Below are 142388 nucleotides of genomic sequence, written 5' to 3' on the forward strand. Positions count from 1 at the left end.
AATATAACTCGGAGAATGCTGTTCGGAGATCCGACTAGTTGAGACCGTTAAATATAATTTACTACCTTTCTTCGTCCCATCTCGTCCGAATAGATGAAGAAGATCTCTCGTCTTTCCACGCCGCTTTCTGTCTAGCTTGAATAATTGTTTCTCGGTACCGGCCACGCGGTATATTTCTAGATTTATATGCAGATGCAGTTTCTTATACCTAAAATACCAGCGAACTGATGCATCAAGATACTTCAAGGCGTCGTCCTCTCTTCCCTTCCGCTTACATACTTCGAAATTTTTTCACTCGGTTCTCGACAATTAATCAATTCTAATTCGGTATTACAATTTTCGCATTCGTCAGATGCACGATTCTTAAATTTTTGGAAACTTCTGATACTTTGATCGTGAATATACGTACACTTTCAATAATCTGGATCTTAAATTAATCAACATATATGGAGCGTTCCGTTTCAAAAAATTTTCTGCAATTTTCCCAACTCTGAAACGTTAGATTTTTTATTCAACTGCTCAATCATTTATAAATATTTTAAGTGATTTTGAAAAGGTTCATTTTTTCAGATTATCAGAAACTTTATTTTACATTCCAAATAGTTTCAATTTCTTTGGTCAACTAAAACATTGTTTCAACGGTCTAAAAATTACCAAAAAAATTCTCATTGCTTCATTTTTTCATCAACTTCGTAATAAAACCGGTCCAGAAATATTTTATAAGTAAAAAGTACAAGTTTTGAGAATTTTTTGGGAATTCTCAGACCGTATAAACAATGTTTCTGTAGTTGAAAAAAAAAAAAAAAAAAGAAAAAATGTGGAATGTGAAAATAATCTTGAATCATGACGACGACAAAATGTGGGAAAAATATTTCCGACTCGTTACATGTATCGCAAAAAACTCGCCGAATATTCCAGGTATAACAGTACGATAAAAATAATTTGCATATATATATATAATTGCGAGTGAACGGAGATTGCAAGAAAATCCGTTGCACAAGCTTATTTATGTGTTGTACGTAACGTTTCGATACGTCGCTAGATTTTTCGTCGCATACCTTTGAATATATGAGTTATCGCAAGATATTCAATTTCCAATCAACATCCACTCAAAGTTGTCGTCAATTTTGAAAATTCTTCCCTAAAAATTCCGACGTACGTTTAAATACAATTTCCAGTACATGCAATATTGAGATTTTCGATTTCTCAGTGATTTATAAAAAGTTTGAAAAATAAGTTTTCATTATTCTTGGTCAATCGAAATCTTGTCAAATTGAGAGAAATGAAATACAGAGAAAAAAAAACTTTGGTCACATTGTTTGTTAAATAAAATGAATAATTCTCCTATCATGTGGTTTTAGTATAAAATAAAAATAAGAACATTATTTTCGTTTCACGTATACTGTGAAAAATTTCATCTGTTACAGTAACTTTAAAAATTCAGTAAAACAGGTATTGTTAGAAAAAAAACTGTTCGAATATTGTTGAAATTACGAAAAACGAGGCACGCGTAAACATTTTGCGCTATCGTCGATCCTTTTTTGGTTATTGCAACGCAAAATCAGTTTCCGAGGTTTACTCTACTTTTTTAGTTAAACAAGGCTTTGACGTCAATTTATCTTTGCACGAGCGTTAAATTTTCGCAACAGTTGCAAGAAAATCTAGCAACGGCGATAGTAATGAGAAAGAATAGTAACGGATACTAGACTTTACGGTAACAGCTAGAAAACTAATTTTCATCTTCTACCTAGAACCGTATTTTTCGATCGTGGTAAAAAATGAAAATAGTCAAGGACCGAGCGGTAACCGGAAATAAAAATTTCCCTTATTGTCAGTGTACGTGATTGTTTCATATCTGTGAAAAAATACTAAATCACAATAATCTGAACAATTTTCTGCAAATTTGAGTAAATTGCACGTCCACGCATGATTTCAATTGTTGGCTGACGTTTTTATCGATCTTATCGCATCTACTTTTTTACGTTCGTTTTTTTTTCTGCTTTCTCCGTTTGATTTTCAATTAATTTTATTTCATTCCGTTTTTTTTTTTTTTTTTTTCATTTATCGGTATCTTTATTCTTTTTCGTACTTTTTTCCACTTCTGCTTCTCACTCTCTCTCTCTCTCATCCCGAGTGTCAGATCGCTGCCGAGTTAATTTGATTAGGGTTCGATCCATCGCATCGCCTCGCCTGATTGATCGACCAAACCTTCGGTTCTACCCTAATGGACTGTATGCTTCCTTCGCTTGCTTGTGGACAGAAAACGAACAGGGAAGAAGAGAAGAGGAAGAAACAGCAAAAGAAGAAGAAGAAGAAGAAGAAGAAGAAGAAGAAGAAGATGTTGGAAACGAGCCGACAAGAGGAAGCAAAAGACAGAAAAAAAAGAGAGAGACAGAGAGAGAGAGAGAGAGAGAGAGAACGGTGAAGAGGGTAAAATACCTCTGTCATGTTTTACAATTAAGCCTCCTTTCGCAACTTCACTATACATATATATATACATAATATTAAATACAAATGTAAATTATATACACCCGTATATTATATTATATACATCAATATTTGGGTGATGGCCAAAAAATTTTGGTCGTAGGAATTTTTAAGGGCGTGTTTTATCGGCCAAACAATTTATTGAAATCGTATTGAATAAACGAATGTAAATTAAAGTATAGATCGGGCGTTTCAGATTGTTTTAATCGGAATGAAGGGAAAAAGAAGGAAGGAAATGACATGTAATAAAAAACGAAAGTGGGAAAGAATTGAGAAAATAGTTATGAATGGAATTTTGAACAAATTAATAATTGATCATTTAATGTGAGGCGACTTTGATATACGTCTAAATTTATGAATTTATCAAATATATTTCTTTGTCGTTTTTCTAACTGACAATATTTTATTTGCGATTTACAATATCGAAGTAAGATTTCGTAGAAATCGCAGAAATTTTGGCGAGAAAAGTGAGCAACAATTTTGCCAAGATTTTTTACCCGTGAGTTTAAATATCATCCAAAAACGTGATCTCTATTCGAGAAAACTGTTCAATGTTATGCAAGGTATAAGAAATAAGTTGCTATAGGAAACTAAAATAAACGGAGGGAAAATTTTTAAAAAACAAAAGGTAAATGGGTACAAATCAAATTGCACGTGATAATATAGATTTTTAATTAAATAAATATTGTGTCATTAACCGATAAATTTTTTTCGATGGTTAATATTCGAACAGTAATGTTAAATTCAACAAGCTTATATTATTATCATTACCGTTATTATTAATTTTGATTTTTTTTTCTCATCTGCCAGATCGAAACACGTTGAAAATTACATTTTTTCTCAATCTATCGATTTCCGCGTGTCAATTAAAATTAAAAGTATAATTTGTGTAGAAAAGAAGAGAAAAAAGGAGAGCGAATGTGATTTTGAGAAAAAAATAAATAAATAAATAAAAAGTTGTAAAAATAAAATACCAGGACCGTTCTACGGTTATTTTTGTTTTCATAATTGATTTTTTTTTTTTTTTTTCATCACGGTTTTCCCTCTCACTCTTTGCTCTCACAACTCGCCGAGAGATCGTCTAATTACGATTATTACAGGGGAAATCGTATAATGATCACGGCAAAGGAGTAATTTTCTCGTCACTAAAATTGGACGAAAGTCAGCCGTTCCTACACGGAAGGTGTCCTTTTAAGGATCATGACGTACATTGACGTGCGTTAAGTCTACCTTCGTATGGATTATAAATTGTATACCCGTTTCATTGATAGACGAAAATTACAATAATAACGTTATCAACATAAAATAACGACATGCGATCATTGCACGAATAATTTCAGTTCTGAAGTCACAGTCATTTTGCCTTGAACGTGATTTGATAAAAGGATGATAAAGTGATCGAGAAAATTTATTTCATACACCGAGAGAAATTTTTATTTCCGTTTACCGATGTTCGGTTTTTAACAAAATCCACACACTGTAAGGACTATTTTTTCAACCATGAATCGGTTTCCAAAATTTTTTCAATACAGGGCAATTTTGCAACGGCCCGTACGCCGGTTGTAGATACAAGTAGCAGGTGTTTCTTTCGCTTGTTCGACTTTTCAAAGTTTCCTGATATCGCTTATACCAGCCCGTCCTTCGTCCGGTATTGGCCCTTATTGTCACTCGACTTTTTCCCAAGGACTTTGCTTTCACGTCCCTCGATCCGAACGCGCTGTATCGAAAGCTTCGCCAACTGACGTAACGCGGGGGGAATTTTTTCATCTCGTTTTTTAATTTTCGTTCTTCCTTTCGTCAACTTTTTTTTTTTTTTTGATTCGATTTTTATAACGTCGTCGATTTTTCCTTCACAATCAATTATTATAGCTGAAACTAAACTTTTTTTTACAGCAGGTTTGACGTCACGATTATTGGATAGACGATCGAAAAAAAAAAAGACGTAGCGATGAATTTTGCCGTAGAAATTTAGCGAAAATATTTCCTCATCTGTCAAGTTATTGCGTAAACTTACCTACGTGGGTGTAAATCTTAAGGATGAATGACAATTCGAATCCTGACGATGAAAGGAGATGAAAGCTTACCTGAAACAAAATAATGAGAGTCACATTAGTATTGATGATTGTAAGTAATTATTATTATGGTAATGAGTAAATATTTACGAAGAGTCCAATAAATGTTAAGCTTCGTATTATTAAGCTTTTGAAATTCGAGAATCGGAGCTGCCGTTAAAAAATTATATTCAAGTCGTTGAACAAATTTGACCGTCGTACAAGAGAACAAGAATAAATCGGTAGGGTAAATAATTGTCAAATGGATAACATAATCGAGGAGTAGAGAAAATTTTGAATTCAGTTTATCGACGAATTTGATTCAGACGCAAAAGATAAACAAAAATGACATGTGTTACATTTCAATAATTCTCAGAGAATCTTGTGAAAAAGAGACGTAAATGATTGATTTGAATTTACGAAGCAGAAATAAGGAATAGTTTTGAGGAAAATTTTTAATGTGAAAAAAGGTGAAACTCGTACAAAAATGAGCTGCAAAATCAATTTAACATCTCCGAACGTAATTATTGCCAATCTGGCGTTGTGGTTTTTTAATCCGATTATGTTTCGATTTTCGCGTATCTATTTCACGTCAAAAAAGTAACCCTGTCGAAATACGAATTAAGGCATTGATTTTCGCCGAAAAAATTACGTAAAACTTATTTTTGTCAAATTTTTCACCTCGATAATCACTCCCAATCGATTTTAACACCTTGAAAGGGTCTTTGGATCACGGGTTAATATTAAAATTACCAGCGGATTTCACGTATAAAAATCATTCTTCAGTATTACGAGTCTAAACTTAACCCAATTGTAGCCCAAAATCATAAATTTTAAAATAAATAGCATTTAAGGACTTGTCATTAATATCTTCCGTATGGATTTTGTAGGATCTTATTTAGCTTGTTACAGAAATATTACAAGGGGTAACAAGGGGTTAAGGGGTGAGAAAAAAGAAAATTTTTGGACCACCCTTACAAGTATATATAAACAAACGCGAAAAAAACAGTTTTAATATCAAACACCACAAGTTCGGTCGTTTTTTAAGTATCGTAATTTTCATTAAGGGTTGCACCTGCAGTCCTCAATCGTAGGCTCAAAATTTCGCGTCTGGTGGCTGGGACTCAATTATATGCGTTCACGCGGGGAAAGCTAGAGAAAGAGAAAGAGAGAGAGAGAGAGGGGGGGGGGGGAGGGAGAAAGGGAGAGTAATTTACATAATTGTGCAAGTTTGAGGGACGAAGCCGCCCTGCAATGCAAGTTACGCGGTGTATAAGGGCTGTCGGACAGTCAGGTTTGAATGGCAACAGTTTTACTGCAGTTTTGAGCGCACCCCTGAAACCGCGACACGAGCTTTGAAATAACGTTTAAACTTTGCTAATTAAACTCGTCATTTGAAACGGGGGTGGTTTTCACCCCCCAACCTTCTTCCTTCCTCCCTTACAAACCGTGCGAAACAACTCGTTGCGGGAAAATAGAAAGCTGACGGAGAAGATGTTTTCATTTTTCAAATTCTACATTCCATTTTTTTTTTTTTTTTCATTCCAAAGAATTATCCTTCCTTCCTTCCTTCCTTTTCTCTTTTTCGGCAAATCGATATCAACCGGATAAAGTTTCGTTCCCTTCTCGTAGCGTTTTGGAATTCCGTATTTGTTGAAAAATTGATGTAAACTTCGTATTGAGATGATCTCGAAACTTGAATTATCGCCTCGATTCGCAATTAGTTTGTTACAAAATTATTTCATCGTTTCTTTATCTCCGAAAATTTTTTTATTTTTCTCTCTCTGCAATAACTCTGGCGATTTCGCTTGAAAAGTTTTCCTCCCGTTGGAATAATTAAAAGCTTTTCGTACGGCGGTTAAAAAAAAAAAAAAAAAAAAAAAAAAAAAAAAAAAAAAAAAAAAAAAAAAAAAAAAAAAACTTTTTAAACTCAGTCTGTTGTATAAAAATTATCATTGATATATTACGCAAAAGAAGATTTACGTTTTCGTCGATTTAATTCAACGTACACTTGCGTTTTTTTTTTGTTTCTTTTTTTTTTCTCACATTTCTATTCCGTTCGTTAATTTTATCCCGCAGTTTTGAACCTCATTTCAAATCAGACGCTAGAGAATTACGATATTAAACCTGTCCCGAAATAGATCACGGATCAGATTTTATTCTCTTCGTCGAAATCTGCGACAAAACCGGAGAAAAAAAAAAAAAAAAAAAAAAAAGTAAAAAACTGAAAAAATAAAAAAAAGTCAAACTCGTTCCCGAAATAGATCATCTCACGATTCGTTTCCCCTCACGTTTCTTCTCATATTTATAAAATATATTTAAGATACAAAACTGCAGTTGCAACGCGTTGCGCGGAGTGAAAAGTTTGAGTCTATAAAGCGTGCAAACATAAACGTTTGCATTTTATTTTCATTTCACAAGATATCGTCTTTACGATTCTTGGAATTTCCAGACACGTCGAGTGATCCCCGAGCTAATGCGTTAACTTCCGGTTAAACAACTTGCCGAACCTCTCGCTTAATTTTCCAACCGGCTCAAATTTCTCTCGCACATATTTCATTACGATTCATCCAGAGATTAAAAAGAGAAATTAAAAAAAAGAAAAAAAAATGGCACTTGCAGCATTTTTTAATTCACCTCTTTGATTTTGTGAAAAGGAAAGTTCGAGTTTTATTAAAAAAAAAATAATAAATAAAAAAGGAAAGTAGAGATAAAGGGTCCAATTTCGATAAAGTCATCGATTAATGGATCGCGGTTCACGTTTTCTTCATATTTCGTACAGATAGAATAATGAATATATTCGTTAACAAGTTTAGAAAATGCAGTAAACATTGTATGGATCAATTTTCGTTTTAATAATTCCGCTGCAATATTTTCTATTTCAGAAATTAACAAGTTGGATTTTTCCTTTACTTTTTACGCTTAAAATTTCATCCGATTATTATTTCATTTTCCTTGTTTCATCGTACTTGCTTCAATTTTCCACCATTTTGAAAAATCATCGAAAAGGACTGTTTTTTTTTTTTTTTTGTTTTTTCTAAAGAAGAACTATATTTTGTCGATAGTTATAAAATAAAAAAAATAGTTTTAGGACCGAGCGGTAGCCTGAACTAAAAATTTCTCTCAGTATACGTAAAATAATATATAAAGACACGCTCTCGGACAGACAATAGGCAATCGGTTGTTTCACCCGTGTAAAAACCACCCTGGAAACACACATTAAAGGTTGCCTCGCTTCTTATTTGGATCCGTTTCCTCTACGTTATTGCCTCATCCATCCCAAACTCCAATCCGCACTTCCTCGCGTCTCGAAGATAGGTTTCAGCCTCGATGCCTTTGCCCAATTCGAGCCCTTATTTCTTCTTTTCCTCCCCCCGCCCCGTTTTTTTTTTTTTTTTCCACAATAAGACCCAAAAATTTCCACCCCACAATTGAAGAAGGGAATTAAAAAGTCTGCAAGTGCCATTATTTTTTTTTTTTTTTGTCTTTCTATTGTTAAAGAAATGGCACTCGCACCCTTTATTAATTTTTCTTATTGATTAAGTTCAGCGCTTACTCGAATAATTCAAAAATGAAGAAAAACGTGATCAAGAAACTGGTGATCATACTCAGCGGTAAGAAGCGAGGAGACAACGAATAAGTGTGAAAAAAGAATGAAGAAAAAAATTTTTAAAACGAGAAAAAAAAAAAAAAAAACAACAAATAAGAAATCACAGAAAGGAACTATTCAATTTTTATTCATGCAGTTTCTCGTCCTAAGTTTATGACGCGCTTCTTCTTCTTGAATCTGCACAACGGGAATAAAGAATTTACGAGCTTCTGCAGTTGCATTGCGCGCAAATATGCACACACAAAGACACAAACTTCTGTATTATACGTTTATATATACACGCTTGCAGAGGAAAGACAATTTGTCGGTTTCAAGATTTTCTTTTTTTTTTTATCGAGCAAGTTTTACCGTTCCTGCAGGATCGAGAAGCGGAATCGCCATTCGATTCTTGGCTCTTCTGGTGTATAAATATATATATGTATATATACACACATATGAATGCGCATCGAGGTGCAAGCGATGCGCGGCTCGATTTCCATTTTATAAGAAAAGTTTTTGCAACCTCTGCATTACGCGATATAAGTTAATATAAAGCTGAAGGAAAGCTCTTTCTTTCCGTACGAGAGAACAATATCGAAAATGAAATCAACATATATATATATATATATATATATATATATATATACATATATATATATATATATATATTATATATATTATATTATATATATATATATATTACATCTCCCGTTCGGAAAAATTTTTCGCTGAATTTTAAAAGTTGTCGCTGGTCATTTCAAATTTTCCATTTAGATGTCACGCAAAAATTTTGTTTCATTAAAAATGCTGCAACTTTCGAACCGTTTAAGATAAAAATATTTTTAAGGTATATTCCTGTAGGGCATTAAATTCTTTAAAAAAGACCCCCGAGTTGATTTTCTAGACTCGAAAAATTTGTCAACTCCAGGGTCTTTTTTCAGAGAATTCAATGCCCTGCAAGAATATGCTTCGAAAATTTTTTTTAATTCGAACGGTTCGACAGTCACATCATTTTTAATGAAAAAAAAAATTATTTATGCGTGTTATTCAAACGGGAAATATCGGATAGCCTGCGACACGTTCGAAAATTGAGCTAAAAATTTTTCCAAACGGGAGAATTTTTTTTTCAGTAAATAGGCTCTTAAGTCCATAGATTCGACAGGTTAGTTTTTTTGGCCCACTCTAATATATATATATATATATAAAGTGTAAATTGTTAATATCCTTCGTTCTTATCATTTATTCATTCATTTATTCATTTCATTCAAGAGGTATCGATTGCAAGAAAGATATTAGTAAAAAAAGAATAATACTATTATAATTAGGATTGACCCGAGAGTCGCAATGCGGAAAAAAAAAACAAGCGATTTCTATTAAAAGATAAAAGATCAAGATGAAAGGTTGAAAAATGAATGACGCGTTGAATGACATTAATTGCCGAAAGAGTACCGAACAGAGAGAAAGGTAAGTTGGCCGAGCAATTCCATAGAGGGAATTGTAATAATGGTTCGAAATGTCGCAGCGCTTATAAAGCCTGCATTCACCGATGAATCTAATTGGACGTCAAAGTCTGATTGATTTATCATAGGCATAGATTTGCTTCTCACATTAATCCCCGCATGCGTTTTCAGGTCATTTATAAATCTCGGATACGTTATTGTAAAACCATAGTTGAAACTAACCGCAACCGTACGATGAAAAAACTAAACGTAGATCAATCAACGCGTTCTATGATCGTTGCTCAACGTATGTACATTTTTCACATATTTTGTTGCACCTTTCAATCCGATCGGGGATTTCATTTATTTTACATTTTTCATTTATTTATTTATTTTTTTTTTTTTTTACACGTATTCGGCTGCAAAATTTTTCCTCCAAATAAGAAAAAAAAAACTTGTTACTAACGGGAAAAAATGTTTTTAGATGATCGGGTGAATTTTTTATGGAATTGTACTTCGAATTTGACCAGATAAAATTATAAAAGAGTGGTAAAAAAAAAAAAAAAAAAAAAAATGACAAGTTTCATATAATTTTACATGATTTCAGAAATTTGAATCGAATATTATAAAATTATAAAGTTATAGAGAGAAAATCAATCATAACCAAGGTTATAAGATAATTCGTTTTTTTTTTTGATAATAATAATAATGCTAAAAAGTTGTCAATAGATTGGTTCTTTAAAAATTTGTGTAGAAAATTTTTTTTTTACTTCATATAGAACGAATTCATCGATTTTTCTGAATACCTAAGAATTTTTTTTTGGAATTTTCTGCCGTCTTGAAAAACCCATTTTCAACACTGTTCTAAAATTTTGCAAAAATTGATCAAAAGTCTTGAATTTTCGGATAGGATTTCGAAAAATGGTCAAACATTACACCGAAAAAGTTTTAGAGGCATGGAACAACAAATAATCTCATGAAATAGAGCGTTGAAAAAATTTTGAATGACGGAATTATTGAAAATCAGCGAAACTTTCGAAAAAAAAAACATTCACAGATATCGTGAAAATTCAATAAATTCATTTTACACGAAGTAAAACAAAATTTCACCGAAGATTTGTTGCACAAATTTTTTTTTCAAAGAATTTATCAACAACTCTTTGGCTTTGTGATTATTCAGAACGAATTATCTTATGAACTTAGTTACGATTGATTTCCTTTAGATTTTTATATCTCATCGCCGAATTGTTCAATATTCTCACCGAGGCTCACCTTCGGTTGGGAATATAAGTCCCATACATATTTCAAATACTCGCGAGTCGAAAATAAAAAAGATGAGAAAATATTTTTTGTTATGAACTGTTTCATCGCAGAAAATGAGCAAAAAAAAAAGAAAAAAAAATTGTGGAAAAATCCGGTTCCTCGTTATTTATTTTTCCTAGTTACTCTCTCGTTCTTTACAACATATACCCGATTCCCGTAAACGCGTAAAAAGGAGTGGCGTTAATCGTTAAAAATTCGTAACTTACACCCCGAATTTACAGTTACCTATATTATACGAACCGACTAACGATGAATTAGCGAGTGAAAACGCGGAGCAAATGTGTACAACAGGACACAAGAAGCCGACGCGACGACGAGATGAACGTATATTTACTTCAAAGAGATTTAGATCGTCGTGTAGAATTTTTACTGGGCGACATTAAAAGCTCGAGGGCATCGCTTCTCGAGCTTCGACGAATGAGAAAAAAACAAAAAGAAAAAAAAAAAAAAAAAAGATTCGAATGCTCTCGATGCAGCTGCGATTCCTGCGAGTTGACTTCGAGCTGCGGATATTACGTCAAACATTCGACCGAATTATGAATAAAAAGAGAGAGAGGGAGAGAGAAAATGAAACTGAAAACGAGCGAGAATTTGGAATATTTTTTATAGGACACTGTGCGGATTTATTTTTTATTTCGATAAAAATTATGCAACAACTTTTGACGATCGTTTTCGCAGAGAATTTTTTTATTTCTTGCTGTAAATTTTATACTCGCAATGTGAAACGATGTTCGGAAATTTTCGCAATTTTTTTTTTTTTTTCATAAGTTACGCGCGTCCTTGTACACTGAGAAACATTTCATTTGTTGCGGTAACTGAAAAAATTCAGTAAAACAGATATCGTTAAAAAAACTGTTTGAATATTGTTGGGATTACGAAAAACGAGGAACGCGTAAACATTTTGCGCTATCGTCGATCCTTTTTTGGTTATTGAAACGCAAAATCAGTTTCTGAGGTTTACTCTAGTTTTTTTAGTTAAACAAGGCTTTAACGTCTATTTATCGTTGCACGAGCGTTAAATTTTCGCAACAGTCGCAAGAAAATCTAGCAACGGTGATCGTGATGAGAAATAATAGTAACGGATACTAGAATTTCCGGTAAGAGCTGGAAACTAATTTTTATTTTCTGCCTGGAATTATATTTTTCGATTGTGGTAAAGAATGAAAATAATTAAGGACTGATCGGTAATCGGAAGTAAAAATCTCTCTCAATGTAATTCAATATTCAAATTTTAAACACGTTTAGCAAGCAGCTTTCCACCTGTTGCCGGATAATCGGAATGAATACCGCAAGTGCCTTAAATCGATACGAAAGTAAATTAGAATTATAAGTCAGAGAAAAAGTCGAAGGAATTAATCGAACGAAGGCTTACGAGGTGAGAGTGAAACGAATCGAGTAAAATTCGATCCAAATATTTTGCAGGAAAACATTTTGGATCGTGCTGATCTTTTCTTATTTCAACTTTGTGATAACTTTCATACACAGATGATTAAAGAGCTTTGCGTACATCCCCTTTAAAAGGAACGCGATGAGCTCGGAGAAAAGTTTGTGCTTACATTCGTTGTCGAACAAAATTTCCTAAAATCTAAATTAAATTACTGTATTGCTTACAATAAACTTCAGAAACTAATGCTTGCTTAATTTGTAGTAATTTATTGGTTACAATCTTCAATTAGAATGAATATATGTATGACTAAAAAAACGACTTCAATTTATGCATTCCAAAAAAGTATTAACTATTTCGTAGGATAATTCGAATCGTTTGTATCCATAAAATATTTTCGAAATTAATCAAAATTCAAGTATAATAGTTTTCTTTTTGTTGGAATAAATAAAATTACTTTCAACGTCACTTACTTTCAGCAACAAAAAAAATAAAAATATTTTAACACAATAAATAAGTTTTTTCTCCACAATTTTATAATCTTGTTCTCTAGATCTTTAGATCATTTTGATTATTACAGTAGAACGATTTGTTCAGAAATTGATGAATTTAAATTCTTCATCTTGATTAGATCATTTGAAAATATTCTCACTTTATTGCTGTTTTGATTATTACGTTTTTTACACGGCATTTTTTACTCTCGAATTACACCAAGAATTATGTTGATAAATATCAACATCAATAAAGTTGAAAAAAGAATGTTGCCAAAATATTGATTTATTTCAAATCGCTCACCAATTGTGCTAAAAGAAAAAAAAAAACAACATACAATCGTCAAGTAAGATTATTATTTTCATAGCAGAAAAACATATCTTATCGTCGATAAATTATCCACTAAGGATTGCTGTTGTAATAATTTTTTTTTTTGTCAAATAAAAAAGTTTTAATTTAAATACTAACATTTCATTGATAAGAATTTTTCATCTTTTACCCAATCGACTTCTATTTCAGAAAATACAGTTTCAGTGATTGGCATTTGTTTTTAAAAATTTGATTCACTTGGCATAAAATTGTAAAACGCATTAAAAAATTATTGTTAAAAATATTCCTCGGCAAGTTTTCCAAAATCCTTCCAACGTTCCACTCGAAGATTGAATGAAGATTGACAAACTACGTTATAACGCAAAATTATTCTTTGCTGTTTACAGGAACAGAAAAAAAAATAAAAGAAATACGTAAGATATGCTCGGCGAATTTTCCTGAAGAAAAAAAATCCTCCTCTTACGGGGTTGCGTAAAACGTGGTTTATTATAAATAAAAATTACGCATTCACCTGGGTGCGAAAAGGGTTGCTTGATGCGTGACGATAGTATAAAATTTTTACCATGAAAATTAATACCGCGGTCGTGTCAAGAGAAAGAGAGAGAGAGAAAGAGAGAGAGAGAGAGCGGGGCGGCGATTTCGGGTCGGTTGGATGTTTGTCTAGGGATGTTTGGCGCCTGGGATATAATTAAGGGAAGCGTTTGATAAGCCGGGAGCGTATGCCTTGGCTCGATGTTCCCTTAAGGGTGGAATTTAGATTATGCAACCCCTAAATTTTCGGCTCTCGTTCCGCGTACTCGTCGTTCCATGCCCGATTAACAAGTCTTCTTGCAAAGAAGGCGAGTGTAATTTTCACCCTCACGCTATAGGCGGAATAAGGCAAGCGGTTATAATAATGCCGGGACTGATTGATCGTCGAATGCTAATTACTCGGGGAGAAACACGTGCGATCGGTTTGTAGTTCATCGCGATATTGACCCCTGACCTCGAAATCTAAGATAAGAAAACTGAATTAGGTATTCAAAACGGGGAGCGAAAAAGAGCGGATATGCCTTTGGAACGATTTAAAAGCGCGTTTATACGCTTCGAAAACACCGAGTTGACGGCTCACGGAATTTCCGGGGAAAAACAAATAGTTGCAAGCCTTTTTGCGAGACGGTGGTAAAAATTGTAAGCCAATATGTGAGGGATCATCGTGACTGACGTTAATGATGAGGGTTAAAATAGATTGTCATCAATAACCCAAGTCAGAAATAACCTAAAATGGAAATAATCTAACCAACAATAACCCAAGTCAAAAATAAGCCGCGACTAAAATTGACCCGGTACAAAAATAGCCTCGGACAAAAATGAGTCAAGTCAGAAATAACCCAAAGAAAAATAATCCAAGACGAAATTAACCCGAGACAAAAATAACTGTAGTTAGAAATAACTCAAACGAAAATAATCCAAGGCGAAAATAGCATCAGAAAAAAAATAACTCAAGTCAGAAATAACACGAACGAAAAGAATGCAAGACGAAAATAATTTCAGACAAAAATAACTTAAGTCAGAAATAATCCAAGACGAAAATAAGCCATGACAAAAAATTGGCAAAACATTAAATTACATTGAATTAAATGCAATGAAATTAAATATTAAGTGTTATATTTTTTATTGCACGGACGAAAACTCGCTGCCTTTAATTTCGTGTTTCAAATCAAGCTCAACATTTTTGTCCGAACATCGAATTAGATTTAGAAGCTTGTTTTCTAATTCCACGTTCGTTTAACTCCTGAATTATTGCATGGCTCGACGAAAAGTTTATTATTCAAACCGAGCCTCAACTTTCCTCCGTTATTTCAGTAATAATTACCATCCTAATGTTTACCTTTTAGTCATTAATAAAACCTTCCAACCTTTAATATACATTCTCCGTAAGAGTTTATCAAAGCTTTTCTTCCCGATGTAGGAAATATCGATTTTGGGGATCGGCAAAAAAGATCATCAAGAATGATTCGGTTTCGTTTACACTGTACAAAAGAATTATCTGTATCATTGAAGAAGAAAAAAAAAACAAATGTTTAAATCGATCTGAAAACTTGTCGTAAAATCTGTCAAAAAATAACTATTCAATGATAGTAATAGTCGCTACGATGAAAATTTATTGAAAAAAATCTCGACTTTTCTGCAGAACTTTACCGAAAGGAATAAAAAAAAAAAAACCGTGGATTCAGATTCGCGATAAATAAGTACATTGCATCGAATCAAGACGTTTGATCGGTTTGTCTCTTGCCAATCTTTGTTCGATTTCGTTTTATTCCCTCCCCGCGTCTTGGGCAGGTATATAAATTATTCAAACGATTTCCGCCACTTAAGAAGACACGTTCATCAGCTCAGACGTTTCGGATCACAGAATCGTTTCCGATTACTTGAAGACTAAAGGAAGCAAAAAGGAATCGAATCGATCGCAGTCAAGGCCGTGTTTTTTCTCGCAATTTATTCCGCGCTTTCCACCCACGCGTTTCCTTCGGTGCTCAGCACCGGTTAATCGTTGTTCAGGAACTTAATCAGCGGTGTAGAAATCAGGATTTCGAGTAACGTTTCCATGACAATTTTAACGCCGTTTAAAAAGCAAAAACAACCCTGTTTTAATATCGTTAGACGAAATTTTCACAAATATTGTACGACTGATTTTATCCACCAATGTCAACGGGATGATAGAAAAATTTATAATCTCAAAGATGTTCGGCACAAATTGGAAAAATTGGATAAAAAATTCACGTCAATTTGCAAATAATCCGGAATTAAAGGTAGCCGCTAAATTTCTATTTAAAAATTATCCAACTTTTTTATTATTCTCTGCTTTCCTAAACGCGGATGGAAAAAAATTCTTTCAAAAATCTATCAAGTATAATCCACTTGACACAGGCGTGAAAATTTTTCAGCCGAATAAATTTTCTGATACACAGATTTGCATTTAGATGCGTGGATTGAAGAAAACAAAACAAAAAAAAAAAAAATGTCCGCGAGTCAAACGATCCCGATTAAGTGACGAAGACAAAAATTTGCAAAAATTTTGAGCAATAATTAATATTACTTAAAAAATTAAAATAAAAACGGCTAAAAGTATTGCGACAATTTCCTCAAACTGACATAAAATTCCTCGAAGAATCCGAGACTTTTTTTTTTTTTTTGTTTTTTTTGTTTCTTTGTGAAAAAATCGGCGTTAATTTCCCTTCCAGCATACCGTTTTCCGCATTTTATTCGACACGTGCGAGTTTAAGGAACTCGCAAACGACGCGTAAGAGCGACTTCTGAGCAACCGAGCCGAAGCCGAACCTGTTTCAACGACGGCGATTCCTTAACCGTATTATTGTTTCAGGGAATCAGCCTCGCCGCTTCCACCAGCGAAGAGTAGCTAAGATGCTTTGCTATTTTGTCCATCTCTAGTCTCGGGGACTCGTTTCAAGGCGATAAACTTTACCGATCGAACCGCGCGGCGCGAGAACAACACGCGGAATTTATTACGTCACGTGAGTCGATTCTCCGTGTCGCGGAATAAAATACCTGGGGAAGAATATCGACTTCGATTCTGCGGTATCGTTAAATTTGACTTTTTTCTTCTTCTTTTCATTTTTTTTGGCGATTTTATTCGTGAAATTATCATCAGTTGCAACAATTATAAATTTCTCATGAACTGACAAAAGAAAAGAGAAAGAAATCGAACGCGAGCGAAATATCTGCGGTGAATTTCTGATCCGTAAAAATTTTTTTCTTCAACGATTAATTAGGCCTGACTCCGAGTTTTTGGACAAAAACTTTGCGATCACTTTTGATTATTACGAAATTTCATGTGATTTTGTAGAATGATAACCGATTAATCATTTAGATTCAGGGATAAAATGTTACTTCAGGATTAAAAATTAAGAAAATACCAAAGACGTGATGCGAGACTTTTGATTGATCAAACTTATTGCCAGAACCGATTTTCGTTATATTCTTGATGGCATTGAGATGAAAAATTAGAACGAAATCTTACTTCAAAATTTTGCCGAAAATTTCAGAAATCGTGATGAATTTTTTTGACGAACAAATTGAAGAATAATTGTCAACGAGTTTATGGGTTCGAGAATAATTAGCTTTTTCTTTACCTACGAAAAAAGGAAACGAATTGAAAAACAAGCACAAAATTACGAGAAATATTTATTTTAAAAGCCACTAGCAAAGAAATTCAAACATCTTACACGGGTATTTCAATCCAGGAACAAAATGAAAATTCCTAAAACTTGCAATTAGTTTTTTAGATAAATCGAAGGATTTTATTTCTCTTTCACGAATTGAGAAAAAGTTGGATACAAATATCTGTGAAAATTTCAGTGAAACTATTTGTGAAGATATTTTCAATATTAGCCAACAAAAATTTCAAAAATTCTTTTCAAAGTTTACAGCATACTGAAACAAATTTCATTCGTTACGTTAGGTAGAAAAAATCAGTAAAACATGTATCGTTAAAAAAAACTGTTTGAATATCGTTGGAACTACGAAAAACGAGGTACGCGTAAAAGGATTGAAATAAGAAAAAAAAAAAAAAAGAACCAACTCGTTTCTTTTCATTTCCCACCTAATTCGTAGAATAATTATCCTTACAGCTGGTAGATTTTCGATAAAATTCAAAGACGCCCGTAAAGTTGTATTATCCGAAAACACTGATTTCTTCATTCGCGACAAACTTTCGCATCGGAATAATATTCGGCGATTTTAACGTATACACATACATTACGGGCGAAGGGCAAAGGGCACTTAAAAGTCGGTGGAATCGATTTTCGATTTACGCCTCCTCGCCACGTCGTCGGTAGCAGATTGGCTACACATGCGTGCATGCGTGTGTCTGTGTGTGTATAGAGGAAGGTATAAAGTACCGACAAGAAGATGGCTGGCCTTGTGTGCCATCGGAGTACTCGAACACTCGATACACTCGCCGCTGGTTGACCGCTTCGCGTATTATGTCGTCGCAATAAACGATGTGAGTTATGATCCCCCTGAGAGGGGGGGGGGGGGAGAATTTTTCCTCTTACCCCAAGAAAGTGCATCGAAAATCAATTCGGGTGATACGAGTTGGTGAAAGAGAAAACAAAAACAAAAAGCACAAAACAAACAAGTTCAAACGAAAAAAGATCGACAATCAATATGTCCGGAATGTGAATTTCGAAAATCGATTTTTCATTTTCGACAAATATTCGTTCAATTAAAAAATGAAACCTCATACCGGGACGATATATTGAAACTTGAAAGTCAACCGCGCATGCGCGAGTTTTAACGGCTGTTCGCGCAGGCTGGCCAACCCGAATTTTCGAGGTTAGAATCTCAAATAATTGAGACAGTGACTCGGTAAGGTTTGGGAAGCATTTGTTATTTGGTCGGAAAGTCGATTCTTCAATGAACGATCAGAATTTAATGCTTTACGTTCATTTTGCGTACGTTGGCCGGCCTGCATCGCCAAATTTCACCGACCAATGAGATTTAATTATTTGCCGCATGCGCGGTTTATTTACAAGTTTCAAGAGATTCTCCCGGTATATATACATATATATATATATATACGTACATATTCATGGTAACGAATATAGATTTTTTTTTAAATCAAATTACCTCTAAAAAAAAAAAATGTTTCCAATGTACCTTTTCTTTTCTTTTTTTTTGTTACTCGTCATTAAAAACATTTCTCCTGCGTTTGAGCCAACGAAAAAAAAACCATGCAATATACGAGTAACTTCGGAAATTATTTGCGACAAAGTTTCTCTGCCCGTAGTAATAATTTCTGCATCGGGTACTGTATAAAGGTGTAGAAATTTCATCTCGACAACAATAAACCAAAGTTGATAAAAGGCTTTCGAAAGAAAGTAGGAAGATTCTAAAATGCTTCGGAAAGTTTGATCGAAACTTGAACTGAGTTTTCGAGTGTAAAAAAAAAAAAAAAAAAAAAAAACAAGAAAGAAAACAAAAATCCGGGTCACATCGACGAAGCGAAGATGTGATCGTATAACGAACTTCTTCCTGGATTCGATAACACATAAAAACGTGTTCGATGTATGCACATATATGTATATATGTATAAAATAATAATAATAATAATAATTGTTGGAAAGTCGTCGAGGAGTGAAAATAATTTCAAAGTGCATCGCCGTTCATGTTAGAAAAGTGGAAAACTTGGGGAGGTGTATAATTTTCGCGCCAACGAGAGTCCGGCTCGAGTTTCTAAACTATTTTCCAAATTTACCGTCGGATAATAATCTCGTTGAGAAACGTTCGGTGAGAAACGATTTTTCTCCGGAGTATTTCGCTTTCGCATCTTAAAGAAACTTTCCGACCGATTTTAGAAATAAAAAAAAAAAAAAAAAAAAAAAACTTCCACACATTTACAACTCGCGGGATACGCGAGAGGACACAAAATTGTCAAAACTTTTGCCAAAAATATTGCCACGAATTCGCGACGCATTTTCATTTCTTCATCCCGCAAATCTTTTCTCAACGGAGATACTTCTTTCCCACGAGTGAATTGCTTTCGACGGTAGGGAGATGAAAGAAAAAAATTTAAAAAAAAAAAAAAATACAATTTTGCCAATATTCGTATTTTATTTCGAATGATTCTTTACGATTTGTAATCGTATTTTTTTTTTTTTTTTTTCAAGAGATTCCAGACAAATTTTCACGCATCTATCGAAACTTGCCACATAATTATGATAATTAAAAATTATTATTACATTCTAATTGAATTATTAATTGCATTGAAAATTATCCGTTCAGTCTCTGTGTAAAAAATTTGATCGTTGATTTTTGTCGACCGTGTAATTGGACTTTGCCCGTATTTGAAATAAATAAATAAATAAATGAATAAATAATTCTATTTCCCAACCGATAATCTTACGAACATAACTGAACTATAAATGCAGTAAAACCAAAATAACAATCGTGGCAATCGTCGAAAGATCGACCTTAATTAAGCGAATCGTACTTTGTAAAAAAAAAACAAGTAAAAAATACGTATCCCAAAAAGAAAAAAAAAAAAAAAATAATCATGGTTCTCACATCGATTTTCCCCCCGGCATGTTGAAAATATCAGGTATTAACGTAATTCGGTCAGTTGTACAATATTAATCATCCGACAAGCAGAGGAGTTTGAATCACTTTGAAGCCGTTCGAAGTAGACACATAATTTCGCTCACCCCTTTGATCACGCCACGTGGTTCACGTTATTTGCAATATTAATAATACGTTCAAAATCTTTTCGCCGTTATAGTTTCGTTTGAGATGAATGAAAAGGGAGGTGAAAAAGAAGAAAGGCAAAAGGAAGAGCAAAAAAGTAAAGCAAGTTTAAAAAAAAAAAAAACAAAAAAAAAAATAAAAACAACAACCAAAAGCACGAAAGGAAACGAGCAGTTCAAAGATGCGTCGGCTCTGGTTACAACGTCTCGATGTCTCGCGATTAATGCAATTTCGTTTTTGAACACGGAAAGGGATAAATTTGTTTTTTTTTTTTTGCTTTTTGCGCCTCTTCTTTTCGCCGTTTCTTACTTGTTGTTTTTTTTTCTTTTTGTTCTTGTTCGAGACCTCGCTCGGAATAGAACCACCACCCTACACCTTGTATAATGACCGTAGGTACATATAGGTTGGTATATATATTATTTACGTCACGTGCTCTAACTTCCAAGGCGTGCCTTTCCCTCCTCTTATCGAATTTTTTATGGTTACGCAACGCGTAACGCATCGTGTTTGATAGTTATGCAAACCGATATAGGTATCGTACTTTGCTGAATAAACGGTACGTAATGTATGCATGTACAAAACCTTGTACCTTATGTGTCAAAGAAACATGTCGACGTCTTTTCGTACGATACGGTTATTTCAGAGGATTCGAAAGGAATTTTCTTTCAGAAAATAACATTGCAATGATATTCGTAAAAAAAATTTCCAATTATGAAAATGGCACCGTTTTGAAATTTTTTAGTTTCAATTTTGCGCTTGATTTTTTTTTTTTTGGAAATTATCGTAAACTTGTTTTTTTTTCCACGGTTTAATTTAGATTCGTTTTCAGAAACACGACAAAATTTAGTCGGAGTTTCACTGAAAAGAAGGTTGAATTGAATTTGTTGTATAATTGGCTTAAAGTTGACAGAAAATAAGAATCGATTGTGCATTTAATTTTACGAGCTACATTTGAAACGATATTTTGAACAACATCGATCCAATTTTTAGCAGAAATATTTATAAACACAAAACATCGGAAGGAAATCGCTGTCCCGCTAATTGCGAATAACTTCGAAGAAAACTGTCGATGAATTTTCCGAATTCAAGCTGGCGGTATTTTGTAAAAGTTCCGAATTCGGAGTATCGGATGTCGAAAGCTCGGTGCAATTTGGGGTTTGGAAAAAAAGAAGCATCAAAAATTGACTTCGAAATTGCATTTGACAACGGTATTAGAAAATTCCGGTTTACGTTTGGATAGGATCGTAATTCGCGGCTGTAAAACTAACGATAAGCATAATCGGTGAACTTTTCGCTGCCGAAACGCGATGTCTTGAGATTTCATTTCGCGAACGTAACGCGCTGCACAAAGCTTCCAAAGTTTCACTCCGAGGCTGATAGCGGCGCGCCTTTCTGCAATTTCTCAATAAATTCACGACTTACGATAGAAATAACCCGATTGCTCTGCCCCTCTGAAAAATCGTCTCCCGCTCAGCTTTCTTACGATCGGGAGAAACCGTGTTATTTGTATTTATAGGCGAACCTGTCTGCCGCTTGTGTACCCGCGAAAAACCGATCCTGGATATTTCTACCCAAATATTTATTCTATCGCGTGCCCAGCTTCGGGATGCAAAAAAGTCCGATGAGCTTGCGCTTTACTCTTGAATTCGCTTTTTTTTCCCTCACTCATTCGATCGAATCTGAAAATTACATTGAGAGAAATTTTTACTTCCGGTTATCGCTCACTCCTTAAAATGGACTAGTCCTGGGTAGAAAATGAAAATTAGTTTTCTAGCTGTTACCGGAAATTCTAGCATCCGTTGCTGTTCTCTCTCATTGCGATCACCGTTGCTAGATTTTCTTGCAACTGTTGCCAAAAATTTTCTCACGTTACCAAAAACAGGAAAAACAGGTGAAAAATTGGTTGCGTCAAGAGCTCAAAAAACAAAAAAAAAAAATAAAATAAAATAGAAAAAAGAAAAAGGATCCTAAGCTGATCGAGTCGAATTTGAGTCAAAAGAAAAAAAACTCTTTGCGATTCGGATAAAAGCCTTTCGAGACTGGCCGAATTTCGATTCCAAACATCTTTTTGCCAACAACATCAGAGAATTAACACCATTTCAATATCTTTGTATCGTAAAATGAGGTAAAAGTGAGTCTGATTTTATTGAAAAAAAAACACATTTTATTTGTAAATTAATTTCCTACAAATTGTCTCAGACAGATTATTTTCTTGACTTCGTTTAAATGACCAAAAAATTCTTGGACTTGTGATTCGACGAGAAAATTCTTAACCGTCAATCGCAATTTGCAACTTGCTGCTAGATTATTTGTGAAGAATTTATTCACGAATAGAATTGGCTATTGTTCGTTAGAATCGAACCTAAATATGTGGATTTTTGAATGAAAAAATAGTTGAATAATAAGAATTTTATGAAATATTTCAAAAAATAAGATATTCAAAGTTGAATTTCAGTGTAATTAAATTCTCTCCTCCATCAAGTCAAGCTTTATGCGTAGTTGAACGTGACTAAACAAGCTTCGGTGACACTCTAAGAAGCTTTCTTCAAACACTTTTCCAACCTGACTTTGGACTCCATAAATTCTCAACGTGGGGCAAAAAATATAGTGAAAACCTTCGGATCGACTGGTTTTTTTTTTTTTTGTTAAAAAATTCCCGACGCCTCGCCGTTGTTACGAAGAATAAATTTGGTCGTTCTCAAAATTGCCTTCGGACTAATTAATTATCAGCATTTTGCAGGCGGGATATAGTAATTTTTTTTTTTCAATTGTACGGTAAAAAGTACAATAATCGTTCAAAATTAATTGGATTAAATATCTCACGGTGTTCACAGTTATATGCAATCGCGACGTTGCTGCAGTAAGAGAGGAAAAAGTTATCGCTGATTGAAATACCGTCCGCCGGGGAATTCCCCGAAGATAAAGTGAAAGAAGAGCTGCCGAGCAATTCGTTCGTTCGTCTCTCGACTCAAGCCGTGGAAATTTTGCAATATTAAGTAGAGACACGAAAAGTTGGCGGATTAAATTATCATAATACAATGCGTGCGCGATGCATTTTCACGCCGTGTTGTTATTTACATTTTCATAACGTAATTTTCCCGCTGTTTGTCAAACCGCAACAAGATTAATAAAAACGCAAAAAGAGAGAGAGAGATAAAAAAAAAAAACGAATAAACTGTAAAATTGAAATTAATACGACAGATTTTTTGTTCTTCCGTTCTTTTTCAAAAATTTCTCACACTTGTATGGATTTTAATAAATTCAGTGATATACGTGTAGACTGAGAAAATTTTCATTTGTTACAGTAACTAGAAAAATTCGGTAAAACAGGTATCGTTGAAAAAAACTGTTTGAATATCGTTGGAATTACGAAAAACGAGGTACGTGTAAACATTTTGCGATGTTGTCGATCCTTTTTTGGTAATTGCAACGCAAAATCAGTTTCCGAGGTTTACTCTACTTTTTTTAGTTAAACAAGGCTTTAACGTCAATTTATCGTTGCACGAGCGTTGAATTTTCGCAACAGTTGCAAGAAAATCTAGCAACAGTGACCGTAATGAAAAATAATAGTAACGGATACCAGACTTTCCTGTAACGGGTAGAAAACTAACATTCATTTTCTACCTATAATTAGATTTTGCCGATTGTGGTAAAAAATGAAAATACTTAAAGACCGAGCGGTAACCGGAAATAAAAATTTCTCTCATTGCACGTTTACATTGTTTTCCATATTTGGTATTAAAATTTTTACGTTTATCGCTTTTGAACCTCTGATTTTTTCATTTTCTGCATTCGGATGCCTGAGTGAAATTCGTCGTAAGACTCGTCGGATGTTCTGAATCTCTGCCAAGAGTTTCAGACTTCCAGGACTTACCGCTGTGGAGATATCCTTTGAGAATATAATGAATTTTACTCCCACTTTTATCAGATCAAGCTTTAAGTTCGCATTTCTTATCGTGACCTTCGAGTGCTGTCCGCAAAAAAGAGCTCGGTAAAAGAGCGGGCGGCGGGGGGGGGGGTGGGGGGGGGGGGGGGGGGGGAATGTAACGTGGTAAAACGAAGTAGAAAAAGAACAAAAAGATCAACCCTGTATTTTATTCCAACGAAACGAAAAGTAAAATGTCTGCCAAAAATCGGAACAATTATTATCTACTCCACGAAATACGAATGAAAGACAATTTTTCAAGATCACGGGATTTTTTTTATAAATTCGAAAGTCGAACTCGGCAGAATTAATTGCAAATCGTACCGAAAATGATATTATTCAAGAACCGCATTAATCGAGACAAAAGTCGTGCCACTGATTAGTTTATTCGATTTTGAGAAATGATTGAATGAAAAATTTCATCACGCACGCAAAAAAGAAAAAAAAAAAAAAGTAGAAACGTGGATATAAAAGTGGTGAAATTTTTTTCTTTCAAGCTTTTTCGAAAACTTTATCAGAATCCTTGAGATCGAACTGAGCAGACTCGAAGCGAATCGAAAGTTGAAGAATGGAATTTTGTCGATTGTTTATTCGGGGTTTCTGGACTTCAACTTTCGTGATTATGAGACTGAAGTTAATGACGTTAACGTAAAACGAAAGATTGAGGGAGAAAAACCTTATCTTGCAATGTTGCAATGATTTTGAATTAGTCAAGTTTTGAAGATATGAGAATGTTGTGCTTTATTATCATATAAGCTGTTCTACAAATGTTCCTGAAATTGCGAATGAACGATCTTTGCAAAACGTGAATCGATAACGTTATTAGTAATTTCAGTCTTATCCTGTACTTCAGATTTCTAAACTTACTATATTCTCTAAATAAGAGATATATTAAATTTCAAAAATTCTCCCTGCGAATAGACACTTACGTTTCTTTGAAAATTCGACACTGCGACCGTCGAAACTAATTTTTTATCTTTATAAACTTTCCAAGTTCTCCAAATAAAAGAGCCTTTGTTATTATCCTCAAAAAATCGATATAATCATCCTTCAAATTATTCTCCAATTTTTGTAAATTTCAAAAATTCTACGACTGAAAGACAATTTGGTATATTTGAAAATTCGACACTGCGACCTTTAAAACTAATTTTTTATCTTTATAAACTTTCCAAGTTCTCCAAATAAGAGAGCTTTTATTATCACCCTCAAAAAATCGATATCGTCATCCTTCAAATTGTTCTCCAATTTTTGTAAATTTCAAAAATTCTACGACTGAAAGACAATTTGTTATATTTGAAAATTCGACACTGCGACCCTCCGACTCGTCTTCGATGATCCACGTTCCACATTTCCATATTTACCTGCCGTGTTCAGGGCCGGTTGATTGAACTTAAGGGCAGCGGGTGAGGCGAGCGTCGCTGGGCCCGAAAGTTGCAGGCCCGATCCGAGAAGATGAACGAGCATCGCCGCAGTCGCGACGACCCAGCCCCAACCACCCTCCGGATAGTAATGCCTGCAGAGAAGGCGCCTCGCCTGAACCTGGGGACTGAGGCCCTCGCGTTGGGCCAGGACGGGGGCCCGATCCTTTCGCCCCGACTGCAGGCTACCCCTTTTCGCGCCCCCCTTTCCACCCTCGACGACGCCGGGCGTCGCTTTTCCAGCCGTGACGCAACTCGCGCCTTCTTCACCCAACAACGGCCAGGATCGAGCCCGCGATATTGACATCACACGCTTCACCTGCGACTGGCCAAGGGAGGTTGGTTCCCAAAAAGGGGCGGGATTCGAGTGCCGAATTTGAAAAGTCCCGAAAGCGGCTAATTCCGAATTATTTTGGGGCGAAAGCTTAAGTAAAGAAATCAAACTTTGGAGAAACGACAAAGTTTCGAATGGTTGGAATTTCGATGGCTCAAAGTTACGAGATCCAAGATTCCGAAAATCCAAGTTACTGTAAAGAAAGGTAACGAAAAGTTTAAAAGTGTTCCGGAAAATTAAAATATACTCACACAGCGTAGTTTACTCGACGAGTGGGTGTGAAAAATATGAAAAACCGAAAATCAACATGACCACGATTCCAAACGTAAAAATATTGAAAATCCAAAAACAAAAAAAGATCAAAGTGGTCAAATTTCACCAAGCCAGAAATTCACAGGACGGAAAATCTTGGATCATTCGGAATTTCGATATTTCACATTTTTCATTTTTGTATTTTCCCACTTTCGGAACTTTTCGAACGATTCGAAACTTAGATGTTTCGTCAAAGTTTGATTTCTTTACTTCAAGTTTGGCCAGCAAAAAATTCGGAATTTGACCAATTCGGAACTTTTCGAATTCAGTACTTCAACTCCCCTGCACCCAAAAAAAAACTTTGTGCTTTTTGATAATTCCATCACGAGATAGCCGCGCGATTTGTTGTATTCGTAAGTTTAGAAGATATATTTGAAAATCGAAAATTTGAAAGTTACTGGTATTAATTATGAAAACTCAGATTCAAAATCGCTTAGAGAATCTAATAGATTTGTTCTATCTCTCTCTTATATTTGAAATTGTTATTATTCTATACAAATTCATTGAATGAAAACTTTTTTCATTAGTTTGACATGTTGCGATATTTGAAATTGCAACACCGCGCTGATATTCATTATTACGATGAAAAAACCGCAACAACAATCAAAGACTGCTTGTAAAAATAAAAAAAAAATAAAAATTATTTTGCAACGAGTTTGCGACAATTAGTCTCCTGAATAAAATGAACCATTGCAGAGTAATTTTTCAACTATACATCCAATCTTTGTTTCAAATCCCAGTATTTCCAGTTTTCAAATTTTTCAACACAGATTCTTCTTCACTACTTAATATACAATAATTCAATAAACACTCAACGAACGACTATCTCTTACATTGTGACCACTAGTTAGAAAATACTGAAAAGTCAAAGACTTGGAGAAAAATTGTCTGAGAAGTCCCAAAGAAGTCAGTGAATTTCGCGATGATGTCGAACGATAAAAAGTTAAGCTTTGAAAAATCAAGGTTTGGAGAATTTTTTTTTTTTCCGACCCGCCGTGTTTCGTGATCTTAAAAAAAAGCTATCGTAAGCGTGTTTAATTCGCAGCTTTATTTTTCAATCAATATTCCAATTGTCATTATTGGCTCGAATCTTAGTCAAGGAAAATTGATATTTTGTTTGTAATGAAAATTCAGGAATCTTATCGACCATATTAAGTATAAGTGGCCACCATTTCTTGAAAAAATTGCAAACAGGCATCGATTTTTGATCAACCAACCTCCTCAATGTTCGCGGCGTCATTCTTGATCCCGCGGTTTTTTTCGCTTTAAATTTTTTTCCATAGATCGTCAGCTCGCCATTTTTAATCAAAAATTTTACGAGTCACTATTTCGATTCTATCTTTTATTAATTTTTTTAAAAATTATTATTCACTTCGTCGCTGGAACAATTTTCACTGTTTATTCAACATTTTGTCACTAAAAAATTCATCGCGAGCAATAGCGAGAAACAAATACCGATAAAATAAAGTGATGAAAGTATATAATAACATTGTTTCCTTTTTTTTTTTTCTTTTTATCACTCACTGCACGTGGTTAAAAGACCCGATTCACCAAATCAGATAGCAAATCTATTCAATGTAAAAATCATTAACAACTTGTTATTAAAATAAATTAACGAATCAGACAGAATTGTTTTCGTATAAAATTGAATCATCGAAATTGCAAGATTACTCAGTGAATCCAGATGCATAAATAACATTAAGTCTGAAGATACTCAAGTATCTGATTTTGTATAGACTTTGGGAAAAATTTGTCAAAAAGAAGAAGTGTAATGAAAAGATGAAAATTTTCGAAAAAAACGAGTTTTAAAAAATGCGCAAATAAGAATAATTGATCTTCGTTTATCTTGAATCGTGACGATTATAAATAATTCAGTAAGCCTGTGTGATAAAATTTTGTGTAACGGTTCACGAAGATTTTCAATCAAAAAGAAAAAAAAAAAACAAATATGATTCTTTGTACGAAACGAAAATAAGTTTTATACTATAACCAGAAAATCTTTTACGTGTCACTATGTTTATTTTTTGTTATTGTTTTTTTTTTTTTTTATCGTGATCACTGTCGCTATGATTTCATACTGTTAAAAGATTGAATTCATCTTTCGGTTTTCTCATGTTGAAAATAAAAAAAAAAAATAAAAAAATTTAGTAAACCGAAGAAAAAAAAAAAAAAAAAACTCGCGTTAAATATTCTCGCAATTTTCAACGATGTAATTCGAATATCATTTTTCACAACGATGTTCGTTTTGTTGTAGAAAAATTTCCAGCTAGCGTAAAATAACCGTAATGAAAATTAATCTCATTGATTTTCCTTCGTTCAAAAATCATCCAATTTTCCATTAGTCTCTCGATATATTTTTATCTCCTATTCTCTAATTCTCGATCATCGTACGTCATTGAGCGATAACTCGATTATTTGCCTCGGCTTTTGGCACCTTTGGCGAAAAAAAGAAATGAATGGAGGACAAAAAAAAAAAAAAAAAAAAACGAAGAAGGCGAAGAAAATATCGCGAATAACGCGCGAGCATTTCCGGGGTGTTCGATAATTTTCCGGGGTCGCTTGAGATTTCAACTTTAACGTTATAACGAGGCCACGCACGATGACGTGGTAATTTCCATTCGCCATAGAGACGATGAATGAAGATTTTATCGTTGGCATTGACGGCCTCTTTTCGCTTCGCTCTTTCATTTAGCTTTCCGCGCTTCGCTCGTAATTAATGACGGATTTTTCATTATCTCGAATTTTTTTCCATTCTATTCACACTGATAGATTGTCCCGAGAATTCTGTCTCTCTTCGTTTCACTGAATCACGTGTGCATATGCAAAAAAAAAAAAAAAATGAATAAATAAATAAATAAACAAATTAACGGTTAAAATATCGTCGAAAGTAAAGAAATTGCGATTTCGTAACCGAAAATTTAAATTGAGACGGAAATTGTTTTTAAAGAAGTTTGGTTTTTTGTTTTTTTTTTTTTTTTTTTGCCTTTCTTCTTTACAGCGAATACAACAATTTACCGACTGAAAATCGTTACTCAATTACTCGGATCAATAATGATTCATTTATAGATCTTGAGACAATTCGACGGCGTGAAAGACTAAAATAAATTTTACTACAGATGCTCTGAACGATAGTTTTATTTTTAAAATCTTTACACATTCTACGATCATCCCGCGAGCGAAACGATTTTTTACAACTCTTTTTTATATACGTATAAATATTATATCTTTTCACCCGAGGCCGTCACTTGCACCAGCTTGATTCGTTGATAAAGATCAATAGAAATTTGTGTACGGATGAAAAATATTTTACATTTAATTCGAACGTCGATTGAGTAAAGATTCATTTGTTAATGTATGTTCGTCAGTCGAGTTAGATTTTCATTGTACACGGATTTCGAAATTCTTGATTATTTATTCGTCGGTTTATTCTTATACCTCTGACGAAAAACAATTTCAGACTTCGATCAATGTACCCAGGTTTGAAAGATTGGTTAAATAAACAATAGAGTCCCGAGAAAATTGGTCAATATTCTTTAAAGAGAAACGTTAGAAAAGTGAACATCGATTTCATAATGTGTTTCAATGAAGGATGTTTGGATTAAAAAAAAAAAAAAAAAAAAAACAAAAAAAAAAAAAAAACTGAATTTTTTTAGTTATTGTAACAAATAAAATTTTTCTCAGTGTACCATCGACCTACAAATTTGTCAACTGATCCGATATCTAATAGAGATAAAATATCTCTGTAGCAGGAATTCACTGTCAATTTTGTTTGACATATTTCAGATATATAGGTAAATGAAAAAAAATCTACCCAAAATATTTTTCGTCAGTGATTTTTTTCGAACCGATTACGATATAAATGTAAAAAAATTGGATCGAAGATGTATTTTTGTTCCTGACTTGATTGATACGATACGTCTGAATCGGAATAGAACAAAATCCAGGCATCGCTCTGAGTTTTGCGAAAAGAATTTCATATTCGATTATAGTCGACGATGACGAAGGAATCGAATGTACACGTTTACACATATTCCAAAAATAAAATTCGGTTAAATAAACAATCAATTATATCAAATGTTTGGAATATTTCTCTGCACTATGATTTATATGTTCACAATTTTTTATCTCATTCTTCACCGATTTTTTCACCTATGGTTATTAAAAATCACGACCTGCATTTTATGCCGAACAATATTTTCAACCGAATTTCATAATTTTTCGTAAAACGAATGAATTAATCAACGAGTAAATAAATAATTAACCAAACTTTTGCCATATTTTATCATCCAACTGTCCACTGATCGTATTTATTATAAAGTTTTCATTTTATTGCTCGAGTAAAATCTTGTCGTCAATTTTTCGCAAGAATTTATTAAAATTCACGAATAACTAAAATATATTCGTCACGTCACGATATTTCACCGTGTGAAAATAATTATCCTTTAAATATGAAAAATTTACACACACGAACATAAACCGTTAACAATTGAAGTTTGTTCAGTGAAAAATTTTCGGCTAACAAATGAACGGAAATTTTTTTTATGCAATCGTGTTTTGATTACAAGAAATATCGGGTACACGGTAAAAATATGTTGTGCGAACGATTCGTAAAGTAAATCTGTTCGTCAATCGTTATGTATTTCAATCTACGGTTACATAAATCGTAAGAGATGAAAATGTCAAACACAAAAGTGTGATAAAATTATTGCGCAAACCAGATCAAAAGATGGTTGAGAAGAGAGTGGACAAAAAAAAAAAAGAGAAACAGATAAATTCGAAGAAGACGTATTAAATTCAGTGTGGTTCGTATAATTCAGCATTCGTCAAATAATTCCTATCATTGATCTACATAAATCATTGATCGTACGAATAATCGCGCTTTGTAATACAGATTGAGTAAATGGTGAGAGAGAAAACAAGGTAAAAAAACAAAAAAAAAACAACAACCATTATTGAAGTTATAAATAAAAAATGAAAACAAGCCTTGTACGATTTACTGTAATTTAGATCGTTGATCGTCGAGGGTGACGATTGAAATGTCGTGAAAAAGTGATTTTCAGTAGCGTAGAAAAATGAGCTTTTGAAAAATGGCGAATACGGACGGATGCAGATAACGGCGAATGAGAAAAATGATGGGGAAACGAATGGAAAAGATTTCTTTTTTTTTTTTTTCTTCAAATTCACCACGCCTCAGGCGATAATTCACTCGGTAATTTCGTCGGTTTTCAGGACGATCCGCATTTAAGGCAGCGGCTGAACGCGCGTTAGGCATCGCGAGAAGCGGCCGACTGGATGGCAACCTGGAGTCGAACCGGGCCGCGAATGGGACACGCGGAAAGTCGAGGATCCAGTTTTGCTTCTCGCTCTTTTCACCGAGATAAACGCGACGCGCATGCGCAAGCCTCTGTCTCTCCTACACGTGGTCGACGAGAGTCGCGCGAAAAAGCCTCGTTCGACTTAAAGGATGAGCTTGGTTCGCCGATGATATGCATGCTTTTTTGCAAATATTCAATAAAATAAAAAGAAAAACGATTTTTGCGAATCAAAAAAAAATAAAAAAAAAAAACACATCAATTCACCGAGAGCGAAAAAGTGTTCTAAAATCGCATGTATGACACAGAGATTTGTCGGAGAATCGTTATTTGATACCTTTGTCTGAAAAATTTAATATCAGCGTGTTTTCAAACTACAAAATTCGTTTAAAAACAATCCGTTTTAAAGATCATCACTCGTTTCAATGATTGAGAATGATTCGTCAACTTCTCTATCTTATGAAGCTAATTTACACATCGATCAAACACAGTCCAAATGTTGGAATAAAAATTCTTGACGAATAAATCTCGTTGGGAGAAAATTTGACGACATTTAACTTCAGCAGAACAAAGTTTGTTTTTTTATACGTCTGTCTCGATTTCGTTTCAAACTGGTTAACAATTTATTCAAGACTCAGAAGAACAATCGTTGTTCTTTGTTTCATTACACACGTATTATATTCATTCAAATGAAAAATAATTTACTTTCAATAAAACAATTAAAGATCCCCAACATTGTTCCAAAATGTTTTTGATACTCGATTTTTAATTCCTCGAGTACGAAATGATTTTTTTTTTTTTTTTTTTTTAATTTTAAATTCGAGTCACTGTAACGAAGTTTCTTCACAAATATTCGGATGCTTTTCGAGTTTCAAATTTTCACCTCGAATCCAACCGACGGAGTAAAATGAAATTCCAGATGAATTTATTTAGCCGTTAAGTTCAAACTTTTATGAAAGTGAAGACAGCTTAATCATAGAGAAAAATATCACCTTTCAGAAGAAACAATTTCACTTAATTAACCATGATAAAATTTCTTTCAAGTACACCATTTTTTATATACATATATATATATATATATTTTCGTTTTTTCAACCAGTTTGGAAATTGAACCAATCAACGCGTCTCGATTCGCGGGGAAAAAAAAGTGAATCAGTGCATCTTCTACGTCACAACGGTTTTGCCTGTATGTCCCTAAATTTTTTTCTGCTTCCTCAGCTCATTCTCCTTCGCATTTTTCCTATCTCCTCGATCTCGGAAGTACGTACCTAGATGCGATAGAACCTCGAGTGCTTTTCAGCCGCGGTCTAGGATTTATAAACCGTTCGACGCATCGAAAACCGCGTGATAAAATCCGAATCCCTGGATCAAGGATCCGGGCACTCGAAGAAAAAAAAAAAAAAACCTCGACCCGGAAACGGAAAAACTAGATACCGGAAAATTCACTGCAATATACGGTACAAAGAGAAACGAAGAAAGAAGAGAAAAAAGAGAAAGAACAAAAAAAAAACAGTATTTGAAAAAAAAAAAGTCGGAATACGGAATGAGAAAACAAATGAAACCAAACTGTGCGAGATCCAAAATTCTTTCATACTTTTATACATTGCAATCATTGTCACGTGGTGAAATTTTTATGCCACAATGTTTTCTTGTTTTTGGCAACTTTTGAATAAAGATCTCTTGTATCCTGAGTTACGGAGAAATGAATAAATTTCAGTGAAATGCATCAAGTATCGAAACTTTTTATTCTTTCCAGTTACGTAAATCTTGAATTCCAAAAAAAAAAAAAAACGAAACGGCCGAATGAATTCGTGAACGAATTAATCTGGAAAAAAATCAACGATTACTTTACAACGACACAATTCTTTCGAATATCTTTCAACTTCCGGTTAAAAAATGCTAGAAGCCTGAACGTCAATACTTTCATAAATCACAAAATTTCCGACGAATCTTTTTAGGATTTGGTGAACGAAATTTATAATGATTCCTTGTTACTTATTCAGGTATGATTCGTTCAAAAACGTTTCAATGGATTCAAGGTTTTTTTTTTTTTTTATTTATGTTTGAGTACATCTGCTTTAATCACTTAAAAATTTTCCACGTTCGACAATATTCCCAGATTTTCGGTATCCGAACATCTGTCGAACCTAATCGAGATATTCAGGCCTAGGAATATAAAATAAGCTATAAATAATAATATAAAAAATAAAAAATAAAATATAAAATAAAAAATAAGCTGAGCTTTTTCGTTCAGCCGACTAATTCATATATTCCGATCTAGAAATTGTCAATTTTCAAATCCAGAGTTGAAAATGAATTTTGGCCTTTGTTACAGCTTTTGAAAATTCTTCTCGATTTCCCAATTCATCGGAATAAGACTCAGTGTTGAATAATTATTGAAACACATCTATACATACATATATATTATTTGTTTTTATTCACAGCGTTTTTGAAATAGACTAGCCGAACTATATTCATGCATCAATTATTTATTGCACGCGTCTAACGATTTTCATCTCAAATCCGTATGTAATTTATAAACCTTTATGTGGCTACAAGAAATTATTTTATACTTTTTTGGTCAGTTTTGAAAACCTTGTGAATAAAAAAAAAAAAAAAAAACAAATCGTTCAAACAACGATATTTTGCATTTTAGTCTTGTATGTGCCAGACAAACTTTTGCGGACAAATTTTTTCATCGTCATCCAGTTCTGAGATACATATGTTCAAAGTTCCGATAAGTCTCCGGCTCATCGTGAAGTTAGTTTAATTGTAAAATCGATTCAAAATTTTTTTTACCGAACAGACAAACAAACGGATAGAACCGTACAACAAAAGTGATTTAATAAAAAAATTTCAACAATAAGATCGGTTCACTTTTGTTATTCCTCTTCTGTATAATCCGTTGATCAAATTCGTGTCATATTAACCGAATCGTCGGAATAAGACTCAAAGTTGAAAAAAAAAAGAAAAAAGTTCATGCACTCGTTCTAATTCGTCAAAAATTTTTTGTTCATTTCCCGACTCACATCTCGTGGTAAAAACAAATTTCGCGAGTAAATAAGATCGCTCTTGTTTTCTTTTCTTTTCTTTTTGTTTTTTTCTTTTCGTTTTTCTCACGCGCTAAACTGTCAGGCGTAGATCCGGACATATATAGCGGAGATTCGAAAAACGGAGAGGGGGGGGGGGGGGGGGGGTGAAATTGAGTCCGACATTCCCTGTGAATTGGTAGCGTTTGCGCCGAGTTTATGGATGGAGCGAAGGAACCTGAAAGGTCTCTCTCTCTCTCTCTCTCTCTCTCTCTCTCTCTTTCCGTCTCTCTCGCTCATCCAGTCGAGGCATGCGGGAGAAAAACACGTCGCTAAAACGGTACCCGTAGTGCATGACGGCGCGAGGATGTGGCGAAAGCTCGGTTCTGGAGGACGGGGTGAAGGGTGACGGAGGGCGACGAAGGGGGATGAAGGGGGTGGTGGAGGAGGACCGCCTGCAACGTTGCATTTAGAAAATTAGTTTGAATAGAGGCCGTCGCGTCGGTGCGCATAAATGACGTCGAGCTTGCGATCCGCTTTCACGCACTCGACGTTTCTGCTTTCGAAATTTTTTTTTTTTTTTTTTTTCTTCTTCCCCCCCACCCTCCGCAGGTATACGTATTTTTTAAATTTATTTTCCCCCTCGTCGGTTTCGTTTTTCTTTTCACTCTCTTTCCTTTCTATTTTTTTTTTTTCTTCTTCTTCTTCTTCTTCTCTTTTCTTATCTCTTCTTCTACTTTTCTTCATCTTACACGACCGCGTCTCTTTCCCGTTTCCCGTTTCAATCACTCCCGGGTAACCCTGCAGCTTGTTGCACCCGTATGGGATACGACTCTATGTCTCGTTCTACACGTTTTTCACCCCCGTTTTTCCTCCTCCCTCTCTCTCTCTCTCTCTCTCTCTCTCTCTCAATTTCACCTTCCTTACTTTTCCGAGGTGGAGAGAAACAGGCGCGATGCTTCGCCGTTCGACGGGTGACAGGCAACCCTTCGGAGGGTGGAAAAAAAAAAAAAACGCTCATCATTCACATTTTTTTTTTTTTAAATTTTTTATTCTTTCCTCATCTTTCGAAAAAATTCTGTCCACCCTATCGGGTTCAGGCCGAGATATACTGGGATAAGGATTTATACTTCAAAAAAAAAAAAAAAAAATACGACGATTTTTAACGTTTTTGTTTTACACACGTATTAAAATCGAGGATAAGATCGAATTCTTACACACAGTTGATGTAAGATTTTTACGTAGTGTCGGGGTTTTTTTTTTTTTTTTTGTCGAGATATATCAATTCACAACAGACTTATTGTTAGCGCAAAAAACTACGTTTTTTAAAACAACGTCCGTCTATATTTAAAATCTGTTCGCCCGAGTGGACAGATCCTTGATCACATAAAATTTTGTATAGAATGATCGGACGATTTAAAAAAAAAAATTAACATTCATTAATTTTTTCACGAACGAAAGAATCAAAGGCGTTTCTTCTCGTCGAAAATCGAACTCTTCCTTCACCGGCTTACAATTTTCACGGTTCTCAAAATTTCGGAAAAATATCCCGTTACTTTGTTGAAAATGTTATAATGAAGGATCTAACCAAATTTAAAGGCAATTTGACGAATAGATTTAGAATTTCAACGTCCGCCAGTTTAAGAAACATAGTTTTATTCTATCAACAATGAATCCACGGTCAATTGATATTCTTCGATAAAAAAAAAAAATACTCAAACTTCATAAGACTTTGTACTAAAGGTTCGTAAAAATTAGAGCTTGTCTTTCTGATGCCATCGTTGAAAAAAAAAAAAAATTTCAAAATCGACGTGTTTTCTGCACCGATTGAATTTTAAATTCAACGATTTTAGTGAGTTTAAAAAATCAGCAACGGGTATTACGTAGAGTGATAAATGCGAGTGAATTTTCGTTTCCGGCGAAACGTTTTTATTTAAATTTCAGAATCTCTCTTTCTCTCTCCTGTGAATAATTAATGATTTTCAATTATCTTCGACGCTGAGAGAACGAAGAATTGTAAATCAAAACCGTGATAATTCAACCGAAGCAGGAATAATTACCCGATAATATTACTAACCTAATTATAAAATCCTAAAGTTACATAAAATTTTGCTCATCTCTAATCCCTTAATTTTCGAAATGAATTCATCGATGTTTTTCTCATTTTATCGTTTCCGTTGCAACAATATCGCGATTTTCTTCCGCCCAGCATTCGGACTTTTCTCTCTCTCTCTCTCTCTCTCTCTCTCTCTGTATTTCTCAAAAATGTAGATTACACAGCGATAGCTTATTGATCGTCGTTTTAGCCGTCTTTTACGACGTTCGTAAATTCATTCTCAATAGGCCGATAAACCGCGGGCAGCTTATCTAAACGCCTTACGTTCCGTAATAAACTTATACCTGCATTGGGAAATATATGTATAAGCGTAAAGCGAATGGAATTTGATTTTAAAGAATCGTATACTTAACGATCTTTCGATATAAATTTTTACCAAAATTTTTTCAATCTTTCGCCAAACAATCGAACGAATATCCGGCTGAATGAATATTCGAGGTAATATAAATACGGTTCGTAAGCCGCTCAAAGTCAATTTTATAACCGCTAATAAATTCGGATTAACAAACAATCCGTGATTAATACATCCGACAATTTTTTTTTTTTCATTTGTTTATTTATTTTTTTTTTCTTACACGCGGCTTATAAACGCGACGACGTTTCAACAACTGACCCAGTGTCAAAGATCTGGTTTTTTTCAACCGCGCTTTCACTGCAAACGGATGTATACTCAAAATCTGGAGGAAATCATTAACCGCGTGGTTATTATTCATAGTTCAGTTTTCTCGCGTTTGCGTTTACAGAATGTTACATCCATTATCATTATTATTGTTATTATTATTATAACGCAGATTTAAATTCAAATTTTCATCAACGTTTGAAATTTTGAATTTTCTCTTCTTTGTCCCGCTTATCATTATTATTATTATCATTATTATGAAATTTATATTATTTCGTTGCGATCCTTATTTTTTTTATTCCTCTCATCTCATTATTAATTGTAAAATTTCGCATAATTTTTGACCCAGAATCACATATTTTGTCGGAGAGAATTTTCATCGAAGTTTCTTCTGCGTCAAGTTTGTTCCAAGTTCAACAGATAGTCAATTTTTCTTTCTGGCAACAGAATTTTTCCAACCGAAATACAACTGGCTTTAATTTTTCGATCCAACATTTCGCTATCGCGTGTACACAATTTATCGTCCGAGAGTTGAAATTTTTTTTTTTTTTTGTTCAGCACGTACGGTAATTATTCCTCCAAATTTTAACAGGTAATAAAGACATTTCGCACTTTTGCAGAGAAGCGTTAAATTATCATTTGCAACTAGCGTTACGGATTGAATTTTCGATATCAACGACCGCAAAAATTAACTCGCGTCAAAAAATAAACTTGAAAAAAGTTATTCTGCAAACTAATAAACAGCATTGGATTCGATTTAATAATTTTCAGGGCAGTACAATAATTCATGAAAAATGAAAAAAACATAAAATTTCGTAAATTAATCTTCAACAATCTTAAACTTTTCGCAATTTCCGCGACCTTTGATAGTACAGGAAAAAAAAAATAAGATACAATGATATTCTTCTTTCGTTTCATTAACGTTTTCAAGGGTGATGAAAAAAAAAAAAAAAAAAAAAAAAACGAATAACGATCGAATACCTGTTAATTATTATAATAAATTTCTGTTTCAATCTTTATCGTGTCGAGCAAAAAATTTTCAAGGCGAATAAACCGCGAGATTACTCGAAGATTAGAGAGAGTTTAAATCGGAAGGTCTTCGCTTTTTTCCGCATCGATTCCGGACCTAGTTTTATTTTTATCCGGTACCTATCCAACAGGATATCTCATCTCTGAAGAGAGTTTTGAGAGTTTCCAGACAAACTCTCCCGAAGCTCAGGGCTGCAAATCGCTAGGGAATTCCATCCGATGTACCCATGCAGCGAAAAAGCTCGAAGCTCGATTTCTTCTCAACTTCCCGCTTTATTTTTTCGTTTTGCCTTTTTTTTCCCTCTCTCTCTCTCTCCCTCTTCCTCTTCTCTTCTTACCCTTCTTTTTTCACTTTTATCAACCCCCCGTCAACTCGACGGAGACAAATAAGATTAGAGAAAAACGTTTCGGCGGGTAGCCGGTCAACGAACCGTGACGTGAATCGCATTGCGTGTTACGTGTGGGCAAAAGCTCCGCAAAAGCTTCGCGGACCCGCATAGCGGGGAATAATAAAAGTATCCATAAAAATTTAAACGATCTATTCTCGAAGGATATCACATATGAGTACGGGGTGTGCGTATGTATATATATTCAAGGGAAAAACCACGCATTTCCCACCCTTTTAATAAACTTTTACACCCAATTCGGACGCATAACCCTCCCCCCCCCAAGGAGTATAAGGTACCATTCAATTCCCATTTTTCCCAGAATTTATTAACGCTGTAACATATTCTTTTTATCGGATTGGCGCAGATTTTTTTTTCCCTACCCCTCCATCAAAAAATCATTTCCATTCGCATTCCGGAAACTGCATGGAAAATTTTTCAACGATGTAAAAAACGCAACAGCGGTTAGAGAAAGAGAAAGAAAAACTGTGCAAAGATATCTTCTCAAAAAATTTTCGTATCAAAGGTTATCAGATTTTTACTTACTGACTTCTGGTTTTTTAACTTCTCTCGTATCCTCAATTTTGGAGAAAAAAAATAACCATCCGAGCGTAGTTGTAAAATTTGTGTATATTTATATTAAGTACACTTGTTCGAAAAATGGAATTTATACTTGGAAATAAAAAGGAATTCGTAAGAATCCAAGCTTTTGTCAACTCAACAATGAAAATAGTTAAAGACCGAGCGGTAACCGGAAATGAAAATTTCTCTCATTATGCTGGAGAAAATTAATTTTTTTCTTCAAATCATCGGATAGTTTCTTCTTCTTCAATTTCATCTTTCGACCGACGGATTGAGTTTTAGTTCCTTGGACGCTGCTCGAGTATCGCGTATCCTCCTAGGAGCGAAAAATGATCGAGAAGATCGCCGATTCTGATAGAGTTTGAGACGCTTGAGACAAGCGGTTGCAACGCCGAGGAAAAAGCGGAAGCGGAAGTGCGGCCATAACGAACAGGCGACTTCCCCTCGGCGTTGCACCGACGAATTTTAGTGCAAAATGAAATTAGCCCCTCGCGTGTCGTGTCGCGGCTTCTTCTTTCTATTGTTCTTATTTTTATTTTTATTCTCGTTCTTTCTCTTTCTCTTTCTCTTGCTTCGTCTTACTTCGCCCTCTGATTCCTGGGACTTCCGGTTGGCAGGAGGGAAAGGCCGAGGGGCTTGACATTCGAGACAAGACTCACCCTGGGGTCGTAAAACCTGTCCTTTAAATTTCACTCTTCGAATAAGATACTGGATACACGTTGCGAATTTTTTGGGATGCAGCGTTCAATTGCGTTCCGAAAAAGTTATTTATAATCAGTCGCATGCAAGTTCCGAATTTTAAAACTTCCGAAAGCGCCGAATTCCGAACTGTTTGCTGGCGAAACTTGAAATAAAGATATCAAAGATTTTTCGTCAAACGACAAAGTTTCGAATCGTCGGAAATACGACGACTCAAAGTTCAGAGATGAAAGATTCCGAAAATTTGAGTTACGATTGAGCAAAGTTCCGAAAAGTAAAGTTTCGATGGAGAAAAATTGCGAAAAATAAAGTTTCGATAGAGCGAAATTCCGATCAATTAAAATTTAGTCGCAAAAAAATATCGAAAATCCAAAACAAAGAAAGATCAAAGTAGTGAAATTTTACCAGGCTAGAAATTCACAGGACTGAAAATCTTTGAATCAATATTTCAACTAGTAAAATTAATCGTTTCCCTGTTATATCAAACGTTTCAGTTTCTGCGAACTAGGATCAAGATGAAAAAATTGACGGAAAGAATAATACGAATTTTTTGACGCTGTAAAAATTCAGTATCGACGAAAACTCTTCATTTTCTGCAAAATTCTACTGCGAAAAAAAAAATTCCAAGTCCAAGAAATTTATGTCAACCTCTAGCATTTAAAACACCGAATATTATGTGTTTAACTTTACTTTTCTAGTTTAAAAATTCAGTTACTCGCCTTCCAGTTGTCTAAATAATTCATCAATCTCTTCAATCATTCGATTTCTTCTTCGTCGACGTAATTTAAAACGCGGTTGAATTTATCGTGAACAAGAAATAAGTACAGGGAAAGAATAAATTGGTAGCAATTTTTGATAAAACGAAACTAGAATTCAAGAGAATGTGTTTTATTTATTTTTTTTTTAACTTTTTATAACCCAAGTGCAGATTAATTACATATTTATTTAATCATTAGTCTTCTTCGTCGATTATACGATAAAAAGTTTCTTACTCAATGATTCCAGAATTGATTTTGGACACGGTACAAAAACTGAGTCTCGGTTTAAATTTTTTTTTAATTTTTTTGTCCATGAAATGCAACCTTTTCGCATTTTAATGGCGTTCATTTCGTCATTCAAATCATCAGTCATTGATCATCAATCGACCTGCTGCTTGATAAATATTTCTCGTTCCCTACTTTTCAATTGCTATAGTTTGAAAATCATTCGACCCTAATTTGACGGAGCAGAAAATGTCGTTTCAATTTTTTGCTCTCTATAATTACCCGAGCAAATAACGTTCAATTTTCGAGCTTTTGTTGTTGGGTAAGTTTCTTCGGTAATTAACTCGATCACTTTCTCCCGCCTCTGACGTTTTTTCAATCTTCTCTACGCTTTTCATCGGGTGAAAAAAATGATGAGCCAAGTTTCGTTCGAGGCGTCTAGACGATGCTGAAATTGAGAATATCTATTTACCGGGTCGTCGGACCCTGCGAAGGCGAGTATCGGGTATCTGCAACTGGTTGCCGATATACTCGGTCGATAATAAGCGATCCTTTCGTTCATCAATCCTCCCGACGTAATCCGACGAGAGTTCGACTTATCGATCCAGAGTCCGAACCCACTTTCGGATCTATCAATCATGCACGAAAGCCGACCGACGGCTGCTTGGCCTCAACTTTGTATCGATTTTTCTGAGCTTCATCTGCGGGCGCAATTTTCTGCTCGTTTGAAAAATTTAAACAAAACACGGAAAACGATTATCGGAGAAAAGCTGTCGTCAACAATTTTTTTTTTCTTTTCGTTTCTATTCGATAGTTCGAAATCTGTAAAAATGCTTAGTTGAAAACAAAAATTCTTCGACGAATCAATTTTTTTTTTTAAATAATTGATTGCACGATTTGAAACTTTTTTAAAGTAAAATATGAATAGACACTTTTTTTCTTTCAAAAGAATTTAAACAGGCTTTTATTCTGTCTTTCAATTCTGTCAGAAAAATTGTTGAATTTAAAAATTTCAAATCGTGTATTCAATAATTGAAAGAAATTCATTTTCTTAGAAGAATTTTTACATTTAAATAAAACGTTTCGATAGCTTTGAAACTATTGAAGAGCACTGCAGAGATCAGATTTCGCATGAGAATAAATGAAAGAAAACTTCCATCGTTTCTATTTTGTCTAGTTTTCATTTCTGTTCTTTCGAACATTGTTGAAAACGGTTAAATTAGTGAAAAATTTATGTCCGACGTTTTGTATCTTACTTTTTACTTTCTGACGCAACGTAAGGAATTCATCGGGTAATCATTTCGAGTGAGTAGATTCTAGAAAAATTGGGTCAAGTGATTATCTCATGGAATATAAAAGATACCGTGAAAAAACTGTGTAACATACATGTTTCGAAATTCAAATTCATCTGAAAAAGTACACCCAACAACAATTAGACGGGTTAACAGTGAGCAGCTTTAAAAAAAAAACTATCAAGATGGATATAATGTTCGCAGAATGTTGTTATTCTCGACAAATTAATGAATATAAAAATTGTTCACGAGCGATAATTACGAGCGAAAAATAAACGAATACCCGGATTCGAGTACGAAGTGCAGATATGATAAACGAAACGATAAGTAATTCGAGGGAGCGCAGCGTAGATTGGAATAATGATTCTCTTGGGGGTGGCAAAAAGGGTTTCCGGGGGTAGAATAGTTGGATATTCTTCGGTTAAGCGAACTATTTTACGAGGCAGTTTTATCCCCCGGTTTTCGCCCCGCAACGCCGCGTATAAATTTAACGATCTGGGATATTAGTACTTTCAGCAGCATGCGGCACGGCGTAAACTCGGGTTGACCCCTTCGCTTCCGCTTCCACTTCCGCTTCCGTTTTCATCCCCACCCCCGAATCCTCACATCGAATACAGCGACCGCGGTCATTTCGGAACGTCGAAATGTAGAGGCGGCCGCCTCTTCGCGCCGATTTCATCCCTCGATCATTTTTCCGATCCTTCCTGATATTTCGACACGGTGGAGAAAAAATTAGAGAAGATATCTTCGTGATTCATTGGGGCGGGGTTGAAGTTCCGAATTTGAAAAGTTACGAAAGCGCCTAATTCCGAATTATTTCGTGACGAAAGTTGAAGTACACTGAGCAAAAATTTTATTTCTTACAGCAACTAGAAAAATTCAGTAAAACAGGTATCGTTGAAAATAACTCTTTGAATATTTTGTTGGAACAGGGATTCTGCATGCATCTGAAATCTCTGTATTCTTCTACATTTCTATATATTTCTATATATTTCTCTATATTTTTCGATTGTGGTAAAAAATGAAAATAGTTAAGGACTGCGTGGTAACTGGAAATAAAAATTTCTCTCAGTGTAGAGAAATCAAACTTTGAGGAAACGATAAAGTTTAGATTGGTCGCGGAAACACGACGACTCAAAATTCCGATATGCAGAATTTCGAAAATTCACGTTACGATAGAACAAAGTTCCGAAAAGTAAAGTTTCGATAGAGTAAAATTCCGAATGTTGAAATATACTCATACAGCGTAGTTTGCTGAACGAATGAGTGTAAAAAATGCGAAAAACCAAAAATCCGAATATCCAGGATGCCGAACGTAAAAATATCGAAAGTCCAAAACAAAAAAAGATCAAAGTGGTGAAATTTCAGAAACTAAAAATCTTCGATCATTCTGAATTTCGATGTTTCAGATTTTTAAATTTTCTTATTTCCGCACTTTTGGAACGTTTTAAAATCGGAATTTCAACCTCACCCTAATTCATTATTGCACCTTTTTTCTCAGCTAATAGAATCGCAACATCAAGTAAGAAAAATTGAAACTAAGAATACAAAATTCGCATCTCTCGAACAGGTTTCATGATAAAGTTTTTGAATCATCTGTCCTGTGATAAAAAAAAATATCACCCGCACCTGCGGCGCGTGTTATACGTGATTGTAAATTTTTGATACGGTCCTAATCCGACTTTCTTGATGTTTTTTCATCACTGATTTCAACCTCGTGTATGAATGGAAATCGATAAACTGACCGGCAATATCTGGACGTAAGACTCGTGCCCATAAAAAAAAAAAAACGAAGCGGTATTATAATCATCGTATTTCATTAGATAAGCGGATGAAATTTTTTTCGCCTCATGTCTTCTTTCGAAAGTAAATTTCATTCTGTGGGTGAGAAAAAAAAAAAAAAAAAAAAAAAATAATCCGCGTTTCGATACCGTACAATTTTTATTCCTCCACTCGCAGTTTTTACATGCCGATGCAGTTTATCATGCATTACACACAGCTTGGTTTCAACGAGGTGCACGCTATATCGAATTTTTCACCGTCTACTCTTCCGTACGGTTCTGAAACTGCAGAGGAATTCCGATAGATTCGTTCCCGTCTCCCTTTTGTCTCGTTACCTGTGATTTATCTATCCAGAACCCATGAATTCTTATTGCTACGCACGGTTTATTTCGAAACTTTCCCCTCTCTGCCGTGTTATTGCTCCGCGTCGTAAGCTGTCACAATTTTTTCGTGACAATACAAAGCGTACGTACAATGGAGAAACGGGGAGAAAAAAAAAAAATAAATAAATAAATAAAAATAAATAAAAATATGACGTTGAAAAGAAGTATTCACCTGAGGTATTTACATCCACAAATTGTATAAAATCACCTGGTAGAAGTGAAAATCTAAATTGATTCATTAATTTTCAATGAGAAATAAAATAACAAGGGATCAGGAATTCGATCAAAAATATCTCAGTGATGAACGATTTTACAGAATTTGTGTTCAAGCGTCGATATTTTTCACGAATGACGAGTGAAACGGTTTTTCCTTTTTTTTTTTTCTTGTAGTCGATTTTCTTCTTTTCAGTAAAATAAAACGCAAAGGAAAAATCGTATTCTGAGAATATTCCAAACTCGATTATGTTCCTATCGAATATATTGCTTCTTTGAACGATGAACGTCAAAATTTATCAATTGGGTTTAGTGGAAATAAAATCACGTTATTCATAATTTGGATACTTGACGATTTTCCGATTCGAATATATCACCGGGTTTCGAATGACCCGCGCATATTTTTCACAGCCGTGCCGCGATAAATCCTTCTTTGAATTTATGGCTAGGTAGAACGTCGAAAGTTGGCCGTGGAATTGTTATCCTTATAAATCCGCAGTTACCCGTTGTCGAATGTTATCGATCTCGTGCCTTCGGTCGGCAAGAAGCTTCGCCACACCGATGGATGGGGGAAAGTCATGGCTGAACGCAGCTACTCGATCAGTAAATACTTTCTGTAGGTCGGTACATGCGGGCTCCTTGTCGAAATCCTCTCGCAGATGAAAAATCGTCACCGTGGCTACTAAACATTGTAGAATTATAGTCGTTTTTCATCGCAAACAAAAAATAAATCAGTTCTGATTACGGAATGAAAATCGGTTTTTGGAAATCTGAAATTTCCAGATTATTTCCAAGTCTAAGTATTTCGAGACTGAAAATAGGATTTTACCGGTAACCTTTCAAGAAATATGCCGCTCTGACGAGTGGCGACAGTTTTTTTTTTTTTTTTTTACACAAGAATACTTAATACGTTTCATATTACGTGGTGAATGTCTTATATTCTGTCTATTAATTTACAATAAACAAATATTGAAACAAAATTTAAAAAGATCTTTTTCTTTTCTTAAGATCGGTGGTATTTTTCTATGAGAACAAGAACAGACTCAATTTTCGCAACTGATTTTCAAAATTCCTCAACTTTTTTCTCTGATTTTTCCCTGCTGCAAGAAATTCTCGGTTTTCCAGGTTTTCACTGTGCGTACGAATCCTGCGTGATCTATTCTACATTATTAGTATCACTGGCACTTCAATTTGACTTGGTAACCGTTACGATGATTTGAAATGGTGAATTGAAAAAAGTATTTAAGTGACATTTTGTCGAAGAAAAATTTTGAAATTCTTTCGAAAGAATCTGAAGAAAGTTTTTCTTTTATCTAAGGAAATGAGACTTACATCCTTTTAATAAAAAAAAAATGCAGTAAGCTAAACAAACAGATTTAATATCGCAATAATTAGCCAAACACGTGTTGTTGAAATTTATAATCACGCTGAAAAGTTTGTTTGTACAATATTATATTTTTATTCCAGTAATACTTATACCGTGATTATAAGGATACTCATTTTACTAAGATTTTCCATTGACTGTAACGATGGAAATTCATCTCATTGTCGGTGTATGATTGAGTCAAGAAGTTCTCGAGACGTCGAGACATGAGACCATAATCCAATTTACGAAATCTGAATTATTCTTTCGCCTCAGCTTGTCGTAGGTTGTAAATTTACCTTGCGGAAACTTTTAAAGAGAGATGGATGAGGATGAAACTTCGGCTCCGACGTACTTTTTCTTTTGTAGAGGATTCGTTTAAAGAAAAAATATGCAAATTCTCAAGATTCTGATTAAAATGATAATTTCTTCAATTGTCGTTCTTAAATCAGCATAAAATGAATAATAACGATTGATCGGAGTTTTAACCCCAGTCACTTACACCTATGGGGAAATTTCCGCATTACTTACACGGGGTTACTTAAACCCGTGAACAAGTTAGTTCCGGGGTCAACTGGACCCCTGTGCCGCTGACTAGGGTTAAATATCCCTCAAAATTCCATCCAAATTTTAACTCTGTGATCCGCACGGATGAGAAAAACAAATTCAAAATGGTATGTAAAAAAATAGTCTTGCAATAATTCCGCATCCCTTTTCACCATTTGTATAATCTCTATTTTTAGTATCTTCATTTCTATTCCCTGCTGCATTTTATACATTCTGGGTATAAATATATCTATATATATAATATATATATATTCACTCCGGGCATTCGGACGTCGAGCATAAGGAAACATACGCGTCGAGTCGCAGTGAGGGGGTCGATCTTTGTTGAAAAAGCAATTCACTCGTATACACATTAGAAGACCGTAACAACAGCGATAAATATGAATCATTTTAATGTAGCTCCATATATTTCCCCCTCCTCCGCGTTATTATCCATCCCCTTTTTTGTTTTCTCCACAATATTTCACCACGGAATCCACCGCCCGTCTTTCAACAGTTATTAGCCTTTCACGTCGTCAAAAATATTATAGACGAACATAACAGTTTGACTAAGAATTTTGGGAATTTGGAATATTCGAGTCGGTACTGAAATTAAATCACCCGGAAGTAATAACCCCAACAAAAATAACTCATGACAAACATATCGCATTCGAAAGTCAATTCAATCAAATTTAATTCAATTTAATTTGACGTAATTTGATGTTTTGTCAGTTTTTGGTGATGGACTTTCTTCATCTTGGGTTATCCTGGTTTGGGTTATTTTTGTATTCAGTTACTTTTGTCTTGGGTTATTTTAGTCATGGGTCATTTTCGTCTAAGGTTATTTTCGTTTTATTGTCGTTTGAGTTTTTTTTTTGCCTTGGTTTATTTTCGTGTTATTTTTGTTTGGTTGTTTTTGTCTTAGGTTATTTTTGTCGCGAGTGATTTTTGTTCAGGTAATTCAAGACTCGGAATACGGTCGTTTTCAGTTATTTTTGTCATGAGTTATTTTTGTTTCGGTTACTTTCGTCTTGAGTTAATTTTGTTTCGGGGTATTTCTATCTCAGGTTATTCTGGATTGGGTTATTTTTGTCTTGGGTTATTCTCGTTTTTTTTTCCGATGTTTCTTTTTCTTTTTTTGATTTCGGGTTATTTTTAAAAGGATTATTTTCACACAGATTATTACCGTCGTTCGCCGTTCGAGTTGAAGAAACTATACCGTGTCTCGAAAAAGTATGATTGTTACATCGGTGACCGAAGTTTTTACAAAAATATCTCAAAGCCTCCAAACTTGGATTCAGGAAATTTTCCTCAGTTTCTTAGCGGAGTCAGTGGATAAACGAAAGTGAAACGAGCCTTTCGCCAGGCGGCTATAACGCAACTAATTAGATTCTACTCTCAAGTTCTCACCCTGCACATTTCACAAGCCCATTAGTAAATTAGATCACCGTGTAATAGAGACCATTCGCCGAATACCTGGAGCTTATTACGGTAATGGGGAGCAAAGATAATCTGTTATTGTAATTAAGAAACGGTCAGCCTACGACGAGCTCACGATAATGACAAACCGTTTTAGCTTTCATCATTTTCCGGCTTGGCTTTCGAACTTTTCCACGGCACGCGAATAAGCCTCAATTTTCGAAACTGCTCCTGCTTCGATAAGAAGTCGGCTCAAAGCTCGTTTCATTTTCGCCAAAGGCTGTCGCATAATTCGATCCAGGGAACATTATTTGATAACTTTGAAATGAGGATTACACCACATTACAGTCGACGGATTTTAACCTTCCGTCCTTCATTTCTCGGAAGTGACGTTGACGAACACCCGTCGAAAGAGGAATTATTGGAAAGTTACGACACAAGGCCAAATGTAAACTAGAAGCTGCGTTAAAGGGAAAATTCTACAGCCGTTCAGCGAAAATTACAAAAGGTTGTTCCGTCCCTGTTGTAATAAGTTTTTTTTGTTTTTTTTTGGAAATTGTATGCCTCAGAATATCATAAGCAAAATTCATCGTCGTTGAATAAAGAAATGTTTTCACTCAGTGTTTGAATAATTGTTTTAAGCAGTTGGTGAAAAAACGCGCTCAAAAATCTGAGCAACTTCATCAAACATCGTTAGAATTATCAATTTTCAAAAAGCTCGTGTAGCTTCCGTTGGAAAATTATCGGAAGTGTAGGAGGATGATTGAATAACTTTCGCAAAACAATTTAAATAATGAAAAAATTATACTTCAACTCTAAATATCAGCAGATCAAAAGTTTTCACTTAAATATTAATCGAAACGTAATTCAAACGAAAAAACTGTTGAAATCGAGCGTTATAAAGTACAAAAGTGAGCGACACGACGTGTTTCAAAATCAAAGAAAATTATTTCACAACCATCAATGTAAGAAAAATTTGCCCAAACATAACGTCCCAACAGTTCAATTTAACATTTATAAATACGTCCCAAATTATTTTAACATCAACATTTAAATTGTCATATCAAATGTCAATTTGTGCTTTGTAATTTTTTGTTTTCGCTTAGTAATATATTAAAAAGTGGTTAAATCAATCTGAAAAAATTTAATGGACCTTATGGGGAATTTTTTTTTTTAACCGTCCATAAAACAACCGTTTTTCTTCTCCCAAATCCGAGCAATGGTAATATTTTGATTCAGCAAAAAATGAGAAAAGAAATCGTTTCGGATGCATCGAAAAGGAGATTTCGCTGCAGGGTTATGACGGAAAAAAAGGGAATAAAGATGGGCATCCACTATTTTCATCGGCCAAAGATTATTTCATCCCTGTCCTCTGCGCCGACACATATATTTTGAAAAGAGAAAGCCGCATCCGTGGTGGCTTGGGGAAAAGGTACTCGGGCGGGTTCATGGGACGCTTTATGGGCCACTCTTAGACGGCGGAGGCCTTTTTCTCGCCTGGGAATATCGAGTGCCCGTAGCGCACGTCTATCGTAAAAAGATATTTGCACCCTCTCAATTCTCGTCCGAATGTCGACAGCTCTCCCGGCCCTCTCTTATTAGTATACGATTCAAGATTCCTTTCCGCGAAGGGGAGAGAAAGAGAAAGAGAGAGTGAGAGAGAGAGAGAAGAAAAAGGAAACAGGAAACAAGTTTCCACCCTTACCTCCAACTCTTCCCTCATTCACTCTCTTACACTTTTTTCCATTCCATTTTTTTTTTTTTTTTTTTTTTACTTATTCATCTATTTTTTACCATCTTATTGTAATTTAAAAAATTTTTACTTGTGTCAAAAACCCTTTCTTTTTACTGATTAACTTTCCTATTTTACTCCTGACTTTATTTATCTTTATTTTTATTGATGTATTGTATTTTTCGGTACGCTTCTGTTTTTTGTTTTTGTTTTGTATATTATTTATTCTTTATTCTTTTTTTTTTGCTATATATTTTCCATATTGTGTATTTGTTGCATAATTCTTAGGGGATCGTAGTGTCCCAGGACTTTTAATAAACCCGTCTCTCTTTCTCTCTCTCTCTCTTAAACAAAGTCTAGGAATAAGTTATAATTTCCATTATCAATTATAATTATATTCGTGCTGTTTCTACAATTTTTTTTTTTTATATCCAGGAGAGAAGAATAAGAAACCATATTTCAATATCGCACCGTTTTAATCATGATAAAATCCGATACTGTTGTTGTTCAAAAGTTCATCAGCTTTTTATGTACACAGAAACTGTCTTTTTTTTTTTCCTCTCCCTTCATTCGCACATTTATTTTCTGAACTCTTACGAGCGATTTTCGAATAGGTAATATCGGATTCGTTAAAAGGAATGTCAAGCGATTGTTCGATGGATTTAAAAAAAAATAAATAAAACAACGACAATAACAATAATTTAAAATAAAATATCTCACAGAATTATTAAATTATCAAAATTAATTCGTGGGGATTGACTTTTTTTTTTTTTTTTTTTAAACTAATAATACATTATTTTACGGTAAGAAAAGGTATAACTCAAATTATAAGTAGTTACTGTATACATTACAGTTTCGTGTATAAAAATTGCAAACCAATTCGAATATTCTAAACGAGCGTGAGACGGTTTAGCGAATTTCGCAGCATCGGGTGGATCCGTGAAAAATCTCGGTGGCATTTATTTCCTCCCCACCCTTTTTCCCTTTTCACCTCATCCGCGGCAAATTTCCCGCGGCGATTTATTCTTCTCGTAAATATGGATAGACCCGCGCTAATTGTTAATAGCAAAAGTATAAATTATTCCAATTTGCGTATTCCAATTCGAGCTCGTCCGAAACTGATTGTGTAATGGCAACGAGTCGCTTTTCATTCCATTGGATCTAGCTGTGGATGCGTAATTTACGATCAACTGTCAGGCTGCAGATGACGATAAACTTTTGCGGAATACCTACGCGGTTATTGAAATGCGAAAATTAATGGTGAGGAGAACGAAACGATTGGTCTTTATGTTTGTTTGTTAATTTTTTGCGCAACGATTGACTCGGCAAACTAATTTATTTCATACGTCTGTTTGAAAATTGTCTTTCAGAAATTTTGATAACCAGGGTGAGAAAAATTGCGTACGAATTCACGAATTTCAAGCTGAAATAATTGCAAGATTCGTTAACAACGAAATTTTACAGAAAGAGGATGAATCTGGTCTCTGGATGCTTTTTTCAAAGTTTAATTATTCAATAATCGACCCTTGATTTTTTATCCTTCTATAGCTACCAACGATTCGAATAATTTGATTCAATATTTTGGTTAGTTCCTGAATTATTTGTTTTTCTCTTGACCCTCTTGCAATAATATAAAGTTCCAAAATTACTTATAAAGGTCCAGAATTCCATTTCAATTTTATATTGACCTACGTTTTTGTCTTTTCAGCAGAAAAATCGAATAATAAACCGTTAAGCAATTTTGAGGAAGAATTAGCGAAGATTTAAAACGTAGAAAATTCGAGCATTCGGAGTGTCCATAATTGTTTTGTTTTTTTTTATACTTGCTTCAGAATGTTTTTTTCATTTCTTTCAGTCTTACTATCGGAGACGAACAAGCAGAAGGGTTTTTCTCACGACTAAGCTTGTGGAATGAAGAATCGTCACGTCTTTTAACTGGCTTCTCAAACACACGTTCTCGTTTAATCTAAATTTCATTCGTCGCGTCAGTCTGACTGATGATAAACCACATGTTATATAGAATAGATAAACCGGCTCAGAAGTATCAACTTGAGGCGAGAAACACAAGTTTTTATTTTTATTATTTTTTTTTTTTTGATTTTGTTAGTTTTCCTTTTTTTCCAAGACAAACCATTGAATTAAAATTTCTCATAATTTTGACACTATAATTATTGACATTTGGACAAATTTTGCATATTTTTTGGTGACGAAATAGTGAATATAACCTCATGTGTACAGCACGACAGGAATGTGTGGAAAAAAAAAAAAAAAAAGTGAAAACATGATATTTCAAAAATCACTAGATCTATACTGCTCAAATTTTTACAACATTTTTATTATACTTCTATCTATAGCGTTGACTAGGATAATTACGATTGCTTTGGTAATTTTTGTTTTACGAGCTAAACAAATGGAAAAAAATCAAAGGTACATGAACGAAATGTGAAAATTATGAGTAATATTGTTTCAATGGTTGCAGGTCTTAAAAAAAATATCCAAAGAAATTTTTCGAAATCAGCAGTCACACTGGACGACTTTTGAAGTATAAATTTTTACTTACAGTCAAATTCCTTGAAACTGGGGTTATAAAGATTCTCGAGATCGCTGATTTCAAAAATGAGGTCAGATCTGGGAAATTTTCAAAACTAACATGGCGGACTGAAAATGACTAGAAAATTCACACTCAGGAATTTTTCGGATCACCAAATATGTACGATTGGATACGAAATTTTTAATTTCACAATTCGAACGTTGGAATCGTTTTCAGAGAACCCGAAAATCCCCGATTAATAACTTTCGAGCGAACAGAATCAATTTTTATATTTTCAGTCCGCCATATTGGAACCGCTGTTTAAAATTTTTCAAATTTCGGCATCGGATCCGTTATCAGCGATTCCTAAAATAACCGAGTTGCCCTTTTCTAGTCCCCACAACCTCCCCAAAATTACAATTATTCCTAAAAGAACAGACATTTTCAACACTTCTTTTATTCGTAGCGTTAATTACTATATTAAAGACATGAACATTGACATTTTGGACGCCCAGTTATGCAAAACAGAATGAAAAAAAAGGAGAACCAAAAAAAAAAAAAAAAAAAAATCGCAGTGATACAGCAAAAATTGAATATAAATAAATATCGAATGACATATTCAAAAAATGTGTTTTATATACGAAACGTCGTGCGGCAAAGGGTTTACGAAAATTTTGAACAAAAAGAGTCAATTGGGCACAATTCTTACCTTTATTGACTCGTTATAGGCGCAGGTAATCCATGTCGAGGAAGGTTTTCTTGTCACACACACACACACACACACAACACACGCACATTAACGCACGTTTTTTTCTTTTGTTTTTTTTTTTTCACCACAAGTATCTGTCGCTGAACGTGATACGAACACAAACACAAACAAGCACTAACCGATTCCGAACGGTACCTGAAAATTACGCGTCGATTAACGTCGAGTGTTACGATCTGACTGACCGATTTACCGGTCAGATTTGGTTCGTAGTCCATCCCCCTCCCGGTCCCCCTTTTCCCCCTCTCCGCCCCTTTGCGTATACTCAAAATTCGCGCTTTCGCGTTACGATGAAAGGAGAAACGAAACCGTAGAACACAAAAGTGAAATTCTAAGTTCCAAATGAACGTCTTTATCCGTATTCGGTGGACTGATTTTCCTTTGTACAATTTATAAAACTCTTTTGACTGTTTACGTTCGGGAAAATCGATCGTACGACGTAGGAAGAGAGTATTTTTTCGGAAGGAAACAAGTATTTTGACTTGATAATTTTGAGCGAAAAAATCACGCGTTAAATAGGCTGAAGAATTTTATCGGAACAATATAAATGGAAATAAATTATAAGAACAATAAAATCGGGAAGAGAATTCATTTTTTAATCGACGATCGTTAATCATTTCTCCAAGATTGTTAGACACGTGGGATATTCGACTTGGGTAAATAAATTGTATTAACAAAATAGACGGGACAATAATAAACTCGGCACTAATCGTGACACGTTAATTATCTCGCGACTTTATCTCTGGACGTTCACGCTCTTACTGCTCGGTAATCCTCTTTTCATCCGATCGGTCTCTCAGGTCGACCTAATCGTACACACAAAGTGACGCGCATATTGAGAGTGAGAGTAAACATACAAACAGACAGAGACAATCGACTTCGCAACATCTAAAGTGACCTTTAACACACGGCTGTCGTCAATTGTCAATAAATGGCGTTACAGGTTGAAGAAGAAAAAAAACAAAAATGTAGGGTTTGTCCGATTTCAATTAATTACGAACCATTTTCTTGGCGAATGAATTATCGATGAAGAATCACTTGGAGAGTTTGTTTTTCTTTATCATCTCTTCAGTTTTCACGAATTATACAACAACGAAGTTACACGTATTCTTTTCACAAGAGTCGTGTTAACTAAAATCTTGGTGATTTACAGAAATGGAAAATGAAAAAAAGGAATAAATAGATTAGGAACGACGTGAAAAAAGTTGATCAAGTCTGCGATGAATTCGAAATGAATTGTTTTGCAGCACAGTTTTCTCGGGATTAACTCTTTCAGTCATAGTTGTAATAATTGTTACCAACTATTTTACATCCATTTCTTTTTGTATACTGAGAGAACTTTAAAAACACATTTCTTTGCGGTTTTTTTTTTTTGCTATTTCTGATAATATATTGATAAGTTTTCAATACTCGAGAGTAATTATTTCGATACAATGTACACTGAGAGAAATTTTTATTTCCGGTTACCGCTCAGTCCTTGACTATTTTTATTTTTTACCACAATCGAAAAATATAGTTCCAGGTAGAAAATGAAAATTAGTTTTCTAATATCCGTTACTATTCTTTCTCATTACGATCACTGCTGCTATATTTTCTTGCAACTGTTGCGAAGATTTAACGCTCGTGCAAGAATAAATTGACGTTAAAGACTCATTTAACTAAAAAAGTAGAGTAAACCTGACAAACTGATTTTGCGTTGCAATAACCAAAAAAGGATCGACGATAGCGCAAAATGTTTACGCGTACCTCGTTTTTCGTAATTCCAACAATATTCAAACAGTTTTTTTAACGATACATGTTTTACTCAATTTTTCTAGTTACTGTAACAAATGAAATTTTTCTCAGTGTAAATTATTATTGTTAAGAATGAATTGATTGAAAAAGATCGTGATTATTGACGAAATAATTCACTTTTGAGAAGGTTACCCTTTTTACACGTCTACATGCTTTACATAAATTATAAGTTTTCGGGGTCGCTGATTCCGAACCTGAAAATGAGTTTCAAAAATTCAAAATCGCGTATCCAATATGGCGAACAAAAATTTAAAATTCTATAAAATCCGGAGAAAAAACCCTGTCCAAGGGTATTCGGGGTCGTTGATTACGAATCTGAAATCAGATATTGGAAAATTCAGTACGACGAATCTAATCACCGACTCCAAAAACTCCTGCGCACAGTTTTTTGATCGTATTCAATAAAAATCGAAATCTTCGTCTACCGTATCAGAACCGCTATTTTGAATTTTGAAAATCTGAATTCAGCTTCGTAAACAGGGAGGCCAAAAACCACAGAATACTAGCTCGTGTTAAAAATTGACTCAGCACAATAATGTTTTACTAAAAGGACTAAGTCGACTGTTTGTACAATGAATTATTTTTCTACATTCGGTTGAACGAAATTGAATCGACGAAATTATCTTCTCAAAATTTCGACACCGTCATTCTTTTATCCTATTAATATTCCTCGACGATGGACAATATAAGCCCGATGATCATCATACTTATCTTTGAGTAGGCACACAAGTGGAAGAGGGTGGGGGTGGGATATTTTGCGTGGGCGTATTACAGAGCAGGGTTGATGGATAGGGAGTTATAAAAGGGGGAGGGGGGGGGGGGGGGGGGGAAGGGAAGGGGATCCCGTCATTAGCGGGTTTGGCGAGCTTTTGAGGGCGGGTGACGTCGTCGCTTCGTCCCGTCGAATATCAATCTCGAAGATCGCCGATGACGGATTTCATCGGGGGCGTAACGGCTAACCGGAAAATGTGCTCCATGCCGATGTGTATGAATATGAGGGTGTACGTTTCGGCGTATAAAGAGCGAGCCGCGGTATATTGATGATTTCACACAAATCACGCGATTCCCCAGCGACGGAGGGAGGAAAAAAGCGCAAGACGAAGAAGAAGAAGAAGAAGAAAAGAAACGAAAAGAAAAGAAACGGGAAGACGAGGAGGAAGAGGAAAAGAACTTTCCGATGGGGAGGTGGAGGTGGGAAGAAAAACGTTCGGAATAACGAATTCTTCTCTTTTTCCCCCCATGTCGCCCATAATATTTATCCAACGATTGTCGAGGGCTGTAGGCTTCTGAGGAGGGTGTCCGTAAGAAAAATTTCATCCCCGTATACGGCGGTGATTCGGAGACGCGTGAAAAAAGGGGAACGACTTCGATATCACCGATAATTGCCACGTCACGGTAAGTTTATTGTGCCGAGCTTCGCGAATCGATATACGTTTTGACGGATTATTCGAGCTTTTTCATTATCATGCAGTTATCGATGAATAGTTGAAGAATTTAGGGTAGAACGCGTTTTGAAACTATACCGACAGATTTGTTTGTTTGAAAAATTTGTGGCGATTCAAAGCTTTTACCCCCCCCCCCCTCCCCCCCGAAAATCATATCAAGGAACAAATAAAAGTTTACTCACGGAGTAATCACGTGATAAGGCGCTGAAGCTGATTTCAGCTCTCTTTCAAATTGTTTGATTTAATAAAATGTGGTGATGAAATTCTCCGCGACCTAATATCAATTTTATGGATGTAATATAAATGTTAAAAAAGCATCGATATTAGCGGAGATCTTCTCAGGGAAAAGTTGTTGCAACTAAGAACATCCGTCTGTGACGAAAATCGATCAATTCATCTTCAAAGCCACCGAAAGTATTTCGTAACGTGCGTGTAGTAACTGAGCTAAAATCTTAAACTTAAGTAAACAAGTGAAAAAGAGAGACAATTTTAATGAGAGAAAAACGATTAGAATTAAATTTTTTTAAATTGTAATACTTTTTGACAACTAATTTTTATGTACCGAATAAGTGATTAATGACCGAATGTTTATACATTTAATTCTGAGACGCTCAATTTCGTTTATAACTCGTTGAATCTTTTAGTGAATGAAATCAATTCACGTTGTTAGATTTTATGTGAGTTCAGAAAATTGTTTCATGTGTATGCCTTTTTTTGTCAATTAATTATCAATATAAATTGGTGATTTTTGTCGATATTTTATCTCGAGATAGTCGTTCGTTGAGTTTTTATCGAATAAGGCGATAAGATATGTTTAATAATAAAAAAAAAAAAAAAAAAAAAATTTTAAACACTGGGATGATGTACAGAAACTATTCCATATTGAAGTTTTATTTCAGATAGCACGAATGTAATGGGAACATCGAATTGATTGTAGAAAAAAGATGTTTCGGATCGTCCCTTGATCCTGAAGTTCTATCACGATCTCGATCATTTTCAAGATTCGTTGATTTTCGAATCTACCGTTCAATTCTGGGAGGTCAATTTAGCGATGAAAACAGTCTGACTGGATTGAGAATATGGTCGAAAATTTGTCAAAGTCACCCCGCTCAATACGGGCGCTTATAATCCGAACTCTATCGTGAAAAGTCGATACGACGAGAATAACATGATCCGACACTCGCTTGTAATATCCTCGTTAAAATTTCCTCCCCACAGAGTTCGATTTAGGTAGTAAAAGGGTTTGATGAAAGATGACGCGACGGCTCAAGAGTCCAATTTTGTCCCATTACTCAGCTGAAGGATGAAAATTCGGAACGGTTTAAAAATTTAGGGCCGTTCAGGAATTTCGAATCACTCGTATTAATTCGAAAACTGTATTTGTAGAATGTCATGTTAATTCGAATTTTGGTCTGTTTGAAGTACAAACATGCGAATGACCAAAAAGTCAGTTAAAAACGTAGGAAGACTATAAATGCGAAGTATTGTATGGAAGAAAGATAAAAATTTAGAATGCAAAAATTATTTTTGAGAATGGGCGAGATTAAGAAGGGCAAAATATCGAGCTGCAAAAATACCAAAGTGTCAGAAAGTCGACTGTTCAAATTTCAGACTCGCGCTTTTGTCCGAAAATTACGAATTCCAATTTATCAATAACGACTGACCAACGACTCGAAAGATCAAAATCCCGAAATCCACCGAGACAGGATGGACAAAATACCGAAAGCTTGCAAGACGTCGGAGACACGTTTATTTTTTCCATTGCGACCAGACGCAGCTAATAGACGGCGTTACGATTGCGAAGTGACGCGGAGACGCTGAGGCGAATGTGGAAGACGATTCAACGTAATGATCTCTTGAATAAATCGAACGTACGGGGAAAAAAGATTTACCGTTTGAATGTTGTTAAAAATATGTTGCCTATTCCTTTGCGTTCTTTTTTTCTTCGATGACACGGACGATTGTCCGACGGAATGAGATAATCTTTACAAAACTAGCAGCGAGTCGACGAATTTCACAAATTCCGAACTCTCAGGAGATTCGGTACTTCGTCCTTTTGGGATCCTGGTCCTTCCGCATTTTGCGGATCGAGATCTTGCTCCTTCTGAACTTTGATTTTCGCAAAATAATTTTTTTCGTTTTTTGGCTGTTCGAAGTATCAGCCGTTCTCAATTTTTAACTTCGTAACTTTCGTTCTTCTGGACCTTCACATTCTGTGCTTTTTTCATTTGAAACGCCGACTGTTCCGAAGATACTTTTTCCGATAAGAACAAACTTTCGGGAAAACAGTTATTCTACCGGATGATTCATCGAAAATCCCGATTTCGGTACATTGAAATTTCGTTAATTTAAAATTCGTATCTCGAAAATTTCGGTTTTTCAACCAGTCGACTTTTTGGTCTTTCGGAATTTTGATCGTCAGCCGTGCCTTGGACACTCCAAACATCCGGAATCTCCTTCGCCGGCTGTTCGGCGTTAGCAATGCGAAATTCGCAAGCGGAATTGAAATATCGAGGGTCTTCCGGCCGGAAGTACGAGCTTAAATTATTTACACGGATCTTCGCTCACTCCGGCAATGCCAACCCCGTCATTCCGGTATTATCAAGCTGACCCCAACCAGTTGCCATAACCTCGGATGATCTCGCCTGAAGCTTCGCAACGAGCTCTCGCAAGTGGATTTAGGATCGGAGGATCGCCTCCGGGAAAAAATGTGACAACCGAAATGAAGAGAGAGACTGCAAAGAGAAGCACAAAAACGGAATTTTCAAGAAATTTTTCGGCGCAAGTTTCGAATCGAATTAAATAATCAAGTTTTCGAATAATTCGATTCAAGTTTCGATCATTCAAATTTTGTTTTATTCCAAATTCCCGTTACAAAAAAAAAAAAAAAAAGAAATGTGTAGGTACAAATATTTTTCTTCAGAATTTACTTCTACTGAAAACTTTCTCTCGCATTTACGAAATTTGGAAATCGTTGGAATTTGAAATTTATCAATTAATTTTTAGAAATCGAATCGATTTTTTGTCGAACAGAATCTCGACCAAATTAAATTAGGTACCTAATTTAAAAATAGCGACAACAAAAGATTCGAGAATTCTGAGATCTGGAAGAAAGGATTTCAATAATTCGACCATTTGATTTAATGAAATAGTTCGAATTAGAAATTGACTGGGAAATTTTTCAAAATCGCGACCACTTTCCTGTCAGAAAGGATCTCGATAAATACCGATCCGATCGAATAATTTGACTGAATTGAACTATTTAATCCCCTGAAACAACTCGAACTGTTCGAATAACTAAAACGCAGTATTCGAATTGTACGAATACTGAAAAATTTGAATCGATCGAGCAACTGTTTGCGCATCGCTAATATTTTGTTTGACAGAGGGGGCGATTTTACTTCCTCACGATGCGGATAAGCCGTTCAGCTCGTTTCCGGTTTGATGCCAAGCCGAGTTATTAGATTCATCAGATAGAACCCGATAATAAAGCTCGCGTATATACAATCGCTGCCCGCGCATCGCGTGCAGATCAAAGAACATTGTCGAAGTTTGACTCGCCAATTTACCTCATCAACTCGTTATGGCGAATTGAATACTTTCGTCCTCTCTGCTTTCGTGGGTTTATTCAGTTCTGATTGATTTTCCCATAAAATGTGCAGCATTTTAAATCGATAGCACGAACGGGGTCGGGGTTGAAGTTCCGAATTTTAAAAGCTCCGAAAGCGCCTGATTCCGAATTGTTCGGTGGCGAAACTTTAAGTAAAGAAATCAAACTTTGGAGAAACAACAAAGTTTCGAACGATCGGAAAGCCGGTGGCTCAAAGTTCCGAAATGCAAGATTCCAAAAATTCAAGTTCCGATCGAATAAAATTCCAAAAAATAAAGTTTTGATAAAGTAAAAGATGAGAAAAAACGAAAATCAGAATGACCAGAATTCCGAACGTAAAAATGTCGAAAATCAATTACAAAGAAAAGATCAAACTGGTGAAATTTCACTAAGCCAGAAATTCGCAGAACCGAAAATCTTCGGTCATTCGGAATTTTAGGTGTTTCAAAATACAAAACTTTGGTTTATAAATTAATCTTTTCCACTTTGTTATCGACGAGAAAAACGATCGATGGTAGAGAAAGAAAAAAAAAAAAAAAAGAAAGAAACTCGAGCCAAAGCTGGCCGAAAGTTTTTTCCAACTCGCTTTGAATACCCGATCACGTATGGACAAAAGGACGAGAGAAACTTCGAAGGACGAACAACGCAATAGAAAAATTGAAATTGATATTCGGACGATTCTTGGTTTCGCGAACGTGTTTCTTAGCGGAGCGAGACGTTACACTGTAAGTAACACCGTAAAAAATTGTCGACGGCAATGTTGAATGCAAATACATATATATATCACAAGATATTCAAATAACCAAACTTACAGTCAAAGCACGACTACCGCGGCTGAGGGGAAAAAAAAAAAAAAAGAAAAATTTCCCCGGACCGTTTGGCCTCGGTGATAAAAAATTGACAACAGATATGTGTCCCCGAAAGTTTGCGAAATTGCGATACGTGCTTCTGGCAAAAACGTCGCCCCACCGTAAAAGAAGTCTAATAATGTTTGCACTGTCCATGCGAATTCTGAAACGATAGCGGCTTTTTGCGTCAATGGATTAGATTCACGAGTATTTTCATAAGGCTTCTCATGTCGATACGACCAATGATTTTTCCCTCGTCATTTTTTCACTCGTTTTACGATTTTTCATACGATTTTCCGATCTCGGAAAAATCACTCATGAATTTGTTCAGATATTTATCTTCCAAGCCTTAGTTTTTTACGATTATTCAAACCTGTACCAAAAATCGGCATTTCTTTTAAATTTCTAAAAATTCTCAAAATTCTTATTTCTCTTTTCAATATCTTTGATACCTGTTCAAAGATGAAACGATTGCTTGTTCTGTATATTTTTTTTTTTTTACCTTGTAGCACTTTAAACATATTAAATAAATTAAAAAAAAAAAAAACACTACATCAACGTTTAGAAAATTATCCGTTGATAACGAAAAATTTTTTATTCCTTCGTAAAAATATTCACAAACGAGCTAGAAGAAATTAAGTATGGCAGTAAGAGGACTGAAAAAATTCAGGAGTGCTTTTTTGAGATCGGAGAAAAATAGTGAAGCGAATCAAAAACATCGAGGTAAAATCATTGATGGAGTTGACGTGGAAAGCCTTGAATTATCCATGCCTGAATAAAGTTTATAAACTAAGAATTGTGAAAAGTAACGGGGTGGGATTCTGTTCGAAATATATCGGGAAGTTTAAAAATCGGGCCAACTTTGAGCGTAATGAGAATGCGAATGTCTAAATTGCGAAATTCGAATGTCGATAAAATCTGAATTCGTGACGTCATCGTCGCGGTTATCAAATCGTCGGTTCTGGTCTGTTGGATATTACGCAAGCCTCGTCCCCGGATTCGTGAAAATCGCACACCTTCGTCATTCAGACTGCGTCGATCATGGGACCCCTTAGGAATAAGTTAACGCTCCTACCATGGAAGGAATAATACCGATTTCGGGGGGCGATTGTCGCCAGAAATGAACTCTCGGCGACGATCCGCGATCGGATTGCAAAACCTCGTCGATGAGTCGGGTTCTACATTTCAAGTAGCACCTCGCCTGGCTTTAAATTCTGGCCGCCTTAACGATACGAACAACTGTTAGAGATAGTCTGGCAGTCAGAAGAGGCCTGAATTAAAAGTGTTCAAGATATGGCTGCATTTTTCTTTACGGTGATTTTCTACCCAGCGGAACTCAAGTCTGAAGTTATTTTTTCGTTTCGAGGAAACGACGAAAAAAAAAAAAATTTCTCAAAAACTACTGTCGATAGTTTAAAAATGACTTTACCATCCTGTAGAGCCGAAAATTCTACATCGAATAATATCCTCGTATGTCGCAAACGGAGTCGGAGAAACAAATTAATAAAAAATAAATTCTACTTATCGATGGAATCTGGGGAATTTTGGTGAAATAATTTCTCTCAGATTAACAAATTGATAAAAACGAAATTATGCTTATCGATCGCATCTGGGGAATTTTGATGAAGTAATTTTTTTCTTTCCCAATTTGTTGATCCGACTCTGTTTCTGATATACGTATATGTGAACAAAGATCGATCTAGAAATTTTCGCTCTACACGATGGCTAAGTCATTTTTTACCTATCGATACGCAGCTGTTGAGAAAAAAAAATGTACAAAAAAAACGTAACATTTTTCTATTTTCTCGAAATGCTGATTATGCAACTGAAAAATAACTTCGGATTTGAGTTCCTGGGGGTCGAAAACATCTGTATACAAACATGCGGCCGTAACCGAAAAATTTTTAATTCAGACCTGTTGCATTGGACTTTTATAGTTTTCTCAAATCGATTCATCAATAATCAAAACAGGCAAACTGGACACAAAGAGAATCATCATATATGAAATAAAATATTTTGAATATTGAAAACAAGGTAAAAGAATTCTCTCCAGCCGGATAAAGTGAAAAAAGATCCTAATTTCGAATATCCTTAAAGCTTTCCCAGGAACCGACCGTCCATTTTAGGGGATGGGAAAAAAAAACGTGGCGTGGTTTGTACGTCAGAATCTCAAATCTCGCGATTTCTTTCTCTCTCTCTCTCTCTCTCTCTCTCTCTCTCGAAATAGAAATGAGAGAAATAAAAAAAAAAAAAAAAAATCCGTGGTCGCACTGAAAAATCCTGAAAAACGAATATCCGCGTAACGCGAGCTTCGACACGAGCTTTCGGCACGTCCGAATTGAAAAGGACGATTTTTTACTAGCCGCGATGACAGATCTACCAACATGAAATTCCTTCAACGCTCCTTGAACGTGTCTGACAAGAAAATTTGGGATAGAATCAAAGGAGCCTCTCTCCTCACTTTTTCCTGTTCGCGTTGCTGTTTGTCGAATTCAGCAGGTTCTCAGTAAAAAGATTCTTTTCGATATCAAGGAAGAGAAAAAATGAAGAAAAATATAAACAACATCTCCGACTGTTCTAATCCCCGAGATTTTTCCACACCTCGGAAATGTTATATATATACGTATGTATAAATATATAAATGAAAATATGATACTTTTAACTCTGTGAATACCTCACGATTTATATGCATCATGTATACCATAAATTGCATGGCATTGCATGGCCGGCTGGACAGTTGGCTGCATTTGTATGTAAGATAGGATGTAATATCCATGCGACCGGATATTAAAAGGCTTTATAGTGCACTGGATGCCTAGCCTTACGAAAGTTATGAAACTTCAAAGTACGAGGCGAGGCGGCTCCTCCGCCTTTAGACTAGCCGTGAATACACCTGCAGACGAGGCATGAATAGAGATTGATGCAGGCCTTTCCCACCCCGAGAGTGAAAAATTTCTCAACAATACATACATATATATATAAGTAACCTCGTTTACTTCGTCCAACCAGGGGGGACGAAATTCGACTGAATCTAAAACCATTTTACGAATCGACACGGATTTTCCATTTCAACCGATGTAATATTATTACACGAAGAGCATCTGTTTTCAAATTATACTACATTTTCCTAATTCAAGAAAGAAAAGAAAAAAAAAACAAAAAGAAAGAAAGAAAGAAAAAAGCATTTAAAAATATTTAACATTTTTTCACCCTTAGTAAAAATATTTCATGAAATCAAACCACAAGCACATCATTGATTTTTAATTTCAAATCATGTTTCAGATGTTATAGAATAATTTTTTTTTTTAAACGAAATCGCTTCTTTTCATGCATTCTGTTTCATTTTTGGTTTTTTTTTTTTTTTTTTTTTCCATGCCAATTAACCCAAAAGTCTTGCCACTTTTCGTTCTTTCGTCCAAAAGTTGCACCTTGTGGTCTAAATTGGGCAATAATTTTTTTACGCATGTTACCTCTGATGAAACTTCGAGTTTTTTTTTTCTTGTTTTTTTTTCAATTTTCTAGCAATCGATGTCCGTCTTCTGTCGTTTTTCACCATCCGAGATTAATTTCTCATCCAAAACTTTTCAACCTTTCGCTGGGAACAGAATTTTCTTCAAAAGATCATTTAATAATCTTCAAAATTGTCACGTAAATTAGAATAACTCGTTATCCGATTTGAAAAATAATAATATAACAACAACAATAATAATAATAACAATAATAATAATAATTTCTCACATTTAGATCTCAGGGAACACTTTTGTGAAAAGAGAGAAGAAGAAAAAAAAAAGAAAAAAAAAAAACCAGAAGTGCCGAACGACCCGTGCAACGCAATCGTACTTCCGGCCTGTAATAATGGTAATAACAGGTAAAAAAAAAAAAAAATACTTTGAGGAAAAACAAACTGTAATCTCTGTGCAACGTCGTTAAATTTTATCGCATCGGCTAAGTCTTGCACGCAGGCAGGCTGACTGACAGTCACGCACCATACACTGTTCCGCGCACTGACAATGAGCCAGAAAAATGGCGTGCTCGATCATAATTTGCGCTCCTTGGGTCACGTCCTCGAACTTGACCCTGTCGGGGCACCTCCTATTACACTCGTTCGTTTTTTCTGTTCGGTAGATATCATCTCTCAACGCACTTAACCCGCTTGATGGGGTTTGTCAGGTTCTTCGAACACTGATTGGGGCGTTAAAATCCAGTGACAACCTTATCGAGGATCATTAACCACTAATGAGCTACTAGAGAAAACCGTAATTGGAAGATCGAATATTTCATAATTTTTCAGATCAAGTGAGATATCACGATTGAGCTGTAAATTTCCTACAAAATAGCGACCGGAACTTCGTCTATGACGCGCTGTATCAAAGTAATAAACAGTTTTCTTAAAATAAATTGCAGGCGCGTGCATTTTTTCAAATAAAAATTCACCAGAGTTGTCAGAAGAATTCGGTGTTTCGGGCAATTTATTTTTTTTTCACCGTATGTTAATTTGCGCGAAGAAATTCCGACATGACCAAAATAAGAACCAGCCTATTTAACAATCAGCCGTGTTCTTAAGGTTCGCCCTCGTGTCAGTTCCCAATAAAAAAATAAGAGCATCGGTATCCACTGTACACTTGGAGACAATGAATCTGTGACGGCAAATTTTTTACACTAGACGGTTATGTTGGCAACACTGAGAAACCACGCTGTATATTTTCAAATTGAATAGAAACATTTCAGCGTTGGTTTCACTCGAATCCATCAAGCGCATCGTGAAATCACCTGGCTGCTTCCCCATCTTTGGGGTTTGGTTTCCCCCCTTTAAACCGTTTTTCCGCACATGAAAGAAAAAAAAAAAAAAATACGTGTCTCTTGGTTTCCGATGTTCTACAACATATTATACACGAGTCTCGTCGAAATCACAGCGTGGGGGGGGGGGGACACCAAACTGAGGTTCCTTGTCAAATTAATTGTCCCCAAATGTAAATCGCGCGAAATTTTCCTCTGATAATAAAAGAAAAAAAAAAATAAATAATTCCTTTACCTGTATCACACTCGCGTTTTTGAAACCGGTGTTCAGCGGCGACGAGAAAAGGTCCGGCGGCGATTTGCAGTCCGTGCGAAAGTACGTGAACGAGAAAAGCGACACCGACGACGACGAATCCCCAGCCACCCTCTGGGTAGTAATGTTTCTTAAGGGTGACCCTCTTTCGGGCGTTCAAAGTTGTCAGGGACTCCTCGGCCTCGTCTACGGGGTCATCCTGGAAGGCATCCTCGCCCCCGAGTCCGGCCTCGAGGATCAGTTGCTCGGAGAAGCGGCGCCTCATCATCTTCGGCGTTATCGATACGCAGCTGTCCCTTCTCACGCTGCTCAAACTCAGTCCCGAGTCCCTCCGACCCGAGGTCGCGACGTTTCTCGCGTTTAAATTTTCCCGCCCCGTTGACTGCAGCGTCACGACGCTCTGGCAGGTCGACAGCGACGCTGCCGAGTCTCGCCGCTTGGTGGCGCTGCCCGAGGGTGAGTCCCCTGTTTCTTTCAGCGAGGCCCGCCTGCCGCAGTGCGCGCAGCATCCGCAACGACGAATCGAGTTCTTCATTGGCGAGAACTTCGGCTTTGAGTCCGTTTCTCCGTTCGACCGCGACGTTTTTTTCGCCAAAATCGCACCGTCCAGAGAGTATTTCCGACCGTTACTAATCAACGCGCTTTTCAATTCTGTAAGGATTTTATTTATTTTTTTTTTTTTTTTTCATTTTTGGTCAAATTAGTACTGGGACTGAAATAATTCGGAGATAAGTAACTCATGGCAAAAATGACTTGTGACAAAAATAACATAATCGAACAACACCAGTCAAAAAAAAAAGAAAAAATCAAAATAAACAACTAATTTCATATACCAATCATTGTTTTTATTAATTATAGTATTTTGATAATAGAGTCGAACTTATCCTAACCTTTGGAATGGTGTGTTATGGTTTCGGTTCTTCTTCTCAATTAATATTATTGATTTAGGTTATTTTTTTTTTTTACAGGTTATTTTTCTCGTGAGTTACTTTTGTCTGAGTTACTTTTGCACGAGTTATTAAGGTCGGTTACCGGTAAAATTCATCCACTTCTCGAGAACAAAAAAATTCTATCCAAATTTATCCGAAAATATTTTTGCAAGTCATGGTTTCGAAATTTCGTTAAAAAATTTTGAATACAGTTTTGAAATCGTTGCACCTAAATAACTGGAACTCTTTTTTTCTCACTATTATCTTTTTTCATCAACGAAATTGCTAAGCTTTTATTATATACTTCGAAATACTTCGATATTCAGTTCAAAAAACTAAAAAACTTATCTGTAGTAAAAAACTGCAGACGATTTCTTGCTCGAAATTGACTTGACGAAATTTTCTATTCGAGAAAATTATCTCAGGCACAAAAAATAAACTCTGACTTATCGTTTATCATTTGAAGGCTGTTTGATAAACCGAAAGCTACCGAAAGCTTATTAACTCGACAATAATTTTCTGAAACTTGTAAAAATTTCTAATATACATAAATAAAACAGTTGAAATTATTTTCCGAATTCTAACAATATCTTGGAATTATCGTAACAAATTTTTTGTTTTCAAACGCGAGGATTCTATTTTCTGTAAAAAATTCCTAACCGCTGTCCGTCGACAAATTAGAAAAAAGTATAAAAAATTTCCCCTCCCTCTAAACTTCGAGTAAAAAGAAGAAAGAAAAAAAAAAAAAAAATCAAATAATCTCGCATCGCTTTGACAAATCGTTTTGCAGATAAATAGTAAAGAAGATATTCTCGAGAAATGTTATCACCATAAACTTTGGAATCCGTATCCGCGTCGCGAGGTTCGTCCTCGTCGTTTTCCCCGTCCGTAACAGCGGCGCTGTAGGAATTCCTGCGTATCCTGAAGGACACGGAAGCCTCCCGAAGACGGTCCCCCATGGCGAGGTTCCCCGTAGCGTTGAAAATAAAGGTTCGAAGAAAGGCGACGTCGGATCGGCGCGTGAAATCGGCTGACCAATCACCGGAAGCCGATTGGGTGTGAAATTGGCACCGGGGACGAACGGAAGTCGCGAACGCCGTCCGATAATTACAAGACTTTTGGCAAAAACTAGAGAATCTAGGACTCCGCGACTCGGTCGGACTCGAGTCTAAGGGAAACTGATCGCCTGTCCACCGACGGCGAAATCACTTTCCATCTTCTCCGGACACCTTGAAATTCCCGGCACGCTTCGTTAAGGACGTGTCTCCTCCTCCCTCTGCAGTCACGCCGTACGCGCAGCCATGCTTATCCACCACCTCTTTCATCGATTATTACCGTCACGGCGATCAACGTTACACTGTTCGACCTCCGGTGGCGCAATTTTTCCCAAAAGCATGTGTTATTCGAGCTTTTAACACGTGTCGATGCCCCACGGGAGGAGACGTTGAGTGTAGCGTTTCAAAAAATGTACTAAAATGTATCGGAAACTAAGGATTAGACTTAAGAATATTTCGGACACAAGCTGTTGTACGTGAAAGGGGACGTCGGACGAGCGTCACAGTTTTTGGGCCCGTTGAGTCCCAATTTTTGTTTTTTCAAATGGAACCTCTTATTTATTATTGTATTTTATTATTTCTCATTGAAAAGTGAGTATGTTTTCAATCGAAGTCAGTTTTTTATCTTCGTCTTCGAACAGGCCCAAAACGTAGAACTCGTTCTCATTTTCAAATTCTTCGCAAAGATTGACAATGCACTGCCACTCATTTCACGAGAAAGCTTCAAATTAGATTTTGGGCCTGCTCGAAGACGGAAACCAAACAATGGCTCTAAGTAAAACTTACTCACTTTCCAATGAAAAATCAGACAATGCAATAAATAAAAGGAGGTTCTATTTGGAGAACAAAAGATGGGACTCAATGGGCCTAGCACAGTCCACGGGCCCAAAAACTGGGAGGCTCATCTGACGTCCCCTTTTATATACAACTACTTATGTTGAAAATATTTTTTAATTCAATGCTTAATTTTCGATATATTTGAACACATTTCTTTCAAAATTCTAAAATTGTAGATCTAATGTTCTTGTAGAAAAAAAAAAAAAAACCAATTGTTTCGCCACAAGGAAGTTGGCGAAACATCTGCAAAGTTGTTTTACCTTAAAATTCTCCGTTACAACAATTCCAAGAACATCTGGAAGCCGACTTTCAAGTGGATAGTACATTTAATTTTCACAAAAAAAAAAATTGAGAGACCAGACAGGAGTAAAAAAAAAATAAATAAAACCTCGGTAAATAAAGTAGATAACTATAAATTGGTTTTTATCTTCTCGTCGTTTTTGTGCTTATTCAACTTTCCATTCCTCGCGAAAGAATACTTTCTAGTTCTCTTGATTTTTTTACAAGTACCACGGTATAAATTCCGCGAACAAACAGTGTGTACAAACGAAAAAAGTTCCCAACCTTGCGAATTTTCACGACACTCCATACCCTTCTCGCTCTTCTTCTTCAGCTTCTCTGTGTTTTTTTTTTTTTTCTTTCTTTCTTTTCTTTTTTCTCTGGACTCCGAATTCCCGCGGGTTCGTTCCTCGCCTCTCATCCCTTCCTTGTCGTACGTGGGCGAATATCGAGTCACCCACGTGTCCGAAATTCCACTCGATAATGACGTCCGAGGCATCCGAGGAACCCGCGGCTCTCCATTGTCGTCGAATAAGGCCCACGGGGCCCGCGGCGACTCCTAGACCTCGGCAAAACCGTCGTCCGGCCTTGACGGGGTGATTGATGGGATTCCGAGGTCGCATCTTAATCATCTGATCACGAATTTCCACCGGCTTTACCCGCGCCAGCGGTCCAGCCTTTGAGCTTTCATTGAGAAAAGTTACCCTACACCCTTTCCACACCCCGTCCGTAATTTATGACCGACATTCACCGAGAGTCGAACTTCCGGCGCGTGACCAACGGCCTCAGATATATTCCCATTTCCACCTTCCTGCCTGCACGGATCTCTGCGACGGTATTTAGCAGAGCTTTTCATTTCCATGTTTCGTCTCGTGTATTTTATCAAAGCGGTTCGAGGCCGTGTAGCAGTTACGCATTTACCGACCGAGCAAACTCGCTCTTATTTTTCTTCCTACATCAAGCAAACAAATGAACGGAAAGGGTTCAAATTTCGAATCGTATCTCGAAAATTGTTTAAAAAAAAAAAAAACACGTGGTTTTTCGACACGTGTTACTGTTTCCACATTTCCCCCAATTCGGAAACCAAAAAGTGCATAGTTGAAATATTTTATACAATTCTGGAGAGAATGAGGAGTAGGATGAGCCAACGTGAAACTGTTTTCACGCAATATTCGCGTGACTGAACGAAAACCAGGAATTATAATAATTTCGTAGATATGAGATTACGATTTTCGGGATGTAAGTAACCTTCCTGAGACCCGCTAAGAAACAACGATATTGCACCGTCGAAATTTGCACCATTTCCGTTCATTTCTTCATTGAATTAAGGAGGAAAAAGGGTGAGTTTACTCGGTCGGTAAGGGTGGGACTGCTACGCGACCTTAAGCCTGTCTACACTGCAATGAAAGTGGAATTTATCCTGAAGTGAAAACAAATTTATTCTTCTTTCATCGCGAGAGTTACGCAAGGATACTTCGGAAAGAAAAAAGAAAAACAACCCTTCAAACTGGGGAGTAGATTTTGTTTCTCATTAAAATTAATTTCTATCGTTTTTTTCCTTCCATCGCTTGGCGAGCTTTGGTGGGCTAGAAAATGAAAGCCACTTTTTGTGCTTTTGATCGTCGACGGAGAATCTATGAAGATTGACAGTATTCGATGGAGCCTTCATTTTCATCTGATCGAATTATGCCACTTGATGAAATTTAACTTCAGTCTATAGAATTTAAGCGATTAAATATGACTGGAATATTCAGTAAATTCAATCGGTTAATCCCGCTGACCACTTGATAACAAATATTTTAATACCAAAATCCGATTAAAGCGGAGAGAAAATCCTGACGGTTTAAATTTTTATCATCATGTTTTTAAACCAAAGGCTTCAGCTTTCCTGACTCACTGAACTTTATCGAATGTTTCATTTTAAAGCCAAAGTCTATCATGAAAATCCGTTGAAAATTGTTTAAAAAAATATTCGAAAGTGAAAATAGAAAGAAACAAAATCTTGTTTTTGATTCCTGACTAAAACTGGAGTATTTCTTTTTGGTGAAAAAAAAAAAAAAAAAAAAAAAAAATCTCTCTCCCGTCAACAATCCATTTTCAAATCGTCGAGTTGGATCAATAACGGCGGCGGCGAAAAAATCTATGCGTTCCCTGCAAGAGCTCCGATATCGCTTAAACCGCGTTATAAATTTTACAGCGGATTACATTGTGAATGTGTATAAAAAGCGAAGTGGCGGCGGTCCGCAAAACGTGGCTTATAGCAGGAAGTGGCGCAAAAACAGTTGAACGAGCTCAAGAGATCATAGAGAGGTCGACTTGAAGATGCGATTTTCAGCCTCCCGGACGGCCTGAGCTTTGATCTCGCGATAAAAAAGCTCGCGCCACTCCGCGAGGTTCGCAAAAAATAATTCTTAACGGGCGAAACGGCGGCGGAGCTGAGGAATAAAGAGTGAAATAAGAAAGTAAAAAAAAAAAGAACGTGTGTTGCAGGCTGTTTCAATTCGCGTAACGAGTTCTCGAACGTACGTTAAAAGAACAAGTATAAGGAATAAAGAGTCGAAGAGTATGTGGAAGAAAAGACTTTCGCTTCTCCTCTCATTTCTCTTTCTCACCCCGTCGTCGCGTCGACGTAATTTCCGATTTGATTTATCTTTCGGAAACTGATCGCTGCTGCGACAAACGCCGTCAACGTCGATACGTTGGTTCGTTTTTTTTTTTTTTTTTCTTTTTTTTACATCCGTATTAATGTTATCAATGCCATTTTATCATCTTTCAGGCTTTTGGCGGAAATGAAGAAACAAAAATTAATGAACATGGTCGAAGCAATTTACTTTTTCAATCTGACTTTTGAAATTGAAATATACGATTTGAAACAAAGAATCGATAATCTGAAATCATGAACACTAAATTGAAATGTAAACATAGTTAAGCTAATCTTGGATTAGTCTGCTAGTTGTTGGTATATAATATTTGTTTTATTCAATCGCCTGATTAGCAGTTAATTTTCTCTTTTCCTTTTGTTAGTTATTCAAAGATTTTTCATTCCTAGCGCACCAATCCTACGCACAGGTTATTGCAACTACCTGAAGGTTTATTTATTTGTACTTTTGTGTATTTAATATGCTTGTAATTTTATTGCTGATAAATAATGATAAAAATAATAAATGAAATTAAAAAAAAATAAATAAAATATGTCGACTGTATAAATCTTTAAATAAAAATATCTACGTCCAACGATTGATATTCACGTTTAAACGTTGCGAGGAACGATTATGCAAATTCTCGACTTAGGCGCGCTGACCGAGATGATGCCGAAAGACGTTTGCCCACCACGTGTTGTATCCCAAGAGCTTTTAATAGCCGCTTCCGCAGATCAAATCCATGCACAATTATTTAAAAAAGAAAAAAACTCAATCGATGGTCGCCGGATTCACGGGTGAAATTTATTTTTTACAATTAAAAATCTGATTTCAGTTCAGATTTAAAAATCAAAACGGTAACAGATTGAATGAAATTTTACTGTTAATAATCTGTCCACTGCAATTACTAAAAATTGACGTAAGAGAATTGAAAGGAAAAAAAAAAAAAAATTTCTGTTGATAATTTTCAAAACATTAGATTGAAATATGGGTTTAGGTATGTTACCAGTTTTTGATCCTCGGTTTTATAGTTTCATATTCTATTTGCGTTGATTTTTTTTTTTTTTTTCTTACCGTCTGTTATGTCTGAAGCATCGATGATAAAATCATCGAAGCTCACTTATAACGTAGCTGTGATAAAAAGTTTGTGATCCATTGGAAATCCACGTGAAGCGGGTAAAGAACTGGCTTGGTTATTTTTTTTTTTTTTTTTTTTTTTTTTAAATTAGCCTTGAACTCTGTTCAACTCTGAATGAAAAAGAAGAACAAACGAAAAGCTTTCAGAGAAAGTGAGAGCTCGAACCGAGTCGAGGGAATCAAGTTGATCAAGGATTAGCGGTGGTTCGTTTTCGGTGCTTTCATAAATCGACAAAAAAAAAAAATAACTGAGAGAGAGAGAGAGAGAGAGATGAAGGCAAAAACGAGACAAAAAACGCGATGTACAAACGCGCCTTTGCTTCTTGGCTTTTTATACTCGCGGCTCATACACTCCGAAGGGGTGCCCGAAAGGCACTGCGGACCCGAAAACAAATTGGACCACTAAGAACCCCCGGTGATCAAGCTTGAAATTTATACACAACCAAGTCAGATTTGTGACTGTCGAGAAGTTGCCTGCGTAACGTTCTCGTGGGAATCGTTTCCAGCTGGTAAATCGATACGCAGAACGAAGTTTAAACGGACATCCCATCGTATTAAGTAAACCGCTGGGAACAATGATAAATTGCATTTCTAGTCAGGGATCATTTTGAAATTAACCAAAACGAGCATCTCTCGCTGCGATCGCATTCAAGGGTTGAAAAATATCGCCCGAATTTTACTTGCAGCGAACTTTTATATTATGGGATTTGATAGGGTGTCATTTCAGCGGTTTTCAACACTTATTTTATTAGATTACACACTGTGTTTTATGATCCAGAGCTTTCGAGGGATTTGCGAAATTGTTTTCAAGGAATTGAAGACACTTTTCTTACAATATTTCATGAAAATTTTAGTGTCATGTGTAGCCCATGTTTTTTTAGATTTTAATGATGGTTTGAGAAATTTAGTCCATTTTCAGAAGTTGAATAGTTTTCAATGATTCTAGTTAAGTTCCGTTTTCCTTTAGTCAAGAAAAACCCCATCGATTAAGATCAAAATGATAAAAATCCGTTTCTTCAGTTTCGAGATTTGATCTATCTAAATTTTTTCTTTATGATTGAAAACTATCGAACCGATCGTATCCAAAATATAATCAGTTCTGAGTTAGGAAAAGCCCCATCGATTGAAACCAAAATCACCAAAATCCGTGATTCTCGTCTCCCATACGAGGGTATTCGAATACAAGTGGCGAAAGTCAATTCAACCTAATTTTTTAGGTTAAAGAAATTCTAATTCAAGATTCACCAAGGTTCAAATTCCTTTGTCCTAAAGAAACCCTTGCATTTTCAACCCCTCGTGAAACGACAGATAAAAAATTGATCACTCTCAGACACACACCCGGCAGACATCCATTCGAAAATGGTCAGAAATGATTCTTTAGATTTCGAAACATCGGTATCTAGTGAAAATTCAGCTTCTCATCTCAAGGGTGTTCACAATAACTTCCCGAAATCATTTTTTTCTAAAAATCTAAGAGTTCCAACTTTTGTTAGAACACAAATTTCAACAACTAACGGCTGATAACACTGGTCAACAAAATCTTGCAACAAGGAAGGTGCTTACTAAGTTTTTAAACACCTGTAATCTACCCTCGCTGCAAAACCATATTTATATTGATTCTTGTCATGTTTCTTGAAAATTCAAAAAATTGCTCCAGCTTCTACAAAAGCAAACTTTGATCAGAAAAATAATTTTTGACCTTTACTTGTAACGCAGGAGAAACCAGAATTTCACACGCAGAAGCCTGACCCAAAAATCGTGTTTACCGGTGTAATCAGTCGAAAGTTTTCACGTGATATACAATGAGTGAATTTTTTTTTATCTTACCTGCGGAATGGAGCGCGGGGTGGTGGAACTTGACTTCGGCGGTGACGTGCCAGGCGCCAGGGGCTGCAAGCTGAAGTCCAACGCCAAGGAAATGGACCAGAGCTGAACAAGTGACGATCACGTACCCCCAGCCACCCTCCGGGTAATAGTGCCTCCTGAGGGTGGCTTCCTTGCGCTGATCCAGGACGTGACGCCCGAGGGATCCGTTCTCCCCTTCGACCGTAGCGTTGTTGCATCGCTGCAAGTTGCCCCCGAAGCTTTTTGACCGCTGGGCCAATCCGGACTTGGCGATCGCCGAACGCGACTCGAGCTGAGTCGATTGGGACCGGACGCGACGTTCCGTGAAGGTTCCGCTCTCCGGGCAGTTTCGCTTCGACGTTTCCGGTCCCTGCGGCTGAACCCTGAAGGGATCGATCTTCAGGAGCAGCGTCTCGGCCGTGCACTTCGGGCACGCGTGATTCGACACCTTTGAATCGCCCCCCGAACGCTGGAAAACATTTTTTGATAAAAAATTTGGTGTGCGAGAGACTTTGTTCGATGCTGAGTTGACCGGGTCTCGCCATGTTTTTTTTTTTTTAATTTATTGAACCTTTTTTAGGTCATTGCAGTACCGAATTCAGATTGTTTTTTTTTTTGTGTTTCATTTTTGGTTTCGCAGTTTTTTAAAAAAAATCAAGTATGTTATATTCTTTCCCGTAAAGCGATCGTTTCTTCTGTTTCAGTATCGCCGAGAGTTTCGAACGACTTTAGTTTCTTCATTTATTTGCGGGTTGCACATTTTTGAAAATCATGAACAATGCTTCCCCCCCAGAAACAGTGATATCCATTTTTCTGTTTTATATATTCTGTTTAAAGAAGCTCTGAAATTTTCACTTTACAGAAAACGATGTTTGAGAGATGGTTTTTAAAATTTTGAATCAATTTTTCAGCCTCTTTGACTATTTGACAATATAAACATTGTCAAAGTTACGAATAAAGCGGAAAATGTTTACTTCACTACCTTTTATCGTAGTTTTGAAAATTATTATTCATAACCAATTGCAATTTCCTCTCGATATTAAGATATTTCTATTACAGAATCAAAGCGACTTCGCGGATGAGAAAGTTATTTTTATTTTTTTTTTAATGTTTAAAATACTCGTCCACTGATTTTTTCGAATCCAAAGTTTTGCCAAAGTCTCGAAAAATCGGATCAGAAACAAATAATTGAGACCATGTTGGAGACGATCCGAAAACAATCGGAACAATTAAGGAATAAAACTCTTTGCCAAGATTTCGAAAATTATATAAATATATAAAAAAAAAAAAAAAATACAAGTACTCAAAAATGGTTGCATAAGAAACAGAAGGTGAAAAAAGTAACTGTAAATTTGTAAAACCTCAGATCATGATACATAATATGATTGCTGTACATTGTCGCACTCGAAAATACTGCGACCAAATAGAAAACAGCGATGATGAAACCTGGCAAAACTTGGCATTGAATGTCTCATCTAGGCAAGTAATAAACTTGAGATTAGATCCGAGTCCAATGTATATACATATATATATATATGTATAACGAAGTCTAACCATGTTCTCCCGAGGGTCCTTCTCCTGGTTGATGAAAAGACGTCCACCGCCGTTCTCCAGTTTCGGAAGGTCGCCAGAATCCGAGGCAAGTTTAAGCTCAGGCTCGCTGCCGAACGACTTAGAGATCCCTCGATGACCAACCGGAAGTGAAATGGGCCAGGTGTCGTTCCGCTTGCGGAGTTGCCGGTGAATTTTTCGCGTCGTTTCGGGTACGTCCGTCATGGTGCCATGGAACGGATCCCATTCCTCGGGAAGTTTCCCCCCGACTGCGGTTCGCCGCTCGTCAATTTCAACAATGCAAATCCTCCCCGCCTCGGGGTGAATCGTAGAACTCGCCGCCGGCAATTCGCGGGGGTTGTAATTGTTACCGGGGCAGAATTCTGGTATTATTGTGTAAGCCCTTGTTACGGGGTTGATGCGAACTTTCACGGCCACAGCACGCTCGGGCCACGAACTGCTGTGCCTCATCACGTGGCTCAGTTCTCCATGGCGCACCGTCATCCTCGAACTCTGCGGGTTTGAGAAAAAAAAACGATTTTTTTATTTTTTTTTTTTATGCCCCGGACGTAATAACGCAAAATAAAAAATAACCCATGACAAAACTAGCGTAAACAAAAATTATCCGTAAAAAAATTATCAGTGACAAAAATAACAACGCACACAAGAAAGCAACCCATGAAAAAAATAACTCGCAAAGAAATAACCAGTTGTAAGAATAGCCGTTAAAAAAATAAGCCACGCAAAAATATAACCGGTGACAACGGTAACCCGCGTCAAACGATACGTGACAAAAATAACCTGGATAGTGATAACTACTGACAAAAATAACCCATGAAAAAAAATAACTCATGACGATATAACCCACACAAAAATAACCGATGACAAAAATAAGTCTGCCATAACAATCAGTGATAAAAATAACCAGTGACAAAAATAAACCTGCCGAAACAATCCATGATAATAATAACCCATGACAAAAATAACAAATGACAAAAATAATCCATACAAATACAACCCATGACAATAAGAATGCACACAAAAATAACCAATGATAAAAATAATTCATGACAAAAATAACCAATGATAAGATTAATCCATGATAAAAATAACTTGTGATAAAAATAACCAACGGCAAAAATAATGCACCCAAAAATAACCCGTGACAAAAATAATTCATACAGCATATTCTGTTCTCAGATTTTTAAAAAGATCGCGGTAACTCACGAATGTAACAATTCAATAAATACTCGATACAGGGCTACGTCCTGATAATATTACGAAAAAAAGAAAGTATAGATCGTTGGCCAACTAACCTTCTTAATTCATTTCCGTCTCATTATCGCGTTTGTCGTCGTCATCGGCGACGATTGCCGAACTGCGATCGCCACCAAAATCCCGAAATCTATCGACATCCGTGCACTTTTCGCGAACTTAATTAACTGCACTTTGCACTTAACGCGGGGTGTATTTTATGGGTTAGCGTTTTTCAGCCGCCGCGATTCGGCGCCTCTGACTGAAGTCTCTTTGATTACGCAAAACATCTTTTTCTGCGACATTCAATCAATTTTACTCGCACAATTATCAGAGAAACTTGCTTTCACCGTTCGTTTTACGGTTGTCGGGGTTGAAAATTGCCCGAGACAATTACGTGCAATCCTTAAATGAAATTGTTATGGGAACTTTAACCTGCGATCAGAAAACGGACAGTTTTGACAATCGAAATTCGGTCACTATGAGCAAATTTCACAGTTAATACAGAAACTATCAAACGTTGTGTCAAATTAAATGAAAAATTTACGCGAATTACGTACAAAATTACTAATAACTACATTGCATGAAACAAAATTTCATCAATAAAGGAAGGAATGTGCTGTGTTTGTTAATGCTATTATAAGGCTCGTTAAAAATAATCTATAATTGTTCTGAATAATGTTTCAACAGTTGGAAACAAAAAACAAAAGAATCTCAACGTATTTTTCACAGCGATTTTTTTTCCACCATGTTCCGGTAGCGTTTCATTTACGTATTTTTTTTTTTTTATTATTTACTTAGCGCCAGTTAATCGGGATAAGGTGATGAAAAATTGACCTTATTTGAAAAAAAAAAGCAAAAAACTTTGTCCGAGTTTGCATAAACCATCTGAAAAATTAATGCAATCATCGAACTTTTCGCGTGGCGTGAAATACGATTTTATTTCAAGATTATAATGATTGCAAAGAAAACTTTCCAGCATAAATTGAAAGGTATGGTTTTAATCGAATGTGGTGTTTGAACCCTTTAATTTTTTTTTCTTCTTTTTTTTTCTCCTTCGACGAGCTTTGATCTAACGAGAAGAATTTATCATAATTCTCGGGAAAAAAAAAAAACACCTCTCGCAAAAACATTTTGTAACAACGTACGAGGTGGAGGGCTTTTGTAGAAGGAAATCGACCAAAGTTTATTCCCTGTAATATTTGGGGTTTAAACTGAAATTCGTTCATTCGAAAACACGCGAGACAGAATTCTTATCCGCGTCTCGTTATTCGCACTATTAAAAACACAACGATCGCTTCGATAACGGACATCTCGGCACTAAAACCAGCACCTGAAACCCAATGAATGCGGAGAAACGACTCGTTTCGCAACGAAGTTACAATTAACGGGTTAAAAATTCCCCCGTATCTCGGTTGCGAGCGCGCACTGAGAGAAATTTCATTCGTTCTAGTTACTGGAAAATTCAAGTATATGCGAATAACCGGGCTGAGCGATTGATCGAATAATCAGTTTTTCCGATTAAGTAGAATAACGATCTAACGATTAATCGAAATAATGATCAATTAAAATCGTCGATTAATAGATTAATCGTATTGAAGATAAATAAAAAAACCTGATCAATCGATTAATAAATAGTATGAATATTGTTAGAATAACAGAAAAATGTAAGTTCAAGCTTATACTCTTCGGTCTGATTACAGTTGTCAATTATTAATTTTTTGATTATTGTCAGATTAAATCTGTTCGTTCAATTTATATCACATTTCATTTATTTTTATTCTAGATAAATAATTATCGCAATAGGGACGATAGTAACGAACAATAACAATATATACTAGATTATCTAGTTACGCTTAAAAAACTAATTATCATTCTGTACCCAAAATGAAACTTTTCTCGTTGCGATCAGTGTATTTATTATAAAATTCTTAGATTAGCCTTCTTCATCTGAAATAAAAAAAAAAAAAAAAAAAAACGCGACAAAATTTTGAGGAAAATTGAAATTTACGTTAATGTGGCCCGAATTGTGTGTTCAGCCTGTAAGAAATGAAGTCTCGGAGTACGAATTGAAGGACTTGAAACAGCGGGGATCAACAGGTAATTAGAAGTCCGATTATCGGGAATCAGTTCGAGGCACAAAGAGCCATCGAGATGTTGGTCGATCGTTATTTCGACACCGAGGCGTTCGAGTATCTCGGATATTCATGTCAATTACTCTTTCTTTTTGCCTGCTCGTTATTTCCCCCTTTCATTCCGAAAGAATTGCGAGCACTGGGATAATAATTTCACCGCCGCTCGGTGTTTTATCTTCATATTTTTTTTTCTCACCCTCCTCTCTTCCCGCTTTCCGAGCACTTACTAGCCTCGAGTATTCCCCACCGTGTGCTAATGGCAAATCGGCAATTACGCGAAGGAGGTAAAGTTGCAGGCATTTGAAATCTTAATTAGTTGAGAAGAAGAAGAAAAAAAAAAAAACAAAAACAATTCAGAATAACAATAATCACAGCGAATGCCAAGTTTTTAGCGTTGTAATAAAAGCGAGAAATAACCGGCTCTAATAATTCTCTAGCACCTTTTTTTGTTACTTTTACTTTAGCTTAGTTTTAACGGGTGCCACTTTAATAGAAACTTGTCACGTTAGCTCGCAGGTACTTTTGAGAACGGAACAGAAAACAAAAAAAAAACGCAAAAAGAAAAAAATCAGGCAAATGAAAAAAAGAAGTATTACTTCAGCCCGCTTCGACACTCATTCACTTTGCAAAGAAAGTGGCAAATAACAGAATGAGGGAGAGGAAGGAGAAGCTGAAAGAAGAAAAAACAGACTGCTCTGGCTTTAGCGAAAATTCTTCGTGAAAATGAAGTAAACCACGGAGGCACGTATTTTGGGATGTATCGAGCGTACGGACTGCATGGAAAAAAAAAAAACAACATAAAACAAGGTTTTGAAGCAGAGTCAATATATTTGAATTTAGTCGAAACGACATGTTAACGTAGAGAAGAAAATCGAGAGCCGCATTTTTCATTGAAAGAATTTTCCGAACACAATTTAACTTTAATTTACTTTCAAATTAGTAATTGAACACGATTGTTATTAAAACTATATTAAACACTGTGTATTTCCAATTTAAATGAATTATGCGTGCACCATATTTTCTCTGTAAATAAATTCTCTACGAATAATTAATTACCTCTTCGTACGAATTTTCGTTTCTATTTTTTTTATCGGATCAGAAAAATGAGGTGCAAAAAATCCTTCAATATTATAACCGATGAAATTCTGCATTATTTCGAATCACATCAACGTTGCTGAAGATTCGTTTCGACAAATTCGTGAAGAATAATTCAGTTCACAAGTTGAACGAGCTTTCGAGAATGAAAATCGGATATACAATACGATTATATCCACGACGAAAATAGATTGCTTCGACAATCTTCAACGCAACCGATATCAGTTTCACTTATCATTCCTGTTTCTTTTGTTTGATTTACTTTTCCACCGGACGGTACGCCTGATCCATCCTTAATATGGGATTGTCTTGTCCTTTTCTTTCACCCCTCGACGAGAAGAAAAAAAAAAAAAAGAAATAAATAAAAATAAAACAAACCCCCGTCACGTTTTCCCCCCCATCTAAAATTAACAATAAATCTCCAAAGTCCGTTATTATAAACATAAATCAAATTGATTGCTGTTTTTGCGGATGGAGGGTAGAGATGCAAAATAAACATTTATTCTCGTTCGTTAGAACTGACCAAGCAGGAGTTTCGCTTCCTATGTAATACTCAGGGTGATTGATCTTTTCATGAAAAACGAAAACGAGTCAGCCACCCCTAAGGAATTGTCGAAAAATGTTTTTTAATCACGATATTAAACGCAACGAATTCCGCACTCATTCATCCCACGTTACGAATATTGTTTATTTTTTTTTTTTTTTTTTATCAATACAATTAATCACTCCACGTGTGAGAATTCGTTATCATCAAACTAAATCGACGATCACACATCGTCGAATAATTTTCATTCGCACAGTTCGCGTTTGAGGAATTAAAACGAAAAACTGCAAAAAACAAGTTAAATCACAAACCGGAAAACTCGCACAAATTTCACAAATTTATCGGAATAAATTTCCAAACACTCACACAACTATTGCATAATTATTTACAGGAGGTCCGAAAGCGCGATCAACTTTCACCTCCGAACAGTCGACAACGAAGCGCAATCATTTTAAAGAGATTAGATTCTAACCACAAGGGAATCAAAAATCAGCCAAAGGCGACCCAAAGATTAGATAAATTCAAGGCACTGTTCGCGGGCTTGAAAGCTTCGTTCCGTCGTTTCACTCCTTATTAAAAAAAAGTCCCGCAGGCTCCGTCGCGGTCCCGGCGGTTCGGCCAGGATAACTGGAGTCCCACGTGCCGGTGACACGGTTCGCATACCTTCGCCCCCAACCCGAGGATCATCGCCCCGAGGCGCATGCCTGACTCCCTGCCCCCGAACTCGGTTTGCGGTTTATCCCGGCCTCCTGCATCCGGAAGTCGCCCTCCCCCCCACCCCCCCACCCCCCTTAACGTCTGCATTTAAGGGGCGGACGAGGGATCCCTTCCACCCCATTCCTCTCCCTATTCCGCCCCTTCTCTCAGCCGTCACTGACCTACCACTACGTTTCGCGATGCGGTTCAACTCGCCTACGGTAGGTACCCACCTATACCTGTAAGGGTGCCGCAAAATCGCGCGCTCGCCTGTGATTATACGAGGAAATAAATTGACTTCAGTCTCATTCCGATTCTCGGGTGCGGGTAAAAAATCAGAAGAACCAAAAATCGGAATGGTCAGAATTCCGAACGTTAATGTATCGAAAACTCACAATTGCGATAGAATAAAGTGGTGAATCTTCATTAAGCCAGAAATAATGGAAATAGAATATAAAAGTATCGAAATTTGAAGTTGTAGGATCTTGAATAAACGACTGGTGAAAATTCCGAAAGGCTGTTGGCAGAATGAGGAAAATGCGATTGCTCGCAAACACAAATAAATAACCTTCGGATGGATCGTAAAGTAGAATTTTCGTCTATTCGATTTCGTAGATGCGAAGGATCAAGAATCGGAACGGTTGGAACTCCGAGTAGTGATCTCGTAGAAGGCTCGGAATATAGAATTGCGTTATATCGGAATCGTCGGAACGAAGAGTCGCAATATATGAGAAGATTCAGGCACATCGTCGGCCACACTCTAAAGGCCCGACCCAACAGCTTCAACGACTCAAAGTTGTCCGTTTGCATCGCGTTCTTTCTTCTTTGTTAAGTATCGAGTAAAGAATTTCTTTGATTCTGTATACAAAACATTTTACAAGTAAAAATAGACCAGTTGGATAGACTCGGAATGTGAAATTCTGGTGGTAAGCCATCGATACGGTTACTTTCGGAATACCGATCTTTCTGAAACGTACGATTCTGAACAAAGACCCGTCTATATTCTGGATTTTTATTTTTATTTTTATAATATTTGGACATTTGAGAATATGAAAATTTCTACAAATGCGTTCTCTGGAACATCGACTGTATATGTTATTAAATTCTTCATCTCTGAATTCTTGGATTAACGTTTTCCGAAGCAAGTGTGTTCAGATAATAGAGCCCTCAAGTAAATATATTTTAGGTAAGCTGCAGCTTTTTATCGGGCACCATTCGGGACTTAAAATTTCTGACAGTATCTGTTCTCTCATATTTTTTATTCGATATTATTAAATTCGGAATTCTGGCCATTCTGATTTTTGGTTTTTCTGATTTCGTACCCCCAGCCCTCGCTCGGAACTCGACCGCGTGTAACGAGGGATTTACAGAGGGGAATATACTCGCGGATTGAGATAGTTGTACAGCGTGTAGCGTTTTGATTGATTCGGTCAAATATATCGAAAAGCAAAAGTGGGAGGGAAAAAAATTCTTCTTCTATTTTTTTAAACCATTTTCGTTCTCATCCGTTGATTACTGAAAAGAACTGAATTAAGAAGACCTTCCTGACTGATTTTTTCACTTCTAGCTGTAACAGTCACGTGAACCAAGCCTCTAATTTTCTAGTTATTTGGTCTGAAAATAGAAAATAATCGTTTCGTAAGCATCAGTTGCGAGTTGTCTTTAGGTTAACCTAATCGATTTATCTGTCGAAGGGAAAAACGAGAGAATGTATTTGAAGCTGTTATTTATACGGGATCTGTTAAGCCTAAGATAATATAACATCGGTACGATGTTTTTGTTTCAGATTAGCGGTATTTTTACATCGCTCGTCTTATCGTAAGCTAGTGGATAAAAATTTGCATTAGGAATTACATTTTTCCCGATTCACGGAAATGAAAATCGCCGATCATATTACGAAACGAATTATTATACTTATCGTGATAATAACTGCCTGACAAAGTTCAGTCATTGTTGGAAATAAATTCCTCACTCTTTGTATTCAAATGCGAATTATTTGATACGATATATGTATATTAAAGAAAATTGTCATGGGAGTAAAATGGTGTAAAGTGAACTGAATTTAGGGTCGTGTAAGAAAATTAATACGCGCCTTTTTTATTTCAACTTAATGAATGAGTCGTAACTCGCGTAAAAAAATTACGTGACCTGGAAGAATCTGGAGCGCTTTAACGCTAATTGAAAATTCGATAAGGAACGAAGTAGAAACAAGCAATAAGAAATGCCCGAAAGTCACGTACGATGACGAGTGGTGAAATTTTTGGTTAAACTTAATCTCGATCCTTCACTGGCATTACGTAAGAAAGTGTTTACGCGGAGTGATAATCCGTCAATTAGTGATCCTGATTGATTTCATCGATCCAACCGCCGCGTTTCTGACTGCAAAAAACTTCGCAAACATCAGATGGCTACGCGATAATTTCCCCGACTTCTGTTGACCTTCAAATCGACACCTTCATCCATAATTCGCCGCAGAGCGCGTTGCGATTTTACGATCTCGCGAATCTTGGCTCGTAAATAGACCCACACAGCACTAAAATTCTCAAATGCTTCGCTGCCACTGCCGGATTGACGATTCTTTTTCGTCTCTTACCCCTCACCTTTTTCCCTGAAATGTTGACCCTGAAAATTCAAAGTAAACGTGGAAAGAAACAGGATGCTGAAATGACGGTGTAACGGTTAATTCCGATCGGTTTTTTTTGCATTGTTTTTCTTGCTGGGAATTCCATTCGGACTTTTATATTGTATTTTCGGATTAGTCCTGCCAATTTTTTCGGTGTACACGATTTTTCGTACAATCGGTCAAAATTTTTCTCAATTGTGTGCTTTATTTTATTAAACGCATATTAAACGCAGTTTTCACAGTTTTTTCAAGCTTCGAACGAAACGGGATTCCTGCGAAAATTCTATCGCAGAAATTTTCATCGATCAAGTTATAAATCAGTAAGAACATTAAGAGACGATCAAAATTTTTTTGAATTACCAAACTTTGAGGAGCAATTGCAGCGAATTTTTTTCCTTAGTTTTTTAAATAAGGAAAAAGAAGAATGCTGAGTTTTTTGCAGAAATATTTCCCGAAACTCGTAGCTGAAAGAATATTTCCGAGGAATTTTAACCGACATTTTTCTGAAAAGATATACTCGTACGAGTAACTTTCAGAGAAAAACTTTACCAAGGTATTTTCATAATGAAGTCTGTATCTAGATATAACGTTGTTGTTTCTGAAATTGTTCAAAGTAGTGGAATGAAAGTAGAAGACAGAGAAAAAACATACACACACACATACACGGGATTATAACTCTTTCTGGAGTCACGTTGTATTAAATATTTATATCATACGAACGAACAGGAGGAGATGGGGAAAAAGAGCATAAAAACCAGTAGCAAATAGAAGGGTTCATAAAATTTCAAAGCTTTTTAATTTTTGTGTCGCAGCGGAGAGAATTTTCTGAAAGATGTCAACGTTCGGCTCGAAAATCGCAAGTTTGAATTTCGTTAATGTATCTTACGATTTTATTGAAAAGAAAAAAAAAAAAAAAATGTCAATCAACGTATCGAACAATGATTTTGCCACAACGAGCGTGTCCCGAACGAATCAAAGCATATTAAGATAACCGAGTATGGTTTCGGTCCTGTTAACAAGTTCGCTCGCAAACCTCGTTGCGGAATAATCCGTGGTAACGTCGCGCATCAGTGAATCACAGTCCAAGTGTCTCTCGTCGCACAGCCTGTGATGATGCTTGAGAACATCGCGGGGTGAAAAATGATGGGCGCGCCTCGTGGCGGGTCGGAGAGTGTCGAGGGCGTAGTGATTGTGGACGGTAAGTGCGCGCCGCGTCGAAACGAAGCTTTTGACGGCGTCGCCCTCTGGTGAGACGGCGCCTGCGCGTCGCGTGTCTAGGTAGGGGGCGCCACTGCGCGGCGAGGCCGGCTGAAGCTCCGTGAAGAAGTAAGCGTTGCGGACGGCGTACGAAGCGAAGTCGCGGAAGGCGGCGCCGAGCCGCTTCTCTTCGTCCTCGATCAGCCGAGCCCAGCTATCGACGTGGGCGGGAACAATGGACTCGTCCAGGTCGAGAGGAACGACGAAATCGGCCTCCTGGAGACTGTCGTAGAAGCAGTGGTTGTAGGGGACCAGTTCCAACCGCCGTTTGAGCCACACGTCACCTTCCAGAAGTCTTCGTCGGTGCTCCACCTCGTTCGGCAGGCTTCCAGGCAGTGTAAGGTTCACCCACCGGACGACGTTCGATCTTTCGAAGACACGCAGAGCCCGCAAAACGTTCTCGTGGACGTGAAAGACGTAGAAGTAGATCCTTTCCGCGCCCAGGATTCGGTTAAGCTCGACAAACGATACCAGCTTCGCCGAAACGTCCTCCTCGAAGTCCAGTCCCTTCACGCATACCGTGAATCGTCGACCCCGGTCCTTCTCCCGCTCTTCCCTCAAACGCACCTTAACGCTCTGACTAACTTCCCCGGCGCACGCCGATCCCACCACCGTCACTCGAATCGGACGCGGAGACGAATTACGGGGCAGTGGACACGTGATCAGCACGCCCGTGTACGTATCCGATACACCGCCCCACTGGTCCAGCCAGATATCAGAGACCAGGGCCTCCATTGACACCGTACGTAACTGGCCATCCTCATCTAGCCTGAAATAAAAAGAAATTCGATAGGGACTTGTGATGGACAGACGTAAGGGTGGTTCGTTTGTTAACTTCTTTTCTAAGCTGTGACTCGAAAAATTGCTGTGAAATAAAATGAATCACCCGAATAGATGATTGTTTTCTTCAGAGGGATGCTCACCTTTCCCATTTTGATTCACAAGTTAATTTGAATACCTTCTGTCCATAAGAAAAGGTTCGCAAATAACCAACTATTATGGTACAACTGAAAGATACTTATAGTTTAATTGTTGAACTTGGCTCTGAAATTAATCGAAATACTTTTCACACGATACATCGGAACCGTTTACATGATTTTGGTTAAATTTGGTAAGCTGTAAGAGAGACTCCAGTGTCGACTTTTGAATAGTATAATTTGGTGTCACTTCAACCTCCTATCCTATATCAATGGTCCACACCGGCCAGTTTTGGTCAGTTTTGACACCAACATTGTTTACCATATACACATTCTATTCTAATTTCGCACGAACTGGAATGACCGATGTCCGAACCAGATACTTTGACAATGATTCGTGAATCAAACGTGTGTTAAAGAAAAATACCTACTGTAATAACATTAGAATTTTCAATTTCAAAGATAACCAAGGGTTTCTTGAAGTACCTTTTTTTATGTTCTCCATTACGGACTATATCATGATAACTCGAATCATGCAGACTCATCAAGAATTCTTTCACCTACGGAAGGTGTAGAAACGTAAACAACTATACAGGCCATTTATCAAGTTCCAAGACTTGTACTAAAAATAATACCACGTACATTTCTCCTGCTCCTAATCGTTACTCATTCACCAACCTTCATGTACCAATACCAGTATGCCAAATGAACCCCAACAAAGCGTGACCACCCTTCAAGAATCGCCAGAGCGGTCGAACTACAGAAAATTTAACAAGTTCTTAAACTCATACACTGTACCCATAGCAAGGCGCACAAATCTACTCACCAAACCGTGCAGTAGATCAAGTTCTCCAGGGGCCTGCTCCTGACAGCAATGACCCTGAGGTTAGGGTAGGCAGTGACTCGCTGATCGAGGTGAGCACTGAATAGGAAGAGCTGACCATCGAGAGTCTCGAGCCAATTGGGCGACGCCGATGGCGATGGAAGGCCCCGGAGCGAGAGGCTGGGGTCGGTGGGACAGTCGGTTGAGGGCCGGTAGTCGAGGGCCAGTCTGCGGGCCCAGGAATAGGCGACGACGCTTTGGGTGCCCGGAGGCTCTCCGCCTGGAATAAGGTCAGTGGTCAGTGAGGCTGGTGCGTGTACACACTCCAAGGTGAGCTGGGCGTCAAGACGAGGCTAGCTGTCCTGGGACCAGTAGGTCCAAATGCTGGTAGCCTCCCAGCGCAATCGATGATAGACTCGAGTCCTGGCGAGGAGGTGGAGTCCCTAATGATATGCCAATACGCTGTGTGATGGGGCTTTGAGAACGAGTTCTCTCTCAAGATTAATTGCAGACCTGCGGCCGACCGACGCGCCTAGCTTCACTCCAGTTTCACTTTTTACATATGCAGCTTCCGGCCGTCCGAGTCAATCATTTCATCCTCTCTGTTCCACGAGCCGGCTCTTAATCGGGAACACTAATTGCCTCTACGGACTTATTCGCTACTAGCTGATAATCATCATTATCATTGAAGTTTCTCCCTCTCGACGTTGGCTATTGTCGAATCGACGGAAAATGCGGGTTCAAAGTGCCACCAGATCGAGTGACGGTTCCCATAGATTTTCACTGGGTTCCGAATACTTCAACGACTGATGATTACCAACCCGACCAATCTCTCTCAACCCAAAATATCGAGAACATAAGGTAAATCTACCGGTTATTAACCCTGCCCCAATTATTGAACTTTTCCGGTTGTATCTGTTTGATCCTCAGTTCTAAAATGACCGAAAAATAAATTTGTAGTGTCTAACCCTCTAGCAACTGGATTTAGTCATAGAGAAATTCACAATTTGTGCTGTAGATTCATAACGTTGAAAAATGAAAGGGTCAATAATTCGGTCTAAACGTGGTAATAACTGGTACACTTACCTTGGTGAACACTATTTCACCTTGCTAATTTGAACACTTTCGTATCATGAAACGGGTAGTTTGGTTTCGAGCAAAAGATAGTGAGTGTCGAACCGCCAGTCAACCGATTGCGGGTACCCAGATTTCTCGAGTAAAACGAGCCGAACAATGGAACTCACAGAGTGAATGACGCGGGATTTTAACCCAGTACAGATCTCGCATTTTCATTGGATGGTCGATTATGCTTGCCTCGACTTCAGGAAATTTTCCCAGGGAAATATTGAGAAGCAAAGGACTGAAACACCGAGATCAAGGAGAGGGTTTAAACGAGTTCGAATTTTATTCCGTACATCTGCTTCAGCAAATGATATGGATACAATGAAATGAGAGGTCCGCTTGAAAGTGTTCCAGTTCTTTGACCGTTCATTATCGATTCCCAACGGTTTTCATGGTGCTGTAATAATGAAGTTGAGACTTGGTAGTCCGATAGCAAACTTATGTATCAAGAATGCTAATAAGCACTAGGTCATCCACGATCGGATGATAATTTATTGCGAACACAACGCTCAGCTACTCTTCGACTAGCGATTGCGGTTAGATGAGTGTTCAGGCTTACGCGGGGTGAATTTTTAATGCATAATGCACGCCTTCGGCCGCAACTCGATTCTCCCAGACAACGAGGATCTAGTTTCTACTTTCCCAGACGAAATTACGACCCCGGACTGTACCGCGTATTATACATACTGACGTTCAGGAGTGTCGAGGAGTAATTTCTCAAAACGAGTAACGGCTCTCTCGAACGATATCAATCTCTTCTCGTCTGACGCGAATATTATACTCGACGTTCATTCAACAACTACTCGACATTAAAATTTTTTGACGCGCGCGCCAATTTGTCTTGAGAGACCGCGGTTTTGCACCGCAGTTCTTTCACTCCGCCTTTGAGTTAATGTGTGTAATACAGTCTTTTCACGACACGCATAACTCTCTTTCTATCTCTTTCTCTCTTTCTCTCTCTCCACACCCTGCAAAACCCGAGGTGGAAATTCTTTCCGACAACCATCTGCGCAACTCGTGGGTACTGGTGACGACGAAGAGACGCAATTAACGTCAAAATGACCAAGCTGAATGATACGTTCACGTACACGGCGCGAGATTGATCTCGCGGCAGTTTATAACAAGACCGGAACACCTGGAATGTCGAGTATTGCTCTGGACCAAAGTAGCTGGTTTCATCATCTGGGAAAAGGAAATACGAATCCAGAGGGAAATAACGGAAAACGGAACCATGGAGACTACCCAAGGAGACCGAACTCCATGTAAACAAATAGCTGTCCGGAATAAGATGCACCGAAGACAGTGGATTGAGTATCAAGTGGCAGTGATAATTTTCTACGAATCATATTGCAAGGTCATAGATTAGTCGATCTCGGACATCCCTGCAACCAATGACACTTCGTTGTAAAGGGAACACTAGCGATGGTAATGGTACTAAAAATGAACCCAATGTGTACGATTGCTGTGACAAGTTTTGTCAATACACCCATTTGAGTTCGGTATCCTTGCGTAGTCTTCGTGAACGGAACCTTGAATCGCAGACAAAAGACTCCAATCAACGAATTCCGGGCCACTAAATCGATTCGCTTCCTCCATCCTGCTCAAACCCAAATTGCTATAACTCGTGCAATTATAATGCAATGATCTACTGTTCGAAAGGACAGTAATTCAAAGCTAAGCTGAACACTGCAGTGCCAAAAGACACGAAGAATAGAAAAATCGTTCAAGTCCCGATGTCCTACTTCCGGATAATTGATTCGAGGGAATTTAACCTCGGGGTTGGACAAGGCGGCGCTGTTATTTCAGCGTGGCTCGATAATGTGCGTTGGAGTGTTGATCGAGCCCGTGTATTAGGTGAGTGTCGACTCTCGGCCCAATTAAAACAATATGGATAAATCTGCTTACCGAGGGTGGATGGCGGGTCGGGTAAGGGTTCTTGGAGCTGGGGCGGCAGGTCGACGAAGGCGAGGGCGTAGATAGCGGTGACTAGAACCGCGGCGAGGCCGAATCTGCATAATCTCCTTGTACCGGGGACCGGCATTATATTGTCTCTCGGACAATCTCTTCGTTTGCTATTCACGGACAAACAGCTCGCTCGTCCCTCTTGGTCCCGCCCAAAGGGAGACTCGCTTGGTCATCCGTTCGCCGTCAAAGTTCCTGCGAATGAAATGCAACAAGGAAATTGTTAGCGATTGGTCAAAGTCCGAAGCTGCGAAGGGAATTTCCGGTTCGAATTACGGTCCGGATTCACTAACGGGAATGAGAGCTCATCTGGCTAACCGGTGACGTGATTGTGTCTTTTAACGTTAATGTACAAACGACGCACGAGCTCTCGGGCTGATGTTGAAGACGTAATCTCGCGACATCCCACACGGATCACGCCAACTGTACCAAATGCCCACGCGGTTTTCAACCTCTCTCGTTCTGTTTCTCTTTCTCTCTTACCGTGGGCATCGCCTCACCCACGCTAATCCAAAGTTTACGCAATCCTCGATCCTCTCGGTCCATAAATGGACCATGGATCTCAGCCCACGACAGTTCGATGTAACGTATTTCAAGCTCGTTATGCGACGATACCAAAACGCGATACCCCATTTTTCGACATTTCCCGCCGCTGTAAGTGAATCGCAATCGAAGACTCCAATGGAACAGAGAATTTTGGCTCGAGAAGTCTTTTCACTGGTTTATGCAATTCAAAAGTATCTCATGGTCACGTTCAAATAATCATGTATTATTCAATATACAGGATGAGGAAGCAGGAAAAGTTCGGAAGAAACGTAAAATTCCCCGCTCTTTTCAATTCTGACACAAAAAATGGGGGATAACATGTTGAAGGTCAAAGTTGATCTCAAAACGATCTTGAAGATGAGGTTCAAAGTCAAATCAATGGTTACCATTGAATCCCTTGTCAAAAATTACTTGGGATTTAACATTGATAATTTTTCATTTAATTTTTTTCTTCCACCGAACCCTGCGATGTTTCCTAGAAGTTTCCATACTTTTTTCTCACCCTGTGTAAGGTTTCGTTATTTTAAAACAAAACAGATCGAAACCCTGACGGATTCAGATAAAAACTGTACTTCTAGTGGTAGATTAAAAATTCAACAATTCTAATCATCTGAATAAAAGCAGCTTTAAATGCAGCTTTCATCAAAGTTCCAATCCAGGCTTCCAAGACTAACCTACGATGCGGGCAGGCGTTCGAGTGAAACGTTTCGTACGTAACATCTGGTGACACAAGGCTGCGTTTCGATAGTCCGGACATTTCGCGACCGGATATGCAGTACGGATTTTCCTCTAAATCTTCGTTGAACACTTGCGGAATCCGCGCCGCTGCATCGGCGCATGACGCCGACGTTACGTCGACGATAAACGGAAGTTCTCGACGAAGATAAACTGCCTTTCCTCGGAGTTTGACACCCGGTTGTTTACATGGCTCGTCACTTCGCACGTGGACCTTCGGCACAGTGACGAGGTAGCCGCAGTCCGGCTTGCGCGAGAGTCGAAGGCAGACTGCCGTCAAGGCCGAGGTTTCGCGTTCCCTACCCTCTGCCTCCGGAGGATCTACCTCTACTCACCTTTTACCTCTCTCTACGTGTGGCTGGCTCTTTCACAGAGAGAACCTTTCATTGCCGACTCTACGTTCGGCTAGATAGGAAGGAACAGTGCAGTCGGCGTGCATCACCTGCTCGCAAAAACATCTACGTTTCTCTTTCTCCGGTTTTATTTTCTTCTCTTATTCGTTACTTTTTATCAAGGTTTTTCTCCGTCAGAGACCAACTCACGCTTCAAGCTGCAATTTCACGCCGAGGTTCGTTCATCCGTCGAACGCGGTTTTTCTCCATCCGCGTACGATGATCATCGATTTCGCAATTTGTTACGCACTTTTGTGTTTCGTCACGTTCTTAAACTGATTTTGAATCGATTTTTCAAACCGTTTGGATCTCTGTAGTGTTGGACTCACTTGGTTTCAAGCTTGTAAAATAAATAAATAGCATCTGTTGGAAAGTTTTTTTAAATTTTTTTTCCACAATTCTCAAGCAGAGCCAACAGATTACAAAACATTCTGTAATGATGAAAAAATTTTCTGTTAAAATTGACAAGATGTGACAGTTCAAAATCTTATTTTACCATTTTGATATCTGAAGTATACGTCAATCGAAAATTGGAAAATGATATTCGGGTCGAAAATGAATCGATTCGCGGCAAGAGGTTGTACCGTATAATTAAGCCTCTGATTTCTGGTGTGCAATTATCTGGGTCAAATCGTCACCGAGTGTAATGTTTGTTACTAAGATCATCAAGCGTATCATGCGGAAGTACGAAACAGCCAGAAGGCATTTTAAGTAAATGCACGGATATTTATCGCAAATAGTGCCGAATAAACGAGGATCATTAGCTTGACTGACTAAGTTGAGTTGCACTGCATAACTGCTCGGTGAGCCTGGACGAAAAGCTGCGCGGTATAAAACTTATACCTAACTCGACAGTTTATAGTTGAAACTGATTAGCTCGAGGCACGAACAGTTATCCATTAAAATTTCTACTGGAAGCGAGTTAAGTGCATGGGATTGAAGTTCTTAGCAGACGGTCGGAAAATGCGCTTCGAGACAAAAGTTGCAGGCAAATCGGATCGACGCGTAAAACGGTGGGAGTATCGGCCCTTTGACTTCTCGAATAAGAATCTAAGAGGTTTTAGTCGCAAGCCAGAGCTTTTCCTGTTTCGCAATCTAATATACGATGTGGTATCTGCGACAGCTGGCATGCACTAGATCGGTGGCGATTTATTGGAACTGCAGCGGCGGTGAAATTGCGAAAACGATCAGTCGAAGCCACGAAATATCACAGCCCGAGTTTCCTGCTGTTCTAGTTCTTTCCTCTTTCAGCTTTCATTCCCGAGACACAAGGTTCGCGGAAAAAGACCACTGTCGAAGTTATTATTAGCCGGGATGAAGGACCGACTCTGGAACCTCTTCGTATTCCAGGTATCGCACTTTTCATCGAACCGATGACCCTCTAAAGTGCAACCAGGATCAGAGTGGAGTTCAAAGTGTTGCAGAAGGATCTAAGAGGCAGTGAAAAACAGAGTTCAAAGATACTCCAAATCCCTTTTCCACCATTCAACCTAACCAATTCTCTCGGTTCGACGACGCGCTTCAACTAAAGCGGTCGACATTCCACCTTCGCCGTTTGACCTTCGTCTATATTTAAGTCCCTGGGCGCATTCCATGCCCTTCACGTACCTAACTTCATGCGCATCGATATGTACGCGAGTCACAATTCTACAACAGTATCGTAGGTACTGGATGTAGCCGGTTTGCAGTCCATACCTTCGGTACCGTTGTCGGACTACGGAACTTGAGTGTGCGTGCGCGCGTGTGTGCGTGTGTGTGTGGACACAGCTCTCGTTTATTGAGACCGCGGTAAACACGCGGGATGTTGAAGGGACGCGTCACAATTTCCCGGAGAAAGTCACCACGATGTGTACTCACGTGAAAGCTGCAGCTTTGTTCACTTCTTCGATGCGGATACTCGACTGTCCGGAAAAATTAGTGAAATATTCCATCGTTAAATCGGCAGAGCTTGAATATTGTATTGGCATCAAAGTATACTCTATTCGTCCCTGGATTATATGGACTTCAGCGAAATTTAGGGGCCATCCATAAATTACATTTTACAAATTTTATGGTTCCTGACCCTCCTCTCGTCCCTGTCACGAGTAACCGCATTAATGTAACCCCCTCCCCCTATTTCACCGTCTTCCTGTTACGATGGAACTCATTTGACAAGTTTTGATTTAGAACTTGATTAAAATAGCACTCCTAATATAATCATTACTGTTCAAGATTATCAAATAAAGTAACAATTTGTACGTTTTCAGAAAATAAATAGGTACTCGAAATCAATATAATGAAATGTACAATCTTGCATTGTTTTTGGTTGAAAAAAAGTTAACCATTCTCTGTCCATGGTCTTTCAAACCATTCCTTCGTATTATATTTATTACTGAAATAGCACCCAATTCGTTGTATTTTTGAATGGGGATGGAAACATTGGAAGTGTCAAGATATTATTCGTCGAACCATAGAGCGTGGTTAAATAAAGTGACCCGTACCAGAAAAATGTAAATACATACAAACAATTTTAAGCTTGAAAATAACATACTTGTTCACCGATCGTTTCACCCGTGGCCATATTCAGTTGTATTATTATTTTAGACCAGATGTGACATCACGAAGCTGATGACCTCCACCCCCGTCACTCCTTGTCACGGCTTGTCATACTTTGCGGACCCCCTTCCGCCACTTTTGCGTGTGACGTAATTAATGGATGACCCCTTTCAGAATGTGAGGTTTTACCATTTTGGGTACAGAATCGGGTAGTTTGGTTCTGACGAGAGACGGAATCGGGAGTGGTCGTTTCTTCCTAAATGGTTAAGTCATTGTCGACCAGGATGGGGAGAGCTCACTTTTCAAAGAACCATTTCATCCATGGCAAGAGGAGCGATCGACGGAAACCTCGGAAACTTTTATCCATCGCGTGCGGTGGACTGGTTCGACTGACTCGGGCGAAACTTTCCCATCAGCCGAAGCGACGATTCCGAGAAAGATGAGCAGCGTCCATCCTCGGTGAAGGATCGGAACATCGTCCGGAAAAAGTGGAACAAAGGATAAAGAAGCGTTTCGCCTCTTCGTCCCGCGATCGTTATCTGGATCATCTTGGCTATGCTTCCGTGCCTCGATCTAGCTCGGGATTGAAGAACGATTTGACGAAAGAGATTCCGCACTGCTCATAGCCGAATGAATTACGTCCTTGGCTCTTCGCACGTCCGGGATCATTAGACGCGATCTCGTAACGACGATGCTCGCTGATTGAGCTCTGGAACTTGAATGATGATCGAGTAACACGAAAGAACACGTCATCGATGATTGACGACACGTAAACAAAGGGTTAACCATTCTTTAGTTGACATTTGACACGATACGCAAGCTTCGGTAAGTCTTCGGGGAGTACGGAAAGATTTTCAGGTATGACCAAGTTCCGTAGATAGACGAGTGAGTAAGAGAAAAAGTAAAGAGAAAATCTTCGCATGGTCGCCATTTTTGTTCCATTTTGTGTATAGTGTCTAGGTTCTATGCTACAGTCTGTTCCAATTTGTGAAACAGGACGGTTTTTTTAACTTTCTTTTATTTCTTCTTACGTACCCTTTGAAAACTTAGTTTTTAGCTTGAAACGAAGCTTCGTGAAACCGGAACTCGACAGTAAAATTCTAAAAGGTGACTCATCCGGTTTCAATTTTTCAAACACTCTAACCAAAATATCTGGAAAACTATACCAGCGGGCAACCTGTTTTTGATTGAATTTTGTAGATACCCAAATTTCCATGAAAAAGGTCGAGACTACTGTATACACCTAAATGTTGATCTTGTATTCGATACGAACGTTTAAAGTTGACTGCATTGAATAAATGAATGAAGGTGCTTATTACCTAGTAAATTTTTACTTTAACCATGTTCTAAGCTGATACGAATGACGTCTCGACCTTCTTTGTATAAAATTTTATCATCTACAAAAATTAAACCAAAACCAGCTCTCCAAATTGTATAAATTTCGAGATATTTCAGTTGGACTGTTTAAAAAAGTCGAACCGGTTGAGTCACCTTATAGAATTTTGCTACCGAATTCCTGTTTCACAAGGCTTCGTTTCAGGCTCGAACCTAAGTCTTCAAAGGGCACGAAAATAACCGGCTTATCATGTATTTTATACTACAGTCTGACAATGGATTCTCTTTTTTTGTTCTTAGAGGAAATTCCTCACGCAAAGCTCACCTTTCTTTGGCTATTCGTCTATCTACGGAGGTTGGGGTATGACTTAATCGAAGGATGTCGAACAGCAGAGAACCGTCAATCCTTGCTCCGGTTTGTAACGACGATGTGGCAACACATGTAGGTACCCACCTCCTGGATCTCGAGGCCTCGGCCACTTTCCATTTCAGCTTTTCCACGTAGAGACCCGTCGGCCGATGGGTGGTTGAGTCAAGTGAGTCGAGAGGGTCGACGGCAAGAGAACCTATTGCATGCTCGCTCTCCGCGGGTCATTCTTATCGGATCTCGTGCATCTTCAGGTTGAACGACTTTGATTTGCATAGACAGTGTTCGCGGCGCACGGCGCCATGACAAGAAGGAGATACCTACCCACCTTCTCCAGGGTCGTTTAGATAAAAACCAACTCGTGAGAGAGCCAGGCCTCTGGAGTCCTTGTATACTTATACCTACATGTGTTTATTCTTCTCTTTTCTCCATCTCCCTAAAGTCACCGCTGATACCTGCTCTTGCACTTCTGAATTCAACGTTGGATGTTTTCAACTTAACGCTTATCTTTGGCTCCGGCAAACCTCGCGGTGCATACATTTCACCGTTAAATACCTTTTTCCGTCTCCACGTAGTTTCGTCAAAACGTGGACAACCCTGACGCTGAAACTCCCCGCGGAGAAACTTTTTGTCTTTTCATGATTCTACGGAACCCTCTGAGTTTCTAAATCTCTGATTTATTACTACAGTCATATATTTATGCTGGTGAGGGTTGAAAATTCTTCCGTCCCGTATTCAAATTCTCTCAACGTTTGATGAAAATTGTTCTCTTAAATGGACCGCGAGCAATCCTTGTAATTTGTGATCTTGTAATTTCCATCAGACCAAAGTAAACTGCTGTCTGGTTCGAGATTCCTTCCTGAAATTCCGCGTTATGAAAGTACCTGATAAGACCGCCAGATCGGTATACGAGAAAACAAACAACGTGCGTTCGTTGGGCTCTAAAGTGCGCAGGGTTTGAAAATATCTGTAAGGATTCTCGTAAAGAGTCGCGTATACGTATAATACATATGGGATAGTTATACGGTCCGCGTCGCATCGCCATCTCCATCTCCATTGGGTTCGCATAGCTTTGCTCGCCTCGACGCGAGGTTCAGGCGAATGACTCGCGGTCAGGGTACAAGCCCGGCTAATGGCTGCAGCTTGCAGGACGAGGACGAGGACGAGGACTTGGCCATAAGCAAACGTCCGAAACGAGTTCACGGAATGTCACGTGAGAGGACGGTAACCACCCATAAAACCTGACAGGCCTCGGCAAAAGCTCTATAGTGGTACAACCTCTGCGTGTGCACACGTGCTAAAGCTCGCAACCAGTTTTACCTAGGGGGTGAATAAGTGCGACTATCCGGTCAGCACGTCGCATAATTATTATTATGATTATCCTACGTGTCCTGGTATTCATATTTTCGTCATCCTGCAGCATGGAGTTACCTATTTCCAAGAGGTTTCATTTAAACTGAGTATATATGCATCATCTGGGGCCTTATTTCGAAATTTTATTGCTTGTGTCACAGTGAAACGGTGATACGAATGACAGAGTATCAATGATCTTGTGTTGGTTCATATTTTTACCTACACTTTCCACGCGCCGTAACCTCAATCATCGAAACACGAAAATAATGAATAATGAAATGTGTTACGAACTGATTTTGAATCATTTGAATCTATTGGATAGTGAAAAATGGTCAGTAGAATGGGATGAAAGGGAAATTCTAATAGCAACCATGAAATGTTTTGTTGCATAGATTGAGTAAGAAATTTCTTTCACGTTCATGACGAACGACTTTTTTGGATGCTTCAAAAAGTATCAAGTATGAACTTTTTTACTTTGATGTAGCTGAAGATTAATGGTCAGGTTAGGTTATCCGAGTCGAAAAGGTATCGCAAGTATCTAAGGATGTTACCTAATCCAAAAACATTGAGCTTTACTACTTTTATCACTGTTTTGTTATCCCATTTTTTTAAAGCTCTGTAAATGCGTCGTTTTACAACTGCTGAATTCTCGGGTCAACATTTTTGAATTCGAACTCGAATATATTTGAGGAACGCATATTTTATATCCATGATATGGGAAAATTGGAAATTGTACAAGATCCGGGTTATTCTTTATCTCCAATTCCTTCGATTTCCGTGTTTTAAATCGTCGCCGCTTCTCAGAAAGAGAGAACACGAAACGTACGTGTCGCATTGAATATAAGTGGGAGTGCATCTTGGTCCATAAATACTAGCAGGGGAAGAATGAGACTCTGGATGTGAGTGGAGGTAATGGAATGTCCGGTGAATTGAAAAATCGTCGATATTGATCACGACGAGGGTGCATAAGTGGCGTAGAATTGAATTTCCACCACGCATGGATCGCGGCGCGTATTATAAACCGAGGCATAGATCATCCGGCCTACGTCATGATGGAGATGAATCTTTAACCGGTACCGATTCAGCCTTCATAATTGCCTTGCTTAATCGCCGATCTATCCTTTCGCGCTACGGAAAGTTGAAACAAAAATACCGGTCAATTATAAACTAAATACGTATGCGTGTGCTCTCGCGTCTTTGAAGCGCTGTACAAGTTTCAATTGAAATATGGGAGTTTAAAACCCGAAACGCAAAACGCTTGTCGTCATCCGGTATTCAATATACTCATAAATCCTTCTGCAACGCTGCGGGAGAAGAATCAATTCAAGTTTTGATCAAATGAAAAATTGAAACCATTCTGGTGAGTGGTTTGAAAAATAAATTTGAAAAAAACGTACGATCGAATATGCAATCGTGTAGTAGATATATGAGAGTGTGAAAAATGTTTAAGAATCAAGAGGCGAAAACCTGCCAACGTTCGTCCTGAATATTCGAACGTTAAACGTTGTTTTAATACGCGGGTTTGTAAATCGATTCGATTATACATCGGTGATGACTTTCCGATCTACGAAACAGCCTATAGTCACGGTTCGCAGAGCGGAACAGCTTCAGCTTCTTTACATTTCTGAGTCAATGGCAGCCGCGGACCACCTGGAACAAAGCGCAACATATTCGCGTTCGATTTCCTTTCGATCGTTCCCGGAAGATCGGTAAAATCGGTAAGACGGGTTTGCCGATTTTTCGAAAACTTAACTGTACCGTCAATCGAGTTTTCATGACCGTGTAGCGAGTTTTTTCCCTCGAAAAATCGGCATCGTGAAATCACGCCGATCGACAGGATTTTAGATTGCCGATTCACGTGGCTGTCGATACTAGTAGTATCGTACTACAATATTATACCCAGATGTATATATTACTCCGGGTAAAATCGAACCAAGACTAATCCGATAACTCAGTCCTCCTTCCACCTGACGGGTAATACCGGTTTTAACAACCGTGATAATGAATACGATGATGATGCACGAACTCGAATCAGATTCTCCGGATGCCAGCAGTTGTGCATCGGCATAATACAGCTGCCGCGGAACACCAGTTGTTGGAGAGAATTGTATCCCACCGGATCCCGAGCGATTTCTTGCAGCGAAGGTGATCGGGAATCCACCGATCCGATCGAGATCGGTAAAAATCGGCGTTAATGGTTGGGGGAAAAAATTCCCTTTCGGATACCAAATCGTCAGCGACACTTTACTGAGTCGGCTCCTTTCTGCACTCGTTGAAAACTTGAAGAATTTACTCGATCTTTGCACGATCGGTATAAAATAGGCGGGCAACGATCGCGAATGGAGCTAAATATCGTGCGCTGGTATAATATATTATATTAGCGATACAGTTATGGGTGGATATACAACCTGCTCGGGTACACGGCCAGTCGTCATCTTTAATTACTGTATCAATCAGCTGAGACAACTTCCCTCGATCCCGGAGCCGGAGCGAGTCCAGTACATAAATACAACCGAGGTATAACGTACGGTCTGCAGGAACTACCTCAACATTCACTGCGGAGATGCCAGCTCGCAATTAGGCTTCCATGTTCAGAGTCATTATGGTTCGACGTTAGACTGGAGAGCAAACTTTGTTGTTCAACGGAGAAGTGAATATCGAAGAGAGAGAGAGAGTGAGAAAAACAGGGAAATCAAAAGACCTTCCAAATACGTTTGTTATTTTTGACGATTAAAATTTTGGGTGCATAAATATTTTATTCTCATAGAAAACATTCTCATTCTTGCACAAAGGACTCGGAGATCGGTTGCACCGATTTTTCTCGAAATCTGATCGATTTCAAGACTAATAGAGACGAACTGATGGACTTAATTTCACCTGAATCGGTCCATCCTTTTTTAAATTGTTTGTGCACAAAAAAATTGAAAATTTTACTCTCGCAAATGATTTACGGAAGGCTAGGACGACTTTGTTCGGTATTTAAGCTGGTTTGAGTTGAGAAGAACGCATCGATATGGATGAAAATTACAAAATTTCGTTGAACCGTTTCGGAGATATCTTCAAAAAAGTAGTCAGTGACACATGTGACGAATACATCCTACGTGATTTTATAAACTTCAGAACGCTGAGATCAAGTGAAAATTCATCTCTTCATTCTTGGAATGATTGTAATAATTTCCGCTCCTTTTTGAATACAGAATAACGGGAAGAATGGATCGAAAAAAAAAATAGAAGGTATTATCATCATTCCAAACTCCAATTGGAATTTGATTTGATGACTAAATCAGTCACTAATAACTTGCACGGAATCTTTGAAAAATTGAAAACTAAAATAATCGATTCATTTTTCCAAATACGATTCGCGTTGCTTCTGTTTGCACTTTTTCTGACTAAGTTTAAGTTAATTAACTATAAAAAATGACGAATGTGTATACGCGTTGTTTATTTTATCAAGTGAGAAGATGTTCAATTGAAATTGGTGAGTGTCGAATGTTTCTTGATCAAAATAAACTCTTTTGACTCGGAAAATTTCGACTCTTTGTCTCGGATTCAGTTGCCACGCGTTTGAATAAAAACGCAGTAATATCTATGTTTTATCGAAATCAAAAACAAGAAAGAAACGATCGCAATTTTGTTCTTCCCGTGTGGCTTCAGATCGTTGTTAACGATCGAGCAGTCAGTGTTGGGTTGAGAACTGGTTCGTGTGTGTAACAAAAGAACGAGCAAATAAGTACCTGTCCTTCTCTGAGAGCAGAAACGAAGAAAATCCTCAAATTTAAAATTTTATCCCCAGCAGCAGAACGTCGAGGTTTTTCGAGGTCTCCCGGAGTAATTTATGACCTGAAAGTATTTCATTGCGGTGCGTTAAAGTTATGCGCATACATTCCGCATCTACTGCATGATTGATCCCTTAAGAACTCTTGGCTCAGTCTCCATATCTGTATAAACTCGCGGAGTAAACGGCTATTGGTCAATCTAATTTATAGTAGCTTGAATTTCAGTTGAAAAAACTTCGTCATCACGTGCGAATAATCAATGATGTCGTATTCTCGATCGCCGTAATGAGTCTTTCGTTACAGTGAACGTAAAGTATGCTCGAATATGCACCATTCGCGGGTATAAAGTTGAACTTTACGCCCTAGGGAGAAATAGTAAAATTTGTCAAAATCCGCGATTTAACGTGAAACAGATAATTTCAAATTAAAATAAATACAACGTTATCCCGACGCGCATCGCACGATAAAATGTCAGAAGCAAGAGCTTCTAATTATTTATTTTCGCGATTATTAATAATCATTATGGAAGATCAAAGTGTAGACAGCGATAACTTTATCCCTCCGAAAAGTTCATTTCGATTCTTCCAGACAAGACTGGAGAAAAAAATTGTACAACACTAAATCCAGCACTTTAAAAACTGGATTGGATCCACCAAAGGATCGAGACTATTTCTGCCAATGAGACGGTCCGAATTATCCATTTCATTATAAAAAAAAAAAAAAAAAACAACTCGGTTACTTTGTTTCTTAAGATGAATCGCAACCATCCTGTGATTCATTTCCGCATTCTTCTGATCTTAGGAGACTATAAAGTGACATTAAAAAAATGTAACAAAAATCTGAGATAAATTCTTAACTTCGTGAGAGAAAAATACCGAAGAAGAATAAACTGACTGGCGATGTCTGTTACTGCGATTCTGACAATATCGATTAGGCTTTTCGAACGGATAGAGCAGCTTTAATTACCAACTTTGACTTATTGCGAATCGTCTTACGAGTTCCGTTTTAAAGAGAATATATCCGAGAAGCTCCGGCTCTGCCTGCACGTGGAGTTATTTTAATTCAGCTTCGGTCGTCTGAATATTTTTATTGTTTTACCCTATTTTTGGAGTCCATTTCCGCCGCCGCGTCTCAGGGCTCGCAGGCTTTCCTAATAGGGCTGTATCGATAGGTTCAGCAAGAACTGACTCTCCTTGATTAAGCTATTTCGATGCTGCATGGGAGGTAATGCTCGCCGCCACCCTGCCAGCCGACTCCTAACGAGCTAAGGTCTGCATACGGCGTTACGACTGCTGCAATTGCGTCCAACTTCAAAGCCAGTTTTCCACCCCCTCGAATCCCTCGGTTATTTTTTTTCCGTCCGACCAAGCATCTTTTTCCTTATTTTTTTTTTTTTTTTTTCCCCCCTATTTCGGTATCAGGGGATGAAGAAAAAACCCAATCTTCTAAATTCCATCTCTATTAATAAAGAATCACGTGGGTGAAGCAAATTTTTGCCAAAGTTTCAAAAAAGTGGTCAAACATTAGTTACAAGGGTAAAAAAACTTTGAAGAAAATCTGTAGATACTGGAAATTTGAATTCCGTTGAGGTGTTTCTTTGACCCTCCGTTGCCGTTTTAGGATTGACCATATCAAGCTTCGCCCGGTTTATCGAAGCATCCCAGTTATCGAGGTGAATTGTGCAGGGTTGAATTTTCAACCCTATTTTTAGAAAAAAATTTTGAACAAGCGATAATTTTTCTTATTTATTTATTTTTTTTTTCTATCTTTTAATCATTTTCAAGTTTCTCACCAGAATAATAATGGAATTTCCTTCCGGTAGGATGATTTCGAACGAGTTGTTACCTAGTTTGTATACTCTGGCTTTGATTGCTTTGAATAATAATTTGGAATATCGGGAACTTCTGGCTTGATTCAAAAGCCCCGGAAATATTTTCCTCATCAATATGGATATTTATAACGGCGTTGCCTGCTCGTATCATCCTCGCGAATATCGTTAGGGGTTGAAACGAGGAAAAGTGAAACCCCGCCGTGGTTAATAAAGCAGCGAATATCGCAAGGCCAGAAAACAAAAGAGAAAGGGGGCGGGGGGGGGGGGGGGGAGAAGAAAATGAGTAAGAAATTTGAAACCTGATCGCCTTACTGACAATAATTTGCGATATTTTTTATCATGCGTGGAAGGTAAAAAAAAATTATAATCACACTGAGAGAAATTTTTAATTCCGGTTACCGCTCAGTCCTTGAATATTTTCATTTTTTACCACAATCGAAAAATACAGTTCTGGGTAGATAATGAAAATTAGTTTTCTAGCTGTTACAGGAAAGTCTAGGATCCGTTACTATTATTTCTCATTACGATCACTGTTGCTAGATTTTCTTGCAACCGTTGCGAAAATTTAACGCTCGTGCAAGAATAAATTGACGTTAAAGCCTTATTTAACTAAAAAAGTAGAGTAAACCTCACAAACTGATTTTGCGTTGCAATAACCAAAAAAGGATCGACGATAGCGCAAAATGGTTAGACGTACCTCGTTTTTCGTAATTCCAACAATATTCAAACAGTTTTTTTTTTTTTTTAACGATACGTGTTTCACTCAATTTTTCCAGTTACTGCAACAAACGAAATTTATCTTACTGCAAGTGGAAATAAATAACGATTTGAAATGGCAAAAATTATTAAATATATTTCGATTTTGATTTCTGATTCTTAGGATTTTTCTACATCATTATTGTTTGGACCGTGCAACGGTAAAATTGCTCGACTGCGGTAGGACGAAAAGTTGGATGGAATTTTGACGTAAGATAGGGAGAGGATTTTTACGCCTGTAAAAGGCGTATGAATAAAATGGCTACACGTAGTGTAAATGTGAAAGGATACATTAAAATTTAACGAGTCTTGTAGATACATCGCGTCGAGTTTTGCGCCGCATGTTTAGAACCGTGCGAGCTGGAATTTCTCATGCGGTCATTTGTAACACAGAATTGTCGTTTACTCCGTCTCTCTGTGCAGAGACTCGTGCATCTATCAGAGCTAAAAACTGTTCCTGTCTTATTTCTCACGCTGGATGACAAATCCTTGGTACGCCGAGACGATTGCAAACAGCCGTCTTTACCGTAATTGCTTATACATCGCCGTCTGACTTTCGAGGTCGAGGAGGAATCACCTTTTTATTACACCCTCGGCGGTGGTTTTTATTCGATTCGATTTTTATTTCATTACACCGGTAAACACGAATTTTGAGTCTGGGTTCTAAACGTCGAATTTTCATTTCTTCCACGTAATTGATAGAAGAAAAAACAAACTAGTTTTATTAGATAAGGTTTGTTTTGGTAGAAGCCAGAACGATATTCCGGATTACATATTTTCTCAAACACTGATTATATAAATAACAATTAAACAAACTACAGTTTCGTATTTAAATTTTTGAATAAAAGTGATTTGAATGCAGAACCGTAGTTTGTTTAATTGATATTTACGATAAATATTTGAGAAGGTAAGTAATTTTTCTTCTGGTTTCTACATGAATAAACTTTGTGTAACAAAACTATTTTTCCCTTTATTAGTTACGTGTGAAAATTCAAAATTTCACATCTAGATCCGAAAATCAAAATTCTTGTTGACCGGTGTTATTTATCAACGTAATAAAGATAGAAGCAAACTTTATAAATAATAAACATAGATTTCGGTTATTATTCGATGTATGGAATCAGAATTCATTTATTTAAAAACAAACTCAAAATATTTTTTCTTATCGTTGATCTGAATTATAGTTAAAGTATCGGGGAATTAGAATTAGAAACAAGATCCGTTGGTCGCAGGCTATTTGTACGAGGTATTTAATTAATAACTATAAGCATGAGCGTTACAAAAAAAAAAAAAAAAAAACGAACAATTCAGTATATAACGGAATTAAGCAAAAATATATTAATAATCGTGAATTTAGTTTAAATCTACGGATCTGAAGACGGTACAAAAATAACAACTTTTAAATACATTTGAACTTGCAAACCTGCAAACTCTATTATCATATAATACGAACGCAATATCAAGTGCTCGTTAAAACGATTTTGATTTGCTTGATTGCTATAATCTTATACATGTATACAAAAATATAATTACCGTCATATTTAATGTATTAAAATTGTGATAACGGTTTTACCGACGACGTATCGATTTATGTACGATAGACTTTAGTCTTCCACCTGCAGCGTTGATATCCTATTCTCGAAATAGTGAAAAAGGAAAAGAAAGAAAAAAACGAAAAGTACACACGAGAAAAAAAAAGGAAGTAAAAAAAAATACGGGTAATTATTACCAGAGCCGTTATAGATAATTGATGAAGTCTCTTTCTCTCTCTCTCTCTCTCTCTCTCTCTCTCTCTCTCTATCTCTCTTTCTCTATCTCGACGTATTTTTTTTTTATCTTCCTTTTCTTTTTTTCCACGATTTTCATTGCCTTTTTTCTTCCTCTCTACCTAAACTTCGATTCTTCTTTTTGCCACGCTCAGGTTTACCGTAAGATTTGCCATTGCCATTCAACTAGCGCAGCTTAGCATCCGTTCAATTAGCATAATTAAACGCGCCGTGGTCGTATCTCGTTTAACACTTACGTCAGACCGATAAACGTAACCGCAGTAATTGTAAACTTGACGATTTTATTTTCTGCAGCTGCATTATGTCAGTTTCTTGGACTACTCAACGCACTTATGATCATCAATTAAATATATCGTAGCTAGAAATTTTTCATTAAACTCGCTTACGAATAGTCTATATCAATTTTATTTTGAACTCATCTATTTTTTTAGACAAATGGTACTTTTGGATAAATGGTAATTTTTTACCTCTTTTATGAGAAGAAAAACCAAAAATGAAAATAAAAGAAATAAAAAAAAAAAAAAAAACCACGAGATATTGAAAGGAAATTGAAAAATCGGAAGACAGTTAATTTCTATGCTTTAATAGATGATTCATCAAAGTTAAACCTTATGATTATCTGTTAGATATTCATAACGATTACGGGACAGAAAAGAAAAAACAAATTGTATCTGATTTTAATTTAAATCAAATAAAAGTTATTGCCATTCGAGAGGTAAATGGCCTGAGATTTTGCCTGATAATGTTTAGAGCGCTGGTAAAAGCTCGATTCGATTCTCACGGTTGGTTGAATTACGGAACGGTAGTGAAAATAAGAAAACAAATGAACAAGGTAAAAACCGTGCTGTTGTTGTATCGAAAATATAAGAGGGAAAGAGATAAAAAGTAAAAATGAAAAAAAGGAATAAAAAAAAAAATAGAAAACTCAAGCGACAGAGAAAATTACTCCTAATGTACACATCGCGCAGACAAAAGAGCCAGCTATGCGGCTTGTGCACGAATATTGCGTTGCGCAATCCGCCGGTAATGGTCTTACTTTTTTACCAAAAAACTGTTGGCTCAAACGCGTGTGACGCCGTAGATCACCTGTCGTTAACTGACAAAAGCGGCTATTCTAATGTTTCGTTTTTTGTTATTTTTTTTTTCTTGTTTCTCCCTCCTTGCTTGAGAACTGGCGAAGGAAAAAAAAAATAAAACGAGGAAGAGGAAGGAAAAAGAAACAGAAACTACGCCGAGTCTACGGCTGAGCGAGATTCTAGGATTTCGTCAGGGACCAGTTATTCCGAATATCCGGGCCCATTTGAATTTCACTAACCAGCAACGCTTTTGCGATGCCGCACTGGGAAGAACTTCATTTGTTACAGTAACTAGAAAAATTGAGTAAAACAGGTGTCGTTAAAAAAAAGTGTTCGAATATTGTTGGAATTACGAAGAACGAGGTACGCGTAAACATTTTGCGCTATCGTCGATCCTTTTTTGGTTATTGCAACGCAAAATCGGTTTCTGAGGTTTACTCTACTTTTTTAGTTAAGCAAGGCTTTAACGTCAATTTATTCTTGCACGAGCGTTAAATTTTCGCAACGGTTGCAAGAAAATCTAGCAACAGTGATCGTAATGAGAAATAATAGTAACGGATAATAGACTTTCCGACAACAGCCAGAAAACTAATTTTCATTTTCTACCTCGAACTATATTTTTCGATTGTGGTAAAAAATGAAAATATTCAAGGACCGAGTGGTAACCGGAACTAAAAATTTCTCTCAGTGCGAACAAAGAGATGCCACGTTTCAGGGAGAAAAAAAGACATTCAAGAAATGAAATCAAGGTTTGAAAAATTGAATTTTAATTCAAAGATTTTAAGAATTGCCAAAAATAAACGATTTTTGATTAAATCGATTACTTTTCAAAACTCGATTAATCGACCGGCACGATTATTTTTCTGTACAATCGGTTTTTCGTTTTTACCTCCGTGAACGAAGCGATACAATATCAAAATATGTGACTAAAGCATCAATTATTACCATTATTTCACATACTGAGATACCTATTTGATATAACAAGTGAAAGATAAATGAATATTTTCAATGAAACTATAAATCATCAAAAAACTTTTCCGTTGTTAAGACTGCATACTAAAATTTGCGAAATTTTGATTTAACATGCAATGTTTGAAAAACATCCGAAATAATCGATTAATCCATTAATGTTTAACGATTCGATCGAGTCGGGTTCGATTATATTTTTGGATTTGATTAATCCGTGCATCGGTTATTTCTAGCTCAATGGACATCGCAGTGAAAATCATTAGTTAATTCTTCTTTTCCATTTCGCATAGTCTCAATTTTGTTCTGATATTTATTGGTTGAAAATGAGGATGTAAAATTTTCTTCTTGGAAGTGAAAAACCAAAAAATGAATTGAAAAAAATTTGGCAAAATGCGAAATACGTATATTTTTCGATTATGAGAAGAAAAAAAAAAAAAAAATATGTTTTTGTCGTTCGTTGCTAAACTAGGCAAAATATTATTACCGAATTTAGATCTCCAACATTTTGTGTTCTTTTTTCTTGAATATTCTTCAATTTGCATCCCTCAACATTTACCGTCTCATTTCCCGAATAATCGTGGAATCAGTTCTACAAAATATTTTTGCAATGATTGGCGTTTTTCCCCGTCACGATTTTTCACTCGAGTCAGCATCACGAAACATAAACCGTGTATTATGCGGGTGGTAAGCTATTTTTTTTTTTTTCACCCCATTTTGCGAGAAAAGTGATCGGTTCACGTTATCGGGGAAAGCCTTTGCGTAGAGAACCCCTCGACACCGGAAGTGCATTAGTAGTGTCATAATTTAATGGCAGGCAGTCAGAGAGTCCGGCGACGTCATTGCGATAATTAATAGCTTTTTATATACCGTGTATCGTCACGTGCGGTAAGCATTATATTTAATCGTCGTGAAACGGTATTTAGTTGCAATACTGCTTGTATTCGCGTTGATTCGTTTCTTGAAGAAAAAAAAAAAAAAAAAAAATCAGAGGTTGGATACGTAAAAACGGTGGCGATGAAACAGCGGACGATCAGAATTATTATCATCATTATTATTTTTCTGTAAGGAATAAAAAAATTTATAGCACGGCGTTAAATTTTATGTCGGTGTTTATGATTTCGTCGTCAAGGATTCGGAAGTTGAAGTTGAAGTTAAAGTTGAAGTTTGTTGACAATAAACTAAGGACAAATACAAATTACAGTTTGATAAGAAGCCATCAGATGTTTATTATTTTGTCTACAAAGAATAATAATGGACACATGTCAGTATTCAGAAAAATATGTATGTTACAATAAAAATGATAAAACGTGGAAGAGAAAGATTGGCGGAGTTGAGATTTGAATTCGGTGTAATTAAGGTACCTACGATTATCATGAGAAGCGATAGGTGTGCCTATTAGAATCTCGATTGAACCATCATTCGGCTAGCATCGAGCTGCACGTTGTTGATTGGAAGGCATGAAACTCCCGATCGTACAAATAGACCAGCGTAGATGAGAAGTGAAGTGAGTAATTATCGCCCCATGGACGACGCTAATGGCGATCATGAGTTTTATATCGATGCCGATTACCTTCCGGAGTTAAAATCAACGAAGACGAAGCGCGGAATAATTGTCTCGATTGAAAACACGCTTCGTTGCCTCTTCATTTGGCCTTTCGGATTCAGGATGGAGAATAAAAAAACAAAAAACCTCGAGTTTCGATCGCTGGAGTAACTAAAACGAACGAAGGTGTGAAAATGAAAACCGAACGCACATCTTGCTGGTCATAAGACCGAATGAATATCAAGCTTGTAGAAAACTGGAGCTGTAATTCCTGACGAGACATTTTTGCAAGACATTCAGTGTCGGATATTTATAGCAATAATTTGAACGCTTAAAGGCACTTGACAAATATATTCATATACAATTTAAGGTGGTCCATAATATCGGTAAAAAAAAAATTTATTTTCTCCCATCTGGTAAATTGACTCGGAATACTGAAAAATGATTTTTAAAAGTGAAATCCTCTCTTAATATTAACATGAACCCGTACCCCAAAGGTCCTTTGAAGGAATTGTATGTAAATAATATATTTATTAAATCAGATGGAAAAAGCTCTTCGTCGCGTGAACGAGAAATTTAAGTCGGAAGAGCCGAGACTAAGAAAATTGGTGTCAGAAGAGGGATTTCGAGTTCCACTTTGCTGCTTCGATTAATTTCTGGATGAAATCGTAACGATTTCCGATTCGAATTCCTGAATCACACGAAGCGTAAGAGAGATGAGTATCTGATGAATAAGTAACGACTTGAGATTCTACCGTGGAAGCTGCCAGCCAAGGTTCTTCGCGTTTCTCCGACACCGTGAGATCCTGTCCTAGTTGATATCCTTCGGAACTGTGCAACTGCAACGGTGCAGGATCGGCTACCATGCACGCGTTAATCAATACCTTGTGGCGATTTATACCCATTACCCTTGATAAATCAATATAACGAACGAGCCTCGCGTCGAAGATGCGAGTGCATCGCAGCCTCGTCAGATCCGACCAAATTTGTGCATCGATGCTGCCCAAGGAGGAACAGGATTGTCTCGGTGTCGTGTTGAACACGGTGGAGAATAAAACAGACTGAGAATTCATCGTGCTCGGTCATACATGCATCGGCCGTTTCGACATGCTCGAACGTTTTTAAACATTTTTATTTGCATTTAAAAGGGACATTTCGTCATTAGTTGAAGACTCGTGAATTTCGGGGCCACGGGTTTGAAATAAGTGAAAGAGAAATTGTGGAATTAGTCGCACTTTTATGAAAATATAGGGAGGATTTCAAGTCAATTCGAAAGAAAAAACGAGTTTTTTTTCCCTGACCACTTTTGCTGCTTTCGCTCTTTTACTCACTTGATGTTCGTATTGAAGGCATCATATCTGAATTTTTTCAGACTTTCCTGATCAAGTATCTTTTTACCACAGCTAGTCGAGAAATCAGCTTTTGACGATTTCTCATTTTTTCAAGTTAACATAGCTTGAAATTCAGATGACATATGGAGAAAGTTTCGCACGCTTGTATGAATTTTGTGAAAATAATTTTGTGCAATTTTTCGTGCTCCGTTAAAATATAGTTTTGATGAAAAATGTTCGAAAATCTTCTGTAACAAAACAGTGCCCAAATCGAATTGGCTAAAAGTTTTACACAACATGTCTTTATCAATACGAAAGATTGTCTATAAGTTTCTTAGTGGGAGGAAAAGTAGTTGAAAAGTTACAAGTCACAGTTGACGTGGAACTGTGAAATTTCTCGTCCATACGTACTGTAATGTGGCGGTATGAGTCGTAAAAGTTACACACATCGTTGAATTCTTACCTCGGATGAATATGCTCAAAAAATATTGTCCGGCGGTACGGAATTCACGTATCATGTCAGGAACCGTGATAAATAACAGACCGAAGTATACTCCTCGAGAAAAAGTTGACGACCGAAGTTATAAACAACACGCGTAACAATTGAGGATCGCGCTCGAGTGCGCGGCAGCGCCACGCGCAGGATAAGCAAACATCTTGCCGCGGCGCGAAGTTTGAATCGAATTCTCGCCACTGTGTGAATATCTTTATATACAACGTGTCTTTTTCAAAGCGAAAGGTTCTCTAAAAACTTCACAGTGGGCGGTGGAGTGGTTTAGAAGATATTATTTGAGACCAGAAGTCAATTAGAATTACAAATAACGTTGACGAGGGATTAAAGTGTTCAATAAATCATTTCTCTCACCGAAAACGCATTCGAATTCGAAAAAAGACGATATTTGTAATAAAATTTTCATTTGAATGATTTCTTGTCTTTATGGCGAGAAATTTGAAGTACGATACAAAGCGTTTTTCACGTCGATTGTAAAAACTTATCCTCAAAACCTTAAAGGGCTTAAACTCACTAATTTTTTTTATACATGTCATTTTTTCGTAGTGTGTTGGATAGTTGAGAAACCTTTTTTAAATGCAACTAACACACGCATCGGTATCTCGTATTTCTCCGTGAATTGAAATAAAAAATCTGGAAATGGTGAATTTTCATTAAAAACAACCGTTCGTTAGGTTAAAAAAGAACTTGAAGGCTCTGGTATTGCAACATTTTTAATAGCTTGATCGATTTTTCGATTGTCAGCTGTTTGCTGACGAAATGGTTACAAAATTATAACAAGATTGCCGGCGGAGTTTCGATGGGTCGACGAAACTTGAAGGCACGGCAGCGTAACTCGTTCGATTCGAGTTTGCCGGACCAGTTTGAGGTCAGATCGGATACGGTACCCCGGTTTGAACCGAGAGACCTTCTCGCCGGGCAGAAGTAGTCGTTCACGCTGGATTATCTGGGTCTTAGATCACCGAGAATTCCACAGGAACTAGAACCTCCGGTTCGACTTGATGCCGCGGACACGAAAAAAGCGGCGAAACAAGATAAAAAGGCACAGCAGCTCCCGAGGAATCCGGAACGTTGGTTCTCATAACCAAGAATCACGTTTCTGAATATATACTCGTATTCACGAATATTTCGAAAATGGAATTTAATGCACTTTATACACTAGCAGCTGTTTTTTTTTTTTTTTTTTTTTTTTATGAGAGTGGTCAAGATTAAAAAGGGGAACACATCGAATTTCGGAAATACCGTAGAGCCAAAAAGTCGATTCTTCAAATGTTAAACTCTCGCTTTCGTCGAAAATCTACGAATCCGAATTTATCGATAACGACTGACCAAAGACTCGAAAGATCAAAATCCCGAAATCCACCGAGACAGGATGGAAAAAATACCGAAAGCTTGCAAGACGTCGGAGACACGTTTATTTTTTCCATTGTGACCAGTCGCAGCTAATAGACGGCGTTACGATTGCGAAGTGACGCGAATGTGGAAGACGATTCAACGTAATGATCTCTTGAATAAATCGAACGTACGGGGAAAAAAGATTTACCGTTTGAATGTTGTTAAAAATATGTTGCCTATTCCTTTGCGTTCTTTTTTTCTTCGATGACACGAACGATTGTCCGACGGAATGAGATAATCTTTACAAAACTAGCATCGAGTCGATGAATTTCACAAATTCCGAATTCTCAGGAGATTCGTTACTTCGTCCTTTTGGGATCCTGGTCCTTCCGCATTTTGTGGATCGAGATCTTGCTCCTTCTGAACTTTCATTTTCGCAAAATAATTTTTTTCGTTTTTAGGCTGTTCGAAGTATCAGCCGTTCTCAATTTTCAATTTCGTAACTAACATTTTTCTATACAATCACATTCTGTGCTTTGTTCATTCGGACCATGCCGACTGTTCTAAAGATACTTTTTCGGATAAGGGAACTTTCGGTTGAACGAACTTTTGAGAAAACAGTTATTCTACCGGATGATTTATCGAAAATCCCAATTTCGGTACACTGATCATTCGTTATTTTAAAATTCGTATTTCGAAACTTTGAACTTTTCGACAAGTCGTTTTTCAGGTCGTTCGGTATTTTGACCCCACCCTCATAATATTACAATACCTACTATTTACATTTCCAAAGATTAAAATTTTCGCTCTGCATTTGCCCAGCTTCCGGGACTTTCTATTTCTTATCTAATCAGCTTATCACACCCTCCTTTTTGCCAATCTTTCCTCCACCCCTCCCAGAAATTTTTTCACCTCAGTTTTATCCAACGAGTGTAATTACATCCACGGTCTAGCGGCTCTTTCGGCATGGATTAATGATCGCAGGATAGAGCCGTGGGTATAAAGTACCACAGGCGGTCTCCGGTAATCGTTTTCTCTTGCACTTGGCACTGACGGAGTTATACTATTGAAGAGAAAACGGAGAAAACAAACAGAACGAAGAAGGGTAAGAAAAAATCGAATTAAATAAATAATACATACGAAATGGGATGAGAATAAAAAAAAAAAAACTCGCAATGATATCGCTGGGAAGATGGGGGGAGGGGGGGGGGGGGGCCAGAGCTACCGCCTCCACGGATTTATATTTCACCTTTTTGCACCTGCAGACTTAGTGCCAGAAGTAATGGTTAATTGCATGCCACGCGGGCGCATAAGTCGACTAATTGCGCGCGGAACGAGCCGGACTTAAGAATTTATATCGCTGCAATGGATGCAATGGAGGAGAAAGAATATAAACACGAAACTGTAAAAAAAAAAAAGAAAAAAAATAATTCGGCCACGTCAACTAAAATCGCAGTATTCTCATTTTTATTGCACACTTTCAATTGTGAACGAGATCGAAAAGTTAGGGGGAAAAAAAAAACGAAATAAAAAACGATCGTGACTTGTTTTACCAAATCAAAATTTGAGAGTTTTCAAAACCGAATCAACGTATCAAAAGGAACGCGATTTGGATCGCAGGTGGTACCTAAATCGGTAATAAAAATTCGCCCCTCGACTAGTGGAATCGGTTCGCTTACCGATCTTGCAGTTCTGATAAGCGGCTAAGAAGTAATTGAGATTAATGCGACGAGGAGAGGAATTCTTCTGCTAACTTTGCATCGTCTCGTTTCTGTAAGCGAGTGTTCAAGGCTGGTTTATAAGACGGCATATATAACGTAAACGAAATAATTACGGAGATACGAATCTGAAGAGGTAAACTGGCCCGATTTATGCGTCTCGTACTCTTCGAACGCGTCGCTTTTCTATCTCAGTCAACGAACGAGAAACGAATGCGAGGAATAATGAGGCCGGTTGAAACGGGAAGAAATAAAAATTAAAGACAGAGAAAACGAAGAAAAAAAAGAAAATCGGGAACTAGAGGATAAGATATTGTCTTAATTAGCTGGTTATCACTTTCAGTCATGGTGGTTAGTATTCTTACGTTAATCTTGCAACATATTTCTGTGTAATTTTTTGCTAGTTCCGATAGTATATTAATGGGTTTTCGATACTCGTGAGTAATTATTGCGATGTAACGTAAATTATTATTGTTAGAAACAAATTTATTTAAATAAATCGTGGAAATTGAAGGAATGATTCATTTCCTAGAAAGTTACGCCTCTATACGTACACACGTTTTACATAAATTATGAGTTTTTGGGGTCACTGATTACGAATCTGAAATCTGATTTGGAGAATAGAAGATGGCGGATCCAACATGGCGGACAAAAATTTCAAATCTGATTTCAGATTTGTCATCGATGATCTCAAAATCCATGGAATACTATCTTGTTATGAAAGTTGACTCAGTACAATAATGTGCGACTCAACGGGTTGAATTCAGCGCGAAATAAAATAATCAAGGATAGTAATCAAAAAGTGGACGAATAATTTCATGTGATTTGAAAAACGGGCGAATTAGGATTTGAGAATTGAGAATGTAGTGGAATTTTAGTAAAGGTATTTATTCAAGGAATTAAAAATATTGGGGAATTTGATTTTTCTGGGTGAAGGTGAAAATGTAGAATTATTAGAAAACAGATCAACGAGCATAAAGTAGAATTTTCAACGGGGTAAAAATCTACGTCAAAAGATTTTAAAATGCAGAAAGATCAAACTACAGAAAACTTAAAGGATCTAATTCACACATTCTTACGTTTTGAAAATTCTACATTCCGATTATTCAATTTTCACCACCGTTCGATTTTTCGATTCAGCACTTGGCGGCGTGAATTTTGTCGCAAAAATGATGACAAACAGACTTTTGTCAAAGTTAAAATCTCAGTCTCGCTAACCTGCAATCAAGGGCCTCTTATAAACCTCTTTTTGTCAGCTTGGGAGTTAATTTTAAAGACCTGCTTAACGCGAATGAGGGCAGTTTTCGCGCTGTAACGACGCAGTTAGGCGTACCGTAAGTGCGATGAATAACAAGAGGCAAAGTAGGAGAGAGAAAAAAACAAAAAAAAAAAAAAAAAAAAAACGAATAAAAATAAAAAAATAAAATAAAATAAATAAAAAGCGAGTTTGAAACAGCAGGATTATCTCGAGAACGTCTAATTAGCGGTCCCTTTCGCACAGCGACAAACCCTCCGGCAAATCCTTTGGCTACAAAATGACTCGATTAATATGTACGGCACGTTCCTGAAGATAATCTATGCCCTAGCCACGGTTAGGGGAACGACAGGAGAGGGAAGTTAACTTGCGCTTGAGTCTCAGGGGGGGGGGGGGGGGGAAACGCAGTCGATCTTGTTGTCGGGATGGGGGTAAAAAGGAAAATTTGATAAATATACTCCGTCTGACGATAAAAACGGTGATAAAAAAATTCAGGAGAAAGAATCGAGTGTGGAAGAGTGAAGAAAATGTCAGGCCTGAGTGAAATTCAGAAAATGATTGTACGGACAATCATTTTTTATATTAAAGCTTCGATCATGAATTTTTTTTTTTTTTATGGTTTTCGAAATTGATAAATTTACGATACAGGAAAATTTTACTCGCAATTTAAATTTGTTTGATTTCCTGGAAACTAATTTGAAAAATCTTGAATTTTAATTCTAGAAAAGAAAAAAAGAAAATATTCTGTCATCGTAGCAATTCCATTATGATTTTACCGTTTTTTCTTTTTTTTTTCTTTATTCTAATATGTTTAATAACGCTGTTCTTCTCGTTCGCGATTCGACTCAAAATCAGAAAAAAACGTTTTATCCGATGAAATTTTGAAAAGAATTTTTGATACTTGATAGGTGGTCTCTTTAATTTGTATGGAGAAAAATTTGTCAGGAATCAGTGCGACGAGTTTTTGCGTCGAAAGATAAGTGGAAACAATTGATATTGAGCCCAATTTTCAATGTTGAACCATCAAATTTATGGGGTGGGGTTGAAGTTTCGAATTTGACAGCTTTCGAAGGCGTCTGATTCCGATTTATTTCGTGGCGAAACTTGAACTAAAGAAATGAAACTTTGGAGAAACAACAAAGTTTCGAATGGTCGGAAAGCCGACGGGTCAAAGTTCCGTTATGCAAGATTTCGAAAATTCAAGTTACGATAGAGCAAAGTTCCGAAAAGTAAAGTTACGATGAAGTAAAATTTCGAAAAATTAAAGTATACTAATTCATCGTAGTTTATTCGTGGATTACATGTAAGAAATGAGAAAAACCGAATATCAGAATGACCAGGATCTCCGAACGTAAAATTATCGAAAATACAAAATACAGAAAGATCAAAGTGGTGAAATTTCAGCGAGCCAGAAATTGACGGAACTGTAAATCTTCCATCAGTCTGAATTTCGATGTTTCAGATTTTAAAATTTTCTCACTTTCACAGCTTCCGAACTTCTCGGAGTTACACCCTTTCAGAACTTTGTACTTTCGTAACTTTGAGCGTCGGATTTCGAACGATTCGAAACTTCGATGTTTGATTTCGTTACTTCAAGCTTAGCCATCAAAAAATTCGGAATTAGGCGCTTTCGGAACTTTTTCAAAATCGGAATTTCAACCCTGTCCCAAATTCGTCTTCTATTATATCAAGGGGGGTATTTTTTTGTCACATTCCATTTCGCCGAGGTCAGCATGCAGAGTTCTTGTCTTACGTGTGTAATTCTATTTTTCTACTACCACACAAGGGATTTTCTCCTACCCTTTCCCAACGACGAGTGATCGCGAGCAGGACCCAGGATGCATAAAAAGGGAACGGGGAATAGGATCCCGAAGGATCAATAAAGTCCTGTCCACCCATAACCGACCGATCAATCTCTGTCTACATCGGTTCGTGTTTCGCGATCTTTTCGCCCTGTCCTCAGCTGTTCGACACGATCAAGCAGCAACGACGCGAGAATCCCATTTTCCGGATATGGGTATATAAGCGAGGTACAACCGAATGAGAAAACAGCTGGCGAAAAAAGTTCGAATTCTCGAAATTCCATCTGTAATTAAAACGAAGCGGTTCGACAGAAGTCCCGATCTTCTTCGACGGCTCGAGATCTTCTGGGAACCCGATCGAGTATCTGGATCTCGAGAGGAAATTTCCTATCGTCTTTTTCTTCTCCGTGCAGTTTTTTTTTTTTTTTTTTTATTCGCTCACAAACGCGACACTTCTCTTCACAGGCTCCGCCATGTAGGATCATGATCGATATAATCTGGCTAACCACCCTCAAGGTCCGCGATTTTTCACATCTGTTTGCGTGAATCAATTATAAAATTTGAGAAAAACAACCTCTTGAATCTTTCCCAAGAAACGATATTTTTGGAAGACTTCCGACAAGTCCGAAGTCCCTTGAAATTAATGGAAGAGTTGGAAATGTTGAGAACTTATACAGTAGGTAAGATCTTTCCAATATCAAGGTCAGAATATTTATCAGTTGCAAAATGTAAATGTTGGAGTAATAAGTCGGGCGTAAACGAGTTACACGTTTGGTCGTTAAATTTTGAATTAATGTTTCGTCGAGTAAAATAGACCGCAGGGTTGTTTTCTTATCGTAATGGTCTATCCCTATCCTACGTCAAAAGTTGACCAAACTCAAGCCCCAAGCGCTGTGGTCATCGCTGGGTTAAATCCGAAACTTGGAAACGCTCCGTCATTTTCGACGATTAGCGAAATGTTGAAGGAATTAATGTTTGTACATACTTCTATAAATATACGTTTTAAATTCTAAATGAATCCTCTATTTTGTTACTTTAATTTGTACCACCTGTTGAACAAGAAAAATTCCCACAGTATTATCGCATTTCATAATACGTGGAAGTATGGAATGAATGAAATTGACAAACATAAAGCTTTGTTGCATTGCATAATTATCTCGTGTAGATTTTCGAAATTAATGATCATTAAAGCGGTTTTTTTTTACCTTCTAATAATCTAAATATAAACGCTTATTGGTGAAACAAATTGATTTTAAACAGAAAGTTGATGAGCTAGATATTCAAAGAAATACCACCATACAAACTGAATATTTATACCTGCCCGATAGGATAAAAAGTTTTCATTTTTCAGTAGCGTTGCAGCTCAAGATAGAAATGTAAGATTACCTCTGAAAAGATAACTCACCCCGAGGAAGTAATCACTGTTGAAGTCAGGTGTACATCTAAGAAAAAGTCTTGTGTTGTCACTGAAAGTCACTTGAAGTTACTCGAAGTCACGTAAAGCCATAGGAAGTCACTTTAAGTCACGTAAAGTTATTTCAAGTTACATGAACTTGTTTCAAGTTACATGAAGTTACTTGAAGACACAAAAACTCACTGAAACTCACTAAAAGTTATTCGAAGTCCCATGAAGTTACTGAAAGACGCGAAAATTCACTAAAAGTTATTTGAAGTTACATGAAGTTACTCAAAGACACGAAAACTCACTGACAGCCACTTGAAGTCATGGCGTCATTTAAAGTCACGTCAAGTCACCGGAAGTTGCGATGCCACCTGCTATTTAAAGTCAGTAAAGTCACTCAAAATCGCATAAAGTTAATAATCTGACGTAACGAGATCACTTGAAGTCAATTTCCGTCCGAAAGTTGCACTCAACTTCATTGTTGTCCACCCCTCGACCATGCCCATCATCGAAATGCAGTCAGGAGTAAATTCCTAGGAAGATCGAATGTGACGAATGACGTTGACCGGAAGTCTACATCACCTTTTGACCGCATAGAAAGTGTATGGTCGATAATTATGGGACTGAGCCAGCTTCCGAACGGCTTTGGCCGTTCCTCAAACGCTCACCTCGGCGGCCGTCGCGTCGACGGTGGGCATTAAACACGGCACGGCATTATATTCATCGAGTATGTTTGCCCGCGGCCCATTAGGCTCTTGGATACGAGGACCAATGGCGAGTAGGAATGTGGTGCATGGACCGCCGGTAATTGTGGCTGCCGTCTTGTCATGACTCGGTGCAAGGTCCCGCCCTCCCGGACTCTACGCACAGGAAGAACGGGCCGGACCGCCGATATTGTAATTGAAACCAAGAGGAGCAAGAGGAATCTGCACGGGGAGAAGAATAACCAGAGCTAGGAACAAAAAGGAGGAAAGCACTGCTTTGCCGATATCCTACGGCACGCGATTTGCTGATGCTGCTGCCGCTGCTTGGTCAAGAGCTGATCACAAGATTCTTAACCCTTTTGCGCTGAACACCTTCTGTGTGTAACACTGGTCTCACATCGGGGTCGATGAAGACCCTACATTGGGTAGAAAACGGAGATATCGTTTCAAGTAGCTTGCAATAAATTCTGGGATATTCGTCGACTGTTGTACTTGAAAGTCAATTAGTTCTCTTTAGCAAAATGAAATGTTGATGTGAAAAAAATTATTTGTAAAATAACAAAATACCGGGAAATGGATCGTTCTACTCAGAAAATGATCACTCACTGAATTTTTGATATTTCGAGCTGAAAATTTACTGAGTAATCCTCAAGACACGGATGTTTGATAAAAAAAATATGGATATACTGCGCGATGAAAAAAAGGTGTGCATTTGAGTGAGCAGAGTCGAATTTTTGGAAAAAGTATGAATGAATGATTTTTGCTGTACCTACTTCATTATTTATCTTGAATTGAAGTAGATTTTTTTGGATGTTTTATACATGGAATTTACGATGATGATACCGCGGGGTCATTTTGACCCCGGTGTGCAGCGTGTAAGTGTTGAAAGTGACCAAAGTCGGTCATTTTTCAACCGGAAGTTGTCGTTCATCAGCAAAATACGTAGGGACGTAAAGAGTTCCGGTGTTTAACGGACAACGTCGAATGTATGATAAAATACCGTCGAACATCATCATTGACAAGTGCCTCACATAAAATTTATTTCCGACAGGAGTTGAGATATTAATAAAAATTAACATTTCGAGTCTTGATTTAATGATTTTTTTCTTTCAATCTTCAGCGTTATCACGCTGAAAAATGTCTAACATTTAGAAAAACTTATTGAAAACACCTGTAAGAAATTCTGACTTCCTTACAGGTTTCAGCTGCAGAAATTTCTTCTGGATAACTTAAATTACTTTTGGATGAGAGAAGTTAAAAAATTTGTAATCCGCAAATGGCAAGCTATATTATACTGGATATAACATGTATACATTTTCTGGCATAAGCGTGAGTGGAAAGATGTTATACCTTCTCGATTAAACTCGTTTATAGTTGTCTCGGAGAAAACTATTAAGACATAGAAAAAATGCTGTTATAATAGAAATTACGGTGGAGAGGTGAAGAAATTTAAACAGAATGTTGAACAATCATATAAATCGGTGCTCTTTATTATGTCACTTGTTTTTATTCACGATATAATTTCGTTAACGAAAGTGCTAAATTTTTGAATTATTGGTATATTTCAAACCGATTCATTTCGCGATTACGGTTGTTTTGGGAAATAATACCGGGGGGGGGGAATGAAGTTCCGTATTTGAAAAGTTCCGAAGGCATCAAATTTCGAGTTTTATTGTTGCGAAACTTGCAGTAAAGAAATCAAACTTTGACGAAACATCAAAGCTTCGAATGGTCCGAAAACCGACGTTTAAAGTTCCGAAAGTGAGAAAATTTGAAAATCTGATACATCGAAATTCCGAATGATCGAAAATTTTCAGTTCTGCGAATTTGTGGCCAGATATAATTTCACCACTTTGATCTTTTTTTATTTCGAATTTTCGATATTTTTACGTTCGGAATCCTGTTCGTTCTGAATTTCGGTTTTTCTTACTTTTTCCATCCACTCGTCGAGTAAATTACACTGCGTGAGTATATTTCAATTTTCCGAGTTTTACTCCATCGAAACTTTATTTTTCGCAATTTTGCTCCACCGGAACTTTACTTTTCGTAACTTTTCCCTACCGTCACTTGAATTTTCGGAATCTTGCGTTTCGGAACTTTAACCCGTCGAGTTTCCGACCATTCGAAACCTCGTAGTTTCTTCAAAGTTTCATCTCTTCACTTCAAGTTTCGCCACCAAATAATTCGGAATTTGGCGCTTTCGGAACTTTTCATACCCCACCTGAAATAATGAGGCTTAGAAGGCGATTATAACGGTTGTTGGGTAGCCACGGGCGGCAAGGAAGAGGCGCGAATACGAGATGTGATATCCTTGTGGTCCTGATCCTCATCCCGAGGCTTATGCAGGGCTGCCTGAGGCGCGTCGTGTTACCGGAGATGACCAATTAGCCGTTTATAGACGCCTGCCCTCTTCCAATTCGCGGCAAAAAGATCCCCCGAGTTCCTTCGTAATTGAATTAGTTCGAGCTCCAGCTGAGCGCCTCGCTCGCAAGCTTATATACACTTCAACTTAAAATACCTCCGACATGCCGCAACGGCCCAACCGGCTTTTTCACATCGTATTTTCACCAAGACACGTGTTCGGAATATTTCGACACAAGTTCTCTGCGATCTTGAATGACGGAGGCGTGAAATAACGATCGTTCGTTTTCTCTTTGCTGACTCAAAAAAAAAAAAAAAAAATCTTTACCTTCACTTTGTAGACAGGGATTGGATTATTTGGAACTTTGATGTCTTTAAAGCTTTTCATATCATTATTTTTTACTTTAATTATTTTCATTCTTTCTGATTCTGCCTACATTTGTATGTATTTTTGTTTTTCTGTTTTTTTTTTTTTTTTTTATGATCTTCTCTTGTAGCTATTTATTATATTTTTTCCTGAGTAGGTAACTTTTTCAACGCTTAATTCTGTACCATCAACCTACTGAATAACTTACTCGGCATTACTGACAAAATTTCATCTGATTCTATTAAAACTTATCGCAGCTCAATAAATGTTCAATTCAAACAAGCAGATTAATTTTTCAGTGTACAATAATTTTCCTTCCTGATCTAAATGAGAATCAATCTTTCAAATGAGAGGAACAAAAGTATCTTGCTATTGACATTATGACAGGAATAAATGAATCTGATCGTTATAAAAATAACAGTCATTCGACAACTGAAATTAATATTCTCAAGTTTATTTCACGTATGAATTTTTCTTCGTGTTGTTTAAAATATTTTTGACAGGTGTTTGAAGGAATGATTTTTTTTTTTTTTCGTAGGTATAATTTCTCCTTAATTTTTTTTTTTTTGATCACTTTGATATTTGGCGTAATATCGTGTATCAATGTTCGAAACGATATTAATTTCCGAAAAAGTGAGTAGAACGTCCTTCTTCAATTGTTTATAAAAGTGAGAGGGAAAAAAAATAAAATCTCTACACTCGGTGAGAAATAACGGCAATTCCGAATAATATTGCGTATTCCGTATCGCATAACTTGGGTGGTTACGTGCAATTTTCTGCAATATTCTCATTTTTGTGCGTCAAGTTTTACTCGTTGCACGAGGATAAACTCCATCGACAAAGACGCTCCTTCTTTGCAGTTCAGCAGCAAGAGCAGTAAAAGCGATTTGAAGAGGCGTGGAGAACGATGAACGGCAATGCAAGAATGTTTTACTGCTTTTCCGAAGGTGATTCGACCCGCTCGCCCTTCCTTTGCTTTTCAAAACGTACTTACTACGCCCCCGTAATATTTCTTTAACTCGTATCTGCGAGCTTTCATTTCCCAGATTCAAAGAAGAAGGGCAAATATTAGGACCCGGATTAATATGCGAATACATATTTTTTATGTAAATAATTTTCATTCCTTACTTGATTTTCTACATAAAGTACGATGTTTGGAGGTACAAAATGCAGTTTTTATTTTCCATATTTCACTTTTTTAAGTTCATATTGTACGTACATATTTTGTAATTTTGAATTAACCGGGCGCCCTGCTAAAAAACTTAATTGCGGTTATCATTTCCATCAAAACAATTAGTTTCTGCATAAATTGTACTTTATAACCGATTCCAACGATCATCCCATCCGCGAAATTCTCTCCACTGTGCAACTCTTAAATCCATTCCTCTATTTTCTGTCCTTTTTGCACTCACCCCCCCCCCCCCCCCCCCCCAAATCCTAGGAATATTATTTCCCTCGCTTATGTTTAATCTTCCCAGCGTTTATTGCACGCTCGTTCGAGTTTCTTTATGCTCCAGTTTAACGTCCGTATATTCAACTACCTACAAACTGCCACGTCTGTATAACAACTTCTTGTCCTAGGAAGTAACGCGGAGAATCGTTATTTTATTACTAGGCGAATAAGAATGTCCGCGAATACAGGGATCGCCTCCACTTTTGCCTTGGCGTATATATACACGCGTAACCTACCCTGCATACGTATATTTCACAAGTTACACACATATATACACATATCCTATGTATACCCTGCAAAGTCGTAAATGTTCGACTCCTTTTTCACCCAACGTTCACTGCGGCTCGCTCTTTCTCTCCCAACTGAGATATCAATTCCCCGGGAAAACTCAGCAACGGACATTTTCTCATAGTCACCACGGGTTTTACTTTTCACCTAAAATTTTTCATCCCTAAATCCATTTTCGCCCAAACATCGCCCTTCGACATTGTGTTTCGTTTTATGATGGTCAAAAAGCACTTTCAAAAAGTATAACATTTTATACAGGAACCTCAAATTTTTCACGAATACAAATCTTTCTGGCACTTTAGAACAAATTTCATCAGACTCTTGTAATTTCACCAATAATCATCTATGAAACAACAATATTTCCGTACTTTTTCGATATGCTAATTTCAAACACATTCATGCATCCGTTGAAATGAGGCTAAGCATGGTGTCCACTGGTTGTGAAAACGTCCTTGTATTTTGCATCTCCTTCAAAAGTCCTAGAAACTGTCCTTTAATTTTTCTTGTGTCCTGGAGATATTCTATTTTTAACGTCCTTGAATTTGTTGTAGATTTTTTACTGAGCACTTTGCCAAGTTACAAGTTCGACAAAACAATTGTCTTTGCAAAACAATCTTTTACTTCGACTTGGTAGCAAGTCTATTCCATAATTCTGAGCCACATCATGTTGTGCAGTCTTGTATTTCCACAGTGTTAATCGTGTAACTAGTTAAGCGAACATGATCGTGTACTCCGGCAAGAGTTTGCGGGAAGGGAGTGAGATGAGTACGCACCGGCCAATCATCCATGAACCAGGCCAAGATTGATGGTATTGCGGTATGGATACTGGTTCTGGATGATGAACCAGCTGTCCGTTACGCATAAGTCATGTCGCCTCGGAGTTTGCCTGCGTCGGCAATCCTTTAACCTTGGGAAGAAAAGTCCAGGCAATCAACGATTCTGGTTTTTTATTCTCCTTTTTTGGAAAATCGAGTCTTCGCTTCGGGTCGCTAAGTCTGTAGACGCGAGAACGGTTCTAACGCGTCTAAGAAAAAACGCTACATTGGACTGTTATGGAAGAATCTCGCAGTCAATTCTGATATTCAACATCAGTTTCATGTCACGTAGTATTGAATTCAAACCAAGTTACAGTTTATAGAAATCCACAGAATACATTTTGTTTTGCATGTGGATTGTTTCTATGACTCGAAACTTGGTAGCTTAGTGACCATAACTCTTGGTGAAGGATATTCGGACACAAAGTATTACAATAAGCATTCAAAGCGTTGTATCCTCGGCTCTCGCAGCGAGCCTGACGTTGGAAACCTTGACGTGGTTGAAAGTGGAGCAGCTTTGTCGCGGGTAAGGCGTGGTGAAATTGATGGAACAAGAATGCGGGTGGTGTCGACGCTGGCCGGAGCCGCTGCCGCATCCCGAATGGAGTGTATCCTCGATCCGGAGTCCTGCAGGAGGTACCGGAGAGAATTTTCCCGTTATACGAAGTCGTTCCGCGGTTGCATAGCCGGCTAGTCTTGAGTCGAGGCGGGAACAAGACACCACTTAAGGTATCTCTAGACCTAGACCTGCAACTACCGCGCGGGTTAAAGCGAAAGTACAGCCCTCGCGGGAGACCTCAACTCGTACCTCGAGACCTACGACCTCGACCCTTGTTATCAAGACGAACGCTAACTATGGGTTACACCATGTCCTTTTCCGACGGCTCGCCTCGACCATCCTGACAATCGAATCCTCGTTCATCTCGACTTCCCGGCCAACGACGCGTGGGAAAAGAAGACCAAGGTGTACGAGGTAGAGATCCTAGTGGTGAACACATGTCTCTTTGCGGTGTGGGTCGAAGTCCTGAACTGTCAAAGTTCAGACTGACCGTTAGATCGAACGTCATTAGTTCGAATGGTCGAACTTCCGAATGGTCGAAACTCGGAACGTTAACAACTTTCCCACGTGTCGTGAAGCATCTATGGCACAGAACGAATGGCGGGTTCCGAATACTCACCAGTTTCTATGGAATGCTTATTTGTACGTGCGACTCTTCTGAATTTACTTACTATTCCGGAATTCGATCGTTCGAACTCATGACATTCGATATAACGGCCAACCCGGAGTTAGAAAATTCGAAAATTGCACCCGCACTCATCTGTGCGAAATGTGGAACGCGAGGTGCCTGCTTTTGTAGATTCCGTAGCTGCGGTTCGAGCATTTGAACCGCATCGATGATGATTCTGCGGAAGGAGTCTAGAGACATTGTCCTCGGCTAACGACGGCATAACGATCCACGAAGTCTGCAGTAAGCACCTACCCGGGGGCCCATAAAAGGCGAGGCAAAAGACCACGGCACATTTTGTTGTCAAGGAAGTGCCGGAGTCCTCGCGCAGGAGGAGTGGAGGCGTAATGACGGGTTTGAGAGAATTCATCTCGTGCAGACCTGTAACGAACTAACGACACAAGAGGCATGGACAATGTACTGTACCACCTACCGGAGAGATGTGATCGGGATTTGACTCGATCTGGCTTTCAAGAATTTTCGGTGAGACGAAAGCGGTTCAGACACAGAATCTGGATCAAAGCATTCGTACATACCTTGACCGATCAGCTCAGAACCGTTGAAAATTTGATCACATTCCTCATTCTTTTGTTCTTGCTTCTTAGACCCGCGGGCTTTAATGCTAGGTGTTGAGTTTCCGATCGTCGTCTTCTCTTCTGGGAATATTCAGCCAAGCGTTGGTGGTTCTCGGCTGCCCGACTCTGGATTTTTCGATCTGGCGTCTTGAAGAAACGCCCGGAACCTCCCATCCCTGCAGCCGGGTACAGAGAAGAGCTGCTTGACACCTTGATAACATAATGCACAGCTTATGCTGTTGACGTCGTTAACTCTGCCGCTCCTCCCTTACGTTAACCCTCGGGACGTGTCCAAGGATTCCGGTGAACGTGTTACAACGTCATCAGACTGAGTTGTTCCTTTTCCTACCTTACGTTCTTCTATTCTTAGAGAGAAGTGCAAGCTATTTTAATCACTCCGAACATGAGAACTCAAGTTTCCACTCAATTCGCACGTCTGTAGTTCGATTTCTCACCAATTTCGGATGGGCTTTTGGGTCTGGACTATTTTTATAACTGAAGTTTTATGATACTGGCTGAATAGATGCGGGTTTTTTTAACTCAGAACTGACCGCGTTCTTGAAGAAATCAGTGTAGCTATTCGTGAAAACTGAAATCGGCTGGTTACCGATTTGGATGAAATTTGCTGTACTGGTTCAGCATCGTTTGACTTGAAACTGAACGTATTTCGAGCAAAAGTTGCTCAATTCTTGGTGAGAATGAGAATCTTGTGTCCAAAATTCTTGTTTCTGACTGAACCGTTCATGATCGACTCTTCCTACTCGTTGGCGGTTTTGATTTTTCAATATCAGCTGGACGTAAGGGATGATATCTGTTGTGCCGACGTTCGGTAGGCTGGTACCAAAACTGGTTTCCGCCCGCCAACCTGAGTCCAATAAAATACACTATCGGGGAGTGGAGGTAGAGTCAACGATCGAGATATCACCGGCGATCCGGAGTGGAAGCCGGAGCATCCAGGGCAGATCATGGTCGATCTGGTAGCTGAGAAGATGATTGAACGCGGAAAGTTATATGTACGTATGTTCAAGTATAGACGAGCGAGGTGCAAGATCTGAGGTACAAGGCAAGAGGCGTGTACTTTGCATTTATAGTGGTCAGGCCCCCATTAGCCGTGACTGACAATCCGGTGTGCACACGCTTGTAACTACGGCCTCACCTCTAACGCGACGGGATTGCTAATTTTCGTATCATATCTCTCGTTACGCCGCTGAACGAAACCCGAGATCTTTCCACGTCGTGTTCATTATCGACTCGCAAGAAATTCACCGACAAGTTCCAGCTAGCCGCCGCGTCAAGTAGACGCGCCGTTTTTGATCCATTCGACTTATTTTGCTTTCGGATTTCAGAATCGTTTAAACACTTTTAAAAATTACCAGAAATCAAACCGCATGCGTATGTCTGGTGTATGATTTTTGCATGGTTTGTGTTTTCCGGGAAAAATATACGTTTTTAGGATTTTTTTTTTCGTCTAGAGCTTGGAGCTCTGAAATATAAAAATGATCTTGACGGGGAATCAAGATCAAAATTTGGGTTGATTACGCATTGGATTTTCATATAGAAAGCCAAAAATACGTATGGAATAAATTTCAGGTTCAATTAAGGAAGGAAACTGTCGATTCTGGATATTTGACATTCTCTAAAACTGTTCTTCGAACAGCTTTTACTCCCGAATGAAAAATCCAGTCTCTATTGGATTCGCAAAGCTATGCAGAAAATCGTCTGCCGCGGCAAAATACTCTGATGGATTTCCTATCCCGTTCGAGATTTGCGGCAGAATGACCCGTCGACCTTTCAAGGTACCCAATCCAATACAGTAAATTATAGGTTGATCGAGGTTCGATCGATCGAGAATAAGATGGAAATACGGACTGCGGGTGAGGGAGAGACGACGTATTGTAATCAGAGGCGTATTCAATCCCGTGAGTTTCTTCTTTGGTTGCATAAAAGAGCCGGTTGCAGAATCGAAGCGCTTCCTACTTCGGTAATAACGTTACCCACAATAATCCAAGTCCCGTATTTCCGATTTGTAGCATTCAATTAAACACTGCACCAGCTATAGATACCAACGAGTAGTGAAGTGAATAAAATGCCCTGGAGATATCAGTCGATCAGGCTTTCGATTTCTCGAATGAAAAGAGAAACGCGAGAAATCACCCGAGTCCAGAAGTACTCACAGAAGAGAAAAAGAGAACGCTGGAAATACGTTTCTCTGAATTGCCGGCGCCGGCCGAGCCGCAGGCGTCGATTCAATTTGTACGCCCGGAGAGCAGAAAGCCGATAGTCAATGCGAGCCGATAGTTGTACAGGCCGGCACTCCGACGGCTGCTGGGAATCTGACACATTGGGAAAACCGGGCAGAAGCTCAGTGTCAAGACGGGGACCTTTGCTGATTGGGAAAGGATCACCCGGTACGCGAAAATGGTTGGAATGCTTTATGGAGGGTGGAGACAAGGAGAAGTATTTCACATGGGTTTTCAATTGAAAAAGTGTGCGCCGAAAAGAAGCAAACAGTGGTTCAACAAGTCACCAAAATGGTGCTCGTAAGTAATAAGTGTCACAATCTGATTGACGCTTAGCAATCAGGGTTCTATCGTGTTCAATGTCATTGGTGTTTTGTGGAGGTTTTGCTGTAGTAATACCATTTTAATTTTCCTCTACTTTACGGACACTTTCTATACACGGAGATGGTCCTCCTTATCTCTAACCTCCATAGAATTCTTCAGCATCGACGTTCTGAAAGTCCTTGAGTTGATTTTGTCTTCACGAGAGACTGAGAAGACGGACGTTAGTCCTGTTCACAGTCTAAGCAACTCGGGAGCGAGCGATTTGTTGAAGCTGTTTCGCAATCGGAATCGGGCTACTGACCTTTCGACCATGCTTCAAACCCGCGTCTTGGTAATGGGAACGCCTCTGTTCCGGGTCCTTTGTTATACCCGTCAAGGTCCGGGCGATGTGACCGGCGCCCGATTGACCCCGGGTCTCAGTAATCACCCGAACTTAAGTGCGTGGTGATCGACCATCATGCGATATTCCCTGGTCACTATAATTACGAAAGTTACCGTTAGCTTCAATCGAGACACTTCCAGCTCCTTGGGTTGGTCTAAGACCGTGTGTCAATTAGGACTCGAAGCGACAAAGCTCAAGGTTTTGGAGGGACTTTGTTTACTCTTCTGACTTGGAACAAAAGTTTCAAAAGTCTTACAAACACTCCGGAGACCGGGAGCAACACTGAGCACCAGTGGCAGTCGGTACATGTCGGTGATTTAACAATGTTCAGCAGTGAAATCATGACCACATACAGCGTCTGGTCAGCTCGACGAGCAAGAAGCCGAAGCATCGTTGTTCGTTAAAATGACCAGTGGTTAGGTAGAGAAGGGTAAGAAGCAACGGCTAACTAAATGGCGGGGGAGCGAGGGTGGGTGAAATTATCGCGCATGCCTCGAGGAGTGCAGTGCAGTGCGCGAGCTGGTCTTCTAACGATACAATCGCACACCTTTCTCAGATATCGCGAATACTCTGCCATTCGTCGGTGACGTTCAGACAAGCCGCAATTGGAAACGAACGGAGTGAATGAGAAGGCGTTGATGCGCAAAAACGAACCTCGTACTCGCGGTTTCATCGTCGAGGATGGATGTTAGGGTTCGCCTTGTACCATCGATCCGCTGCACTCTCATCCTTCCTGCGGCATCTGATCTTTGTCTTCAGTATTGAGCTAATCTCGAAATTAATTGTCGATTCTCCGGTATCGATGACCGCTGCGGAATCACTGACGTGAAACTTTGCGGGTAACAAAGATCCAGCGATAACAATCCTGAGCTGCTTGGTGATGAATAAATCAATTCCTCGTGCAGTTTGGAATTGCAGCATCAGGGTGGTATAAAGAAAAACTTTCTCCAGGTTTAATGACAAATTTTTCAGTATTTGTCACAAATCTTTCGAGTGGTACCTTGAACTAAAAAACAAAAAAAACTTAAAAAGTGAACCACCCTACAGCAGCATGCGGAGTAATTGCCACTTGTAATAAGCGGGAGAGTGGAGGATACCTACTTCCTCTGCAGTGGCGTTCTTCTTCCTCTCGACACCAAAAAAATTGCGAGTCTGTATCTCCGGCAGCAATCACGGATGCAGATAACTCTTCTGCAACTGGTAACTCCTGCATCGTTTCGAGCCGCTCTGTTCCTTGAAACTCGTAACTTGCAGGTTCGATGATCAAGTGGCACGCGACGCACAGCAGGACATGCACTGTGTCGTGTGACGTCCCCTTGCCGGAGATAATCGAGTCTCTTATATCGTTCCGCCATGATTCACAGTCGAATTAAGATTACCGTTTCTCCATCGCATGCTGGCCTGGCGTCAATCTCCCATGAATCACGATCGCGGTTGTTCCTTCAAGATTTTCGAAGGTTCGAGTTGGCGCTTCTTAGATGCTGGCGTAATAATTCAAGGAGTTGATATGTTCTTAAGAAGCTGAGCAAAGAACAGAGCCTCTCAACTCCTGGATACATTTGATCTCAAGAGTTTACAGTGGTCTTCGCGTTTAGTCGAACTGTTCTTACAAAACAAAAACACGAGGCCATTCCAACCGTAATTATAAAGCTGAAACTCAAAAACTGATTCAATGGTATCAATGGTTCATCGATTCAAATTCACGACACCATGGATTTGGAATGTGATCATGAACAGAGTGCATTTGAGCCAGGGATGAATACGAGGTCCGGGATTGCGACCGACTTTGGTTCCGGACTTTTTTTTTCGCGGACCTACCTCAAACTGGTTTCATTGAATCGTGCCGGCGTATCCTGTTCCACGTTTCTCAGCACCCCCCCCCCCCCCCCCCCCCCCCCCCCCCCCTATACAGCAGCGATTCAGCAATGCGGAATTTTTACCAATGGGTAATGCGACATGCGCTTTGCGCACGAGTCTGAACAAGGACGGTGTACCTGGCACTGTGCGAGGTAGAAAAATCCCGGTTTGAGATTCGTTCGACCGGAATTCATTGGAATGGAAACGGACTCAGGTGTTGATCGGAGAGCCGTGATGTTAAACTCTGAGGAAATATTGCCCACCTGACTTTGGTGAGCGATTGACTGCGCAGCTGTCCACTTTTCAAATGGGATAAGTATGTTGTGTAAAGTGATGTCACCGAGTTTAAGGTATGCGCATGGAGTGTTCCTCCACTGAGAGAGAAGAAACAGTTACGATCATCAGGCTGGCACGTGAGTAAGAAAGGATACCTTGTCCGTCTCTTCAAGAGTCTCGCTACAAGAGGTGTAGGTACGCCAGCTGATGTGTGAGATATTGCTGGAAAGTGGGATAACGGAAGATAATATGCACCGTTTCTGGTCGTCGGGGCAGCCGAGCAGTCAGCGTTCGGGACACAGTGCCACTTGAGTTATAAATGAGGAAAAAGATCTCTGAGTGTCCGTTGTACAGTTACCACTCACTGTGAGGAGACCCATCCGAGTATGGATGGCTGAAGAAGCTGTGGATAAATTTTTGGAATTTATTTCGCGGTAACAATTAATTCAATTCCTTTGGGGTTTGTTTGGTTCGAATGTACGAGGATCGATTTTCATATACATATTTTCTTTTCTTTGACATTATTTAACAGAATTCACTGTTATCGACAGTTTATTAAACCATTTTGCTCAGTGATGTGTAACCACGACATCTCGAAAACGGTGCAACCGATTTCCTTCAAATTTTGAGACAGTATTACTGGATTGTTTATCCTTCCAGCCACCGCTTGGAATTAATCTTTTTCTGTTCTTCAACAAAATGGCGACCGTTCGAAATTAAAATTAGATTTTTCGAACCAAAATTCACGACTTCTTTATACAACAATCAAAAAAGTATGATATCAAAAAATAAAAAGGATAAAATATTCAGTAACATATGAAATATTCGACGACCCCAAGCGATTATCTTGACTGAGGTCATAAATTCGTCGAATTAAATAACGGCGATTTCGGTGTTAGACGATGATGATTAATCTGTTCGTCAAGTACGGATGGGCGAGAATCGCGAGCCGGAGACTTCCGTGTCGAAAGGAATTAAAGTCGGGATCGGTACCACGTGGCAAACGGAGCTTCTTTCCTCGCCTCGTTAATGCCGAACAGGAAACGGCGGGATGATTAACGGTGTGAAATTTTTCACGTCATTTTAACATGCCCCGGTACAGATCATCCTAGAAAGGATAGAGAGGAGGTGGAGGGGGGGGGGGGGGAGGCAGCACCCCGTCATTCCCCTTAATGACACACAAATTCTGACACTAATTGCTGTTTATTACTACGCGTGCGATGATCGTTCCGTCCGTTGAAGTACCTCCAGGATAACGCGATAGTGTATTTTTCCAGTCTTTTTTTTCTTTTTTTTGTTTCCTCCTCCTCTTCGCCCCAACTTCTTTTATCTTTCTTGCTTCGAATCCCACTCCACGTCACGCGAATGTATAATCTAAATTAATCAACAACCGCGCATTGTTCAGCGCCCTGACTAACCCGATCCACTACTATAGCCTCCGGCATTTCCTAACGCGAATATAATCTACCGGCTGATTTCACTAAATTGTTTATCTCCCGTTGCTTTCCGATCGTCAGGTCGATCGGCGGAATCCTCTCCTGACAACCGATCAATTCTTATTCCATATCTCTAGGTTTTTTTGTCTCGTTACCTCTTTTTATTCTTACACAATTTTTACTGTGTGTTTTTCTTTTTTTCAATTATTTTGCATATCAAGTTCTTCTCTAGGACAAGAGGTATTATACGTGTACCTGTGTTGCAGGGTGGTATCGATATTATCGACCGAAAGAACGTGATTCTAGTTTTACGGGATACGTGAAATTTATTGAAATATTTAAAGATATGGATACATTATTTTTTTTCCTGGGTAGACGATGATCAGAAGAACAGGGCAATCCGAAAGATAAAAGTTTCTTTTTTAGTCAAACAAAGCTTACGGAAATATTCAAGTTCCTCGATAACGGAGTTCTCGGGAAATTGTTTTCTGTCCGTTTTTCGTTAGGAAGGATGATTTTCAGTTTCCAAAAAATTATGATAAAATAATTTCCAAATTATTTACGAGAAAAACAAAACTTTCTCACCAAAAAAACCACAGCTTAAGAGCTACGAAAAATAAAACCAAAAATACCTAATTCCCAAAGGGCAGGTCATAAAATTGTTTTAAAAAAAATGAGAATATGTTTATTTGGTGCAGCAGAAGTGAGAAAAAATCGGCGAGAAATTTGACGAGGGTCAGGGTCAAACCTTGTTCATTTTAATTAAGTAAGACTACAACCTCATATAAAATAATGCAATATAAATTTGAATGAAATATTGTTCAATGATAAGTATGCCGAAGTCGTTCCTTTCTGTTTTTTTCTCATCACCCCCACAGGGTGAGGAATTAATCTCGGAATTGACGCCTGGCGCAAAAACGAAAAGCCACGTAGAACGTGTCGGACGGCATTACATCCATTATACATAATCGTAGAAATTGCACGGTCGTACGTGCAGGTCACGTGGTTTGATCCGATAACACGGTTTCGTACCACATACGTGACCGTCTGCGAATCGTGAAATCCAGCAGCACCTCCCCCAAAAATAGGTATTACACATATAACATATATTTCTGCATCTAGAATTAACTTAAAAAACGAGTATCATAGACGTTTGAAGAAAACATTTAAAAAATCGACAACTAATTTACACCAGGAACAAAAATAAAAATAAAAACTGTAACATAAATTAATGTACCCTAATAAAATCGTAAAATGTTTTACAAGTATTCAGCCTGTAATTTATTACGTAATTTATCTTGTCAAGTCAAAACGATATATAATATATTACACGATAAATTACAAAAGAACGCATCATCAGATATACTAGATCAAAAATCATATCGTTCACCATATAGTTGACTATGCGATTTGTGATCTGGTATATCTTATGATTCGGGCTTTTGTGAATTATTAAGTAATTTCTGATACATTTCATGGAATTTACAAGATAAACACTGTAACAAAATTGCTGAATTTTTAAAAAATATTCAATCATTGAACTTACAAACATTTTCAGTTCTCATTATTATGCACAGTATACGTTAACTGTATACTCTGCACAACTGTAACATAACTAATAACGTAATACGTTTTCTGTAACTTGAGTATAAGGATGTTTTGTTTTTATTTTTTTTTTCATCTGCAATTTTTTACCGACGTGAATAGAGTGGAATTAGATATTTAACTGGTCCACCTCTTTATTTCTATTGTATAATGATGATGACCGCGTTCCTTGGACTGAGAGTGTTTTACTGTCACGTAATATCCGCTCTCGTTTCTACTGCCACAGGGTTTGAATTTCCGAAAAAAAAGAAAAAAAAAAATCCAACAAACAAATAAATGAATTACGGAAGAATCCAATCATAGAGGGTGTGATTCCATTTCCGCCTTTCTCTTTCAATATCCTGATCAAAGCGTCAGTTAATTTTTCGTCATTCGCCGCAACGGAATAATCTGAATTCAGGAATTTCATCCGACAGCCGCGGTATCGATAATAATTTCAACCCCATGCGGGATGAGGGGAATAGAATTTTTCTTTCTTCGTTTCTGTTGAAACTGAGCGATTGGATCTATCGATAGATACAAAGAAAGGAAAATATCGAGCAACTGAAATCGGATACGAGTAATGCGATTACACGAAAATTCGTGTGGTTTAATATAGCGTGTATTATGATCGGTTACTCGATAAACCGATGAATAGTAACAACTGATTTATTGAAAAAAAGATCGACCGATCAAACGGAAAAAAAAAAAAATTATGAACATTAATCGATGGATTGGATAATAGGAGGTATAACAGATCAATTGATTGCATTGAAAATTTTCCGTTTATCGATTGTAACAGCGGAGCTTTTATTTTTATGGAACGAGCATAATTCGCGTGCGATAAAATAAAAAAAAATAAAAAATCAGTCTCGACTTCAACTTTCGATCTATAAAATGCACTCTTTCCTTCATACTAACATCGATTTTCAAATAATTTTAGTTTAAAAATCCAAATTTTAAACAACGTACCCCTTTATTCAGCAAGAAAACTAATATATTCGGTCTATTTTAGCATTGTGGTGAAGAAATAAAAATAAAATAAATAAAAAAAAAAAAAAAAAAATACCGGTTCAAAGTAACGAAATGAAAGTTTTTTTTCGAGAACAACGAGAAAAAAGTTCCTAGGCGCAAATGAAACGGAATGCTTCGTTAAATTGTCTGAAATTTTCTATACGCGTTATTTACGTGTTATACGCACACCTCTATTTTATATATACATGTATGGCTTGTGGCGGAACGGAGGCAAAAAATAAAACCCCATCTCTTGGAGTGGTGTAATTTTTCACCGTGTGGCAATTCGCGACAGGATCGTGCATCGCTTTCAGCATTACTGAAATTCAGTGGCAACTTTAGAAACGTACAAACGGAACAATTATCTCTGTATCAAACTAGGTAAGAATTTCGCGCTGTTACAACTTTCCTTCTGACATCAACGGGGAAAAATTAATGGCTCGCATGCTGGGAACGAAAAATAGAGATATAGAGAGAGAGGTGAGAGAAAAAGGGAGGAAAATAGAAAGGAAAGATCCCTGCAGATATATGAAGAGGCAAAAACGTGAATATTCGGGCCCTGCAGATGAGCCCGACGGTATACGAGACAAAAACGGTCTTTTCGCAAATATTTTCCGCAAACGATCTTCGCGAAGAAAGCTGGGAGGCAAAAAATATATTTCCCCCCCCCCCCTCCCCCCCCCGTTCCCTTTTCTCTTCGCGAAATATAACATTTGTTCCAGGATTCGTTAAATACAGAATTTGTTTTTTATTTTTTTTTTTTTTTTTTTTTTTTTTTTTACCACGAAACACGCGCGTAGAAGAAGAAATTTTTTTTTTACACAGATTATTCACCTATGGTCGAAAAAAATCTAAATCAATTGAATATCGCAGGTAGGCTTGGTTCAATAATTTATTTACCGATCGATTGTCTTTGTAGAGAGAGAGAAAAAAAAAAAAAAAAATGGGTTTCAAGCTCAGCGGGGCGCATCGCTTCGACAGAAATCGGTGATTGGATCTCCTGCAAGCGTTGCTATCATTCATCGATCATCGAACCAGAACGATCTATCGTCATTTGTTCAAACGATTTAATACACGCGTTTCAAAACCCTTCGAGATATCGAAAATCCCAATGTAGAAAGAAAAAAAAAAATAAGAAATCTTTAATCAAATTTAAACGTCACGTCTTATGATTTTTAATTGGAATATTATCAGAATACCGATATTTATCTCATGATTGAAAAATTTATAATTTCTGAACTTGAAGATATTCAAAAATAGTTAATTCGTTCGATTGGAATGTATTGCGAATTTGCGAAAATCTTCGCTTAAGAATTGATATATTTTTCAAAAAGAATCACATCGATCTCCTGTCCATAAAAAGAAAAAAAAAAAACCTTACAAGTTATTTTGTAATCTATTTTTGAATCACTGAAGCAAAAACAGTTAAGAAGAAAATAAATAACAGATAAATTTTATTATCCCTAACGGAGAAAAATTTCATTTCTCACAGTAACTAGAAAAATTGAGTAAAGCTGGTATCGTTGAAAGAAAAAATGTTGGAATATTTTTGGTATTACGAAAAACGAAGTACGCCTAACCATTTTGCGCTATTGTTTTAAATTCTTTCCTCTGCCGGCCGATTGACTCTCGGATATAAATAGCGCGGAATAACTGCTCTTGTCAATTTTATCACAGGGAATTCATCTCTCCTTCATAAATACCTGCGTATCTTGACTCTCTCTCTCTCTCTCTTTCTCTCTCTCTCTCTCTCCTTGCGTCGTAAAGTCAAACACGTCGCGGGGTTAAAAGTTTCTCTCCGAGTAACGTCGTTGAGTGGCGTTTATATCAGTTAGGCGTAGTAATATAGAGATGCGAGTGATCGAACGTATTGCATACAAAATAATGTGGGCGTAATCAACTTGGATACATGCCGAGGCTCGTGTATATTTTTTACACGCTATTTATTTACACGTTATTTATTTACACATCGTCCGCTCAGCGCGGTCATAAATTTTAGACAAAAAATCAAATTCAGACGGTGTGCAGCCTTTACGGGGATCAATTTTTTCTATACCTCACAGTGCAAATTTTATACACCTTGTTTCGAGAATTTTTTAATATATGTATATATAAACGATTTTCATAGTTATATATATTCTGTAATAAATCGTTACTTTTTTTTTCACATCAATCATTTATCACAATTCTTCAAAAATTGTTCAAGATTCCATAGAATTCTTTTTCCAGATATTAAATCAATTTACAATATTTTCAATGTTCACTACAAAATTTTGCCGATTTCATTCGTCCAATCACTCGTGACTATTTCCATAACCAAAAAGCGACGTGAAAATTTTTTCTCGTCTCTTTTTTCGTACACCGTATAAAATATACATATATAAGAGAAACAGATACGAGAAGTATTAAAGAGAAAATTTGCGAATCGTTTCGCGCTAATTGGATCGCGATATGTTTTCTCCTTTTCGGTCGAGTCCCGTTTCTTCGAATGCGGGACGCGACAGGATGGAAGAAAAAACAAAAAAAAAAAAAAATAAAATAAAGCATTGATCTTACGCTTGGTGGTAATTTCTACAAGGCTTGTTAAATTTAGTTACGATGTTAAAATTTAACGCCGAACATTCTTCTCCATCCAGAGATAAGATCCCAGCGATTAATCATTATATGATATAAACCCAAAGTACATTGTAATATTTCTCAGGCAAATTACAAGCTCTACTCGATATCCTGTACAGGCTTAATTATACATATATATATATATACACACACACATGTATATATTATGTATAATACACCCTTAAGTTCGCTCTACGTGAGTGACTAATGGTTCCTCAATAATTTATCATTTTTCGTATATTATCGTGATATAGTCATATTTTTATTCGCCAACTCCTTTTTCTTTTCCATTCTTCTCTTGTAATACCGTCAACGCGTAACATACATCAGGATTAAAAAATGGTGTGAAAGAGAAAGAAACAAACAAAAATCGACGTTGGCCACATGAAAAAGCGATCCATTCGCATTTTTCATCGACTTGATAAATATATACTGGAATTTATTCTTTTAATCGAATATATTACAAAAGCAAACTTAACCCCTTGAGTCACGGTGCCAAATATTCTTACCATCTGTTTTAAATCCGTTGTTTGTATATTTAGAGAACTTTGAAAATGTATTTTTTCGCAATTTTTTGCTATTTCTGATAGTACAGTAACAGGTTTTCAATACTCGAGAGTAATTATTCTGAAATAATGTTTATTGTTATTGTGAGAAACAAATTGATTGACAAAAACTATGAAAATTGAAGGAATGCCTTGCATAGAGATTTTCGACCGTATTCGATCAAATTTGAAATATTCGTCCGCCGTACACTGAGAGGAATTTTTATTTCCGGTTACCGCTCAGTCCTTGACTATTTTCATCTTTTACCACAACCGAAAAATATAGTTCCAGGTAGAAAATGAAAATTAGTTTTCTAGCTTTTGCCGGAAAGTCTAGTATCCGTTACTATTCTTTCTCATTACGATCACAGTTTTTTGAACGATACTGTTTTACTCTATTTTTCCAGTTACTATAACAAATTAAATTTTTCTCAGCTTACTGCCTCGCCTATTTCCCAGTCGAGAAACGAGGTTTCATTCTTCGCACAATTCGTAGACCAAAGGAGCCTTGTAATCACGAATTCCAGATCTGTGAATGGCTGCCGGATTGTAATAATAATTGCATGTTATTATCCGAGCCGCGGAATGGCCGCGCCACTTTAAATCCCCGCTCTGAAACGCCAAATCAAACAAGCGCATAATATCGTGCATAGAAATTTCCTCCTATATCTACGAAAATTAACGCTGTCTCAAATCCTGCCAAACATGGCCGTCCTAGAATTATTTTCGACCTGTAAAATTTTCTGCGCGTAGACGTTATTACAACTATCCTCGGTAAAATTATCCCCAAATTATCATGTTGATGGGTAGTGAGGCACGTCGATTCAAACTTCGCAAGCCTCAATTTTCAGAGGCATTAACAATATTGTTCGCAGCAATTTTGAAACCTTCCGCAATTCTTGAAGCTGAGGTTCGCAAATCAACGCTTCGATAATTTTGACAGTGAAATAGCGGTGAATTATATGATGCAATTTTTTTTTGTTTGTTGAGTATTCTACCTCAATTGCTCAAAATAATCCTGACATTCTTTTATAAGCTTGAATATAGAAATATAAAAGACACGACACTCAAAGCGAGAGTAAATAAAAAAAAAAAGGAAATACACAAACGAAAAAACATAAAATGTGGTTATATCAGACCTGATATGATCAGAATCAAATGTTTGTATATATAGTCGAATAATCAGGACAGAGTGTTAGCCATTTTTAAAATTTTTTTTTTATTTTTGGAATATGAATTCTGTTCAAAATTCAGCTTAATTGATTCAAATACTTATGTATACACATGGAACGCATGGGACGTAGTTGAAATTTCGAATTCGAAAAGTTCCGAAAGCGAATGAAACTTTGACGAAACAACAAATTTTTGAATAGTCGGAAGAAAGCCGAACGGCTCAAAGTTCCGATATAGAAGATTCCGAAAATTCAAGTTACGATTGAGGAAATTTCCGAAAAGTAAAGTTGCGACAGAGAAAAATTTTGCAAAATAAAATTTCGATGGAGTAAAATTCGGAAAATTGAAATACACTCACACAGCAAAGTTCAATCGACGAGTTGGTGTAAAAAATGAGAAAAACCGAAAATCACAACGAGCAGGATTCCGAACGTAAAAATATCGAAAATCCAAAACTAAATAAGATCAATGTGGTGAAATTTCACCGATCCAGAAATTCACGCAACTAAAAATCTTCCGATCGTTCGGAATTTCGATGTTTCAGATTTTCAAATTTTCTCATTATCGCACTTCTGAAACTTCGACTCGTCCGAGTTGCGCCCTTTCGGTATTTTGTCTTCTCGGATCTTTGCACTTTACAAATTTCGAGCGTCGATTTTAGGACCGTTCGAAACTTTGACGTTTCGCCATCAAAGAATCCTGAATTTCGGGCTTTCGAAATTTTTCAAATTCGGAATTTCAATCCCGCCCCGAATGCACGATACGAATGAAATCGCTTCTGCATTCGTCTTGAATTTAAAGACAACGAATCTTCAATTCAGTTCGACGTGATTCGCGTTTTATTTTTTATTTTTGTTTTTTTTTTTCTCCTCTCCTTGTTTGTTTTTTCACACGTTACAGGTTTTGCATCACACTCGGATCTCCGGATCGGGTTTGAGGTATGAATTTAAATCACGAGCCGGTTGCAAGGATGAGCTGGATTATGCGTGCCTTTTAAGGTATCGAGTTGAATAAAGCGGGACGGTACTGTTATATACCCGATGCAACAAGTAGGTACCTGGATACGTATACACGTATGTATAAATACGGCAGGTAACGACCGAGCGAGAAGACATCTTGATATCGCGATTACACGCCTCGAAGGCACGCGGACAACATTTTGCAATCATCGGTAGCTCTCCCCTGGTTTGTGCGAATACCTATATATATATATATATATACTTTCGAATGCGAAGTGAAATGAACGAGAAGAAAAAAAATCAAAAGAAAGAAACGAACAATCGATGAAGAAACAAACGAAACGTCAAGATCCGTTTAACCGATTCACGACGTTGAATTGATGATTTATTATAAAAACACTTTGAGATGACTGGAATTTGTTCGGAAGATTACTTTTTTATAAACATATCGGGGTTTTTTTTTTTTTTTTTTTTTTTTTTTTTTTTGTTTCATTGTTTCTTTTGTAACAGGTTTTACAACTCTACATCGGTATCGGTTATGATCGATAGATAACAATATTTAATTTACCGTTGAAACGAATAGATAAAAAATTATATTTTTTCAATGAATTTGTAGAAAATTGTTTAGAGAACCGACTGAAATTCTGCGTTTGTTATTTACTAGATTTTCAACGATTTATTATCGATTTGAAAGATATTATCGATATTTAAATACTTTTATTCGCTATTTCAACATTTTTTGTTTTTGTATTTTTAGAGAAAGCTTTTTGTAGCTTTTGAATACAATAGTTTGAGAAATACTGAATGGATTACTGTTTCGTAATAAAGTTGATAGAAGGTGACCAAGATTTTTGGTTAACCTACTTTTTTAATCCTAACGCTGTACACCGGGGTCGAAATTACCTCGCGGAATTTTGACCGTAAATTACATTATGCACGATATCTAAAACAATCTTATTTTATTAAGGATAAGTGACGAAGTATCGTAGAAAATCGTTAATTTTCTCTTTTTCCAAAAATTCGACTTAACTCACTCAAAGAAAATCCAATTTTTTCACCCAGTAGTATCTCCATGTTTTTTTGTTTCATTGAATATCTGTGAAATTTTAGCGAATTATTATATTTTGAGCAGAATGATCCATTTTTCGATATTTTGTTGCTTTATGTATTTTGTTTTGTTTTTTTTTTTTTTTTTTTATCGACATTCAAGATTTAATTTTCTTCAAGATAGCTAATTTTCCTTGAAATACAACAACCAAAAAGTGTCCCAGAATTTTTCCA

At 37.4% G+C, this 142388-nt stretch overlaps 2 protein-coding genes across 3 annotated transcripts; both read right to left on the reverse strand.

Annotated features, from left to right (window-relative positions):
* Window positions 1–41362: 41362 nt before the first annotated feature.
* LOC124187066 lies at window positions 41363–76354 on the reverse strand. The gene is made up of 3 exons (XM_046579315.1): window positions 76133–76354; window positions 74561–75047; window positions 41363–41532 (listed from the first exon to the last, which is right to left on the reverse strand). Exons 1-3 carry the CDS (start codon window positions 76352–76354, stop codon window positions 41363–41365), a joined length of 879 nt encoding a protein of 292 aa, XP_046435271.1.
* Window positions 76355–85253: 8899 nt separating this feature from the next.
* Window positions 85254–92103, reverse strand: LOC124186485. 2 transcript variants are annotated; one of them, XM_046578239.1, is made up of 4 exons: window positions 91778–92103; window positions 90501–90752; window positions 87477–87753; window positions 85254–86502 (listed from the first exon to the last, which is right to left on the reverse strand). In XM_046578239.1, the coding sequence occupies exons 2-4, from the start codon at window positions 90634–90636 to the stop codon at window positions 85449–85451; spliced, it is 1467 nt and encodes a 488-aa protein (XP_046434195.1). In that variant the 5' UTR covers window positions 90637–90752; window positions 91778–92103; the 3' UTR covers window positions 85254–85448. The 2 variants fall into 2 exon arrangements, with proteins under 2 accessions (XP_046434195.1, XP_046434197.1); XM_046578241.1 differs by lacking the exon at window positions 91778–92103 and adding an exon at window positions 90851–90963.
* Window positions 92104–142388: the final 50285 nt, after the last annotated feature.

This window comes from Neodiprion fabricii, chromosome 7 (assembly GCF_021155785.1).
Source record: "Neodiprion fabricii isolate iyNeoFabr1 chromosome 7, iyNeoFabr1.1, whole genome shotgun sequence".
In the NCBI taxonomy this organism is placed as follows: domain Eukaryota; kingdom Metazoa; phylum Arthropoda; class Insecta; order Hymenoptera; family Diprionidae; genus Neodiprion; species Neodiprion fabricii.

Coding starts and splice junctions, on each gene's coding strand:
- LOC124187066 (XM_046579315.1), bottom strand. CDS start 76,354: ATGACGGACGTACCCGAAACGACGCGAAAAATTCACCGGCAACTCCGC. Junction 75,048..76,132: donor AGGACCCTCGGGAGAACATG/GTTAGACTTCGT, acceptor AATGTTTTCCAG/CGTTCGGGGGGCGATTCAAA. Junction 41,533..74,560: donor CCCCGCGCTCCATTCCGCAG/GTAAGATAAAAA, acceptor TCTCAATTTCAG/CATCGTCTAGACGCCTCGAA.
- LOC124186485 (XM_046578239.1), bottom strand. CDS start 90,636: ATGCCGGTCCCCGGTACAAGGAGATTATGCAGATTCGGCCTCGCCGCG. Junction 87,754..90,500: donor CGACCCGCCATCCACCCTCG/GTAAGCAGATTT, acceptor ACCTTATTCCAG/GCGGAGAGCCTCCGGGCACC. Junction 86,503..87,476: donor TTGATCTACTGCACGGTTTG/GTGAGTAGATTT, acceptor TTTTTATTTCAG/GCTAGATGAGGATGGCCAGT.